Source organism: Sander vitreus, chromosome 12 (genome assembly GCF_031162955.1).
Source record: "Sander vitreus isolate 19-12246 chromosome 12, sanVit1, whole genome shotgun sequence".
Lineage (NCBI taxonomy): Eukaryota > Metazoa > Chordata > Actinopteri > Perciformes > Percidae > Sander > Sander vitreus.
Genome location: NC_135866.1, coordinates 15,139,437 through 15,259,307, shown reverse-complemented (window position 1 = coordinate 15,259,307; position 119,871 = coordinate 15,139,437). Strand labels below are relative to the sequence as shown.

General features: G+C 40.2%; 5 protein-coding genes across 6 annotated transcripts; 3 read left to right on the top strand and 2 right to left on the bottom strand.

Annotated features, from left to right (window-relative positions):
* Positions 1 to 1,115: 1,115 nt before the first annotated feature.
* Positions 1,116 to 13,785, top strand: abhd3 (abhydrolase domain containing 3, phospholipase). The gene is made up of 9 exons (XM_078265010.1): positions 1,116 to 1,356; positions 3,090 to 3,253; positions 4,856 to 5,038; positions 6,395 to 6,440; positions 9,671 to 9,783; positions 10,390 to 10,563; positions 11,012 to 11,060; positions 11,153 to 11,318; positions 11,439 to 13,785. Exons 1-9 carry the CDS (start codon positions 1,186 to 1,188, stop codon positions 11,621 to 11,623), a joined length of 1,251 nt encoding a protein of 416 aa, XP_078121136.1. The 5' UTR covers positions 1,116 to 1,185; the 3' UTR covers positions 11,624 to 13,785.
* A 1,858-nt stretch (positions 13,786 to 15,643) lies between these two features.
* Positions 15,644 to 62,666, bottom strand: greb1l (GREB1 like retinoic acid receptor coactivator). The gene is made up of 34 exons (XM_078264562.1): positions 62,526 to 62,666; positions 41,386 to 41,499; positions 38,745 to 38,904; positions 38,010 to 38,183; positions 37,593 to 37,769; positions 37,218 to 37,394; positions 36,971 to 37,093; positions 35,602 to 35,724; positions 34,237 to 34,374; positions 33,958 to 34,083; positions 33,301 to 33,432; positions 32,635 to 32,820; positions 32,093 to 32,392; positions 31,842 to 31,970; positions 30,451 to 30,585; positions 28,560 to 28,760; positions 28,202 to 28,382; positions 27,421 to 27,610; positions 25,944 to 26,080; positions 25,406 to 25,748; positions 24,763 to 24,878; positions 24,039 to 24,271; positions 23,342 to 23,904; positions 23,134 to 23,239; positions 22,837 to 22,983; positions 22,555 to 22,694; positions 22,185 to 22,346; positions 21,772 to 21,976; positions 20,863 to 21,025; positions 20,401 to 20,616; positions 20,163 to 20,304; positions 19,872 to 20,072; positions 18,435 to 18,573; positions 15,644 to 18,111 (listed from the first exon to the last, which is right to left on the bottom strand). Exons 3-34 carry the CDS (start codon positions 38,899 to 38,901, stop codon positions 17,948 to 17,950), a joined length of 5,826 nt encoding a protein of 1,941 aa, XP_078120688.1. The 5' UTR covers positions 38,902 to 38,904; positions 41,386 to 41,499; positions 62,526 to 62,666; the 3' UTR covers positions 15,644 to 17,947.
* A 1,248-nt stretch (positions 62,667 to 63,914) lies between these two features.
* Positions 63,915 to 98,041, top strand: rock1 (Rho-associated, coiled-coil containing protein kinase 1). Of its 2 annotated transcripts, none has more exons than XM_078264040.1 (33): positions 63,915 to 64,779; positions 77,252 to 77,333; positions 79,091 to 79,191; positions 79,346 to 79,483; positions 79,671 to 79,846; positions 80,942 to 81,026; positions 81,156 to 81,300; positions 81,544 to 81,682; positions 81,942 to 82,033; positions 83,011 to 83,170; positions 83,616 to 83,688; positions 84,656 to 84,744; positions 85,307 to 85,355; positions 85,564 to 85,699; positions 86,122 to 86,213; positions 86,338 to 86,584; positions 87,225 to 87,331; positions 87,507 to 87,657; positions 88,928 to 89,088; positions 89,201 to 89,385; positions 90,344 to 90,413; positions 90,503 to 90,606; positions 90,810 to 90,975; positions 91,109 to 91,202; positions 91,291 to 91,379; positions 91,481 to 91,672; positions 91,769 to 91,934; positions 93,932 to 94,002; positions 94,131 to 94,219; positions 94,331 to 94,409; positions 94,618 to 94,879; positions 95,596 to 95,803; positions 96,479 to 98,041. In XM_078264040.1, the coding sequence occupies exons 1-33, from the start codon at positions 64,687 to 64,689 to the stop codon at positions 96,480 to 96,482; spliced, it is 4,095 nt and encodes a 1,364-aa protein (XP_078120166.1). In that variant the 5' UTR covers positions 63,915 to 64,686; the 3' UTR covers positions 96,483 to 98,041. The 2 variants fall into 2 exon arrangements, with proteins under 2 accessions (XP_078120166.1, XP_078120164.1); XM_078264038.1 differs by having other exon boundaries at positions 95,995 to 98,041.
* A 289-nt stretch (positions 98,042 to 98,330) lies between these two features.
* usp14 (ubiquitin specific peptidase 14 (tRNA-guanine transglycosylase)) lies at positions 98,331 to 105,916 on the top strand. Its single transcript, XM_078264042.1, is given in 17 exon segments — positions 98,331 to 98,518; positions 99,392 to 99,537; positions 100,076 to 100,087; positions 100,089 to 100,109; positions 100,229 to 100,333; positions 101,206 to 101,309; positions 101,509 to 101,567; positions 101,670 to 101,800; positions 101,924 to 102,004; positions 102,129 to 102,211; positions 102,371 to 102,485; positions 102,773 to 102,838; positions 102,950 to 103,042; positions 103,136 to 103,264; positions 103,983 to 104,040; positions 104,746 to 104,853; positions 105,119 to 105,916. Coding segments are annotated over 17 exon segments (1,470 nt in total). The 5' UTR covers positions 98,331 to 98,502; the 3' UTR covers positions 105,262 to 105,916.
* A 262-nt stretch (positions 105,917 to 106,178) lies between these two features.
* Positions 106,179 to 116,511, bottom strand: thoc1 (THO complex 1). Its single transcript, XM_078264041.1, has 21 exons — positions 115,915 to 116,511; positions 115,622 to 115,695; positions 115,463 to 115,523; positions 115,292 to 115,361; positions 114,428 to 114,546; positions 114,282 to 114,330; positions 114,094 to 114,189; positions 113,857 to 113,939; positions 113,697 to 113,770; positions 113,478 to 113,586; positions 113,207 to 113,341; positions 111,668 to 111,768; positions 111,485 to 111,551; positions 111,143 to 111,193; positions 110,951 to 111,021; positions 110,701 to 110,796; positions 110,384 to 110,449; positions 110,194 to 110,277; positions 109,845 to 109,992; positions 109,244 to 109,328; positions 106,179 to 106,607 (listed from the first exon to the last, which is right to left on the bottom strand). Exons 1-21 carry the CDS (start codon positions 115,960 to 115,962, stop codon positions 106,330 to 106,332), a joined length of 1,965 nt encoding a protein of 654 aa, XP_078120167.1. The 5' UTR covers positions 115,963 to 116,511; the 3' UTR covers positions 106,179 to 106,329.
* Positions 116,512 to 119,871: the final 3,360 nt, after the last annotated feature.

Below are 119,871 nucleotides of genomic sequence, written 5' to 3'. Positions count from 1 at the left end.
ATTCACTCATGCCAAATGCATGTTGGTTGATTATTGATCATAATCAACGACTAGCTAAGTTGATGTTTGTAATTTTTCCAGTGGCGCATCAAAACACCATACAAATATACAGATAGGATACAGAAGCATTACTCAATGAAGACTGTTTAAGTCCATTAATAAATACTCTAGGGATGTTACAATGCTTTGACGCATGTTCCTTATAGCCAGTCCCTCCGAAGTCCAGAAGATGAGGAAGACGAGGCCACTTCTAAAATGTGCACGACATTTTATTAATCCTTTCCTCTCAATCCAGATGTTAATTTAACTGTTAACTTAACAGACTCACCAATACTGCACATACTTTAATCTGATAATACCAAAACAAGTTTATGGTAGACTACTTTTGAAATCAAACTACACAAACCTCCGGTGGGCCTGGATTGTGATAGTCCAATATAGGGCCCAGTAGTAAAAATGTCATGTGGGCCCCTATTGACCACGTTTTTTTCCCACTCTGTGTATTGTTTAAGTATTAAGCAGAAATGTACCAGGTACAATGCACAATATAAGCTCAATATGAACTAAAAAGGCCTTAATCATAGATTTTAACTCAGGGCCCTTCTCTACAAAATGGGGCTCCAAGATAATACAGGTGTTCCCTTAAGGCATCTATAATTGCAATTTAAAATGTGCTTCATGGTGCATACAGTATTAACACACACATTCTCAGTTAATTCAATTACCACAAACTAATTGCCACATGGTGAACTTGAGTCCCCTTGGGCCTCTTGTGGTATAGCCCCCTGGGACAAATCCGTGATCATATTTCAGAAACTAAAGGGGTTTAATGATGCTCACGCTGTCTTTGCAAATCTATTTGATTGTATTGGTTATATCACACTTAAGGGAAGACTCCAGGCTCATGCTGAAACTGCAGCCCCGCATGGTGCACATCACCTCTGCTGGCTGCAGGGGGCGATTGACTGACTAACCACACTGACCGACTGACTGGCTGACTGTGAGCGGCTCTTTTGAAAGCTGGTCAAAGAGCGCCCCCGCTCGCTGATATATATATAAGCTAAATCTCCTCTACATCAAGTCCCCTTGACTGTCTCCTTCACTGTGGTCTCGCAGGCAGACACAGCTGACTCCACCCGAGCTGGCCGCTGTCCTTGCAGTACGGGGGAAAACAGGGACCTTGCAATGATCTCGCTGGACTTCAATTTCAACATTTTGACAAGGGACCTGTGCGACCTGTCACATTATCTGGAAAATCAAGTCAAAGTCGGGCTGTTCGGATCGGGAGTAGGACTGTCTCTGGTACTGGGCTTTAGCGCAGCGTACACCTGCTACTATTTGCTCTCAGTAGCGAAGGTAAGTAACGTTTACTTGTGGTTTATACCTCCTGCTTTAAATGGGCTATTCTTTGCATGAGCCGTGTAAGTATAATTAAAACCGATGTGTGTGCTTTTCATGGCGGAGCATCATCACTTGCCAGGCGAGACGATGATACTCGACCAATACATTAGCCGATGGAGGTTTCGAATAACGTTACATCTGTCTGCACATGTGGGATTGTTCTCAGGCATATAAAACACACGTTTTAATAAATTATCATATTTACCGGGAATTATATAATCTACATCCATGTGCAGCGCTACAACAAATTAATCCGCAGCAAGACAATACAGTTATGTCGGCACTGACTAAGCTAGGCTAACGTTACTGTAACGTTATGTTAGCTAGAAATGCCGGTTGAAGGTTGTTGTTTTTTTTTGTTGGTTTTGTAACGCATTGTAAGTTGATTACGGGCGGGCAGACACTCCGAGTGTTTATACTTTATACAATAATAAATCACAATTTGAACAAGTTTATCATGTATGAGTTTAAAATATGAATAGAACAAAAATATAATCTCATTTAAATACTAAACATTATTCTGTTTGAATTTTAAATTAACTGGATTTAACGCTACATTGCCAGTCGGCCTAATATTTTCTCCAGTGGAATGACTTAAAACAAAAGAGGTGGCTAATAGACTAAATTGCAACACATCTTGTTACATTTACAAACCACCATGACGTCCCGTTGTTATGCAGGCAGTGCACACCTAACGTTTATTATCAGTGTGTTCTTGTGTAATAGAGACCTTTAATGCAGGTTCGTGCAGATGGGTTTCAGTAACAACTTTTAGTGGATGCTGAAATTTGAATCATGTATTACAACTGAAATCTCAGTTTGAAGTGTTATTTAGCAGTCTGTTTTAATGTTTTGCAGCTGATCTGCATCACAAGATTTGATGTTAGAGACAATAATGCAACAAGTTATGCAATTTAAGACAATCATTTAAGACAATAGTGACTTGCATTATTTACATTTGCACTGTTTACTATTATTATTATTATTATTATTATTATTATTATTATTAGAGCTGCAAAGATTAATCGATTAGTTGTCAACTCTTAAATTAATCACCAACTATTTTGATAATCAATTAGTCGGTGTGAGTTTTTTAAGACAAAAGTAAAACTTATTTGATTCCAGCTTCTTAAATGTGAATCATTTCTAGTTTCTTCTCTCCTCTGTGACAGTAAACTGAATATCTTTGAGTTGTGGACAAAACAAGACATTTGAGGACGTCATCTTGGGCTTTTGGGAAACACTGATCCACATTTTTCACCATTTTCTGACATTAACTTTCTGACAACAACTAATCGAATAATCGAGAAAAATAATCAACAGATTAATCGACTATGAAAATAATCGTTAGTTGCAGCCCTAATTATTATTATTGCTTTATTTTACACATGCTGCCTTTTAAAATTGTTTTATTTTGTATATCTGTAGTATATATTGTAGATTTGACATTGTTCAGCATTCTGCGGACAGCAAAGGAAGAATTTAATTGTACAGGGAACCATGTTTCCTTACTGTGCATATGACAATAAAACTTTGAACTTGAACTTAGAACTTAGAACATGTTTTATTACAGTGATGGATCTGCTGTCATGTTAAATAACATCACGTTAATTTATCCCTGAGGCAAAAACAAAGAAGTCATTTGTTTTTACTCTAACCTGTGCCACACATTCACCTGTCTTTTGCAGAAGCCCCAGCTCATCTCAGGGGGTAAGAAGTTCTACCACTTTCTGAGGGAGCAATGTCCGGTAGTGTCAGAGACCTACTACCCCACCTTTTGGTGCTGGGAGAGTCGCATCCAGACTCTACTAAGACCCTTTGTCACAGCCAAACCTGGGGTCGTCTACAAAAAGTAAGTCTTCACTGTGACTGACATACTAATTATCCATCACACACATTTTTTATTTTATTTCCTCATAATGGGAATATATTTCTCCTTGCAAGCAGACACACTTTGACCAAAAAATCAGCTTCAGTCGCATGCAAGCTAAAGTTCCCCTTTGACATACACAGTACTGTAGATGTGCATTTATAATGACAAGTTACTTGTTTTGGCATTCAAGAGTAGCCTAATTAAATGCCATTGCAGAATTTCCCATACCTACATTGAAAAACTTTATTAAGAACTAGCTTTGTCAGTGAGAAACTGCCATTGCGTATTTTTTTTAATTTGTTCTTACCAGTTTCACAACTGGAAACAAATCCCCGTCTTGTTCTTAGCCAAGACTCAAAGGCTCAGAGTAGAGACAGAGATCTTTTGTGCCACGCTGCTGGCTTGGGCCGCCCTGCCTGCTTGATAATGTACATTCTGTTGAAGATTAATTGCATTCCTTGCCCCCTGCGCACATAAAGGAGATTAGAATTAATTAAGAGAGACTTATTTTTCATTATTACTATGTATTATATCAGCTGTATCAGCAGTCTAATTCTGTGTATGTACTTTGAGAGCAAAAAAAAGCCGGAGTCAAATTCCTTGTATGTGTTCACACTTACTTGGCCATTAAAGCTGATTCTGATATTACTTATTTATTCATATTACATTCTCGTGTAATTTGTGTCATGCATTTAGACATTCCCTAATTTCCATGGCCATGCTTTTTGGCTAGGTTTATGTGTGTGTAAACAGTATACATTGCACATATAATATGCGATATGATCATAAGTTGTTTGTCAGCCCTTCACTAAGGTTGTTATCACATTTCCTCCGGGGACAACAGGGCGTCACCTTCATAATGAAGTTACCGAAGCCTGACCCAAGGACAGACTCAGTGAAAACTGTCCTATTTGTCATTGGCTGTCTTTGGATCTCATTGTCCTAGCAGAAGATTAGTACCAGGTCCCCTCCCACTTTGTGCACTGGTCACTCTGGATTGGCTCCCCTCATTGACTTTAAAGTCTAGCTTTAGTTGCATATTTAATGGTGGTTCTGTAATTTCATGCTGATGTCTTTCTCTCTGGCCGACCAAGCTGGCTTACTAGATGCTGTGTGCTTGCAGGATTTCACATGCACTAGCACTGGGCATTAATGACCTCATCTGCCACTTTGGGGTTGTATAGCTTTAAATTGATTGACTAAAAGAACCCACTGGTGCAATGCCCTCCTCCTTATCTTAACCTTGCTGCGTGTTGCAAAGCATACTGACAAGATAATCACAAGGGGAATGAGGCAGCTGTAAGTGAGTGTTGGGGAGTGCTTGTGATGGACACAATGAAATAGTCACTTCACCAGGAACTAAACAACAATTATTAATTGTGCAGAGAATGGAACCAGAGAATTTTAACAATTTGAATGACCATTCAGTGAGCAGATCTTGTCAATGTTGTCCTTTGTTTGTGCTTGAGTGTTTGCATGTGTTTTAATGCGACAAATTAATAGATACATAGAGTTACAGATGGAAAATAATATTCAGAAAGATCTGATTTGCTGAGTTGCGTCTCCCACTTGTCTATGCAGTGAGCTTATTAAGGCAGCAGATGGAGGACAGATCTCTTTGGATTGGTTTGACAACGATGACAGCCTCTCTCATCCTGACCCTGCCACCAGGCCCACAGTCCTCCTTCTCCCCGGTCTGACCGGCACCAGCCGAGAGTCCTACATCCTGCACATGGTCCAACAGAGCCGGGATCTGGGCTATAGGTGGGTGGTCTTGGCTGGACACCCTGGCTGAGGTCCAGCGCTAAGCACTAAATCACACAACCGACTCTCTCTGTGCCTCATGCATATTTTCATACAGATATTTTGTCCAATCAAAAACAGAATACTTCAGCAGTCATACCAATATTGATTAAAAGGTAAAACCTGACTCCCATTTTTGTGATGATTTCGTAACTTTTATATAATGTGTGCACAAGCGCCAGGGGCTTGGGGTTATTTCAGGTGAAGTGCACCAATAAAGCGGACAGCTAAGCTCTTTGTCAAGAGCTGCTTTTGTAAATAGCCAAACGTAGCACAAACTCGAAGAGTTGCAGAGGGAGGCAGGTTTTCCCCTTTTTCTCACTCTTCAATAGGCCCTTTCTCTGTGTTCACTCATTCTTTCACTCAGGTTTGGGAATGCATGGCAAACTCAGCATCTTCCACCCCTCACCCCTGTCTGTGTAGCTTAATGAATTACAGCTTATCCCAGTACAAGCTTTGCAGCTTAGCCCAGACCAGCTTCTGAGTCTATGCTGCAGTGTGTACACACACACACACACACACACACACACACACACACACACACACACACACACACACACACACACACACACACACACCCCAGTTACACTGACGAAAGAGCAGGTCTGACTCCAGATAATAGATGAGAGGAGGGATGCTGATGCCTTTGCTCTATAGTACAAACAGACTGCTCTTCACACAGCTGTGCCTCTCTGCACATCTTATCATATTCCCAGTTCAGTTTTTTTTAAAAGTAAGGAACATTTGTTTAAAGGAATTTGGGCCACTGTGTTCCTTTGAACATGGAAGAGGGTAACTTATAGTGACAACAGAAAAAACAAGCATAAGCTTACTAGAGCTTTTGTTTTTCTTCCTAGGTACACAGGATTTTGATCAATCAATTGACCAATCCCTTGAATTTAGGGCCGCAATTAACAAATATTGTCATCATTAATTAACCTGCCAATTATTTTCTTGATAAACTGATTAATCTTTTTGTCTATAAAATGAATGAAAATTGTGATAAATGTCCAACACAATTTCCCAAAGCCCCAAGGTGACATATTTAAATGACTTTTTTTGTCTGACCATGAGTTGAAAACCTAAAGATATTCAGTTTACATATAAACTTACATAACAACGTAAATCAGAAAATACTCACATTTAATTAGCTGGTACCAGAAAAATTAATTTTCTGTTGATTGACCAATCGATTGATCGACAAATCGTTTCAGCTCTATTCAAACTTGTTTCTGCTACAATCAATAGATTAAGTTATAAAAGGAATAATTAGGGAGCCTATCATAATTTATAAGAGTATATGTTTGTGTATTTCAGATGTGTGGTATTCAACAACAGAGGGGTTTCCGGTGAAACGCTGCTGGTAAGAATCTAACGTGTCTCTTAGTTTTCAACCTATAATTCTTGTTATTTAATTTCTTCATTTGCCTTGTCAATATTCAGAAAGACAGACATGTATACTGGATAAAAAGGAGTGTTAAGGACAGTTGGTTTTCCCATTTGTCAGTATGACAGCTTCCCAGTTTTTATTGCTTCAGCCAGCACAGAGCATGTCTATTCCACACGTGTCACAGAGCCCACAGGGAGCCCTAAGTGGATGCCGCACAGACAATGTTGTTGCACAGCAGGGATTAAGTTGCAGGCATATACTGTATTTTAATGCTGATTCACAGAAATATGACCTTGTCGTGCACATGCTGTTCGGACACCTGGCTTAATCTGTCCTCATATACCCGGGTATATTTAGCCAACAAAATGGGGCCCGAGCTCTGATAGCTCATAGCATGCCCACTGTGTTTTATGTCTCCCCCTCTCTGTCTGTACATCTTTGGAACAGAGGCGCATTCTTTATGGTCGTATCACCCTGATCTAAGCATACCATCACTACCATACAGAGATCTCATTCATAGCACATATAATAGTGTTTCATTGCAGGCAGGGATTGCCCACAATCAATCTAAGGTTCCTCTTAGTGGGTGTAAATCAGAATCAGTGGCTGATCTGTTACCTGCTGTTGTATTTGTCATATTCTGTCTCAGCTGCAAATAAAGGGTAAAAGTGACACTAAAGCAAAGTTGCTAGTGTCAGTTTGATTTAAACATGTTTTCTAGGTCATATCCAGAATTTAGTTGGCTCAGCTGTCCTCAGATTTAAAAAAATAAAATAAAAAAGTTTGAACTCTGTAACCTAGGACTGTACCAAGTGGTGATGATAAGGTGTACATTTTCTCCCTCATTTCACTGTGGGATTGTGCTATATTCTATACAAATGATGTAGCATTTGTATGCTCCTGTGATTGTTTTCTTTGTGTCCAGTTTGTGTGAATATCGTCCATTGTTTAAATAGGCCAGCGCTTTAGTTTACAATGACCCACTGTGTAAAAGATGCCCCCTGCCTCAACTGTTCTGAGTACTAGTGCCCAATTTCTTGGACTCATAAAAGCCTATTACAACTTTCCTGTGGAATGGCTTTGCAGTGCAAATATTTCCCCCAACTATTGGTAATGTATTTTTTCTTTTAAATATCTTTATGTTAGAATTCAATTAGTAAGTTTAGCTGTTTCACTGCAGAGTCCAAAACTTGTGCAGGCCTATATGAGGAACCGTAAGAGAGTAGCCAAACAGGAATTTATTTTGCCTGTGTTTCTGCTTGAATCTTAATGAAGGGCCTTGTAGAGCTTAAGAGTCAACAGCATCCAGAGAAATTTGACTTGTTAAATAGGCTCCTTCGAGTTCCAGCTGTTTTTTTTTGTAATGTTAAATAACCTGCTCTGCCTGCCATCTTTTTCAAGTTGAAAAAGATTTAACCCTTTTGCCCAAAAATCATAGAACAGTGTTCAATTGTATCATACCCTACAAAATAATCATGATAACATAGTATTTTTCAAGATAAGTCATAGCTTTGCAACATTAGAGAAAGATTTCACCCTTTCTTGGCCTGCAAAAAAAAAATAAAATATATATATATATATACGGTAGGTTATAGAGTTAAAAATAACTAACTCTAAGGCAAAAAAATAAATCTGCTGTTCACACTTTTACTCATTTACAGTGAGTGTGGACTCAGTTCTGCAGCAGATGCCTCACACCTATGACAGTGCAAAACACAACTTGGAGAAAAACACAGCATAGGCATGATTACAGAAATGACCAATTATCTAATTACTGTTTGCATTTTAAAGGTGCTATAGGGAATTGTGTTATCTGTTTAGGTCTTAGGACTGCAACTAACGTTTATTTTCGTTCAGTCTTCAAATGTCTTGTTTTGTCCAACCAACAGTCCAACACCCACAGATATAAGATATTTAGTTTCTTTGTAAAACTGCTGACATATCAGAGGATGGACACTCCTGATGGGATTTAAACCCACAATCCCTGGCATAAGAGGCCAGTGCCTTATCCAATAGGCCACGGGTGCAGCTGCTGGGGAGCCAATCTCCACAAGGCAGTGTTCAGTGGTAGTAACATTGACAGTAATCCTTTTAAATGACCTTTTCTGTGGAAAGTAAAATCAGGGAATCATTAAAAGAGTTCAGTCCCTGCCTGATGTTGTCCATTGTTGCATACACTACAGACTAATTGCTTGGTCTAGAAAACATCTGACAAAAAATTGTCCATTACTGTTATCTTTAAATGTATTTTGTTTTGTCCGAACAACAGCCCAAAACCCAAAAATATTCAGTTTACTATTGCAGAAGACAGAGAAAAACATCAATCAATTATATAACTAATCATTTCAGCTTTAGTTTGATTTGCCTTATATGTCATATCGATTAACTTAACAGAGCATTTTGCATTACTGTACAGCACCAGCACATAACAGTAAGTGATCTTCCCTAAAAAATGGAATATATATTATATAAAATATTCAATACCGGTACCGATACCAACACGTGATCTCGATACCAGTTCCAAAATGATACTTTTTTCGATACCAATTTTATAAAACAAAAATATTTATTTAATTTATTTTTCACCTCCTACTACGTGAGCCCAGTCTCTTTACGTAACGTAGAGTTTTTCCTGCCTGCCTCTACGACCTGTAAAGTTAGACAGCCAATCACAAGCATTATTAGAGCTTGGTAGAAGCATGCTGCATGCTTATTGGCTCATTGACACTGATGAGATTTACTCCTTGGGAATTGAATTTGGGTTTGAATGACGAGGCATTTATCGATACTCGATACTTTAGAGTCAATCCGGTCAGTGCCTTAAAAGTATTGAATTCGGTACCCAGCCCTAACCATGAGCTGCAGCAGCCTAACAGTGAGGGACTCTATAGGTCCACTTCCTTTGCTGCTGTCTCTCCCTGTAAATAGCAAAGGTCCTGATGTCGCCCAGAGAGATTGTTTCTGCTTCATATTAATCTGTAAGCTCCATGTGTACATGTCTGTCTTTACTGTATGTGTCATGTCTGTGTCCCACACATGCCTACTGTACTGTATATTATGTGGTATCTGCAAAAGATTGTTTTTTACTGCAGCACAATCATACTGCTGCAAATTAGTGCAAAATCAGTATTTGCAACTATAACTAACAGTTATCTTAGATAGAGAAAGAGAAACAGAAAGGCTGACTCTATTGTCTCACCCAGACCCCCAGGACCTACTGTGCAGCCAACACAGAGGATCTGGAGACTGTTATTGAACACATCCAGAAGACTAATGAAGCTGCTCCAATCATGGCTGCTGGAGTATCAATGGGCGGGTAATGAAGCCACTCACTACCAGCTGACTGGAAATTTCAGTACTGGCGGCACTGATATCAAATCTGAGAATGTGACTTAAAGCTGTACAAGACAATTTGGTTGGTGACTTGGTGGAAACTTGCAACTAAATAAAATGAACTGCAATACCCAGAAATCATCAGACATAATATAATCCATCATTAGTGAACTACACAGAGCCCACTCTCATTTACTAATTCAGTTAGTCTGTGACTGGTTTGTGCCAAATGTTACCAGTAGAGCAAAAGAAGAGGCATAAGATGTCCTGGTAGTAAGTCTAACTTTCTCTTTGTGCAGCAGACAGTTTGTGTTTTGCTTTAAATATTCAACTCTTACAATTCTTATGGGTTTATAGAAGTGAAATTGAAAAACAATTTTTTGTTATTATAATTTACAATATCGGTATCGCACTCAAAAATCCAGTATCGGTTGAGCTATAGTCATTGCTTTATTATGGTCCCAGTGTTGTTTTTTTTTACTGCACAGCACTAATCCTATGAAGTGATGGATTGGTCAGAAATGGAATATGTTCCAATCCCTGTTTTTTCCCCATTTGTCCCTTCCTCTCACCCTCTCTCCATATTCAGGATGATGCTGGCCAACTACTTGGGGCGCAAGGGCCGGGAAACCTGTCTGAAAGGGGTTGTAGTCTTCTCAGCAGGCTGGGATGTATTTAAGTGCACCGCTTCACTGGAAAAACCCCTGGACCGCTTCATCTTCAACTCTTACCTCACCAGCTGCCTACAAGCCTCTGTGCACAGGTCAGCTGGGTCAGAGCGGGATTATTGCAGCTGCTAACTCACTGCTAGTGCTAGGGGCTGGGTTTTAAGTACAGTTCATTACTGTCACATAGAGATAAAGTAGCCTTTTTATGTTAACCAAATGTTTGCTTTTTACAGTTCTAGGCAAAACACTTTACTGCTGCTGTATTTTTATTTGCTAATTTATGATCAAAGCATATTAAAAACGTATGTTAATTATACTATTATGTTATAATAACTACAATATATTTCCATGTGTGTATTGGCATGGGCATGAAATAAAAATGCACAGTAATACTTTTGTAGTACTACTTTAAAAGTGGAGCTTGATTGTTGTTTCATTATGCTGTTACAACCTTGTCAGCATTTTTGAGGGACATTTCCAGCTGCAAATCATTTTATCTAACAGTACTGACGGTGACAGTTTTATTTTTAATCTCCCCTGTAGACACAGACCAGTGCTCGAAAAGTGTTACGACATCGATCATGTCATGAAGGTCAGGATTCTTTTTTAGTGACAATTAGTCATAAATGCTAATATATTTAAATGAAGTAGCCAACATTTTACCAATTCACTTGGTCCCTACAGGCAAAGACCCTTCGAGAGTTTGATGAGCGGTTCACCTCCATAATGTTTGGTTATCCTACCAATGATGACTACTACCATGATGCCAGTCCTGTCCACAGGCTGAAATCTGTGCAGGTGCCAATGCTGTGTCTCAATGCTGCTGATGATGTCTTTTCCCCGTCTCATGGTGAGTCCCAGATTTTCTGTACAATCTGACTTTACTGGCACTACTAATATGGTGGCATGGAGAGTGAGAATCTAATCAACGGAGACGAAAAAATTACCTGAATCCCTTGTTTCTTTGCAGCCATTCCAGTGGAGGCAGTGAAGCAGAATCCCAACCTGGCGCTGCTCATAACCTGTCACGGCGGCCATATTGGTTTCCTTGAGGGCCTGTGGCCTCGAAGGAGCACTTACATGGACCGAGTCTTCAAGCAGTTTGCTAAGGCGGTCATCGAACAAGGCAGCGTACTCCAAGACCTCTCCCGATAAGAGAACTTAACAAAGTGTTCTTCTAGTTATACTTCCTTTCTCGAATCCCTTTCTTCCTCTTTCCTTCCTTCCTTTAATCTTTTCATTCATCTTTGGGTCCTTCTTTCATTGCTGTATTCCATCCATGTTATTATTCAGTCCATTTTTATTCTATTGTCCCTTGTTTTTCTTTCTGTTTCCTTCCTTCGTTCCTTCCTTTGACCCTTTTCCCTCTTTCACCCTTGATGTTCATCCCTCCTTTCTGCTTTCTATTCATCCTTTATTCCTTCGCTCTCTACCTAATCCTATTCTACCTATTTCCTTTCTTCCATTGACTTATTTTTATCTTTGCCCTCCATCCTTTTGACCCATTCTTCCTTCTGCCACAAGCAAAACAAAAAAAGTGATTTCTCATTTGAAGGGCACATCTTATTGAATGCAGCCTTTGTGTTGCATTCAACATTCATTTATTTATTCCATACAGTTAACAAGGCATTGTATGTAATCGCACTCTTAGTGGTATGGTTATTTAAAAAAAAACAAGAATAGCTGTTCATGTCCCTGTTGAAAAGCTAAATCTGTACCCATCTCGTTCTATTGCAATAGCTAGCTAACAAATTCTGAGATTACCTTGTGTAATCATTTTCTTTTGAAGGTAACACAAGTACTGTACATGAAAATCCAATCATCTTTGTTCATGAACCTTTAATACTTACATCAGTAGGATTTTAGCCCTCAGGGATTTTATTTATTTATTCCTGTGTAAATTTGTTTTGTTAATCATTGTCATTTAATCTGTATTTTCCTTGTTTAAAGGTAGATGTTATTTACCAGTTGACATACAGTTGTTTCTTTTCTTTAAAGTAATAGTTTGATATTTTGGGAAATAAGATTATTTGCTTTCTTGCAATGTTAAATGAGAAGATTGACACCACCTTCATGCCAGTTCCTTAAATACAAAGCTACAGCTAGCAGCTAATTAGCTTAGCTTAGCATAAAGACGGTAAGCAGGGAGCAAGATTCAGAATTCAAGATTCCTTTTATTGTCATTCAGCAAAACATAGAAATGTAAAGCATGAACGAAATTACGAGCATGGCTCCTTTTTAAAACATAGATAAAAAGATGTTAATAAAACAGGGGAATAGAGCAACAGCTAGCTTGGCTCTATACAAAATCCACCTACGAGCACTGGCAGGCAGATTTCTTTTTACCTTTAGTTTGTTTGACAGAGCCAAGCTAGCTGTTTCCCACTGCTACCCGTCTTTATGCTAAGCTTAGTTAAACTAACCGGCTGCCTCATAATGTACAGACATGAGAGTACTATCAACATCCTCATCTTCCTCTTAGCAAGAAAGCGAATGAGCGTATTGCCGCAAATGTCAATCTTTTCCTTTCGTTAACCTTCTGCATGCACTTTTATTTTCACACATTCTACCTTTATGCACACCAAATAATTCTACAAATGTATAATATGGGGAATAATTCATTAATGACAAGGAATGTGAAATTGCACTATTTTAGTTGATATTACCATGCCTCTAATTCCTTAATGCAAGGCACTTAATTTCATTCGATACATGAAAGTATATCCCAAAGGCCGAACAGAGCAGTATACGAATTCCATGAGGCTTTCTTTGTGAAAATGTTGGTGTTTAGTTCTGTAAGTAAGTCTGAGGGGACTAGATACAGTGATGTGAATGACGTTAGGCACATAAGAAGACGGAGAGTGTACATATTGGCTGTTTAAAGTGGTGGATGTTCCTTTACAAGATGCATAGTATCGTTAATGGAACCTGGTTGTCAGTCATTTATTGGTTTCGTTTCACCAACAATGATCAAAGGGCTGGCTACCGTGTATGAGTTGGCATCGATGAAACAATCAGATCTGACTGGCGGCCAGACACTCAGTAATGCACCGCATGAGGGAGTTTGACTTTTCTGTTCCTGTGGAATTTTGATGTCCATTGAGTAGCATGTCTCATCAGTGTTAGCATGTCCTGAACCTTAACATCACTTCTGTAGCACAAAGGACATGTTTTTTTTCATAGGATGCTGCATTTAATTTGTACACATAATACATAAAAAGAAGAAAAAAAACATTCTGTCTATAGTATAATTACCAGTATATGCACATGTTCACCATGAGTGTAATATGCTGTATTTAATAAATTATTAAACAGTCTATAGGTCCATTTGTCTGCTGTCTCAAGTGATTTTGCTTGTAATGCATTTTCTCAACAAAGTATATTGGACTGCTCAACTGACTGTACTGCAGGTTAGAATAATTGAATGCAACTGCTTTTTGAAGACAGAGAGAGAGAAAGAAAGAAAAGTACATTTCTGTTTTTCTCTGTCTGCTTATAGCAATGGGGCTTTATACACTGTGGCTAAATACTGATAATATCAGACACCTCAGGTGTAACGTGCACGCAGGACTTCACCCCCGGTCACAGACTCATCCCCTGAAGTCAAGGCATTTGACAGTCTACCACATGAGCTGGCTTATTGCATGACCAGCCTGTCACTGCAGGGTCACACTCCCTCTCCTTCTTGCATCACAGTATAGGGTTTTGCTTCCTGGAATTGACTCACTCTACACTCACAGGCTTAGCTGCTGATAGGATATGCATAGCTGCAGTAGTGGATGTGATCCACCAAAGGCAAACTGTAATCCCCCGGCACTCCACTTACCTTCACCCCAACCACCCAATAAGCCCACAGACAGATGAGCTTTGGTTTTAGCTAGATGGTTCATGGAAGCCTGAGAGTAATTAGAGTAGACTGCCAAGAAGGATGAGTGATTTACTGTTGGTTACCATCTATAAAAAATTAATACTATGTGGCAGGAATCTGTCTATTATCAATGTTGTTCATATCTCTGCTCATGTGAGAATGTACACTGCATAATTAGGTAGTGATATAACAATAAACAAACAATGTTCTTAATGTTACGATAGAATAAAAGGACAATTCACAATAGTATGATACGGTGATATTTTAACTCATGTCAGTGTTTGAAAGTAGTTAAATAATTACTGCATTGCCTGAGGACTCAATAATTAAAAATGATCAGACATTTTCTCCTTTTCTTCTAAAGGATGTGTTTAAATATCAGCTAAAAGAACAAATCAAACTTAACATAATCAAGAGAAGGTGAAGAAAGCTAATCTTTACATATTGTATGGTTGTAGTCAAAAACAATCAATTACCCTTTACCTTCTTTTTAAGCATGGGCATTTTCCAGTTTGCCTCTTAAGAATTACTTTGGGACATCAAACATTTTTTGGGCTTTGTGCACAACATCTTTTGGCTTTTCTTAAGACAGCAATTATGAGGTGCAAGAATCTGCATGCCAGCAACTCTTTCTTGCCCTCTCTTCCTTATCCTACACTGACTGCAGCTGGCTGAAAATAGCCCTGTGTTATGTCACACAGGGGTTGTAGGTTGATGGAGAATGTGCTCTAATATTACTTCACAGGAGCTGAAATAGTACTGTCCCTGTACCAACAATGCCCCTGTGCCCGTACAGTGAAGCCAGAGAAGATTCTGTAGCATCCATTAAGAAGCCATTTCTGCTCTTGAACAGAATATAATATATTCTGGGATTGAATGGATGCAGAGAAGTGTGGGATGATTATTAATCACAGGCTAAAAACGGGGCTTCACATGCACTTCAACAACACTGATTTGTATTCATGCACTTACAGCACACTTTAGAATACTCAGCAGGTACATGGGAAGCACACCAATATAATGCAGAAATCATCCAAACAAATGGAAATCAGAGCTTAAAAGGGCACCAACAATTTTACACATTATTTTCAGTTTACTAATCACGAGGAGTATTATTCAGCCCATTGTATAATGGCTTATATGGCTCTGGAGAGAGATTTCTAAAGTAAAAAATAACCCTGATGATGTCATCGGGGGAATACCATGTTCATGTTTTCCGGAGTTGCACTTAACTAAAGATTTTTTTAGAACTATGTCAATGCAACCATAAAAGACATTATGGGATATGCCATAAAAAAAAACGCAAATGATTTTAGAAGTCATTTTAATACATTAATAATTTTTTAACAACAATAACATGGCTGAAATGTCATTATGTTCACAGCCCACAAGCACAAAAATGAGGTAGATCACCCAGACACAAGGCTACCACTGGGCTGCACATGGTTATCAAACACATTTCAGTGAAGATTGTGAGAGCAAGTTGCATATTAAGTGTTCAATTTTTAAAAGGAAAGACACATTCTGTGGACCATTGGAGTTTAAGTTAAAGTTTTGATCCCCAGTCTTATATTTGGACTCATTTTGGGGTTAATTCAATAGTGGGAAACATTTCTTATCTGTCTTAACTTGTATACTGCTAGTTCATATTTCCTACCCCTAATGACATTCAGTAGATCTAATAATCATTCATTTAGGTTTTGTGCAAAGCCTTCATGGATGGTTTTGAAGAGGAAAGGACACACTCCCTTGGTTTAGGCAAGCTTGCAATCGAATATTACACTTCAATATGATTATCAGTCCAAAATACTTGTCAAATAAATAAGAATCCCTCATGGACCTGATTTTCATTTTCAATAAAAATCCAACACAAGAACAGGTAGGGATACAGACATGTGGTTAAGGACACATCTAGGTAGATTTTTTTTCTAGCCTTTGCAACATAACATAAAATGCAATAAGACATCATGACCAAAATATACTGGCAAAAGTTACACAAGACTAAAAAAAACATCAGTAACCCTCAGTGGTGAAGGGGATGATATAATATATTAATAATGTAAACAACGCTTTAAACAGTACAGTAGTCCGAAATCCAATTATTTCATTTTGCTTCACTCAGACAAACATTTCTTCGCCTCACAGTTAATGGTTTCTTCATTCTCATTGGTCTGAAAAAAAATTAGTGACTTGAGCAGCAACTGTATGAAACGTCATTTAAGGCATATTCTTTGGACAACCCTGTGCAGAAACATATAAAAACATTCTACTTTCAAGTATAGGGAATAATCTGGTCATCTGCTTTTGACAGTGTGTTACCCTTTCTTTGATTATCCTTTGGTTTGGGGGCAAGAGATGGCAGATTGTGAGTTTAGTGTGTGGATGGTAGCCAAGACCATCAATGTACAGTCAGCCTCAGAACATTGAAACAGGAGGTGAAAGCCCAGGCACAGTCCGCAGCAGGATATTTGGCAGTGAAGAGGCTTGCTTATTATACAGCATTTACTGACGTAATGTGATTATGCTTAAAATACCCAGTATTCAAGTCAGTACATGCCTAAATACTAAACATATGTAATTTATGTTGCTCCGTCTGATTGGCATTAAACATTAACAGGTGAGTTGTACAATAAAACCCTGTGGCAAGTCACATAAGTGTGTTCTGGACAACAGACCTGCTTCATAGTTACAGAATGTATATTTCAGCCATAATAGAACATTATCATACTACATTCTTGAATGGACAACTTGTACTTTTCTTTAGTCGTGAATAAAGTCTTTTGATAAATGAATGGGTCAGTCATTTAGAGACTAAAACCACACTCATACAGCTCCCCGTCAGAAGGATTATCGATGCCACATAAATATATTCAGATTCACAAGATAGAGAGAGAGTCCCCATTTGCAGTTGAAATGATCGATGATGGAAATCCAATACAGGCCAAACTCTATGTTAATATTTCTTCAATGTAGTGAGCTGACTTGTCAATGAGCTTTGTGGAGTTTGAGAGGCATAGCAGGTAAAGAGGGACAAGGAAAGCGAAAGGAAAAGGCAAGGGGCAGCTGAGGATGCCTTTGGTGCCAACATAAGTTAATGCCAAAAATACATGGTGAACTTGGAGAATAGCTTCGTCCCTTCAAGCAACCTTTAAAACCCTGAGATAAATACGTACGTCCAGAATGGGACACACTATAGTCAAAGTACATATGTATGGACACATACAATCTTCAAATGGTTACATCATTTATCTGAGAGCGTCTATTTCGGCGAACATCAAAACAAATAAAGTTTCAGCTGTGCTTTTTTTCCACAGCAAATTCTTTTTCAGTAGAACACAAGTTCAAGTGGAGAGAAGCCCAGCTACAAGCAAGCGTTAAAACAAGCACTGACCCAGGCGTAGTGCACTGTGGCAGTACAGATTAAAGGAAAGCCATATCAGGTGGTCTTGTGTCCACTCATGGGGCACTTTGGAGCTTGTGCTCCAGCATATCCCCTCTGACCTTCCACTGGAATGGCAAGAATTGTAATCGCTGGTTGGTTTGGAATTAAATCTATCCTCATTTCTGATTGTGTTTCTGCAGCAGAGCAGTCCATTCAGGATGTTTCAGGTTCAAACATGGCGGCCAGTCAGAAAGTAGAGGGGCCGGTCCTCGCTGCAGTTGGCCGTCTGAAACTCGTCCCGCAGGCGGAACTGCCACTCGTCCTCCAGCTCCAATCTGATGACGGTCTGACGCAGGGAACTTCGGTCCTGGCAGATCACGCAGAGAGTGGCGCCTGTGGAAACAATCAGGGTAAAAAACTAAATCTGAAAGGCCCCGCTAGTATCCCTTAGAGGCTGCGCTGCTTTCTAAATCTACCCAGACTAATGACTGTTTCTAATTGAATGATCTATCTGGTCATATGCATTCACTCATTGGTATAACAGGAATGTGTTAACATGCACAGAAAGACACAGGAATATATATTGACATGCCCCAGACAATAGTGTCACATACCCCGTGAATCAATCTGATATAAGATAACTTGAAGTAGATGATATAACAACAGAGACGACAACAGAAGCAGTAGCAATAACTAGGACTACATTGATGTGTCACCTTTGAGGAAGCGGAATTTCTTGAGGAGTCCAGATACGACGAAAGAGTCACAAAGGTAAAGCAGGAGGCCACTGAACAGCAGGCCCTGATGGTTCAGGTTGGTGGAGTGTGGACGAGAGTTGATGTAGCACACAGAAATCTGTGACAAAGGATATGACAAAATACACCTCATTAATTCCACTAAACAAACTAAAGGAAACATGAAGCGCATATCTTTCAGGTCACAATTAATGAAATAATCATTATGAAACCTTGATAAATCCTCTGAGGAGCTATTGGGGACAAGCTAATGTATAGGTTGCATTTTGTGCATCATAATTTATTTCCATTACAGGAGAAAACACAAGAAATGTGTCTAGGCATGCAAACAATTGAAGTTGTGCATAGTGTGTCACCTCATATGCACAAATGTACAGTACAAATATGCACCGTTAGCATTCAGTGTATGCACATGTGCGTGTATGCAGGTCAGAATGTTCTAAGCAAAACAGATGGTGAAATTGTGCAACATGTTTCTCTGGAAAATTCTACAAACTGTAGGCTTATAAAACAATTGAAATAAACTTAGTCAGCAGGTTTTTGTTATTTTGTCATAAGCCTCTTTCCGACCAAGTAGTTACAGGAACGTAGTTATAGGAACACATCCACTTCTAAACAGTTCTACTAACTACTCTCCCCCAAAACCGGTTTTTCCATTTGCATTCGCACTGGCCAAGTGGCCATAGGGACTGGTAGGAGGGAACACGGCAAGCACGGCACTTTATAGCGTCATCACTTGACTTTAGCGCCACATACAACAACAAACCAGCATGGAGGAGGCCATCGGTATGTTCGTGCCTTGCCGGGATCCTCATAACGGAGTTCGAAAGGCAGCGTTTAAAGACTAGGCTGGAGTACTTAACAGAGAAACACAGACGACGAAGGCTCCAGCGTAATATGATCCTAATTAATATGATGGAAGAAGAAAGAAGAGCAGAGCGCAACAGGCAACCAAAACGACAGATAAGTTTAACTAGTATTAACAATTAGCTGGTTGAATGCATGATGTTTGTCTTATGAGTTAGCATACGTAGGCAAATTGCAACAGACAGTGAAGAATATGTACTGTTTGTGTTTCAGACGTTGCTAGGTCACTAAGGGTTCCTATGCGGAAAAGGGAAAAGGGAAAAGACCTTGCCTTGAAGTAGGAGCTGGTCCAGTCGTATACACGAGAAAAAAAGGGTTCTAGGAACGTTATGTTCTAGGAACTGCAAAAATCCCTCCGGTCGGAAAGGGACTATAGTTAATACTTTATGATTCCCCTGAAACAGTAGCACGGTATTTACAAAGGTTTTCACAATAATTTGTCCCTTAGGTCTTCTTCTAGGTTTAAGTTGAAGGAATGATGCTAATAGCCTTCTCTCCTGCTTTCAACTGCAACCTCCTGGGAGCTCTCACCTCCGGGCTGATGTTGAGGTAGCTGTCGATGGCCAAAACTGGGTTGTTCCTGTTCTGAACAGCCTTCGGAAACAGTCTGTGGCTACAGCTTTGCAGGAACTTTTCAAGCAAGAACTGGGCCGGGGCGTCCAGCAGGGTCTGCTCGCTGTCTGGGGCGCAAACATACTGCGACGGGCTGATTGTGGCGGGGTTTTCTATTTCCTGGGAAGAGAAGAAAGCATTTTAGTGTTAGATGGTGTCTTATACTAATACATTCACTAGAAACCAACTGACAAATAGGCATACACCCACCATGAGTTTAGGTTTGACCACGAAGTCATGGTTTCCCCCAACTGGAATGTGTTTCTTCATTAGGCTAAAGTAGTTAAAGCGACACAGCAGCAGCCCACTGCTGTTCACCCTTAGATTAAAGTCCACCTCCTCACAGCTATACCTACACATAGGACCAAAACAGCAATACCAGGAGATTGAGACACAGCACAAATCACCAAACATGTGACTGATTGACACAATCCTCTACAAAACGTACCGATTAAGGTCATATTGAACATTCTGTGTCAGGTCCACATTAAGCATGACAAAGTCATGGAGGTGACACCGGCTGAAGGGGTGGCTGGGAGATTTGCGAGCCAGGCTGCTGCTCCACCTGCGTGTACCGCACATTGCGTACAGGGAGATCTTCGGTGTGTTTTCCATATGCTGCAGCACTGTCTTTAGTGACACATTCGTTCCATCTGATGTCTCACTGAGAGAGAAAAAGGAGGACAGGGCACACATGAGAAGCTTTTTATTTGGGACAACAATCACATACCTTTTTCGTCCTTTCCTTTAGGGTCTGTGAATATTATAATATAGACATTTTTTAATCGCGGTTATAGGGGTAACAAAAGCTAAAAGTTTGCTTAAAGGGAAGAAAAAAAATGATTGTGAATAAGTATAATTTAACAACCCCTCTCTCTGCAAATTTTACAAATCAAAAAGAAAATTCTACCTGCTGTCTGCGGTCTGATGGGTGTTCCACAGCACGCAGGAGTCGTCCATCATGACAATGAAAGGCCATACATCTTGCCTATGGACACCTTGCTCCTCGAGTCTGTTTCTCTCCAGCTCCAGGTTATGATATGACAGCTCTTTGATCATGAAGCGAGCAGCACCTTAAACAGACAGGAGCACATGTGTCAATTGTTTCCATTTATACTTTCTCAAAACTGTTACACCTACAGTGCCCATCAACACAGTGCTGCAGGAGGTAATAAGTGCAAATAAAATTTAAAAGCTACATATCGAATTTTACAAGTGAACTCTTGCAGTTTAGAAAATGCATGTTCCATTAACAGCAAAGTGTATTGGGTTTATCCTGAACAGAAATGTTGGCAGGCAGCCATTGTGACATGGGTAAAATGGGTAAAAGGGTAATCCCTGTTGCCGTCTATTTAGGAGTAATTTAGTTTAGTTACACCCATTTCAGACAGGCCATGCACCTGATTGGCTGACTTACAAATCAAACTATTGTGCTGTAGAAAAAAAGTGACTGACTGTAATAAATATATGACCATGGTGGCTCTCTCACTGTAATAAAACCCCTTATTATCAGCAGGGAGATAAGTTGGAAGGTGCCGTAGACTTAAAGGTACCCTGTAAAGTGTTTGAGCACTAGTAGCGCTATAAAGCAATGTTTTTATGAGTGGGTTCCTGTTTGGTTTGTATCGTGCACACACAAGGATGCATGGTCCTGCATTTTGGTGAGAAACACCTGAACAAAACTCCACAGGGCACATTTAAACTTATTTATGTTTTTAAAATCACATTGGGGAGATTTTATAAAATTAGTGCATCCATAGATTGAAAAATGACATTCTTACAAAGACATTTTAGTTTATTTAGGTAGTAAGCTGCTCACCAACTCCCGCGCTGTTGAACATAGCTGGCAGGACGAGCAGGATGTGGTTGGGCCAGTACTTTCTGTATTGGGGCATCTCAAATTGCTTGACCACCAGAATATGCAGATGAATGGCACCCTCCATGGCATGGAAAATGTTGAGCAGGCCGTGCTCTTGGCGTCCTGTAGTTGGGGTGAAGATTGGACTCTTGAACACATCAGGGTCCTTAGAGACAAACAGAAAGAAGAAAGTAGAGTAAAAACAAAAGAGTAGTTGTGTAGTAGAAGTTGTGAGCAAAATAAAATATTTAAAAACGTTGATTTGTGATGCCTCAGTTTCGAGCTTTAGAAGAAAGAACTGAGCACCCCCCCTCTCCAGACATACATACCGACACACAGATACACATAATCCTACATGTATCTAGTAAACTAACCTTGGTAGAGACCAGAGGTAGGCGCATGCTCTCCAAGTGGCTGCCCTGCTGACTGAAGACAAAGTGCTGCTCCTTGGCTTTGGGAATGACAAACTGGAGCTGGACTTCCTCCCCCAGCATGGACGAGCAGAAGGTGAAAGCATGGAAGGTGCACTCCGACAGCTACGACACACACATGCATTATTAACACAGAGAGATCACCTTTAAGCATGACTACAGATAGTAAAAAAGCTCTCAAGCTTTCAAGTGTCAACGTATTTTGACAGGTTAGGATATCTGTATGTGCATCTATAATAGTTTGAAGTTACTCAAGCCCAAAGAAGACAGCAGATGAGTGCCTTAGATGTGTGATGTGAGCCTGTGCACTCACCTGTGTGGCAGGGCCTGCTTCACAGTAGTGGTGACACTGTTCACAGTGATGAAAGGCATTGTGGGCAGCAAACCTGCTCAGACGTATGGACTTGGTCTCTCGTTTGGCTGAGGTTTGGCTCTCGTCTTCTTGCTTAAAATCTGCAATAAAAATCAAACATGTTCACTCTCCTACTTTGAGATAAGCTTGTTCAACTTAATATTAAAGTAACACCCATGTTGTATTTACATTGGCAGATTAAAAGTGACTGACTCTGTTGAGTGTTTGCATATTTCTGCTGACCTTTTAAGCACTTTGGCATCTTGTCAGTGTAAACAGGGCTGGCCTTCCTGAACTTAGGGTCCCGGGGGTAGGGGTCAAAGGGCAGCTTTCGCACTTCCTCAATGTCAGGCAACTGGGTATTTCCTGGAGTTGTAACCTCTAATGTTTCTGGAGATGAAAAGAACATGAAAAGATGAGAACAAAAAATAAATCACCGTGAAAAAGACAATCTGACATTTAGTTCCTTATTATGTCTATGGTGTGTTTAAAACCATGAGGTCAGAATAAATAAGTCGGTTAAGTCCCAATGATCTTCACCTTCTTCCTCCTCCTCTTCCTCATCATACACATCTACCTCCAACAATCTGATGAGCATTCGAAACAGGATACGAAGAAACTGCAGATAGGCACCAGTTTTTCCCACCTAACAAAGGACATAAATCATCCCTGTAATGTTACAATGACACTTAAATGCAGATGCATAATCAATATAATATAATATGCATATTAGTACTCATATGCGCACCTGTGGGGGTCCACTGAGTAGCAGGCGTCGTGGATGTGGCACAGATGGAGCTTCGTAATCGGCGTGATGCTGCCTGGCGATGGTCCACTGGCGGTAGTAAATGCTCTGCTCTGCCCCCTGCAGGTTGTGAGTGATGAGGGGCCTCAGGGGGCTGCTCCAGGCTACATCTGCATGAGGCAGCAGGGAGAAGGAGCTCAGCTGACTCCCAGACTCCCCCGCCAGCAGGTTGTATGCCGCCCGTGACAAAATGACTGTCCGCGGTGACACCCGAGCGGGCTTGGAGTCTCGACCACACTGTGTGGACTGGCTGGGTCTCTGGGCGGAGGAGGAAGATTGGGAGGGGGAGGAAGAGGAGGAACTGGAGTAAAGAGAGGGAGGGGCTTTGGAGGGGTTGGAGGAGAGCTGGCTTGCGAAGGAATCGCATTCCTGCTTGAAGCCTTGTGTTAATGTTACTGTGCTTATGTCGGAGGTGATGGCACCTTCGGGTGGGCAGGTGGAGGTGGAGGGCTTCTGGCAAGAGTCGGCAACGTCAGATGAACTGACACCGTTCTCTGGAAAAGATCCTGAGTGGAGACATGAAGAGAGTACGAGGATAAATACAAATAAAGCTAATTTTGAAGCTATTACTTAAAGTCAACGTCTGGTGTTTGCATCTTGAATCCTAAGACTCAGTATCTCAGTGAGGTCAGGGGCTCACCAGAGGTTCTGGTTGCAGCGCTGCCGTTGCTCTGAGGCCTTTCCAGCTCTTCTCCATCATTCAAGCTGGTGGTGGCCTTTTCTCCTTCGGATTCCCGAGGGGCCATGGCATTTTTGGGCTCCTGGACCACGCCCATGGACACATAGGTGCAGGCCAGCCCCACCTCCTGCTCCAGGGCTGTACGACTCAGGTAGCTGGAGTCTATCAGACGCAGGTCGCAGTATTTCAGAGACCTAGAAGGGTAAAAGTGTGAAAGATTGTTGCATAGAAGGATTGTTGCCTATTTCTATGTTCTCATCTACATGTCTTTAATTTTGAAAAAAAAAACATTTTAGGCCAAAATCTATTTATTTGTAAATTGTACAAAATCGAATTACCCAAATTATATTGAAAATTGGATTAAATCACTCAAGCATTAAGTTTTAATTAAGATTTAATGCTTATGCTATAAATCTCAGATGGTTTACCGATGCTGACACAAAGAGATACACAACCCAGAACTGGCACACTGGGTGCAGGAACAAACGTAATTGGGCCTCTCTTGTAGAGAAGACAACCCACACAGTGTGAATGTAGACGTGTAAAATAACACTTGGAGGGTACAAAAAAAAAGTCACGGTAACTGCACACCAAGAGGAATTATAGATGAGCTTAAAGGCAACGTACTATACTTTCCATGACTGATGATCACATTTTATTATTTTTAAGTGATGGGGGAGCTTACCTGGGAAAGGTTTCTCCAAGAGGGTCCTTTCCTGTAAGGATGACGATGCAGGGCAGCCCTTCCAGATCCTCATAAGTGTGCGGTACCCAGTCTCCATTCTCACAGCCTCTCCAGGCCTACAGCATGACACAATTATTACATAATGTTTATTGTTGAGTTATTTATGCATCATTTAGAACTAGACCAATAATGCTGACGCAGGACAAATTTAATTCAACAAAAATATATTTTTTTAAGCTAGTAGTCTAGCTCACAGGTCCCATATTATTTCAAATGTGAATGTGTCAAACGAAGAATAGTCTAAACACATTCACTTGTGGGGTTTCAGTGGAGATATTTGGTGATTTTAATGAGGTTTGAGATCATTTGCAATGTCAAAAAACTGAGAAAAAGAGACAAGTGAATTCTGAGAATTAAGTCAACTCCCAGATAATCACTTCAGACTTCACCGTAAAAGCGAATTTCATTCAAATCCTGATACCTAATCAAACATTAATGAACTTGAATGTTGCACTCATGGATCGGATTTCCTTAACACATCTTGCTTGAATAAACCACAGTCACTTTATATAAATATTTAAAACGTTTGGTAAAATAACACAATGAAAAGACTCATGTGACTCTGGTTGCATGGCATTCTTACCTTGAGGCGGCTGGTGAAGTTTCTGTGCAGGTTGAGTTCCGAGGCCGGGCTTCCCAGCAGCACGGCAAAGCACAACTGGAGGCCCAGTTTGTCCCTAACATCCTCTAGTCGTTCCCGGGCCAGCATTGCCAGCTGTAGTGAGGGGACTCGAACCAACAGCATGTGGCCACGGCCCTGGGAGCCCTCTCTGCTTGGTGCGTTGATCAGGTCCTCCACCATGGCCAGGGTCTCTGGGGTTATGTGGTCTCTAAGCGACGGGGAAGAGGTCAGGGCCATCATAGCCTCAGTGTACTGCTGAATCAGCAGGTAGCTGCGGATCACCATGCTGTGAAGGTGCGGATGTCTGGGACACAAATAGGGAATTTGTTAGTTTGAGCTTTATAGCTGAATACGATGCACTTTATCAACAGGCAAAATTACAGCAGACAGGTTTGTGTTTCTTAACCTACTCACTGCCAGTAAATGCCATTTGAAAATACACATCTGTAAGATTTTGATTGACAATATGTCTCACAATTATCAGTAACACCATAATCACCTTTCCAGCAGTGTGTGGACCATCTTCTCAAAGGCATCATCACAACGCAGAATGGGGCTAGCCACGCCCCACTGCAGGGAGCTGCTGTAGTCCCTCAGGCCAAAGTAGAGCAACTCATTAGGAGACTGCTCCCCCTGCTGGATGAAAATTATAATATAGTAAGAACATGGCATTCTGTTTTAAATGTCAATACTTTTAGATTTGTTTTCCAATTTACACAATAACTATACTTCACCAAATTTAGTGTTGAAAAGCACAGTCTCGTCTCATTGCATTATGCTTGAGCTGAAAACTCAGTGAGTGCTTTCACTTCATTATTATATTATATTGCCCTCTTGAATGAGCAGTTCCCAGCTTTTTTCATATGTATCCCCTTAAAATGTGGTAATGTCTACCCGCCAACTATCATCAGCAGTTGCATATGTCTATGGAACAAAAAGTAATGATTTGAGTAATGTTTTTTACGCTGCCTGAATATTATGCTAGCCTAGAAATCTAGACGCACCCTAGCGGCAGCAAATTTAATTTGCTGGTTGTAGCTCTATCCTATTGTGTGCAGAGGGAATTTGAAAGACAACCGTTTATCCCGCCCCTCAGATTGAGCCCTGTCAATGGAGTTCCCAGACCCAACATCTTGATGTGGGTCTGGCTTGTCAGGCTAATATTATGCAGTAATTCACATGAAATTATTCAAGGAATGTCTAAAAAAATCAATCTAGTTTTGTGGAGCTCTTTTTTCTCCTGTTTGACCTGTCTCAGTTTGGGAACCACTGCTCTAAATAATGTCATCCAAACGATACTTCAATATTATGTGCTACTGTAAATTCAGCTCAATATAATAATGAGAATAACTAGCACAGCATGACCATAACACCCCTGTGGTCTGAGACTCTGAATTCTATTCATGCATTTAAATAATAAAACGGTACAAGCTTAAATATAATTAGGACGGACCTAAACCCCGTTTATGAAATAAGTGTTAACAGAATTAGAACAAAACACATAATGACCTGAAACCAGAACAAATATTTGAATAGCACCATACAGGTATAGTGTATCATGAGCAGAAATATGTTAAAAATAAAAAAATAAACATTATATCTTGGGGCGCCCCAGTAGCCTAATGGTTCTCCCCATGTTTCCTGTCTGCCTCTACAACTGTCAAATTAAAGCAAAAATTACTCAAAAAAGATATCTCATTTATTATCTCAAAAGTCATCATCGAGTTGCCTCTTCTGTTAGTGCAAATGCACTTTAAGTCCACCAGGTGGAGTAGCTAAACCACAGCTGTTACAAACTGGCCTCTGCATGCTGCCATAATGTTGAAATTTAACAAAATTCAGACATGAAATAGATTCGATGTTAAAATATCCCTGTTCAATATTCACTGAACTATGCCTCTTTACAAGAATAAAGTATTAGACAGCCATTAATAACGACTTACAGAGGACATTTGGGATGTTAAAATAATACTGACCAGACTTTCGTTGGAGGGCCAGTGAACTTCGTTGTGGATGCTGATGCGGGACTGGCGGGTCTGCAGTGTGTGCGGGAAGCAGCTGACCTGCAGGACCAGGAGGTTCATGGCATCCAGGACTTCCTGGCAGTTCACCACCCGGTCAGCCAAACCCTGCAGCTCGCCGTGGCACACAGAGCCTGACAGAGCACTGGAGAAGACGTAGGGCAAAGTGTTTAAAACATGTGAGGGGTAGTCTAGATTCCAGTTCAAATCATACCATAGCTGTTAATAACATTAAACATGGACGCAAATAACAAGTCCATTGGGGACTTGGTTAGTGAGGGTTTTAATATTTGCTTTGCTAACAGTGTGTCATTCCCAAAAAGTAGTGATGTCTGTTATGTTTCAATACAATGTATGTGACAACAGCAGTTTGCTTGGAATAAGATATTGGAGGCTGGCAGCAGTAGCAACCATATCTGAACAGAAAAATAAAATGCCTAAAAATGTCAAACTGCATCAACACCAAATCCAGCAAACAATGTGGATCAATTTGAACCACATATGTCTAAAGATAATAACAAACAAACAAACATAGATCTCAAATGATCTACATTGGAACAAAATACAAGGTTATAGATACTTGGTGTTGTGTGTGTTTTCACTTGCTTGCAGCTGTTCTCCTCTCTCCACTTTAATCAGTGTATGAAAAGGCTAGATTTGCAGCCATAACAACAGCATGTTTCACACAGCTTTAGATTATCAACAGAGCAAAAAAATGTCAGCTGAGTCATCTTACCTTGTGAGGTCGACGTGAGAGTTGTCGTGAATGAGGACAAACAGGGTGTAGGGGTTCTGCTTGACTTTCCTCATGAAGGCTTCCATCTTGGCGTGAACTTCACCATCTAGACGCACCACGTACTTGTCTGATTTCTGGTGGGCTGTGCAGACGTCCTCGATTCCCAGGTCGACAAGAACTCCTGAGCGAAACAAACAAACCCCTAATGTTTAATAGATCTTGTTGTTGAAAAACCATTGCTAGAACAGTAAGTCTCTGGCATGGAAAGTTTTGAAAGTTTCAAGATCTAAGTAGGTGAAAAAGTCATCCTTGAATCTTTATGATGTTGTTATTTATGACTTTGCTTCTGGACACAGACCTGATTGTCGGATGCGCTGTGCTGTCTGGTGTACCAGAATGTGAGATGGAGGGACCAGAACAAGAAAGTCCACTTTACAAAAACGCCCCAAGTCAAGGTTCTGGGTTCCTGAGTCCGCGATGGAGCAGACTTGAGAGAGGAGACTCCGAGCCACGCTCAGCTGCGTCGGATAGATCTGGAAGACCTTACATAACAGCTCTGCTACAGGAAAATGCAGAAGGAGAGTATGTCAATATAGTATAATATAATGTTCAACAAAATAATAATTACGTTGTTTTACCTTAAGTAAAACAGACATTTGAAAATGTGGAGAATATTGCTACTAATGTCAAACATTTCATTTGCTGCAGAACAACCGTAATATGAACATGAGTCTATGTGGAATACAGTGGGGCAAAAAAGTATTTAGTCAGCCACCGATTGTGCAAGTTCTCCCACTTAAAAAGATGAGAGAGGCCTGTAATTTTCATCATAGGTACACTTCAACTATATACCCTTTGTTGGCAATGACAGAGGTCAAACGTTTTCTGTAAGTCTTCACAAGGTTTTCACACACTGTTGCTGGTATTTTGGCCCATTCCTCCATGCAGATCTCCTCTAGAGCAGTGATGTTTTGGGGCTGTCGCTGGGCAACACGGACTTTCAACTCCCTCCAAAGATTTTCTATGGGGTTGAGATCTGGAGACTGGCTAGGCCACTCCAGGACCTTGAAATGCTTCTTACGAAGCCACTCCTTCGTTGCCCGGGCGGTGTGTTTGGGATTATTGTCATGCTGAAAGACCCAGCCACGTTTCATCTTCAATGCCCTTGCTGATGGAAGGAGGTTTTCACTCAAAATTTCACGATACATGGCCCCATTCATTCTTTCCTTTACACGGATCAGTCGTCCTGGTCCCTTTGCAGAAAAACAGCCCCAAAGCATGATGTTTCCACCCCCATGCTTCACAGTAGGTATGGTGTTCTTTGGATGCAACTCAGCATTCTTTCCCCTCCAAACACGACGAGTTGAGTTTTTACCAAAATGTTCTATTTTGGTTTCATCTGACCATATGACATTCTCCCAATCCTCTTCTGGATCATCCAAATGCTCTCTAGCAAACTCCAAACGGGCCTGGACAGGTACTGGCTTAAGCAGTGGGACACGTCTGACACTGCAGGATTTGAGTCCCTGGCGGCGTAGTGTGTTACTGATGGTAGCCTTTGTTACTTTGGTTCCAGCTCTCTGCAGGTCATTCACTAGGTCCCCCCGTGTGGTTCTGGGATTTTTGCTCACCGTTCTTGTGATCATTTTGACCCCACGGGGTGAGAGCTTGCGTGGAGCCCCAGATCGAGGGAGATTATTAGTGGTCTTGTATGTCTTCCATTTTCTTATATGTGCTTATATGTTCTTAAGCTGCTTACCTATTGCAGATCTACAATTTAGTTTCTGGTGTCCTTTGACAGCTCTTTGGTCTTGGCCATAGTGGAGTTTGGAGTGTGACTGTTTGAGGTTCTGGACAGGTGTCTTTTATACTGATAACAAGTTCAAACAGGTGCCATTAATACAGGTAACGAGTGGAGGACAGAGGAGCCTCTTAAAGAAGAAGTTACAGGTCTGTGAGAGCCAGAAATCTTGCTTGTTTGTAGGTGACCAAATACTTATTTTCCTGAGGAATTTGCAAATAAATTAATTAAAAATGTGATTTACTGGATTTTTTTTCTCATTTTGTCTCTCATAGTTGAAGTGTACCTATGATGAAAATTACAGGCCTCTCTCATCTTTTTAAGTGGGATAACTTGCACAATTGGTGGCTGACTAAATACTTTTTTGCCCCACTGTATATTGATTGTTTTGGCTGGTGAGCCAAGCAGTTCAGTGAGTGAGTACGAGTGAGATAGAGAGCAGGCTAACCTCTATCTGAAGGTGGTGACATGCTGGCAGCCTCCTGGGAGTGGATGTGGTAAGTGACATCGCTCTGGAAGGGCTGGATGACCTGTCCCTTCCGCCTGCGCTGGTATCGCACAAGTTGCTTGTCCAAATTGTCCCCTAAAAACAACCAGTCACCATGGTCACACAAAGACACAGAGCCAGGCATACCAGCTGCTACAACACAAATCACGTCTTTCATACGATCCAGTCGTTGTATATACAGAAATGCAGTTATCATACGCATCAAGTTAAACTGATTCATGACACCATGTTCTAGTTTAGTCCTTGTTATTCGGACAACATCACAGTGTCAAACTTGTCTTGTGATTAATTTAGTTAGTGGATGACGACTAAAAAACAGCCACAGTCAATGTTAGGAGTGTTCAAATGAATCATTGCATCGATGCATTGCGATGCGGACGTGGGTGATTCTGCATCGATGCAGTGACATACCATAATCGATTATTGCCTGCTATTGCTTGTTCATTTTTCTTTTGCTGCTTTTTTTTGTTTTTGCCTCTTGTCTGTTGTCTGCTGTGTTCAGACTCCGCTACATTTGGGAAGTGCCTTTTAAGAGCAGATGCAAAAAAAATGGGAGTTCATATACATCTGTCTGCTTGAATTTGTTGATGAAAACCATGTGAAGCAATATATAATAAATTTGAGGAGGTGGCGCATCATGATGCATCGTGATCCAATCGGAAGGTCGAATCGTATCGAATCATTGACAGGATAATCGTAATCAAACTGAATCGTGAGACCAGTGAAGATTTACACTTCTAGTCATTATAGAGCATTGGCTTTAAGGGAACACGCCGACTTATTGGGACTTTAGCTTATTCACCGTAACCCCCAGAGTTAGACAAGTCGATACATACCCTTCTCATCTCCGTGCGTGCTGTAACGCTGTCTGACGCCCCCAGCATTAGCTTAGCCTAGCACAGATCATGCAGGTAACTGGTTCCAACTAGCCGACTGCCGAATATGGCTGTGTCTCATGTGACCTTATTATTTGTAAACCCTGTGACTATACAAATCACAACATGTAAATAGGAACACGTTTGCGTTATTTTGTCACTTATTTGGAGCAGTCGGCTAGTTGGAACCGGTTACCTGCATGATCTGTGCTAGGCTAAGCTAATGCTGGGGGCGTCAGACAGCGTTACAGAACGCACAGAGATGAGAAGGGTATGTATCGACTTGTCTAACTCTGGGGGTTACGGTGAATAAGCTAAAATCCCAATAAGTCGCCGTGTTCCTTTAAGTGTAATGTTTTCTTTCATATAAATGTAATCATAAAATGCTGTGGGAAATATTCAGTTCATCTTGTTTCTTCCAAATGAAGACTTTAAAATCTCCTAATATGCACTCACCTAGTGACGTGGATTTGAAGTGAGATGCCAAGATGCTGACTTTCCCTGTGATGAGTTCGTAACTGATTTCCTTCAGAAACTCATTGGTTGTAAGCATCCCCTCAGCTAAGGCCCTTGCTTGGTACTTTCCTGTGTCCAACACATAAGATAAGATTAGATCATAACTTTAACATACATATTGTGCCCAGATTGGTCAAAGTAATAAGGTCGCAACCAAGTTAAATAGGTTTCAACTAGGTGGCAACACTCACCCAAAACTAGCACACAGAACTCGCTGCCACTCATTTTAGAGGCACATATAATGACAACATAGGTTGGCAGGCACTTCTGGTTGTGAGGACCCTCACTGAGAGACCGAAGTGACTCAGAGATGCCTTCTCCCAAAGAGTTATGGGTAACCATGACTTGGACACTGCCCCCTGAGACGCTGGATTCCAGCCGAGCTAACCAGGGCAGCTGGGACGGGGAGATGGCAGGACCCCTAGGACAGCACAGCATGGCCTTCAAAACAATCTGCTCCAGCTCCTCCCTCAGAGGAATCTGCACCGAGCCTACAAAAACAATTCAAATATGAAAAGTCAAAACCACTGATATAGAAGCTTACATGTATTAATATGTATAACAAAGTTAGATATTTGTTTTGTCAGCCATGTTTCTGTTTAAGTAAGACACCAGCACCTCCCGGTCAGCCGTCCCACTACACTGTATGTTTGATAACTGCAAACATACACAAAAAAAAAAAAAAACACTAGTGACAGCGACGCTGCTTTGTGCGTGTGAGTTTGCTGCTTACCTAAACGTGCAAGATACTGTAAAGTGAGCAGAATCATTGTCTCCACACAGAGAAGCTGGCTGCTGTTGAGGCCCAACGTCTCCAGGGTTTTCTCTGTCAACTGGCTGTTATTATAGCAGCTGACCAGGAGGGGGCTCACCACTATGTCCCCAACATTCCCATAAAAATAAGGTAAAGTGCCATGCCCTGAAAAGAAAAGTTACCATTAGACAAAACATATAGCAGCCAGAAATATGGGACAACAAGTAACAACAACTTCAATATTTGTTCTGCTAAATTGAAAAACTTTCAAAATTTGAAAGTACAGTTAAACAGTTATGAGTATAAGCTTGATATTTAGACACTTCATATTTCAAAACAGGTACAAAAGGCAGCTAGCTGCGAGATGCTGGATAGGAAATGGCTAAGTAATAAAAATCAGATGGCCATTTGTCATTTGAAAAAGTTAACTACTCATGCCTTTCTGAAAAGACTTTATTGGTTGGCTCCCTGATAATCACCACCAGGATAATTGACATTTTGAAATTCACTTTATTCTACTTAGTGGTAAAACAGCCTCTGATTCAGTGTTTCTGACATTCATAAACATTGTTTTTCTATGCCCTGCAGGATGATATTTAATTTGCAGTAATAGGATGGAGCAGTTCATTAAAATAAAGCTTGTACCGATGAGGATGACAGGGCGAACTCCTGAAGAGTTGAGCAGGCTGTCGGGGACGATGACAGTCTCTCCAGCGCTGACAGGTTGGGGCTGAAGGACTCCTGCTACTGGTGGCTGAGGAGAGGACACTCCTAATACTGGAGGGTAATAAAATAATACATGTCAATACTAGGATTAATCACCTACAGCTAAATTGTGACATAGGTTAAGTTTGAACATATTAGTGTTTACTACTATTTAAGTCATAAAACACTGCAGTAATATGTGTGGCTGTTGTACTGTGATCACATCAATATTATAAATGAAATAAAAAATAAAAAAAAATCAGGAAAATTTATCTGAAATGATGCTCTTACATAATAACCACAAATACATGATGTGGAAGAAATCTTCGTCAATCATGCTATTTTTTTTCTAACCAATTGTGCAACAAACTCTCCAGCTCTATCTCCATGGAGATACTGAGTGAATCATCCCTAACAACCAGAGAACATCAGGGATGTGGCATACTCAGCCCCAACCCAGAAGGAGAAAAGAGCTTCTGCTCCTAATGACACAGAAAACACATGTCTGCACACGCATTCTTATTGCATCTCACGCTGACTCGCGTAAAATACATCACAGCTCATAGAGAGCCGTCCTGATTGGGTTCAGGAACTGACCTGGAGAACAAACTATCGGCCGGATGGCTGGCACAGGGACGGCTGTTGGTGGGACAGCTACCAACGAGTTGGGATGCCAGCTTCGGTGGCGCTTCTTTGGAGGACCCGAGTTCATGGCAGTGGATACTGAACATCCAAAACAGACACAGAGAACAACAATAATTATAATGAATGTTTAGCATATAGCTTTTTAAGATATGTGACTTTATTTACTACTAAAAACGTTTTACTTTACTAAACTTTTATTATTTATTTACTCTTCAGAAAGGAAGAACTTACCAGGACTGTCTCCTAAGTCAGCATTGCGATACCCCTGACCTGGTGGCCCTAAAGAGACCACGGAGGGGCTCAGTAAGGGAGGACGCCCATCAACACCCAGGCTATTTGTCGGCCCATTCACCCTCAGAGCTGTGGGCACTAGAGACAAACATGCATGCAGATAAATACACACATTACCGGTAATACGCTAGAGATAGTTAAAAGGTTCTGTACTCAACATTCAGAACATTAACAAATAGTTAATGCTCTTTATATTTTACTATATTGAGATTTAATGGTTGTGGAAACAAGACTTAGAGTCCACAGCCATACTAGCAGCTCTGTGATGCTATACGTAGGCACAGCAGAGCTTTAAACTAAATGCTAACTTCCGCATGCCAACATGCACACAGTGACAACGCTAATATGCTGATGTTTAGCAGGTATGATGTTTACCATGGTCACAATCTTAGTGTAGAGTGTTAGCATGCTAACATTCGCTAATTAGTACAAAACACAAAGCACAATTTAGGCTGATGGGAATTGTAATTCATTTTGCAGGTTGTAGTCATAAACCAAAGTTTTTAATTTGGAGCTAGTGATGGCGCGAAAAGGAAAAGTCATTAGATCAGCAACGTAATTAGGATTCATCCTCTTCGCACTATGCTTTTCTGTAAAAACAATATCATGGCAATCCATCCAATAGTTGTTGAGATATAAATATAAAATGTTTTCACAACTGTAACTATCTGCTGAGCAATACATAAAAATGAGTCAGTACTAAAGGTGACTTATTGATTTCCTATAAATTACGTACATATGTATTGCCAGTGATGGGATTGGACATTTTGCAACCTCATATTCACTGTGTTTGCAATACACTAAAACATTGATTGGTGTGTGTGTAGCCTTTGCTTGTCAATATCACAACCTTGTAAAGGAGCTACTAGATAGCAAAGCCTTAAAAAGTCATTACAGCATTCCTTCCTTCAGTATTGATTGATGTGTAAATACAAGTGCACACTCATGGATCGGTTTGTGTGTACATGTTACGTGTGCGTGTGTGTGTGTGTGTCTAAGCAGGCCATAGCAGAGGTTAATCTGGTCTCCATGGTCAGCCACGGCATCATCTGCCTTATGCTGAACCACGTAGCTAAGCAACCCTTTCCAGCATAATTGGAAGGCCATTTAAGTGACTCACATGAAGGCAAAGGCTTATCAGCATCTAAGTCCTTGCAAATGTCACTGTCAAAGCCTGGATGCAACTAGTATTGTGGGAGTGTGACCAAAAAACGATGTGATTTATGTTATTGTGTGCGTCTCTTGTATCATCGATAAAGCATAGCAAAGCATAATGCAGAGGGTGTACTAAAAAAGGAGCTTCACCTATTGGTAGAGTCTTGTTTCCAGATGGGGATGAAAGAGGTTTGGGGAAACTGCAGTCTCTGCCGAGGTCCTGACTCCCGAAAAAGATTGAGGATACTTGCATTGTTCTGGTGTCTGGAGAATCTGGAGGTAAAAACAAGATGATAAATGTATCATTAAAATACATATACACCCTGCAACCTTAACACCCACTGTTATGCTGATTGGTCATTTGGTTACCTTTGGCCTTTATTCTACTAATCAAACGCTAGCAGACGCTTCTGTGTCTGTATCCAATGTCCACTGCACAATACAAACAAATCATAGCTCTCCTTTTCATTAATCATTCCAGGATACACATTCATTTGGAGCAGAGGTGGAAAGGTACATGTTACAATGTTCAACCTCTTGGCTTGCTAAGAGCCAGCGACCTATTTGGGAGCAGAATGTACCTGAAGGTTGCAGTCAGGAGATATCAGGCAAGGGTTACGCCAACAACGACCCCCACAGTTCAGTTTTCGAACACATTAATGTGTGAGATCTCTGCTGACAGGCAGCTTCCAGGTTCAGAACAAATCAATACCATAAGCCCGGGAGCTTTTTTTCAATCAAAGAGGGAACAGTCGCTCTTGTTGTGAGAGGTCAGAGAAGAAACATCTCTTCAAAGAAATTCAGAATCTGTCACACAGTCACTTAGCTGTTGGTTTACCTGAAATGATTCAGGCCTTAATTTATTTCATTACACTGTTGTTACATTTACTTTTTTTTTTTGCATGACCTTATATGGCAAACAGTGACAGAATGCAATTGTGTTCTGTAAAGAAGTATGCTACTCAAATGAATAACATTTCCTTTTTGGCCTAAGAATATTGAGATATGAAACAGGCAACTTATATCAGACACTGCAACAACCACTGCTCATAACAATACCAATAATAAAAAATATACTGAAAAGGTTATTTACTATCAGTATGCTACCGGAATATACACCAAAGTGTCATAACAACAAAATGAGATGAAACACAACCAACAAAGCCTCCGCTTTATCACAAACTCACTCATATACAGCAGAATGCAGTGTAGTAGTCCAAAATTTCAGGGCTCAGCCACCACCATCAGTTTCTATTGCAACAACATAAACCTATCAGCATAAACGAACTAACGCAATAACTCTTTTTGATGAAATATATACATTTTGGTTTGTCATTTGAAGGAGAATGCACGCAGCAATACACGTATTGACACGTATACAACAATTCTACGTAACTTTTTAGTCAACCAACTGTTTAAATGTTAGTATAATCATCCTGCAGAGAAGTTAATCCATGTACGCCTAAAGGGACTCGCTAAATCTTGCAATACATGTTATCTGCGCTGCATGCACTCTCACCTGAGAGGGAGAAGGGAGAGGAGCTGTGTCCACTGGCACCTCCATTTTCTTTGCTGCTGAGAGAGGACGACGAGCTGGGTTTGGACGTTGATGCACTGCTAGAGAACTGGCGGGTTTTACAGTCTGAGAAGGGACAGAGAGGAATGACAAAAACTGTGACAAACAGTACGTAACAGCACATTGTCAGAGAATAAATCAGAGCACTGCAAGACTGAAATGTAACATAAATGCTGAATGGGGATTTTACCTTTCCAGCAGATGAGGGGTCCTTTGCACAGAGCACCCTGAGAATTCTTCACCAGGTAGTATTTTAAGTGCTTCTGCTTCTTGGGCTGGGTGGATAACTTCAGGTTGATGTGGTTTGAAAACTCAGTGAAGTATCTGAAACCCTTTTCCCCACAGCCCACACAGTTTCCTGAAAAGCCTGAAAGTAATGTCACAAAAATGGAATTATTGTATTATTTTGCAAACAATATTTACAGTACAAATATACACAGTTCAGACTGGTGTTTCACCAGCAAAGGCTAACAACAGAGCGTAATTATTCTAACAGGAATGTAAAGTGATGCTGATAGCTATCTGTCTCCTTTACTCTGACCTCAGACCAGGGGAACAAACTGACCTAAAAGTGCATTTTTCCCATTCTCGTCAGGCAAAAAGCGGCGGTCCACAGCACACACCAGGATGTGCTTGGGCAAGCTGGGGGACTTTGCACCGACCAGCTCGAAGCCTGCTGGGACTTCGATGGGCTCCGTTGCTATGGAGACCAGGCGGAGGTCCTTGCCGGCCTGACAGAACCCTGAGAAGAGAGGATGAGACAGATGTGACACTTGAAGAAAAAAAGAAGGACTTTAGGGTCGATTGGACAGTTTATATATTAAGTGATTAAAACAAAGACATAGAAATCATGTCTTCTATATATTTCTATCATCTATAACAACAAGCTTATTTTTTTGTATTTCATCCTAGGTAAAGGTTTTTGTGCTTCAATATTAATGTGTTAAGTTTTTACAGTCCAAATCAAGGCCTTTTGGGTTACCATCCAATGTGCAGCAGTCATCTGGAGCAGGGGTCTGTAGGTAGGGAAGTGGAGGGCTGCTGCTGTCTGAGTCATCATCGTCCTCCAGCTCCACCAGATCATTGGAAGAGTGGCTGTTCATAAGCTCCTGGCCTGGTGGCTCCCCACAATGGAGGTCGGCTTTTGACTTCATGTCTGATGGACATTTTAAATCTGATTATTTCACTACAGCTGGATTAGAATTATGGGTAACACTGTATTTTACAGGCAAATTCCTAATCATTTTCTAGTAAGTTTTCTGGAAAGATACTAATTCTAGGAAATTATAGTGAATTAGGGAACAGTGACCTAGAAAGTCTTTTATTCAATGCACAGCAGGTCAGCTGAACGGTAAGGTAAAGGTAGGCATACAATTAAACATAAAAGAAAAATAAAGTACTAATAATAAATTAAATGATATTTATGTGTATTAAAATGGTGCTGTTCTTAGAAGGTTTATAATTAGTACAAAATAACATATTTCTTCCTAAGAAATGATTAGGAAATACAGACCCATAACATAAAGAAACCTGTTGAAAACAACAATATGACATCTTTGACTCATTATCTCAATATTGAGAACGTGTCAGTACTTAGGGTGGAAAAATTGGCACTTTCATATGTATGTATGTACGCATGTATTTTCAAATGTTGACCAGAGGTGCATGACAAGGAAATCATAAGTAATGTCGACATGACAGCATGTGCGTTTCCTACCTTCCAAGTTACCAGGAAACAGCTCCGGCTCAAGGTAGAGCTGTGTGAAGATGGGCTGTGGATCTCCACTGCTAGAGCGCAGTGATGCCTCAATAGAGTTGTGGAGAGCCTCTTCAAATCGAGCAGATTTTAGTTGCCCGGCGTATGAATTCCCCATTATCTGTGAGAGCAAAGAGAAGCAGGATGATGAGCAAAGATGCAGTCATGGCACTCTTTATCTCTTTCGATTAGTTTCTTATATAAGACTAGCAATCTCTGTGGCAAACCAGCAGCAGGCGTCTCACACAAATGCATTCATGTTTTTAAATGAACACAGCAGTATCTTTCCGAGGGTTACGTCAGTGTATCTCCATTGGGTTTTTATCGTGGGAATTATTCTGTCTGACATTTTATAGACCAAATTATTAATCAGTCAATCAAGAAAATAATCATCAAATTAATCAATGGTGAAAGTAATCTTTAGTTGCAGCCCTATATGCAGGTGCACTGTATGCTTTGTTCGCTGGTATTATCAGCCCTGAGATAAATGTGTCTGGTTTACCAAACATAATGGCCAAGGCCAATGGCCTTTTTTGGCTCTTTCTCCTTCTGTCTGTTGTGTCACTCTGCCTGTTCTGCCCCCGTGCCCCTCCACCCCAGTGTCCACTCTGGGACATCTGCCAGGGACGGCTGCGTGGGCCTGAGGTTGGCTTGCTCTCTGGTGGCAGGTGGCAGCTGGACATAGGGCTAAGCATAGTATCAAAGAAGAGAGCACAAGAAAGAGACAGAAGGAGCGACAGAAAGCACTCCAAATGTGGTGAAATAGCAGCACTGACCCATGGCTATGCTACATTGTGGTGTCCTTTCATTAGAGAGTGGAACTTCCTAGTCAATACTCCCACTTTTCAGTTTGCCATAACATTTCACTCAATCTGTTTTTAATACCAAGCCAGTAATCAAGAGCGTTTAAACTGTGTGTTGAAAAAGAAAATAATGAGAGTTTTGGCAGCTTTCCTGACATGAGTTTAGCCTGAAGTGCCTTCCACATTTGTCCTTGGACTACTGACTGGTGCAGACTAGTGTTGTGGCTTATCAACACTAGAGCAGCCAAGTGGAGGCCCAGGTTGAAGACTTCAGCTGTTTGAGAAAAGCTCAAACTCCTCATTCAGGCCTTACAAAGAATCTGTGCAGCACATTCATGTCAAGGTTATGTGTTGTACCTGTATAAGTGAGCTAAATTTGATCTCTGAGTTTAGTAATGATTTAACTAACCTTGCCTTTCAGAACTGTGTTTTTTCAACCCAACAATAGCCTTGGATTGTAGATGTTTATGTGCATGTGTTGGTATGAAGCAGCTCTTTAAAAAAAAAATATTCATTTTGTTGATGTGCACAAAAACATGACATAAAACACTTAAACAAACTCTTCATTTAAGCCATTTCACACTTAACATAGGCATTAGATTAGTAGATTAATTAATTACAGTTACTTTTTACAATCCATTAGGGCAGCAACAAACATTTTTTTATTATTATTGATTCATCTGATTATCTGATATAGTGTATACTCCTAGAAGTGTCAAAATTACTGAAAAATGTCCATTTAAGACCCCAAGGTGAGGTCTTCCAAAGTACTGTTTTATACGACCAACAGTCCAAAGCCCCAACGATATACAGTTCTCTTTCCGAGCAATGAAATCAATGACTTCTATGTGAAGTTGTTCTATTCATCTGTACCACACACTGAATATGTCAGTCAGTGAATCCATATTTACTTGATACACAGTGTCTTTTAGCCAGACCAACACTCTCAAGTCTCATTTTACCCATGCCTGGACAAGTTCCAGAACCTGTGTTTACCTTTAGCAACCTTGCTGGGGAGGAATCTGACCAACCCAGACAAAAGACAAGATTAACAGTGCCTGACTGTGCTGTCAAAGAGATAAGCAGCTTAACAGAATGAAGCTACAGTATGTCTTGCTTAACTGATGGAGGAAGGTGGCTGCACAGAGAAAACAAAGACAGATGGGGTGAAAAAAAAGAAAAAAAAGAAATGAGTGCCTGAGGGCGTTTTTTAAGCAGCCGTTGCCTGTTCGAATGTGAAGTCAAAAGAAGGCTCTGGAGGTCTCTTTGGCTGGCTGACCCTCAAGCCTCAGCGGACAGATTTGTCATTAACCTCATGCAGGCCGGAGGTGAACACAGAGAATTACCTTTTATCACCTGCGCAACTAAAAACAAAGCGTGACTGTTGCAGAGGTCGCTTAACGGATGTTTTGGGGTGTGATTCAGGTGGTTGCTAAGGTCAGTTGAAGTGGCAGGTGAGTCAGCAGCTGCTGTCCGCTTGATGGATGGTCAAACATAATGCGTGGACTCCACTGGGGAGATGCAGGTTAGTGTTCAAAGACTAATGGCTTAAAAAGGGGCGTTCATGTCACAGAGTGGTGACTTTAAAACTGCCTCTCTGTGGGTCAGATGGTCAGTCAAGGCCATTCCTCAGCTGCTGGGTGGCATCAACAGATTGCATGAATGTGACCCCAGGTCAAAGTAAGGTCTAATCTTCACTCAGTGGATTTGAGAGAACCAAGACAGAGAAAATATGAGAACACAGACACTGAAATTAATTTCTAACAGATGAACAGTGCATTAAAAACAAGGTGACTTACGTTGTCGGATTGTTCCCAGGCGTGAAGGGACTTGTTCACCTCTGCTACATGCTGGATTACTACCACTCAATGGAAACTTTCAGCAAAGACATTTTTTACTCAGTGCTTCGAGACCTGGGGGAGAGCAGGGAGATCACGGTCACTGATACAATTAAGCACAAATGAAACATTTTATATATCCCAAAAGATACACTGTAGCCTACTGGGGTTATGTTTTCTCTAAGTAGCCAATATTATACTATTATTCAGTTAATCTCAATTTATTAAAAACTCAACAAACAGGGTTCCCGGAACCAATTTTTTTGGGAACAAATTTAAGGCTAAAATCCAAAATACATTCATCGTAACAGATCAGTTAGCGTCCGATTAAGTTTTCAAGTCTTATTTTACCTCAAAACGTGAAAAATATCAGAAGCTAGATAGTCAAATTCTACTTATTCCCACTGCATTTTCCCATTACAGGAATTTTCAAGAACTCAGCCTCATTGAGACAACGTGACACACATTTCTTGATAAGACACTCTCCAAACATGATGTAAATTGACAAGTAAAGAAAGATCGCTGCAGTATATCTCAAGAAAATTCCAATTTATTCTGGAAAATAGTCGAAAGGATTTTTTGATAAATGTTTTTGACAAACAGTTGAAAAAATATTGTAATAAAATTATTTTTCTGAAAAAATAAAAAAAACAATGTTCAGGTAATTTGCCACTGTATGGTAAGCTAAAAAGAACGTAACAATTTTCTGAAACATTTATGCTACAGAAAGTCTGGTACAGGTCACCACGGTCCAACGAACATGCCTATTCACAAAATGAATGGGTGCACTTATGGCCACTCGGACATTACCAGGGGCTCAAACCATGACATATGTAGCTGCACTCACTAAAACAATCACTCTAGTCTGAATGGACTGCCAGTTACCTTGGATCTTTGACAAAGTATTGTTTAGCCACTCAGGCTCTAATATAACATAAGCAAAGTTCATTTCAAAACACTGTCACAATCTACCCTGTCATCACTTCTGACTGTGTGGCTTTTCTATAAGAGGGAGGTTGGTCTGGGGTCTAAGTCCTTCAAAAAACAAATGTACAACAAGCTGGTTCAACTTGCATTTACTGACCCCAATGCTACTTATTTTGTAAATTATTAGCCAGCTTGATACAGCTAATCAAGGTGGGTAACTGAATCGCTTTAAAGATAGAAGAAAATTGTATCAGAATTCAATGTAGCATTGATCATGTGAAATTCACTATTCTGGTAGTAAATATCATAACACAAGTTCAGGCTTTAACCTCCATTAGGTGTTCCCACAAATATCTCACACTCTGCTAATTACCCAGGGTCTTGAAATATTTTTATGCTTATCTAGCTGTAAACGGTATACGACACAGAAGGAGACGCAGATGGCTCCGAGATGACGACGAAGAAGCCGTAAATCTAGACACCCACACAGGCCCAGCCCGAGGTGCTTAATAAGGATCTGTTTTTCCAGTAATGACATTTGAGGGAATGTTCAGGTCGACACGCTGGTTTAGTTTCTTACTTAGAGCAAGGCAATGGTTTAACACACACAGTTCTAACAAACACTTTGTAATGCAAGTGCGACTGCATGTGCATACACACCCAGCATATGTAAATCATACTGTCATATGGCTGTGTAATATACACAGTGCAAAAATGTATATTTATTTATATATTTGTACAAATGCAACCATGCAATTGCATAACCAGTCAACCCCCATCTGTGCTATCTGTTCTGGTATGTTTGCTTATTTTGGATTGAAGACAGTAATTAAAAAAGTGAGCCTAATGTTTTCTCTGTACATAGTCTATTTTAGTCAAAAAGGACTTTGGTTTATTTGCAATTACTGAAGGAAATGAAGCATTTTTGTGAATGCTGCAGATGAGAATAGATTTTGATCACTGCTTATGTTAAATTTGAGGTATGAACATTCTTCAAATATAACTTATGGCAGTAAGACAACTTAATTAATCGTGAATGAATGCTCACATTCTTACATTTTTCTGTAGTTGATATGCTTTGTTAAGTGCAAATGGTCAGAATTTTGGCTTTGGTAAGGTGACCCTTACTTAAAGTCACTATCTCAAAGATTTTGGTTCTATTTGGCGTCTATATGGCGATAATCGGTAATTGCAGGTGTGTTTTTGGCTCTCACTTTCACTTGTTTGTTTCATCGTCTGCAGTCATCCCTCTTCTCTTTGTTTGTTCGGCCATGCCGTTTACAACGCTAGCAGAGACCACAAAAAATAGCACGCCGCTTCACACACGCACGCACACACACACACACACACGCGCGCGCACGCGCACACGCACACACACACACACACACACACACGTATGTGGAAGAGTGAGTCTGTTGCGTTAGCTCCGCCTACACTTTCTGGCACACCAATCACTGCTGTGTGATGGAAAACGCGCCACTAACTGTGCGCCGCATGTAATTTTTCCCACAAATGTCGCCACAGACAGTTCGTAACATTTATCCTTAATCTTTTTTTTTTGTTTAGATATCTAACTGTATCTAAATTGAGCTGATCTTACTTTTAACCCTCCCTTTACCTTTTCGCCAGTCCCTCTTTTGTTTCTCCCTCAACCGCATAATTACATTAGTGTTTATAGAGGGAGAAGGCAGAATTAAATGTATTTCCCCTCTTAACTCTTATTCAGCAGATCCCTCAAGTCAAAGCCAATACATTTCTAAATTAATAAGAAATCCTTCTACTGTTTTTTTTTACTTTCCACATAAATATTTGAGGAATAGAGGTCGGAAGATGTTGATACTGTCCATACAGTTAAACTTGACACTTATTTGGCTATTGTTTAGAATAGCATATTTTAAACTACTGAAATAGCACATTTTAATTAGACAATGAAACAGCAGGTAACTAAAAATTAGTTGTTCTAGATTTACTTAAATTAAAAGTAAAAATTGACAAAAAAAAATCTTTTTAGGTCAATCATGAAAATAACTGTAAATAAAATGTTAAGGAAAATCTGATTAATATATAAATAGTTTTCACCTCATTGTTATGCATTAACATTTAAGGTTCATACCAATAGCTGAAATGCGGGAAAGAGGTCAGCACATTGTTTACATTAGAAAAGCTGTGGTGAAAAGACACTGCCCATCAGACATGAGAGAAAGGGGGATGGTGTAAGAAGAGAAAAGGCAAACATCTCTTCATGCTCTCTAAAATAGGTGCTAAAAGCCTGTCTCATTAATGTTACATCAGGGCCACATGTGACACACAGCAAGCAGTTAAAAAAAAAAAAAAGCTTCTCCTGTACCTTCCATGACTACTGGGCCAGTGGATGAGCCCTTAAAATCCAAATCAAATGCAGTAAATCCCAAATGTGAAGGCAGCTTTTTTTTCAGATACAGTCCATTTTAGATAAATAAATCCTTGTTGAAAGAATGTGTTGATATCCAGGCAGGATATGGAGTTTCACTCTTCTCTGGTATGTCTCAATTCACCTTTGTCATGATACTCTATAGAGAGAAATGGGAATCCCACTCTTTCGCTCAGAACAGCAGAAATCCTCCCTCTCTCTCTCTCTCGCCCTCTCTCACTCACATGCAAACAAACACACACACACACAGACCCTCCCCCTAGTCCCCTATGCTCCAATGTCCTGTGCCATTTGCCAAGGAGGGAGGGAATCCACCAGGGGCTCATTCATCTTGGCCCTGCTGACCCCCTGTGGTGACAGATGCTCTTGGAGGCCTGCGGAGCTGTAGGTGGAAACAAAGAGGAAGACCCAGCATTTCCCCGCTGCCACACAGCCATGGTGCCCTGCCACGCGTGACCCCCCCCAGCACACCAAGACACTGACACCGTGTCAGGTGAAGTTTTCATTTTTTTCTAGAAAGAGGGGAGGGGTGTATTTTAAAATCAAACTTTCGCTTTCACACTCAAGCTCAGTTCTCAGTCTCTTGTTGACTTTTTTTTTTTATTGGGGGTCAATTCAGGAGACAAGAAAATCCTTCCCCAGCTAAATGGGGACAAGAATGTCAGGTCAGCTTGAGCATTTTGTCTTCATAGCCTTGCCTGGGATTGACCCCACACTGGGCTTTTACTCCCGTTATAAATACCAGGGGCTCATCTGGTCAAAATAAATAAACGGAAATGCATCACAAATCAACAGGCACTGGCAGATGTAAGGGATTCTGTGTCATTAAAGGATCAGGGCTTGTACCTTATCATGACTTTGCTAAATAGAATGGAATGCTCATTTCCAATTAATAACTAAGGGGCTCGAGAGTGATCACACTGCATGTAAGTGAAGTTAGGCATGTGTCGCATTAATGTTAAAACATCTCAACATCTGAGTAAAAAGGCCTAACTTACTTCAAGACTAATCAAATCACCTATAATGTGTTATATTTTGACTCTATATAAAGGATTTATAATCCAATATCAACTATTACATTTTAAATCTTCAACCATTTCAAGAATTTATGTCACACACTTTGAATCGTAAACACAACCAGCTGTCAGATTGCCAAATTTGCTCAGACTGCAGTTCCATGTTTCTAACACTAATCTCACACAGTATTTGAATCAACTACTGTGGCCTCACACATGTACAGTTACAGTAGTACGAACTAAGGCTCCTGTGTCCGTTTTCCTGCCGACTAATTAATGGCAAGTAAAGTCAGCAAGAATTTGTCAGGTAAATAGTAGGTTTGAGTAAACTCACATCTACTTGATGGCAGGAAAGATGCACTCACCATTTACCATGACACTTTGGCATTTTTTGCCCTCCGATTAACTGATTTGATTGATGAAGAGTTCAAGTTGCTTTTGAGACGAGATTAAGAGCAACGCGAATGTATCATTGTCTAGAAATAGGGTTTTTGTGTGACTTTTAACAGAAAACACCCACTTAAAACACAAAATAATATTAGCAATTAATGATTACAATAAACCCTGGTTAAGTTTCTGTTGTCATACATATTCACAGTATCAACATCTCCCTTTACTGGCCCAGGTTTCTTGCTTCACTGAGCCGTGTGACTGGTGTTCCAGTTCATTACCACAGACACAGTCAGCAGTTGTTTCAATCAAGTTGTGTGCAGTTCTTCTCACCTCCTCTCCAATGGTTATATTAGGGCGCAGTCAGTGCGATGGTGGCCGTAAACCACCACGCGAGCCAATCAGAGCCTCCATTAGTCCTTATGGGGGCTTTCATGCACTCATTTCTCTCAATCAGCCACATATGTCTAAACATTGGGCTTGAGTTTGACTGTGAAATTTGTCCGGCTATTGCTGATTTAGACCACACATGGGAACATATCAGTGAGTCTCAAGCAGTGTTTTGGATTATATTTTACATTTTTAAGTGATAGAAATATTGCAAATTAACTGTAGTTATCAGTTGAAATCTACCAGCGTAACCACAAGTTCAACTGTGGGAAAAGAGCTGTCAGTGTGATTTATATCTAAGCCCCTGACTTTGACATGGCCTGTCTTTAATAGCCCATTTATAATGGAGATAATGAGTAAACCCAGCATTATCTTTGGCCTCGAAAGACACTGTGCAGAGTGTGGATTGAATGCATTCCCGCCCCCAAGCCCATCCTTCACCGCTGCATTGAGCTCCTGTTAAAGTCTCTGACAAAGGGGAAGTATCCCTGCCACCGCCACCTGAGGAAAGACAAGGCACCCGATCAGCTGTGGGCGGTTCTGGAAGATCTTGGGCTTGATGCTCTTAAATGTGGAGGGGGTTGGAGAGAAGGGTTCTTCCTCTCTTAGGATTCCCAGAGGAGCGCCACAGCTTTGTGTTAGCTGACTCAGCAAGTTTGAAGTTATTTATGGTCATGTGCACAACAATTACAGAGAAGCAGTGGCTGTCAATGAAAAACTTAGATCTTAAGCCCTCTCCAACAATGCTCATTAAATATGTATTAAGAAAAAGATGCAAGTAAAAAAAAAAAAAAAAGAGAATCTAAAATAGTGCAGACGTTACAATATAAGGATAAAATATACATGTATAAAAGAAAATAATATACATTTATGGTGGACAGGTATACAGTAATTGCAAAATGAATAAACTGAATGAATACAGGAAAGTATATGCATAATGATAATGAGCAGCATGATGCAACACATGACAGTTGTTGAGAGTAGGTAACCTACCTGTCCAACCTAGCACAGTATGGCTTCTATAGATTACATAACATCTAACATCTAATACTGTAGAAGAAGAAAAAAGAACTCTGTCGAGGAGGTTCAGCCGACAGATCAAGAGATGAGAGATGAGCATCAGGTGGGGAGGAAGTACAGCAACCAAGGTGCTAATTAGCACGTCTGACTACTATAATGAGAAAACAATCCTGCAGCTCAATTGTCAAAAAACAAAACAAGAAAACAAAACTGCCACCATGTGAAAATTCCCGCAACAGAATTCCCTTTTCCACCCGCTCTACGTGGGCTACCTGACGCCGAACGTGTGAGGACTCGCACTGTTGTTTACTATCCGGGTGGCAGTCCACGGCTGTAATTTACTTATAAAAGCCCCACAACCTTCTTCGAAACCCCCTCCTCCCGCTCCTCGGGACTACCTGCTGGGCCCTGAAGTGCAAAGTGGTGCTAGTGAGGATAGCAGATGAGCTAAGGTCATTCATGGCTTTCCAATGAGACACACAAACAAAGGCAAACATTCCAGCTGAATGCCATTGCTGAAGTCAGCAGCAACAGAGAGAAAGAGGGGGAGAAGGAGAAAGAGCAGGGCTCAGTGGAGATAATAGCCTGAGGGTGTATGTGTGCATGTGTATGTGTGTATGTGTGTGTGTGTGTTCTGGGGATTATCTGTGGACCTATAAAGTGGGGTGAACCAGGGTTTAAGGCCTGGTGTGACCAGAGGGAACGGGGGCAGGGTACAGGGCCTGAGGAGGGGTGGACAAAAGGAGCATTTGGGCAGATGAAGAAGTCATCATCATTAAGCCACTGGAAGTTTACTGTCCAGTTATAAAACTCATTTCAAAATTAGGGGCTGGGGGATGCGTGTGAAATGGCAGCAGGGTTGGGAAGGCCTGCAAGGGGCTGTAGGGCGGTGTAGTGACTCTCTGAGGAACTGTAGCGCTAATTCATTAGGGGACAAGAGGCCTTTGTGTTAACACTAGGTTGATTGAAGTGGTGACCTTGCCACACACTCTGGCCCAGCGGATGAGTTTAAGGGCAAGGTATTTAACCTTAAACTAAATCTCAGCCACAGACAAAAGCCAGCATCATTTAATGGCAGAGGTCCACCAAACAGATAACTGATGCAGCACAAATGGAAAACAAGCCTTGTTAAAAGAAGCCAATTCATGGATAACAATTTAGACTCTACTTGTTCACAGTAAAATTATAGTATATATTATAACTTATATTCCAGTATTATAACTTGATAGAAAATGTTTCTTGTTTTTGTTCAATAAGTGACAGTAATCTAATTTAGTTTCATACATTCATTCATATATATATATATATATATATATATATATATATATATATATATCACACACACATATACATATATACATATATACACACACACATATATATATATATACACACATGTATATATATATATATATATATATATATATATATATATATACATACACACACACACACATATATATATATACATATACATATATATATATACATATACATATATATATATATATATACATGTATATATATATACATATATACATGTATATATATATACATATATACATATATATATATATATACATATATATATATATATATACATATACACATATATATATATACATATACACATATATATATATACATATACACATATATATATATACATATACATATATATATATATATACATATACATATATACACATACATACATACATACATACATACATATATATATATATATATATATATATATATATATATATATATATATATATATATATATATATACACATATATATATATATATATATATACACATACACACACTTTAACTTGAACCATGAGTGCAGTAAAAGTTTTAGGTGTTCGAATCATGACCGACACAACCAGAAAACCCTAAAACTTGTTCTTGGGCTCTAGAATACTGTAGGGCTGCAACTAATGATAATTTTCATTATTAATTATTTTTTATCGATAAATTAGTTAATTATTTTATCTTTTGAATATCACAAAAAAAGTGAAAAGCAGCAAATATTCACGTTTGAGAAGCTGGAATAGGAGAATGTTTGGCATTTTTTATCAAACGACTAATCAATTAATCAAATAATTGTTTCAGCTCAACTTAAAATGATGCCTTTGCAATTGTTTTGACTTGACACGGCTGACCAAATGATGCATTTGGATGATTGATTTAAAAAAACATTTTCTAGTAATGAAGTTAATACAATCTCTCGCCAGGTGTGATTATATTTTAAATCCTGACCACATATCTTATTTTCCTAAAAGGTAAAAATAGTCCTTTAAAGGCTTTTTGGGGCATCTCAGCCATAACAAACCTCATGTTTTCACCTTTTACACATTTTACAGAATGTAAGAACATGTAAAAAGTTAAAATTCCACCATGTCTTGTCAGTTCTTGGATAATGTGAGCAGTAAGCAGAGGTCAGTTCTCATGGCTGTTATTCCTGATAGAATAATTGAATGAAAGTGAAGGATGAGTGACAGTTTACAACGCTGTTCATGACCGTGTAATAAAATGGAAGGCCTGTCAGTGAACCCAATCTGCATTTTACAACGCTGCCGGGTTGAACGTCAGTTCACCTAAGTCAGAACAACAGGGAGAGACACAGGACCCTAATGCATTTATGGACTTATTCAGCGAAGCCATATTGAATAAGACAACAATGAGATCTCATACTGTAAAGCTGTCACAAGCAGTGGTCAAACACTGGTCAATGGTAAAGGGCAAGAGGAGGCAAGGAGAAGAAAAAAAACAGTTGCTAGATTTTACCGGGTCAAAATACATTCTCTAAAGATTTATATTTTTATTCCAAGACTGGCAAAATAATCCCTAACCTTTTATGGCTTAAAAAAAAAAGACTAACATGAAGTTCATTATACATTAATTCACTTATTCTTATCCATAGCCTTTAATCCTACACTGAGATATGAAAATTGATCATCCATCATCGCCACTGCTTCTCCTAACATCTGGTCCACACCTAATGGCTCATCCCAGAGTAGATCTTTGATGATGGTTGACCAGGCCTTGTCCTGGCCATAAACTGTTGTTTAGACAGCCCTGTTTGTTATGGGGTGTAAAAGGAGAGCCATGGATCACGTTGAGAGGGCCAACACTATCAAAACACTAGCTCTTATCAGATGACATAACGAGCAAAGGGGTCAGGTTTTGTTTCCAAGGGGCTGGCTTTGAGCTGCACTCCACATCACATCAGACAGACTGAGGCACTGAGGACGTAATGATAATGGGGGATTTTAGAACTAATTATTATTTTTTTAAACATATCTTTATTGAATTCCCGAGGGGCACATACCATATAAAGTAACAGTAACGGAGTAAAGAATAGAGCCCTCTTTTAAGCCCATCCAGTTTTGTATTGTTTAACCTCTGTTTTGGTCTCAAAATAATCTTATCTCAACCACATTTTTACGATCTTCACTTTATTTCATGGTTATGTCATTTCTGAATATTTTCCTGATCATTTCCAACAAAGGTTATTGTGAAAGAACTATGCCATTTAGTATTTATTGCAGGAAAAAATATTACTGTTATTGGAAACTTCATTTATCATTATTTATCTGTTGTATGCTTGCCTGTATACAAAACAGGTATAGGAGAAATGAGAGAACATCTTTAATAACATGATCTAAATAAGTAAATATCTGTATAATACTGAAGAAGACAATATGACCGCTTTTAAGTACTTGTACCCCTTTTCATACACAATTCTATAAAAAACATTTCGATCAGTACCCCAAAGTACCCTATTCTAGAGCTGAAACAATTAGTCAATCGGTTGAATGATCAACAAAAACAATTATTGGCAACTATATTCAAGTAATCAAGTAATAATTTTAAGCCTTTTTACAAGGAAAAAATACTCAACAAAAGCTGGATTTAGCTTCTCAAATATAAGAATTTGCTGCCTTTCTTTGTGAAAGTAAGCTTTAGAAAACTGAAAATGACATTTTGTATCTGACATTTTATAGATGGTTAATTATTTAATTGAGAAATAATTAGCAGATTAATCGATTATAAAAATAGCCATTAGCTGCTGCCCCACACTGCTCTAGAAATGTTGAAGACAGGTTGCAGATAAAGCTTCTGTGTCTGTGGATACTGTACCCCCCCGCCTCCCGAATACAAGTAGATGATACAAAAGACAGGCGATCCACTCAAAGTTCAGTCAAAGTTCTTTCCTGAAAAGTTCACACAACTGACACACTAACTCAATTAAGCCACGCAGGAGCACTGAGCGCTAATGGAGAGGACATAAGAAAGAGATCTGTTGTGTTTATCAGGCGTCCAGAGAGAGACCAACCTTTCACAACAGGACCTCTCCTTTCTTTTCCTTCCTGAAAAAAGTCTCAGCCACCTTGAATCCATTTGAGTGACGCCGTGATAAAGAGGCTTTTCAATGTCCTGACGAAGGAGCCTCCTCCAAAACTTCCTTACCGGGCGATCAGCTGTATCCATCATGTCCCTCTTCCTGACCCCAGGCGGCATTGCTGCATCAGCAGCACCCCACCCCCGTTATCACCCTTACTCTTACTATCACCCTTGCCACATCCCCTCCATTACCGCCCACTCTTCAGATTAATAAGCACCAGGTTGCCCACGGTGACAGGACCCACACTTAAATCCTATCAGTCCTCCTTACTGCAGCAAGAGCCACGGCATCAGCAGGACTCTTTTCTTGTCTTAATGGGACAATGGAAGCACAGCAATCCTTTGTTGAGGGCTTGACCCCACACACAAACCTTGCTGATGAGAAAAAGTGACAGTAAACCTATTCAGGCCTGGTGCAAAGATCCCTCTGAGAGATGAGATACTTTACCAACTGGCAGATGTGTCAGTTAAGACAGGGCATCTTTGTCAATGTGGGGTACCAGGCAGACATAATGGTTAATACGGAAATCAGGTGCAAAGTGATCGGCATTTTAAATAAATATGTTCAAATGTGTTCCTTCTTCAGCCAGGGTGCTGAAGTGCTGATAAGTGGCCCATTACAAAGTGAATTTCAAAATGTCCCTACTTATCAGTCTGGCACTATCTTAAAAGTGATAATTATCGTACCTAAGCACAAAGCAAGTTCATCTAAACTAGATATTTTTCCAACTCTAAATTCATGATGGGTAGCATTCTCCAGTTAGTCTGGGCTGTGAGTAATACACTTGGGTTTCTCTTTAAATAATCCTCTTTTCTTTTCTTTGGTGCATTTCAGCCTTTAATGGAAAGAACAGATAGATATGAAAGAGGAGAGAGAGGGGAATGACATGCAGGAAAATCGTCTCAGGTCAAAGTCGAACCCTGGACCTTCTGCGCCGAGGTATACACCTCCATATATGTGTGCCTGCTCTACCAACTGAGCTAACCCGGCCACTAAATAATCTTCTTTAATCAATGCCAGCACAGCAAGACAGTAGAGCCACCCAACTTCACTCTCAGCTCTACTGTTACACCCTCTGCAACAGTCTAAACATAATAAAGTGGAATTAATCCAACTTTATTATGTATGTATGTTGGCATAAATGAGTCAGGTCAATTTAAAGGAATAGTTTGCCATTGCCATTTATTGCAGAGGCACAGACAAGAAGATCAATACCTTCATATCTGTTCTAAAAAATAACTCTACAGCCAGCAGCATATTAGCTTAACTTGGCAAAAAGACTTGAAACATGGGAAAACAGCTAACCTGGCTCTGTTAAAAACATCTGTATCTCCCTACAGTGACTAAGGTTGCATTCTGTACTGCTAAGTCCACAGAAAGGAGACAAAAAAGGCATAAATACACAAACTAAATGGATAACAAGAAAAAAAGCAGGAAAAAACGGTGAAACCGATTCAACTTTTGGAGAAACGCAACGACGTCATGCTGCAGTGGCCAATCATGTAACCGGCGATCAGACTTTGCTGTCCGTTTTGAGGCAGTGTGAGAGTACCGTACAGTAAACAGGAAACACCATTGCCTCTGTCACTGCCATAAGAAAATTTTTAAACACGATGCGGTACAAAATTAAACACAAGCACTGAACTACCTAGCAGTTTGTGTAACAGCTGACTGTTTCCTGCAACAACAAAGCACAGCCCCTATGTCTCTTTTCTTCGCGGCCAAGTGCGGTCAGAAATGTCGAGATCTATAAACAATCCTTAGGAAAACAGTAATTGCGAAATATATAGTCTACTTGTGCTACATTGGGGGGTTAAAGAACACAGCAGGACGTCACACAAATGGGTCATTTCAGTGACGCTCCCACCACCGCACAGCCCTGCGGAAAATCGCTGGATCTTCTTTTGCTGGTGTGAATGGGTCGTGATGAAGGCCACAAGCCAAAATGCATCGGTCTTACAATAAAGTTGTTCTATGTGTTGCTGGAATTTTTTTTTTTTATCCTTGGAAGTAGGTGAAGTTGTGCCACCCTCTAAGATTAAAGTTGTTAGACCACCACGTGCCCTTGAGAAAAGCTGCAATGCTCCTTAGCACAGTCTCTGGAAATCAGCTGCAGGGATGAACACCAATCTCCCAAAAGATATTCTTTTTTTTGCCGTTTTAATGACGGTGGAAAGTACTGCCTAACGCACTGCTCCAAAATCTCCTAACAGTTCATTCAACTGGACTGAGATCAGGTAATTACAACGGTAATTGTTATTCATCGCATTTACTCATGTGTTTCTTGTATTTTATCACCTGTCTGTGTACTGTTTTAAGAAAAGGACTGAATGCAAATAAATGACTATATGACATGAGCCACATATGTAGAAAGCACCCCCCCCACACACACACACACACACACATCTGTCTTCTTTTTAGCCAAGGCTTCAATTGACATGAAACAAATGACACACACACACACACACCTGGTTTCATTTGATAAGCTGAAAATGCTAATCTGTGTTTTAATGCTATTGATTTTATCAGCAAGGCAATACACAGATCTACAGAGGAAATCAATAAAGAAGTCCTAATTTTCATTACTGTTCCATACTGTACTTTTTTCCTGGTTGGGCTTGAGTTGCAAATGTGCACACAGAAAATAAAAAGAGAGAGAGACACAGAGAGAGAGAGAGAGAGAGAGAGAGAGAGAGAGAGAGAGAGAGAGAGAGAGAGAGAGAGAGAGAGAGAGAGAGAGAGAGAGAGAGACAGAGAGAGACAGAGAGAGAGAGAGAGAGAGAGAGAGAGAGAAAGAAAATGACCTCCCTGCCAGGGAGGACCTGAGGACCGGGTCTTGGTCACCGTAGCCTTGGACAGCTTGAGACAGCCTATGGAAAAGCCTTCTGCTACAGACAGCCATCTCCCCCACAAATCCTGGCAGCATCAACACACGCTGACCTTGTGTTTCAATATGAAGAGGGAGGGAGAGTCAGAGAGAGTGAATGGCCTGTTTTGGATGGTGTTTGTGCATCTGTGTGTGTGTGTGTGTGTGTGTGTGTTTGGGTGATGTGGGAAATCTGGCTACAAGCCTGAGTGTTTCCAGCTGTTGTTAGCACACATCCTGCCACTTCCAAACAACAATACCAAGATACACAACACTGCAGGATGTTTCATTATTTGTAACTTATTTAATACAATTCATTTAATCATCAACCGTATGTGACGGGTCTAAAATTAGCAAGGCTGACATTAGACTTTTACTCATGAAAACAGTTCAAAACAACTCAAAATGAGCGTGAAAGAAAGGCAAGGGTATTACACATACATTTTGCACATCTGTCCTATCTCAGTATACCTCAGTCATCTAACTTATGTTAGTTATGGCATGTAATGCAAAACAAAGCCTTTCTGAAAGTGTTTCAGCTGGCACGGATTAAAAGCACAATACAGGTAAAATAATAAATGAAGAGGATTGTCACTGATGTGTCTAACTGCTACGTTAATCACTAGATAGAAACCCAACATTGTGATGAATTATTCAAGCGTCGTATTCCTTTGCAAAATAATCTGACACTTGTAGCAAAGGCCAAAACAATGAAATTCAACCTAAAACACATTAACTTCCCATCTGCACTTTGATCTAGTCTGTGGCACACACTGTAATCTTTAAAAAGAACATGTAAGCATTTTTGGCTGCAGGTACTGTTCCACTGGGGTTGGCATCTTTGCACAGGAGGGGGGCGGAGGGGATACAGCAGTACACCCTGTGAGAACACACTGTTCCATAACAGTACTGTGCAATAATGGATTCTCAGCTGGAGGCTTTCCAGGTTTCAATGGCAAGAATGAGGATATATTACAAAGAGCTCTCCACGGAGACACATGCACACTTTGCTCTTCATCATGATACATTGATATAGTGGAGCCAGCAAAAATCCAAGAGGTTGATCCAAAACAAAGAAGGAACACCGTAGACATGAGAGAAGCACTTCATGCCACAATCCTGCTGTGATGCGATGCAAAATGCAAGGACTCAAGTGTCGGGTTATTAACCTCATTTGTTTATTACGGCTGCAAATGAAGAGTTCAACTCAAGGAACAAAAGACTGAAATTCCTCCTTCACCTTGACATGCCATCACTCCCCTGCACGCACACACACACACACACACACACACACACACACACACACACACACACACACACACACACACACACACACACACACACACACAGGCTTAATGGCAACCCTTTGACTTTGCTCCGGACACGCTTCCCGACGAACAACTTGGGGGCACATCCAGACATGTTCCAGTCATTTCTGTCAGGGAGCTATTTCAACTTTGATCTAGGACTGGGAGTACAGAGAAAATGAGCCCAATGGAGGTACAGATTTGGAGCGTACAACTATTTAAGCTTTGTATTTAGATAGCTTTACAAATACTTTGTAACAGTGCCATGAAAAGAGTTGTATGAAGGAATAAGTAATATTAATGTTATAGAAAATGAGGGCTTACCAGTAAATAAACTAGGGAATGGATGAATGGGTTCATTGAGTCATTCACTTAGTCAATCAGGAGATCCAGCGGTGACAGATAAGAACCTGCCATGCATGTCAGAATCAGAGATAACTAACAGGACAACAGGAAGTGCCATCTACTGGGGTCATGTTCCACTCACGCATAAATGTACACACACAGACACAGACACACAGACACACACAATTAGCATCCCAAGCCTCTCTTGCAACAAAGAGCAGGATGTTCAGGCCAGTCTTTTTTGGCTGTACTCCTACATATTGCATGTCCTACCTTCCTGACTCTAAGTTCCAATCATCCATCACTAAAAGCCACATTCTAAGGCTGTGAGAAAGAAAGGCATTTTTTTCTTTAGCTTAGAGGAATTTCATCCTCACAGGTTTCCCTTTCCCCTTCTGAGTAGGCCATTAAAGCATTGGCGTGAAGTAGACTCACACCCAGAGCACAAATTCATGGCCAGACATATATTGACAAAAAGTTTGTTCTGAATTAAGAGGTAATGACTCTTCAGATAGTATGTTCAATTCAAAAACTCTCATGGTAAATTTATATAGCACTTTTCTAACTTAATGGACAAAGTGCTTTACAAGTTTGCCTCTCATTCACCCATTCATGCACACTCATGTACCAATGGTGGCGGAGCTGCATACCTCCTTAGCTGCCCATATTTGTCCCAGAGGGGCAATTTGATTACCTTGCACGGCAGCTGGATTCTCGCGATATCACAAGATCACATGAGAATCGTGGGACTGCATATCTCACATATCACGTGATAGACAGATTTATCCAATCACCTGCCAGGTATTTTTTGAAAATGCCTGCTGTTTTCCAAATGAGACTGTCCTTCCCTCCAAAAAACACTCCCATAGGTTGTTTGTTCAAGCCGCAATTCATAACTCATATTAATGTTTATAGTGGCAGCGGCCTCTAGTGTCCAACTAACAAACGGAACAAACAGAGCTACGTCAAGTTCAGCATCACGTGCGTTACCGGAAGTGAAGTAACGTCTGATTCTAACCCAAACCACTAAAACTGCGACCATTTCACAAAGTTAACGATGCGTTTAAAACCGTGGCCTTTACGTCCTCTGGTTTAGATATGAGAATGGAAAATGCTCTTGTGGGTCGTATTACAGGGTAAGAATAAATAAATAATCTACAGTATATGGTTTGGGGGACTTGTTCCAAACAGTTTCCAATGACAGCTTTCCTGATGGTTCTGTGTAAACAAACCATCTGGTGCGTCAGATTAGCAATTTGAAGCACGTAGAGTAGTAACTTTACAGTAACACAATTCAAATACAAGGGAATGTTGCTCAACCGAGCTATGAAGTTGATGAGTGTGAGGTAACCACATGCAACGTCTGAGCTAATATAACAAGAGCAAGGAGCAATGAGACTATGGGTTAAATGTGTAGTAGCTTTTAAAATAAATTCAATTCCATCTCATGTTTAAAATGTGCTTTACTTTTTTCACTATGCTATCTGTTTATTGCAATGCCCAAGTGTATTGCTCAACAGCTACACAGCTAGTTTTAAACAAGAATGAAGTAAATAAAACAATTCAGGGAAATAAAATAAAATTGTTCCGGTTCCTGCAGGTGAAACTAAGATATAACAGCTTATAGTGGAGGGCTTTGAGGAGGAAGCCCCACCCCCACCAGGGGGATCAATGCACATAAATGGAAGAGGTCACAGACCTTTGACATCTCCTTTCAGCCGGGGGAGGGGCAAAGGCCTTTGTCAGATTGGCTTCAATGATCCAATTGTTGACCGTCATGCACCTTTATACAGTACATACAGTTTGTGTCACATTGTCCTCCACCCTGCACACACTCCACCCTTACTGTGTGTCCATCCACTAAGCTGTCCAGCTACAAGTGTGAGGGTGAATTAAAAAAATGTTGCTCTGTATGTCACTTTCTGTCTGCATCCAGCTGCCTTGTTTCACTCGTCATCACCCCCACATCTGTTTTAACCTCTTCTCCCATCTCTTCCCCTCCTCAGCCTCCCCATGTTCTACAGACCTTATCTGCGCTTTTCCCTCCCTCCTCTTTTATGCTGCATTTTTGAAGAGAGATTTGATCATTTTAAAAGGCCAAAGCAGGAGAAGATGACCACTTTCTAAAATACTTTGATGCATTTTGCTCCATGGAAACAATATTAGACAAGACAGCAAGAAGCAAAACATTGCATAAATCTTATATTCTGATTTAGGTAAAATGAGTGGTTCAACACACACAATTACAGCAAACTGTTTAAATGACTGCTTTTGAATAATATCACTTACATGAAGCTCTGACTCCCCGCTACAGACAGAAAAACACAACCCTGACACTACCATTACAGTCTGTGAATATTTGTCTCTCTTTTATACACACTATCAGTGAACACGATGTTCCTGCCATTCTTGACCCTCAATAAAAAAGGACAGGTTAAAAGTTTACTGGCATCCATACGGAACACATTTGGCTCTGTAGATCAGCAAGGAGATGTTTTTTTTTATTTTTTTATATTCTGACATTTCTTGAAAACAACCATTAAACAGTTCAGCCGATCTCTGATATGCAATGTCCTCGCTGTGGTAATAACGTCATTCTATCTATTCTGTTTAGATTTTGAGCAGCCTGCATAACTTAATGGAATGATTCTGACTTACATTAGACACTGTTACTACTATAGCAATACAGATATCTTGCTAGGTGGTGAAATGAATACACAAATAGAGATAAGAGAACTGGGATTGAATTTTAAAAAAGGTACTTCTATTTCACTACATTTATATGTATATGTTATATATTATATGTTACTTTGCAGCTTAATGTTTTACACACAACATATATGATCTATATATAGAATATAATGCATTCTTACAGATTATAGATAACACTATATAAAGCAGTTAGAATTAGCAACATTAAAATGCTGCTCACACACTAATGCAACTGTATTAATATTTCAATAATATGATATGTAGTAATTAACAGTCACAGAGGCCAATTTTTACATAATAAATACTTTTACATTTAGCTGATAACACTTACAATTTTGAATACAGGCCTTTTACTGGTAATGGAGCATTTTTACACTGTTGTATTGCTACTTTTAAAAGAAGATGTCTTCCATTAATATTAGTATTATTATTTTTTTTATTATTATAATATTTGATTATCTACTTTGAGATCATAGAGTGTGCTTTAATGACACCAGTATATCTCCATGACAACATAAGCATGTGGCAAAAAGGGAAAATTTGATTTGGTCTGCCCTCTGTCTCAGTAGTTTGATGAATGACGGCTATTTTGAGGACCACCTGGTTTGTGGGTCGTGCCACATCACTCTTAGAAAAGTGTGAAACAATAGCACTGATCTCTCTAGTTGGGATTTAGTCGCTTGTACCATCTGTACTCAGCCCACGATCACTCAGAAGTACCTCTGAAAAGATCAAGAGAAGCATCTGTCTGTATCGCTGACTAGTCCCAGTGGTGTTTGTGTGATTAAATTTGTATTGTAAATGGTATGTGAGGGTGCATCATTGATCAATATTTAAAATGATATGTTTCTGGAGCTGGCTGAAGCCATGGCAGAAACTGGAACCTCTTTAATACTGACTGGATTGATAATCAATTGTTAGGTATGGCTTTTTGTTATGACAGCAAACACAAAGCCGAGTGACTAATCACACACTAGTTTGTCATAACAGAGAGCGATAATTAGCGTGAATGAAAAGTGTTGGGTTTCAAATGAACATGCATCTTCTTTTTTCGCCCAGAAAATAAACACAAACGTTGAGGGCCAACTGAGCAAACACAGGGCATAAACAGAAAAAGAGTAGATGTGCTCAAAATGAAAGTGAGGGAATAATGAGAGAACATAAATCAATCTGTTACCCTGGTGACAAATTGCCTTATGTACAAATGTGAGATGTGAGAAATGACACTGTGAATGATGCAAAAAATAGAGAGCGAACCATTGACACAAAAAAGATAATAGGTTCAAAAAACAGCATGCTAAAAATATGAATACTTATTTTAATGAGGGCATCTTTTGAGGGACGATCCATAACTAGATTGCTTAATTTTTTGTAGGTAGTCTATATCTCAATTTGGTTGATTATACTGTAATGGCTAAAAGTGTATATTTTCCTGAACAAGGAGATAACCTGCATGCGTTTTTCTCATCAATGACATACTGAAAGGTTAAAGCCATTTTCAATATGAGTTTACAAAAAACTCTCCCGTGAAAAGGGAAATAATGAATGAGGGTCAGACAGATTTTAGGAACAAATTTCTGTTTTCAAAACTATATCCAGCTGACTGCCATATTACTCATGTTTGAGAAATAAAAGGTTAAGATGCCACAATCACAAAGAAAACGCCCACCGCCAGACCTCAAAAACTCACAGCCTTCACAAAGCAACATGGAAGATGTTTCCTTCAAGGCTAAAGAGAGAAACCCTTTCGAGCGCAGGAGTGGTGTCACAGGGACCTTACTTATCTCCACCCAGATTAACTCCCAATTGTTCCCCGGGAACAAAGACATACAGGGAGGAAACCAGCCCCCCAAGGGCCAGATGGTCAGCGTTCAGAGCCCCCTGACCCCTCCAGCCCTTGCCCTCTCTGACAGGGCTGTGTGCGCTCTAGGTGAGACAGGCCACCCAGCGAATTCTCAATCCACACTCCTCGTACAGAGCATGTACTCACGTGACACTGTACCTGTCTGACGTAAATTATGTTTCTTTTTAGTCGATTTTCACAGGATGTTTAGTTGCAGAAGACAACCATTAATGTCAAAAATGACTGCAGTTAATAGCAACAATCAGGCTTTTATATATTTCTAATCATGAATACAAATATTTGAAAGCTCAAAATTCCTGCTCGCGGCCTATAAATTGTTGAAAAATCCAGCTTTAACATGAAAAGTGGCTGTTCAGTATTTGACATTGTCATCAGTAAGCTCGCTGCATGTGGTAAAATGAACTACTCTGCTGTAGTTTGTATGATCTTGTAATGTGCATTGTAATTATCATTAGCTCTAATTATATTTTGAAAGTAAATACTTGGGAGACTGCAGACAGGAGGAATGCAACCTTCGGGACATAAAACATGAGGAATGGCAGATTAGATGCAGTCAAGACGGACTGGTCTGCCTGTAATTACAATGACAAACCACCAAAAACATCTCCTTGTCCTGGTTATCTGATGGGACTTTATCTAAGCTGCTGATGCCTGTTTCAACACTGAGCCTTAGGCCAACTGTAACAGTATTCAACAGACAAACATGTAAATTAGTTGCCTGGTTTAAGATATATCCAACTTGACATGACTTTGTTAACAACTATTAATCAGCAGCAGTGACATTTTTTAAAAATGTAATAATTATATGATACAATCTAGTTTTAGCAGCACAGACATCATTGATCTACAATTCTTTAAATAGGCTACCCATAAGATAAATGATTTGACTGATGATCTAAAATAAGGTTTCACTGGACTTATTTTCTGTTACAAAAGTTTACACACTGTCGTTCACATTACACTGCAAGACATGTTAATTACTAAACGTCAATCGGCGACGTAGGTCGGTTCCACACATTTGGGCCTTGACAGTCACTACATTAGCCAATGCGTGTTAAATGTGTGCGGATATAATGCAGCAAATAATGAAACAAAAAAAAGGTTTAAAAATATATATATTAATGCAGTATTTCCGAGCATGCAAACTTACTGAAATACTTTGCTTATGATTTAAGTATACATAAGTGCCTCTCGTTAAATATTTAAATTACTTCTTTCCTGTAATACACCCTACAGTTTCTTCATTCACTGCTGAAACTAACTTAAAGCCGTTAAAGCTGTTTCAGCCCCAGTGACTCGACCCCATGTTTCAGGGCGACCATCCCCCGGAGAGCGTTACCAGACTGATCCTGTTTGTGATCACTAACATGCTTTCTTGTGACATGTGATTTTAGGCAAGTGTGAGGACACAGAAAAGCAGCACCATGCACGCCTACCTTTTTCCGCACGGAAACGCGTTACACGGCCATGTCCACGTAGAATCGGGTCTGAGTATTTAAAACTGCGTTCCTGGCTTGAACGCCACCACTCCACTGCTGCTGCTCTGGTCTCTCTGCCCTGCCACAGCTGATCTGCGGGAGCCGCCAAGTGACGTCACGAAATCAAATTACCGTATGTAGCCTGCCGTTTGGTTCAGTTCAGCTTGTTGCTCCGAGGAACCAAAGGAACACAACATGAATGGTTTACGTCACAAACGTAGGCTAACCCGTTAAGATGACTAGCAAATCAACCAGTTAAATGAGTAGGCTAGGCTAAATTAAGTTTAAATGCGCAGGAAGGAGGAGGTCGCAGAGTCAGGCGTTATAGTTATTAATATTACAATATTAGGCTACATTATAACCTAGGCCTATATGAAATATTCCACTATACGTTATAGGCTACTGCGATTTTAAAGCAACAGAAACAGTCCATCTCACGAAGTCATGGACAGACAGCAAAAATGACTGAACTAAGAAAGAAATTAAATAAATAAATACGCCTAGACAAAATAAATAAATCAAACATGCAAACAAAGTAAAAAAAAGAAGTATGAATCATTAATTCACTGATACATATAGGATATAGGATACCTACATACATACATACATACATACATACATAGCCTACATACATACATACATACATACATACATACATACATACATACCGTACATTTATGGTCTCTCAGGTTAAAACATCTCCCTCTGCTGACAGAAATAAAGAACTGATACATTGAGTCAAGGCCTCTCAAGTTCCTACTCAAGTGAGTTGAGTTCTCACCATAAAAGTTGTACAATACTGCCCTCTGTTGAGTGACATGCAGAATAAACACAGAAGAGGATCACTGCTGAAAAGAAGGAAAGGAGAAAGAAATAACTGAAATCTATTTTTAAAGTATGTCTGACATTTGATTCGATCCTTGGTGTTAACTTGCGAAAGTCCTAAAGGTAACAGTTATTATGTAGCAAGCATTTCTAAAAAACAAAAAGTGGAGCCTTTGCAACAGATAGGCCTAGATAGAGAGATAGCCTATATATATATATATATATATATATATATATATATATATATATATATATATATATATATATATATATATATAACCAAGAGCATCAGTAACTCGTGGATAATTTCAGTCACTGAATATAATAGAACATTTTAACTTCTGGAAAGCTTAAAACTATTAATTACCGTATATTATGTTTTTCTTCTCCCTGTGATGTTATTTTTTTACGTTTACATTGTAACATTTAGGAACCGCAACACGTTGCCATCATATAAGTCTGTGAACTCTTTGAATGCGCCTCGACAGGGCGCATGCGCAGTACTTGACATTTTGAAGTAGCTTCTCCGGGGTGTTTGAACAGGAAGGCGGACATGTTGGTCAGGCTGTGGGAGAAAATCGGGCATAGTCTGCTTTTTTTTTCCGAGAACTAACACACTTTTAAATCCGATTTGTATGCCTTCGATCTGAGAGATAAAGCAGTGTGGACGGGAAATAGTCGACAATCAATGACAACGCACGGGATGCAGCGGAAGGACCGCCGTTAAATGTTGTAACGACTCCGTGTTTAAACTGATCGAAATTTGGAAGAAGCAGAAGTTTTTTTCCCACCACTTCTACTTTTGAGCTGTCAGAATCTATTGTCGTTTTCTGCAAGGGCCTGGAACAGTATGGCAACGGACATGGACTAACCTTTCCACGAACTGTGCTTTTCAAATTGACATTACATTTAACTTTGAATTGCCATTTGTTCGGATGCACCAACATTTTAAGCTCTTATCCTCAGTGGCATCCTGCGGAGGCTGACTAATCTGTCGCCGCATTTATCTTTTGCCACTGAAGTTGTTTGCCACTCATACTGGGAAAATATCTTTCGACTCTGAAAATGTGGCTTTTGTACATTCAACGCAATCTTAAACGTTTCATCGTTTGTGAAAGCTCGAGGAGAACGATGTATTTTCTTTGAAGTGCTGCGGTGTAAAGTTCACACGAAGAAAGGAACATTTGGCTAGCTAGCTACCGCTGGCTGCTAAAGCTAGCTAGCCAGCCTCCTGCCTCACCAGTGAGCTGTTTTTGTTCACAACCCAACATCGGGGCTGAGTTTAACAGCAAAAATGTCTGCTGGGGAAAGTGTGGCGGCTCGATTTGACAAAATCGATGCCATGTTGAAGGACCCAAAGTCAGAAATAAACACAGATTGTCTCCTGGTAAGTTTGAGCGTGCTAGCTGGCTCGGCGGCTAGCGAGTCAACCATTCGGGGTCAGTCTAACGTTAACGTTACTCCTTGGAGCAGAAATTCTTTCCGAGACCAACAAGTCGTCTCAATTGTCACTGAAGGAATGTGGTGATATTGACGCAGACAGGCCAGTTTGCTTCTCACACTTCAGTTATGTTCAAACACCTGTTTGTGATCGTATATATTAATTTAGTTGTCTTTACGAAAAGACAACAATCAACAGTTTGAAACTCTGGTATCCTACATTCATAAACTCGCAGCCAAAACAATGTGGTGATGTACTGTCAATACTTGATAAACTAGATTCAATAACGTATTAAAAAGCAATGGTAACTGAACGAGACTGACATATGACAACGTTTCCGTTCTCCACAATGCAGACACACTTTGTCAGATTGTTATTTGGTAAGGCCAGTTAAAACAAATCATGTTAATAGATCTGATCAACTGTATTGGTTTCCGTGCCACCAATTACAAACTGATAATGCTTTGTGATGTGACTAGTGAGCTTTTCTTAGATCACAAGGAAGTGGGTGGTTAGGTGTGCTATTTTGTCTAGATTTACTTATCTAAGCTTCATTTGAAGTGATAGGCTTCGTGCAAGCCTGTTGTAACCTGCAGGCCCCCAGCTACATCAGTACACCTGCTTGCTGGCTATTGCTTCCTGTCTATGGGCGACAACTTATGATGTCACTCCTTTCTGAAGAAGGCGGCTGCTGCCACGTGCTAAACCCTAAATCAACACCTTTTATAGGTTTGTATTACATGCGGCAATCCCAGGAACTGACTCACCATAGGGTGGATGCCAAGGGGATGCTGTTGTGTCAAGTGTTTGTTGATATCAGGATCCTTTCAGCTTGGGTGACAGTCGCACTGAGCGTTTTCACGGATTTGGTTCTGAATGACTCATGGCAGCAGTTGTGCTGTTTTATTGTGATTAAACCACAATTCATGTGAATTTTCAGGGCTTGGCCTTGGCACCAACATTTTCTGTTTGCAAGTATGACTGAGTTTACACCTTGGGTTCACTGCTCGAATTAAGAATGATTGGTAGCTCTGAGTCTGCATGTACAGTAGTTTCATTGTAATTCATTCAGGTAGTAGTTCCATTGTAACTCATTCAGGTGGTGTTCACATTCAATCATTACTCTTTGATTAATGACTCCTGTATCTTGATTGTATGAAATGGGATGTATTAGCATACAGACTGACTTGCCAAGCAAAGGAACATCAGGCAGTTTGTTTTGGGAACGGGGCTTGTCCTAATACCCCACCCACTTGAAGTGTTTGTGTATAGGGTGCTGTAGATATAGCTTTCTTTTGAAAAGAAAACTTGCTTAGTCTCTGTGACCTCCCATCCTGTTGCAGAAAGAGGCAATTAAACTCACCTAAAAGTGCACACGCTCTGCATTTTTAATGGCAAAAAGCTGTGGGGACTGTTCCTGCTGGCAGCCATACACACAAGGGTGTTGTTCCTCTTTTTTCCCCTTTTTGCAATCTTGCCTGATCAATGAATGGAGGCCTTTTTTGCTGAGGCTCTCACTGCCACCATGCAACTCCACCCACAGCTTAATAAAATTCCATGCTAATCAAATAACCTCTTGTCTTTGACTGGCCTGGAGTTCCCTGTGTGTCCCAAAGCCATTCTGCACGTCTGGAGAGAGTTGAGACCAGGCAGGCAGCTCTGAGGTAGCTGGGTGTGGGCTCTTCTTTCTACCCATAAACCAAAATTATGTGGACTGAAGACTCATGTTTCTGAAGGCTGTGAATCAGGACATTTAACTCATAAAGTAGCCAACATGCTTGGCTATGAGTAATAGGTTCCGTCAGAATGCACAATGCAAGCCTTTTACTGGCCATGTTTCTGTACCTGAGTCTTTGAGCTGGCATTGCTTTGCGTCTGAAATGTAGCACTGTTGGACTTTAAAATTTTCCCCATAGAAGCCTGGTCTGTGTTGTGTGATGGTGACATTTGGCCTGCACCCTACAACTCTGCTCTGGGCTGGCCTGTTGAGCACAGTATTCCAACTCTGTCGCCCTTATCGTCACCCCCTAAATAAATCCTGCTTGGAGAGAAGAGCGTCTTATCTGGATGGGCTGCCCCCTCCCTAATCATTGTACTCTAGGCAGTCCTCTAGAGCCAATCTGAAGACAGAATTCCTGACATGATGATGTGACAGCTTACTGACATTAAGGGGTCTGTCTGAGCTTTGTTCATGTGTTTTTCAGTTGGCAACAATCAATCATGTTATCAAATAATATATGGATTGAACATGTTCACCTTAGTTGGATTCTCTAAAAGTTTGCATAGAAGAAATGGTGTGTCAAATATTGAATTGAAAGTCTCTAGTTGCTTTTTCACTTTCAGTGGTAGAGTCTGTACTTATTTGGTAAATTAGAATGGTTGAGTTGATATGTTGGAATATCTATCTATCTATCTATCTATATATATATATATATATATATAAATCTCTCTCCTTTGATCTTACTTTAACACTTGGGGTGCATTGGCTTCTGTGTTTTGATCCCTTTTTCATCTGCTATTTGGACTCTAAATCTGTAATAAGAGTAATTACAGGAAACTGCAAGGCTAGTAAACCAGAGTTGTAGACAGTGATTGACTGTGTGAATGCTGCTTCTACATGTTAGGGTGGATGCTAGTCTCACATTGCCAGACCTGTCTCCACAGCGCTGTGGAGTAAGGTCTGGCTACACCACAGATACATTCTGGGATAGGAGAAGAATAGGCTCTGGGTTGTTTACATTTCTTTAAACCAATCACAGTCGTCTTGGGCGGCGCTAAGTTCCGGACAATGCAACGGTGGCTCTGCAAAAAAGTCTGGGAAGGAAGGAACCTGTTTTGGTGGAACAGACGTACCCCACAAAAGGAAACGGATCATAAAATATGAAGAATATGATGAAGTTAACTGTTCACACAATACAGTAGCATGAGCTATTTAAATTAGCTGGATACATGGTTAAACGTAATTTGCTCTTACCAGTATATCGTCGTCTGTACTTCGTCCACAGCAATTCCGCCAATCTGTCCCAAAATGTCCCAGTTATATAGTATGCCATAAACACGTTCTTTGTAAATCTTTATAATCATTCACCAAAAGAACCAAGCAGGTCTGCCTTGTTGCAGGATCCAAATTTTCTTCAAAACTTGCCATTTTCCATGTAGCTTCCTAGCTCGAAGTTTGTTGTTTCCTGTAGCAAATGCATTTTGAGATTGGCAACACACAGAGAGCAAAGCCCCATTGCACCAGGCTTTATCCTGGAAATGTACTTCCGTTGATCCAGACTAGGGTGAATGCTGTTCATTTAAGCGATTTTAGAATTTTAGTCGAATAAGCTGAAATTGCTAAATCAACAACACTGTAAGTGTTACAGTTCACGTCGTAGGCTGCTGTGATACAAAAAGGCAAAATGAGCTTTGTGCTCATATATGCTTTTCAATTTGAATCTATTAAAGAGTTGTACCTATGAGCTAATTTACAGATGAAGAAATGCTACATTAAATGAGTGATATAATTAATGTGCTAAAAATCACATTTCCAGGTTAAACCCTGCCAGTAATTGCCACTCAAATTATATTTTGTCCCAATATTTATGTTGACTAATTGGAGGTGTTACTTGTAACACAATTATAACTATACGGTGCTGTTTGTCCAAGAAGCTATGAAGTAAAAATTGCTAGTGTGAAACATTTTACTTCTTTATGTTCATTTTTTTTGTTCTTTCACCTTCGTTTACTGTCCCGTTGCCACAGTCAAAATGTGGCATGGTTTCCAACTTAAGCAAAACTCAGCCCAATTCTCACATTTTAGGCATTCAAAGGAAACTATCATATAACAAACCCTGGGTCTGCAGATGGTGGCTGTGGCCATGAAGGACTTTTGTACAGGCATAGCGACAGTTTTCAGTCACAACTGCCTTAGCGAGCCATGAGAATGATTTGTAGAACCATTTTACTGGCATGCCTCCTAATTGCCTTGCATAGTCAATCTGCTATGGTGTAACTTGAGTAACAGCCAGTAAGAGTACAGTCAATCCTTGTCGTGCCTATGTAGAGTGCCTTTTTTAATGGACAAATCTTACCTGCAAGGTGTTGTCAGCACTGATAGTGCAGCTATGGTCTGTATTTGGTTCTAGACTTAGAGACAGTTCTGCACAGTTTGGCCGAAGAAGATGATTGTCATTAATACACTTCATTACATTTTTATAAGGTGAGCGCAGTACTTTTTTACTTGACATACAGTATAACCCAGAGATTTAGTCAAATCAAATTATTGAACCTATTTCCTGTAACTTATTCATTTGCAGCAATGCATGAGGTCCCCCATTATTATTATTTAAAGGACCATCTGGTGGTTTTCTATTTTTAAGCTTGTTAAGTTGCATACAATTTGCTTATACTTTTTTTTTTTTTTTATAAATAAGATTTTAGATTGATATACCGTCCAGACACCCATTGTTTTCAGGTTTTGCCAGTGTAGTTTAGTCACCGCCTCAACAAAGAGTGTGCAGCATGATGACCTTTTAATGCTAAGTTAAGGTTTTAGCATATATATCATTTTTTTTATATATATATATATAGACCAATTTATGAATATTGAGGCAGACAATAATATTGTTATATTGATGCCCAACCTCGTTATTGTCAGATGGTAATGCAGCTGCCAGGAGACACTGATTTGGACACTCATACTGTAGTCGTGGACGTCGCAGCATCCTTGAATGCACCACGCTCACAGCTACGTTGTACCCTGCAAAGCTAATGTACAATAACTCTGATAAAAAGTGACTACATTTTAATTGTGGTGGATTACAGCTTTCAGCCATGCTATAATTTTCATAGCTAAAATATAGAAAACTACTAGTTTGATCAATTTCATGATAAATTAATAATCTTCTTGAGTTGAAAAACATGTATTTGTGGTAACAGTTATTGTCACCATTTGATCCATCCCTATTGTCAGAAAGGTTCAGTGCTGTCAGTTGTAAACTGCTCTCCTCAGCTATTCAGCTACGGGAACAACAATTGGCTGAGCTATTTGTAGCTCTGCATTCCCTCAACTGACTGATTATGTGCAGGAATGCATACTGAAATGATCCAGTCTTTTAATAATGGAACACTGTCTCCTTTGATTTACCCATTAAACTTTACAGCCTCCTGATTTTCTTTCATCTTATTCCTTAAGGGCTACAGCCCCAGTTACTTACGAAGGACTCTGCAACCCTTGTCCAGTGAAGGTGGTCGACATAAACTGAGTTGATGTTTAATAAGATGGTTATTTGTTGGGGCGAGGTCAGAAATCCTGGGCAGAGCAGGCGGGACAGTAGAGTTTTGCTTGAGATTCCAGAGCTCAGTCAGTGGAAACACGTGAGTGTTCTCCACTGTTGGAATAACTCAATTATATTTTGACATGAAAGCATTTGTGACAGTGATTCTCGCTCACTGGGACCTCATAAGGAAATGGAATGCCCCTGTTTTGCCACCCCTGGGTTCACTGTCGGTGCCATTCATCCTGTAGAGTTGTTAGATATGCAGTCTTTCTAGTAGGGGTGTGCAAAAAAAATCGATTCATATTCGAATCGCGATTCAAGCTCTACCGATTCAAGATCGATTCACAGAATTCCAAAAATCGATTCCTATTTAATTGTTTTTACAATGTTTTTTAATTGTATGTCTACTGCAATCACATGGGAAGAGTAACTACATTTACATACTGTGAATTGTTTTTTTTAATCGAATCGATTTTGAATCGAATCGTGAGCCTAAAAATCAATATTGAATCGTGACATTTTCTGTCAGATATTATACTATAACAAGCGTGTGCAAAAGGAGTTTGGACTAGAAACTTTACCAAAAAAAATTGAATTAATCTTTTAGTGATACCAAATTGATAAATCTCGTATCAGATGGATATGTATATTTCCATTTCTATCTGACGGCCTGTAGCTGAAAGTTAGCAGTGAGGAAGCAATGTCGTGTTGCATGCTGTGGACGGCTTTATTGGTTTGTACAATCATCATTTGTGTTTACAATGGAACTGCCTTTATTTGCATGGCAAATTGAATGGCTGTCTGCACAATTACTCACATGTGGAAAGCATATTGTCTTAAAGAGGTGGCAGAAAAGGAAGTGAGAAGTAGGGCTCGACTTAGGCCAGTCCACATGCCTTGTGCTGGCATGCAGAAAGGGATGATGTGGCTGAGTCTCCATGGAAATTTTAACTCAGACTTTAATGTCTGGAAAAGAGCTTGTGTGTTGTGTGTGTGTGTGATTTCTCTCCCCTAAAGCTTAAAGAAATAATTGCCGTATGTAATGTCAACCACTGGCTTGTGCGTTTTGGATAGGCCCTAACTATATATATATATATATATATATATATATATATATATATATATATAATTAAAACATAATTGCCACTTTTCATTATTAGGGTGATGAGATGGGTTTTTTTAAACATTATTTAGTAATCCCAGGGATGTGTCGCCCTCTGGCTGAAGCAGCATCAGCAGATATAGGATAGCATAGAGTCCTGCAAGCTGTGGTTTGGTTTCCCAGCAATTTTTCCCAAGACTACATAGTGGACTGGTACCACCCAATGCTTTTTGCACTTGAGTGACTTTTATGCATGATTTTGCTTAGTTTCTAATAGGGTAGATTGTTAGAGTATTATATATATTCTATTTTAACAGTACATATTCTCACTAACTTTTTAGAGTTGATTAATATTGTCTTATGCTCTTGGGCTTTCCCTACAGTAATTGAGGATATCTCAGAGGCTAAAGGCTAGATCCACGACCACAGGTCCACATACATTTCATATTTAGATTGTATTACTATTTATCAAGTGCAGCATTTTCTTTTCCATTTTGTGCTGCACATTTTTATCATTGATGCCATTTTTCCTTCTGTTTGCCTGGCAAGCAGACAGAAACTCCTGAGCCCTTGGAAATTTCAGCTGCAATAAGTGCGGTAGAGGTGCTTATCTAGGAACAGTTTCACCTCTGGAAATGCCTCTGAATTACTAGCTAAGAAGGAGTTTTGTGCTTTGTTAGTTATCCTGGACCATCAGCCTCATATTTGTTAGCCTAGCCTGAAGCTGATTTTGGGCTGAGCCATGTCTGTGCTACTGGCTGCATCATCTGGCCCAATGGCAGAGTGGTCAATGTTGTTTTACGAGCAAACACAGGGGTTGCTCGATATTGCAGATGAATATACTGATACACTGATGTGTGAGGCATTTAGACCTCTTAGTGTTGGCCAATATGACTATACACGGTGATACAATATACATTTGTCTTCAGGTAGAGATTTTGCCATACTGTTTGTACTGTTGTACCTATCACTTACCTATCAACTCTGGGTGGATTGTAGGTAGTCACTGAACACACATTATGGCAATAATGAATTTTTCCATCAGTGTCAGGTTAGTGTTTTCCCTAGGATTCTTTCCAGTAGTGGTGCTAAAGTGCGTGAGTTTTATTTTGCGGCGTCAGAATATTTTGCGCATTTGCTGACACGAGAAGGGCCTTTTTATTAGGGATGTAACAATACACTCGACTCACAAGTCGAATCACGATTGTTTTAACAGAATGAACTGCAGAAATATGACTGGAAAATATTACTTTATTTTAGTAAACTGTGCAAAACAACAGATGTGTGTTCTTATCAAAAGTGACACTGGAATTGTATTTTATCTTAAATAGCAAAAAATAAATAAACCTAAAAAAAAAAAAAAAGAGCGGCTTGTTTATTGCTTAGGCCATATGGTCAAATTTAAATTATTTATTTAAATTGCGAAAAACGTTTTTCATCAGTCATTTGCTGTTAAACGACAAAAAGAAGAAACACTTGAAGGCAGAAGGGTATTTTACAGCAACATTGAATGCAACAGAAGCTTACAGAGTGGGACTTGAACGTAGCATAAAGTCCCGTCTCTGTTGTATACAGCGGCAGTGGCCATGCTGTCTCAAAGTGCAGCTAGTCTGTGTCTTTAGCTGCAGACTGTTGTACGTCCCGGTGTTGGAATCCTTTCTAGTGTAAGTACAGTCACACTTAACACCGTTTAACACAGTGACAACATACCTGCCTCCCCACCTCGTTTATCATGACCATCAGCCTTTCTTTTCCTTACCAACCAGTTTACCAAACTCATCTGAAAATTCAAAAATAAGCACTAACTGCACTTTTGAACGACCAGTGACCAATAACAGACTGCTAAATGGTAGCAATGTCTAGGAGTGTTTCGATCTACAATCTTCACTTGCCCCCAACTCTGGCTGCTTAAAGTAGAGATGGCACGTTTATTGCGTTCGGGGAGATTTTTATATAGTAGGGGTGCTTATCATTTAGCAGCGGCACTTAATTCATAAATGGGTTTAACTGATTTACCAGAAAATCTTCTATATCCCTATATATTGATATCATAAAAAAAACTGCATGTATCTTTCCATGAGGACAGCGGACGCTTCAGCAGAGATGCACACACACCCAGAGAGAGACACCCCTACTGCTTCAGATTGCTAATTTGATGTTGTACAGTTTTTTTTTTTAAATATTTTTTTTATCTGCTTTGTTCTATTTATTATAATTGGTTCTTTTTTATGCTACAGTGTTTCACTGACTAAACCTGGTTCTTTCGTCACACTGGTATTTCAGTAGGAGACTTTTAGCATGGCTGTCTTTCAATTTTTCTTTGTTTTTTCCTTCATTTGTTCTACTATTGGACTAGCCAGCCCCACATGCACCAGCCCTCCACTCCCTCCTTTTTTCCGTCATAGTGTTAGGCACTAGTGCTGATTTGAAAAAAGGCTCACTGTGTTTTTTTTTGTTTTTTTTTCCTCCCTTCCTTCACTTTTTGTTGAGAACTTGTTTGGCCACATACCTAAAATAGCTCTCTGACGTGTACAGTCCTGTTAAGGAATGTTACTGTGGCTGTCCAGAGTTCTCTGCGGCAGGAAGTTATGCAAACGTGCATTGCTGAGCACAGAGCCTTGTGATTAGGGTCCTGAAGGACTCAGTTCTTCAGCTCTTTTTTTTTTTTCTCAATGCAGGCTGGTTGGATACTGTATGGCTAACAAGTCCTCCTTTTTCCCCCCAGCCTATGGTCTGTCTTGTGAAAATGTTCCTTCCTGAAAGTTTTTTTTTTTTTTTTTTTTTAATGCAGATGATGGCTCTCAGCTCAGTTAGTATGTTGATCACAACTTAACCCTCTCATTTATTTCCCAAATGCTGTCTGTTGCTTTTGTTATTCCCACCAGCCATTCTTCACCTCTCATTTCTCCTTTACCCCTCCCATCTGCCTTCTTCCCTGCTTCCACCCATCCTGCAGGGCTCTTGCTTGTTTTATGTCTCATGGAGTGGGGTGTGTGTGTGGTGGGGGTGGTGACCGCCACTGCTGAGCAGAAGCAGCAGAGTTACTTAAGAGGATACCTTGCCTTGTCTGAGCTGCTGATTCACCATGTGTCATCATTGTTTTGCTCAGAGATGCAAAAAGGAATCCTCTGAATATGTTAACAGAACATCATTTACAATACAGGACTGACCAGATTTTTGCTATGATAGTGAGGTCAGAGAATGATGTTGCCTATGTCAACAAGTGCAATAACGTTGTTTATTTTATGTATTATGGGCAGATCAGCTGTAATATGTATCTCTGCCCCTTTGAAGACAGAAACTGTAGGCTAGGTCACCCATGGGAAAGTGTCAGAAGATGCTCAGTGTTAGCATCTGGCTCACACCCGCTAGAGGGAATGCATAACTGTATGTGGTGTTCAAGTGCTCAAGTGCATGTCTTCTCTCAGCCATTCTGGATTATGGAAGATTAGATTAAATCCTGCCAGTAGCATTTATGCTCCTGCCTAGCCAGAGGCAATCTGGCTCGTGCTGTATGTTTGTAGCTCTTGGAATTCCAATATTGTAGCTATTGCATCATAATTTAAAATGGGAATTTATGCACAATTTTATTTATAGACACCATCATTCTTATTCCTGTTTTTACAACTACTCAAATTGTCATAAAAGGGTTTCTAATGAGGGTCAGTGGGTGTTGCAGCACTGCATTATGAAGTCACACCGTTTCCCTCACTGTACAGTTATTGTTAGGCACCACCCTGTTGCCCTAGTCATCAAAAGGTATTTAGTTTCTTCAACCCTTTGTTACAAGGGTGGGAAATTCTGTTTTTTGCTCATCCAGTCAAAACTTAGTAGGCACTCACTTTTTAACACCAGCCAGGCAAATACAATTATGTGTGTTTACTTGGACATGAGTATCGTGGTTATGCGGCTTATCCCGTTTTTGATCATATTCGGGATATCATGTGTACATGGAACACAGAGAAATGTGGTTAATAACATCCTCATATACATGATAAATGCTAGTATCCAGGTTACTGTCTACTGCATGTTATTTGCGCAGGCGCCTGGGATGTTTACGTAAACAAAATGGCAATAGGAGATGAGAGCAACAGGAAATATTGAACATTTTTGTTAAAGGTGCACTATGAGTTCCTGCATGGTTTCAGCGCAATTTCATTTTTGCCTCAAATCGTAGGCATCGCTCCTTGATCTGCTAGCTGCCTGCCCCCTGAATACACTGTGAAAAAGCCCGGTCTCGGGAGACAACACAGGGGTCGTAAAAACAAACACTAGGGGCACAGGATAGGCACCAAAATACAACAAACCACTCCTGCCAATCACCGACAAGATGGTTGGGGGAGGGGGTGGGGGTTAGTGACCTTCAGTTAGTCATGACAGTTGGGGAAACATTGCGGGAGGGGCGAGCTCGCTCTGTTTTGTTTGAAATTTACTTGGAACGTCAACAGAAGTGACCATGCAGGAACTCGTAGTGCACCTTTTAACCATTGCTGCTTCAGCTTCCAGACCGTGGTCAGAAAGCACGGGAGACCTTGTTTTGCCTCCAGGGCCGAAGTTGACACTACACCTCTTTCATTACCGAAAGATACAAATCGGTGTATTTGTCGTTCCAGAAGTGAGATGCTTTCTCCGCCGCCATTGTTTGCGTTTTCTGTTTCATCACTTGACCTGCACAGGCAGTTGGCAGAGCTCAGAAACCAGGATAACATGTATACATGCAACAGTATCCCGCTTTCTTTCGGAGTACTCCAGCAAGCTCAATCAGGTTTCTCATAAACATAATAAGGGCTTACCCAGGTTCCTGAAATTGGGATATGATGATTACATGCTCAAACCCAAAAATGGGATGCTTAAAAAAACACGATCATAACCAGGATACTCATGTCCATGTAAACACACTCATTGTAGAAAAGCTGTAGAACTGCGAAACATTCATTTTAACAATATCCATGTTTGCTTACTGGCTTCAGTGTTTCTGCTCGTAACGTTCTGTTGTGGTGGACTGCAACGACAAAATCTTTGCTGCTGCTGCAACAACAATAAAAAAAAAAAAAAAAAAAAAAAAAAAAATCACAAAAGACCTCTTTCACTGGTCGTAGAGAATCCAGTCTGCAGTTCCCTGATAAACCCGGGAAATGTACAGTAACTAACATTGGGCTCCATGATCAACTCGCAAGCTCCCACTCTCGCTCAGCCATGAGCACCCTCTCTCTTTCCTTCCAGGGAAGTAACCCCACACCCCCCTCGACGCCATTGCCCCCACACCAAAACTATCATTCCACAGAAAATGCTGGAAATGAAAATTTCTGGTCAGCAGCTGATTTAAGCCGCCAGACATAACCTCAAAATAATTCTCAGAATGCATATGCTCTCATAGGCAGATGTACATGTTCAACTGTATGACTATCAGTAATATAACCTTGACTGCAATAAAACCAGACATGTTTTCTTAGTTCTTTTGGCGATTGGCTTTGTTACAGTACACGATGCTGCGGCCTCTTGTAGAAACACAAAGGACTGTTTGAGATACCAGTTTGGCCCATTCAAACAGCATCATCATTGTTTAAAACGGCAGAATTTGTTTCTTAATTCCTCACATGCATTTATAGATGCACGGCATACATTTGAAAGATTTTCTGCCAGCGTTACAACAATGATTTTTGTGAATTTAAATTGACCTCAGGACTGTCCAATGCAGACGACATGCAAGACATGTTTTGCTGCGCCATTTAACAACTGCTCTTTTGAGATCCTTCAGTGGATCTGTTATTAATCACTTTAAGGAACCTTTGACGGTTTAGAGTAGCAATGAAATCCGGATATTTGTAATCAGCAAAATCTCTCCTAGACATTATTAATGTAATCCTGGCTGGAGGACCTCTGCTAACTATATGCAGACGTCTGTTCAAAGCTGTTCTTCAGACACCAACATTCTGACAGGACACTGTTTGCTTTTTACTTGTTTAACATGTTGTGTGTGTGATGTCGCTGGAGTGGCAGACCCTGTAGCTTGGTTTGCCTGCTTGTTGAAACCCTTCTCCTCTCCCCGCAGGATGGCTTGGACGCACTGGTGTATGACCTGGACTTCCCTGCCCTAAGGAAAAACAAGAGCATTGACAACTTTTTGAGTAGATGTAAGTAGCTCCCATCATGCCTTTTCCCCTATGTCCTCCTTTAATGCTGATCTCTCCATGTCTTCCACTTGAGCCATTTGTGTTGGCAGACCTTGTTAGCAATGGGTATACGCCTAGGCTCAAAAAAAGAAGGCTGTTTTTGGGTCACTACATAGGCTTGGACACAATAGGTGTCTACTGCTTAGTGTCCCCAACAAAGGGGCTTTCATAAATGGCTGGTGACCCACATAATGCTGATCGGGATGGCTTCTGTTTTTCACAGTGCCCTCAGACTTGGGAACCTCTTAACTAAAATACCAGTCAAAGGCAGATAGTGAGATTAAATCTATCTTTTCTTGACAGATCTAGTATAACTGCCCAATTCTTAGCATTTACAGTTCTTGGGAATGACAACTATCACTAACTATGTTACAGTGTTTACCCCAGAATTTGCCAGCAATGTCTATTTGGCAGAGCATCGGAGTTATCTCTTAGGGATATACGTCTTTAATTTACTGAATTCCATATAGACAAACATATAATTTAACCAAAGAAAACAAAACCAACCTAAACAACAAATGCGTACTCCCACTGCCCTTGTTATAACTCGGCATATTCTCCCTCCCTTTTGTGGCATGTTTTGTAGCCTTCACTTTTGATTTTCCTCGGTTTCTCAAGAATTCTTCTAGTAAATAAACGTTTCACTTCTATCTATTAAGAGACTTCTCTTTCAGTTTTAATGGGGCTTTATATCCGTTTGAGGAAAACTAAAATTCCGTGTTTCATATTTGATAATCAACCTAACCTACTGTAAACCCCTGGGCTAAAACTGCCATTAGTCATCTCCTCAATTACTCTTGGTACAGTACTTTTGTGTATAGCAGCCACGTGTTGGAAATGTATTGATGGATGTCGACTAATGGACTAGCTGTTTTGTGAGACACTGGTCCTCAGTAGTAGCATGCATTGCCTGAAGGGCTCTTTACTATCAATTCTCTCCTCCATGCTTTTGCACCCGATCACATCAGCTGATTTCTCTACTGTATGTATGCAGGAACCTACTGAAAATAATCCTCCTCCGCCCCCACACACACATGCAAATACACACAGTATATCGCTACAGCACCAGTAACATTAATCCTATTTGTACCATTTATAAACATAGTTTGTATGTGTTTTTGGTCCTCTGGGATTTTTCACGATCCCGGGAACCTATGCTCACAGCGGAAATGACTCACTCTTAAAATGTTCTCATTCAAATAACTCAGGCCTTGCAATTTAACTTGCGTGCCCCCGCATCCCCGTTTTCTGTGTTCCAGTGCCAGTTGTGACCCATGTGAATTGAAAATGTACCCCACCCCTAAACAGTAAATACAATCATCCCTAGGAGAGCTTACATTGTTGCATCATGGAGAGACCAGCACTCCGTAAGAAACAAACTATACCTGACCAGCAGCTCTCAGCTGTGCAGAGAGGTGCTGTCACCTTTTTGCTAACAGGCTTGCTGTTGCTATGACAGTCGACCTCTGCTATATGTGACACTTAAATAATGTAAGGTAATAAATTTTTTTAAAACAGGGTAGCTGATCTCCCATACAAAATTCAACCACTGGAAACTGTAATTTTAATAACAAAACCCATACTCTGCAAGCTCTCTCAGGCACCTTATACCACTAACCATATGCACTTGAAGGATCCGAAGTTCAATGCAACAACTTCAGCTTGTATAGCTTCTATTTTCTATTAACGTTTGTCTTTACCTGTGTTTTTTTTTCCAGACAAGGAAACCATTAGTAAAATTCGGGATCTACGCATGAAAGCGGTGGACTATGAGGTGGTTAAAGTTATTGGGAGGGGGGCATTTGGAGAGGTGCAATTGGTAAGAATGCTTTCTTTTTTTTTCTACATAAAACTGTCTTTAAACCTTAAGGAAGTTGCAGTGTTATCTTTTTTATTAGTTAAAAAATAATATAAAATGTGTTATGTGTTGTTCTAACACCTAACTTGATTGTCACCTCTTCCATCTTTTCCAGGTAAGACACAAAGCCACAAGCAAAGTATACGCCATGAAGCTGCTAAGCAAGTTTGAGATGATCAAGAGGTCGGACTCTGCTTTCTTTTGGGAGGAGAGGGACATCATGGCGTTTGCCAACAGCTCATGGGTGGTACAGGTATGATGTGGTAGATAAAAAGCATCTAAAACCTATTTACCTATTGTGATATTATTATCCGCAGGCCACAATACATAAATGCTGCCTTATGCGTGAGTCTGAAATTAATTGGTTAGGGATTTGTTCACTTTTGACTGACCTTTTTATTTTTTGCTCATTGTTTTAACTAATTATTTCTTTTCTGCAGCTCTTTTTTGCGTTCCAAGATGACCGCTACCTCTACATGGTGATGGAATACATGCCGGGTGGCGACTTGGTAAACTTGATGAGCAACTATGACGTCCCAGAGAAGTGGGCCCGCTTTTACACAGCTGAAGTGGTGCTGGCGTTGGATGGAATCCACTCCATGGGCTTCATTCACAGGTAACAACAACACTTCTCCATGTTTCCTTTGTGTTTGTTGGTTTGGTTTTCAAATTGTCTGCAGTCCAACACGTGGGTGTGATTCAATTCTGATGAAAAATGCCATTTCTTACATCTGTGAGGCAGTCCTTAAGGTTTCATAGTCTGTTTGGAATTGCCTCTGAAACCTCGTCCAAAATAATTAATTTTTTATGGTTCTTGACAACAGTGAGATGCGCAGTAGGATCTAAAAGGTGTGGAGGCAACATGTGATCTAAGAGGGTTTTGTAGTAAGTAGGGCTGTGTATTGGCAAGAATCTGGCGATACGTATCTCGATACATGGGTCACGATTCAATATATTGCAATATATTTCGATACTGTGTGTAAGGCGATATATTGGGATTTTTTTAAAGTATAATTTTAGAAAAACTATCGTTATATTGTTATAATAAAAACCTATAACTGTCGTTATAGGTTTTTAAATGAGTTGTAATTGCTGTCATTGTCTCATTTCTGTTTGTAATCTTTCAGCATTTGATTTGTTTATTTAAATTGTCTATTAGATTTGCTTCTCTTCAGGTCTGTTCCATGATGCTAGCTGTAGATCTATAATTTTCTTGGAGTAGTAGGATAATCAATCTATCAGTGCCACATTTTTTTTATTGATATAATCACGGTACACAACATCCCTGAAATCGTTTTTTTCCTTTTAAATAGTAACTGATTATTGTATACACTAAGCTTTGTGCACAGCTGCGATGGTGGAATATTCACTCCATGACATTTGGATTAAATAGGTCTCTGTTATTTTCTCATTAGCTTCCTGGAAGTTGTAGTGAAAAGAAATTTCAAGAAAACATCAATTCCTCTCCCTCAGTTCCCAGCCTCCTTCATACCTCATTACATGTGACCTATCACTGCAGAGCAGTGCGGCACCCTCAGACGCTGCTGATTAGGAGAGCTAGTTTTCCAGGTTGCAACCTTGATCAGCTCTAACCTTAACTGTCCACAAAGGCATGAAAAGTGCTTTAGTCTTCTTGTTATATGCTTGAGTTTGACGTGTTATTTGTGTGTTTGTATATGTGTTTGATATCACTGTATTTTTGCCTTATCAGGGACGTGAAGCCTGATAACATGTTGCTAGACAAAGCAGGCCACTTAAAACTGGCAGACTTTGGGACCTGCATGAAAATGAACAAGGTATCACATTTAGTTTTGCTGATTATTCAGGTCTCTGAAAAGCATTCTAGGTTTTTAACAGACCATTCTTAAGGGATTTATCATTGCGGAGAAAAAAAAAAAAGTATTGAAATTGTGATTATTGTTCAGGATGGTATGGTACGATGCGACACAGCAGTGGGAACTCCAGACTACATTTCGCCTGAGGTACTGAAATCTCAAGGAGGAGATGGCTATTATGGCAGAGAGTGTGACTGGTGGTCAGTGGGAGTGTTCCTGTACGAAATGCTAGTCGGTGAGTTTTTGATTTTAAGTATTTCCTGTGAAGGTCGAGGTTGATTTTATTATACCTTTCATAATTCTTATTGATAATATGAAGTTTATGTTAAACAACAAATGTCAAACGTAAAAATAAGACGGAAGCTTTCCTGTGTATTTTTTTTTTTTTTCTTGTTCAGTGTGTATGTTTCACACAGTTTGTTCTTACTGTGGGCATATCAGTAAACCATGGCTCTTGTTTGTCTTGTGTTGTGCACAGGCGACACTCCTTTCTATGCCGACTCCCTGGTGGGGACCTACAGCAAAATTATGAACCACAAGAATGCCCTGACCTTCCCTGACGACAGTGACATCTCCAATGACGCCAAGAATCTCATTTGTGCTTTCCTGACTGACAGGTTAGATAGTGGCATACTAAGCACTGAAAGTGCCACTTGAAGTGGCTTCTTATCTTTATACCCTCTCCTTGTTTAGGCATTGATGGTTTCCCGTTTTAGAGGACCCTCAGTTGAAAGAATCTTAATTGACATATACGTACACAATAACATAGATGTGCTTCATTGCATAGAGATATTGAACTGCTTCTACTGGTATATTGAAAATCACGCGCATAACTGTTGAAATGATCATGCGATACGTCCTCCCTGACCCCCACAGGGAAGTTCGACTTGGCCGTAATGGTGTGGATGAGATCAAGAGGCATCCTTTCTTCAAGAATGACCAGTGGACATGGGAGAACATCAGAGAGAGTAAGAACATTTTTATTGTTAAGATTACTGATTACTTTCCCACCTCCCCATTTCATTTGGCAGTTTGCTCACTGTCACTGCAATCATGTAGCCAGCGATCGTGTTTTCCATTTGACCTACTACAGACAGTTGCAGGAAATTCTTGTACACAAGCTATTCATTCAGCATCCTTTCCAAGACTAAACGTGATTCCTGCTCAGAGGAATAATTGGCAGCACAGCGTTTTTTGAGGCCAACAACGGGGAAGCAGTCGATCGCAAATGCTAATGCACCGGGATTGACACTGGAGCACAGAGAGATTAGAAATGTAGGGCTAAATCCAGGAGCTATAGTCAGTTCTTTAGTGGCTTTATATTTAATACTTTACTAGGCTGAAGTCAGCACTTTGGTGTTGGCCACCCCTGTCGTTCCACTGGCTGACCAGCTCTGCTAGCTGGCTGCTTCCCCTTGTTTTAAAGAGGGTTTCAAAACAGATCTGTGATCCCGAAAAACTGCAGAGAAAAGTTGTGAAAACACTTCTGTGTCTCTATCTGGAAGGTAATCTACTTTAAAGATTAAAAAAAGAAAGATTTATTGAAAATAATAGAGGCAGACAAGCAAAAAAAAAAGTGAAAGTAAAAAAATAAAACGTTTGGGTTAATATGAATTACAGATATATTTGCATATATTATTAATGATGAAGAATGAGTCTATATAGTATCTAGTATTTTACTGCTGTGTTTACTAATGTTAGCACAACTTTAACTGCATCAGAGAACATTGTGAACACAGATTGATGTTTTTATTTCATATTAGTCCCTTTTTTCAAAGACTTGCCTATCATTTCGGGAGTGTCTTCTTCAACCTGTGTTTTACATTTTGCTTGTATCATGGACTGTGCCTTTAACACACAGTGGACTTATTATATGGACTGAACTGTGGTGACCCTGGTTATCTTGTATCCTCATGAATCTTCCATCTTCTTCTGGCCTGTGTAGCTGCTGCCCCAGTAGTGCCTGAACTGAGCAGTGACGTTGACACCAGTAACTTTGATGACATCGAAGAGGATCGGGGAGAGGAGGAGACCTTCCCCGTACCAAAGGCCTTTGTTGGCAACCAGCTCCCCTTCGTAGGCTTCACTTATTACAGCAGTCAGCAGTAAGTTTGCCAGACATGTTTATAATGTAATTAATAATTAAATAAATGAATGTAATTAAATAATTTATAGTGTCCAGAATTGTTGGTTTGTTTTCTAGTAGCACTAAATTGCCCACATAATTGCACATATATAAAAATGTAGGGTTTTTACAGTGATGTACCTTTAGTGATGACATGATGCATTGTTCAGTCAGTATTCCAAGTCTTAAAATGTGTCGTGACTTCAGAGTGCACTGTTATCATGGTAGAAATTAATTTGACATTTTGGAGCAAATGTCATATTAACTCTTCGGTTTGCCTGTAAATGCTCCTGTAATGTACACCATTCTTATATATACTTATTTTTTTCTGTGAAGAAGTAGTGGTAGAATCCTTTTCACCTTGAGGAGGGGTTTTAATATAACTGCGATTGCGTTTCAATAATAAAACGTGTTCCCGTTTCCAGCCTTATGCGCAGCTCCACCGCCACAAAGACCTGCGACAAACGTAGCAGCTCCACAAAAGAAGACAAGAGTCATGTAAGTAGAAGACTTCAATTTTTGTTTAGTTTTGAGTAGGGCTGTCAATCGATTAAAAAATGTAATCTAATTAATTACATACTCTGTGATTAATTAATCGAAATTAATCGCATACATAATTAACGGTGCCTGAACTGATACTTTTTAAGAAAGTAAAAAAAGAAAAGGGGAAAAAAAAAAGGGTACTAAACAACAGTCGTGACATTAAAAACGGCTTGTTTATTGCTAAGGCCATATGGTCAAAATTAAATGATTTAATAATAATGTATAACAATAACTTATTTCACTAGTAAATTGCTGTTGAATGACAAAAACAACCACCAGATGGGAAAAGGACATTTACAATAACTTCAAATGCACCACAAGGCTGTAGTTTACCAGTTTCATTGAACGCACCGTCTGTGTTGTTTTTCCGACGGCAGCTGCAGATTGTTACATACCGGTGTTGAATCCTCTACAGTAAAACAGCCAAACTTTACACCGTTTAGCGTTAGCTGTCAGCATTTTAACCGTGTTTATCCAGCTACTAGCTAGCGGTAGGCTAACGTTAGCTGCTGTCGAGTATAGTGTTAACTAGCGTCACGTGCAGCGGTGTTTGTGTTTCAGAGAGAAGCGCAGACATATCAGTGGCACCAGATTTCGGTAGCCAGGGTTGGCAGGAAGAAGATTTTTACAAGTAAATGTTCCAATTAATAATCCAGGCAGCACATTCTCGTCTCCCTCCTTCATTTTACAGTCCAATGGTGGCTAGAACGGCTCTGGGTCAAACGTCAATATGGAATGGATTAATCTGCGTTATTCTTTTTTAACGCGTTATTTTTTTTTCTCCGATTAATTAATCGAAATTAACGCATTATTTTGACAGCCCTAGTTTTGAGATGTAGAATATCTTCCTCAATTTCCCTTAATGCAAGCATCCTTAATATCTGTATCTATAGATCTAAAAGTGTGTGTGTTTGTGTTTTAGCTGGAGAACCTGCAGAAGAGGATCTACCAGCTGGAGGAGCAGCTCCATAGTGAGATGCAGCTTAAGGATGAGTTGGAGCAGAAATGCAGGTATTAAACAGGACTTTTATTCGCATACAAAAAGGTAGCTGCTTACATAGTCAAAGCACAGACGAGATGCAAATTCTTTGGTCTCATAGACGGCTCGCAAAACAGACAACAGCATTATAGAGGGAGGAGACGTTCATATTTACTTCCAAAAAAAGTATTTTTATTGTTTCTAGTTTGTTGTTTTTTCATTTACCTGAGGAAGATCTAAGACCGAAAAGTTGTATTTTTCTAAATAAATTATTGCTTGCGTAATGGCCAGTGTGCTGGACTTTCTCTAAGCTTTTGATCTGCTACTTGTGATCCTATCCTACGCACCTGCCCGACAAAAGAGGTGTGCAAAAAAGCTTTCCTATATTGTTTCTAGTTAAATTGTAATATTTGTAAATGCAAAAAAGGCTATAGATAAGTTATGACATGGTGCAAATGTGTTATTTGCCCCCCTGGTTGTGTGTGTATTCTAAAGAATAAACCAGACTTTTGTACACAGCAATGTACATGAGATGTTTTATTTATGAGACATGCAATTAAGTTAAGTGTTTTTCTCAAATTCTGTTCTCCCAAGGACATCAAACACCAAGATCGACAAGATCATGAAAGAACTGGATGAAGAGGTTAATTTTATGATTTTTGCTGCTTTTATAGCAATTATATCCATAAAAAGAAACTGCATCTACAGCTTTTGTATTGGTAACACATCTAAAAAAAGAAGTGTGCTAATAGATAATAATAATAAAGTTAATTCAATTATTGTTCAGGGCCTTGATTAAGGATTGGTTTCTTCTTGCCACATCACCACTGCTCTGTTGTTCCTTGCCACAGGCAAACCTGAGGAAGAGTGCAGAGGCCAGCACATCTCTGCTGGAGAAGGATAAGATCATGCTACAGCACAGATTCACAGAGTACCAAAGAAAAGCTGACCAGGATGCAGAGAAGAGACGCAATTTGGAGAATGAGGGTAAAGATGATGAGGTGCTGCTGATGTACAATTTCAGAAACTGCAATTAAAGTGTAATCGCAGCGTGAACCGCGGAAGCAGTCGGTATTTGAACATAGTTTCGTTGCATGTTATTGCCCTTTCCTCTCAGTATCGCTTGATCTGGTCAAGACATATGCCCCCAAATGGATTAGCTGGCGTCCTGGTGTGACCTTCATCCTGCTCGCTGCTAACTACGGATCTAGTTAGCTTTTAAACCATGCACGTTTGTCTACCTTTTCCATTGATTTGCAACAGAAGACTACACTTAATGTGATTTTTTTATATTTTTTTTATTTATTTTTTTTATTAGGGAATGCAGGATGGGATTTAGTTTGGGGTTGAAATAGGATCTTAAATAACAGCCTGTCTAATTAATTTCCCATCTGTTTTTTCTTTTCTAGTGTCGACTTTAAAGGAGCAGCTTGAAGATTTGAGGAAGATTAGCCAGAACTCTCAGGCCTCAAATGATAAGATTGTCCAGCTGCAGAATCAGGTATACAGTAGAGACACACACACACACACACACACACACACACACACAGACAGTCTGGACTAGTGTGGAGGTCAATGCATTAAACTTAATTTCCCTTCGTGGTCTTCTTTGTTTTGATTGACAGATGGAAGAGGCCAATGACCTCCTGCGTGCAGAGTCGGACACAGCAGCGAGACTGAGGAAGAGCCACACAGAGATGGCCAAGTCAATGAGCCAGTTGGAGAGCTTGAACCGCGAGCTGCAGGAGAGGAGCCGTGCAGCGGACGAGGAGAAGGCCCAGCTGGAGAAGGAGCTCCTGCTTCTTCAGAGCAGCCTGGACTCAGAGAGGAGGAACTACAGCCTGGGCTCCGAGGAGATCATGGAGCTGCAAGGTGAACCACTGACACACAAATGATGACAAGTGAAATGATGGCAAATGCAAATCCAGCACTAAAATCTATAATAATTCATAACCATGGTTTGAGGTTTGTCACATCAGAGTTAAAAGCTTATATTAAAGACAAAGACATGGGTGTATAAAGTACCTAAGAGCTAAGGCCTAAGAGAAACAACTACTAAACTGTTTCAGTGTGGTTCTAAATAGCTTTTTTTAGACTCTCACTCTCATTCAGACATTTGAGACAGCTGCAGAGATCCCACGTAATAGAAGCCATCCCTCACTCTCCCACTGATGTGTGGGACATGTACATACACTGACAGCGCCCACAGCAGTCAAACAATCCCTGATTTATCCGTCAGCCAGTTATCTTTTAATGGGAACAAGCTTCTGAAAGTCATAGAATTATTCCGGAAGGAGGGACTGTGATGGAAGTCATTTTCTGAAGTTCAGAACAGTATCTCAAACAAGTAATGGTGTTTTTTTTGTGGTGAACGTTGACATTGAAATTTATTTAAAAAAAAAGAAAATTTAAAAAAAAATCTAAATGGCTGTAATAAAAAGGCAATGAAAATGCCCGCTTCATATGATCAACTCCATGAGAGTGACGATTTGTCTTGATTGTCCGTTCTCAGCGAGGATGGCAGGCCTGCAAGAGGACAACAAAAACTTGAAACACAGCCTCTCCAAAGTGGAGGCGGAACGCAAACAGGCCCAGGAAAGGAGCAATAACCTGGAGAAGGTATACACAAGAAGTAGTAGAAGTAATAATAGTATTTCTGCAAATATTGTTATATATGCGCTAGCACACCCTGTAGAACTTTAGAAATTGCTGTGTATTTCTGACGAGATGATAGGACAGTTGTGTGTTCAGCTTGCATTCATGTTGTTTGCCCGGTCATTACCCCTCCCCACAGGAAAAGAACAACCTGGAGATAGACCTGAACTACAAACTGAAGACCTTGCAGCAGCGTCTGGAGCAGGAACAGACTGAGCACAGGGGGACGCGGGCACAGCTCACTGACAAATATGAGTCTATTGAAGAAGCCAAATCAGCTGCCATGAATGGTATGCCGGAGCATGCCCGGCTGCTTTTTCTATTCATTCCCTTCTTTTTCTTGAATCCTACTTGAACTCCTCTGTCTATTTTTATTGACTCTCCATCTTTTATTTTAATTAACTTCTTTCTAAACTCATCTTCCTCTTCCTGTTTCATCCTCGTCTTCTTTCTTGTCTACTATCTTATCAGACTCACCTGCAGGGGATGTTTGGGTGGGAGGAATTCAAGGAGTGTAAGCCAGTCAGCATGTCAGGACAGTGCCTCATTGCATATTAAAACAGGACTCTAAAGCAGTTTTTTGCGATAGAATGATGATCCGTCCAGGTGATTTCTTGCCTTTCACCTTGTACATGCTGGTAAAGGCACATTTATTTCATGACCGTTCTCTTGCTAACAATTAAGGCTTGTTATTGTCAATTTTACAGATTTACAGAAATCATAAAATCGTTCTCAATGGCAAAACACTGCTACAACACACACAAATGTATCCTAATCTACGAAATAAATTGTATAGAACTACTTACATGTCTCTGATCTTCAGGTATTCCACAGAAAGTTGGAAGTGCGCCCTCATTTAGAAGAAGTCTCCTGGCTAATCCTGCAGCTAGCTAGCTCATGTCATCTTTATCTAGCTACTGCGCATGTGCGACTGACAAGAAAGATCTTACAGCAGTGAGAGGTCTCACTCTGTAGCTAAAGCAGATACCTGACACAGGGTGAAAAGAGGATCTGCAGCAATGTGCAGTACAACAAAAATATGGTGTTTTTTTTTTTATTCTGATACAATCTCAAATTACAATTATGAACCTGAAAATGAGCATAATATGGCCACTTTAAAGACAAATATTTCATCTGGATTCTGTGCCCCCCATACATTAATATGTTGTTGTGTTTCTAGCTCCAAAGACGCACTGTAGTTTTCATTAAAAAAATCCCCTTGGAACAAATACAGCTCAGAGTACGCCCTTAGTAATAGAAAATGAAGAGAGCATTGGCTTCTGAAAATCAGATTTTGTGTTAAACCAGTTTTGTCACATTTGTTATACTGATTCTCAGACATTAATAAATGATTACAAAACATTCCTCCAATTATTTATTGATTGTGGAAGGACATTTTAGAAGTGTTATATAGCTCACAGATGGATTGTTCAGTGCAAGTTCAGGGTTACCAAGTTGATATTCTCAGTTGGCAGTAGAACAAAAAAAATCAATCAAATTTGAAACTAAATAAATTGCCGACAAGGAATTTATTGTTTTCCCGTCACTGTTCTACTCCAGCTGTTCAGCAGAAGATGTCAGAGGAGAACGGCGCGAGGATGCGAGCAGAGAGCCGGGTGGTGGAGGTTGAGAAGCAGTGCTCGATGTTAGAGTTTGACCTCAAGCAGTCGGTGCAGAAGATGGAGCAGCTGATGAAGCAAAAAGAGAGGCTGGAAGATGAGGTGAGTAATCCCTTTTGGCAGCGCTTGTAAATATTCAGCGGTTTCAAATAAAGATGCATTTGTGTGCCTCGTATCGGTGATAACTCGCCTCTCTGATGTCGTCCTTCCCCAGGTGAAGAATCTGCGGATACAGGGAGAACAGGAGTCAAGCAAGCGTGTCCAGTCTCAGAACGACCTGAAGAGCCGCACGCAGGAGGTGGACCGTCTTAGGTGTTCAGAGAAGCAGCTCAAACAGGAGATTAACACAGCACTAGAAAGTAAACGCTCGCTGGAGTTCCAGCTGGCACAGCTGACCAAGTGAGTGGCCTTCCTGCACTATAATTTTAAAATCCATTATAACTGTAAAAATAGATTACTTGCCTTTGTCATGAAATGTTGCATATGTTGTCCATCCACTTATTACATTGGACTTTGTCTCCATGTAATGTGCATAAATTAAATAGAATAGGCATTTTAATAAACACTGTTTACTTGGTAAATAGGAAAATGTGAGGTTACTTGATTGTAAATGGACTGTATTTATATTGCGCTTTTCTAGTCTTACGACTACTCAAAACGCCTTTGCATAGTACAGGAACCATTCACACACATACATACATACACTGGTGGCCAAGGCTGCCATACAAGGTGCCACCTGCTCATCAGATAAACATTCACACTCATTTACACTCCGATGGCGCAGCATCGGGGGCAATTCGGGGTTCAGTGTCTTGCCTTGCACTTCGACATGGAACTGCAGGGCCAGGGATCGAACCACCAACCTTCCAATCGGTAGGCGACTGCTCTTAACCACCTGAGCCACAGCCGCCCGTGTGCCAGTTGCTCTAAAATTAACTGGCAGCCGGTCCAGCCAGGAGTCTCTAATTTTCTGCTATTGGCCAGTAATGCTCTTTGGAAGTCAAGGCGTAAATTGCCCTACAATTGCCTGCCATTTTCAAATAAGTGCTATTATTCCAGCTTATGGTGACTATGCCAAAGCTGTTCTGCAGCGGTGTTTGCATCAAAGGATTAGGGTTTAGAGTCCAGCTCCATCAACTCCATTGCTAATCCTCTGGCTAGTGCTGCAGCCAGTGCCGCTGGTTGTGGTGCTAGTTACATTTCACCACAGGTGTGGACTTGGAGGCTTGCTCTGTTTGCCTAGCTAGTGTTGTTGGAAAGTGCTCAAAATTGTGAGCGTGTAAAATTAGCTAGATACATAGAATTAATGAAGACATTAAAATAAAGTACTTCATGTATTTGGTTGATGTGTTAACAGACAATACAGAGGCAACGAGGGACAGATGAGGGAACTTCAGGACCAGCTTGAGGCCGAACAGTATTTTTCTGTAAGTATAAGTCTCAGTTCCCCAATGTCTCTGTCCTCTTTATAAAAATGTGAACGCAACTGGCTAAACTTTCTGTCTGTCTCCCTCAGACGCTTTACAAAACTCAGGTCAAGGAACTAAAAGAGGAGATTGAGGAAAGGAACCGGCAGGTACAGGAGGCTCATAAAAAGGTGCAGGAGTTATGCAGTGAAAGGTAAGAGACTCCTTTCTATTCACAGTAGGCCTCAAGGCCCATCACTTTATTGATGTAACCACCCAAATATCAGCTAATGGTTTTATGTCCTATTGTTTTGAGTTTGTATTGAGGTCTTATGATAACAAAATGCTGAAGAGGTTGCGTATGTATACATTTTTGTTTGTTTTTAACTTATCAAATTTGTTTTATCCTGGACAAAGGGACTCCCTGTCTGCCCAGCTGGATCTGACAGTGACCAAGGCCGAGTCAGAGCAGCTCGCCCGGGCACTGCAGGAGGAACAGTACTTTGAGCTCAGCCAGGAGAACAAAAAGGCAACAAGTAGACATAAGCAGGACATTGCGGAGAAGGAGTCTACTATTGCACGGGTGAGCAAATCCAACACCGTTGTATTATTTACTTGCACATTTTATATTATGTTGTACATTTATTAAGATCCAACCTAATTTATTGTCTCCCTTTTGAGTGGGGAAAAAAAGTGATAATGAGGTTTCTGTGCAGCTCGAGGAATCCAATAGAACTCTGACCAAAGATGTGGAGAACCTCAGTAAAGAGAAGGCTGAGTTAAATGAAAAGCTCAGTACTCAGGAAGAAGGTACTGTCCCTTCGTTGACCTTCATGTCTCTTTGCTGCATTCAAATTGCGTTGTTGCACAAGCTGAGTCTCTCTTTTTTTTCCGACAGAGTATGTAGCTCAGAAGGAAGAGATTGCAAATACAATCAAGACTAACTACGAGAAGGTCCTCCAGACAGAGCGCACGCTGAAGACTCAGGTAAAGATGTTTTGGTCGGAAGGTATTTGCAAACACCAGTAATGCAAAGCAGAGAATGGTGACTGATGCTTTCCAACTATTCGCCTACTTTATTATATCAGGCGGTTAACAAGCTGGCAGAAATCATGAACCGCAAGGACATGAAGCTGGACCAGAAGAAGAAGGGCAGTACTGCCGACCTGCGGAAGAAGGAGAAGGAGAACCGAAAGCTTCAGCTGGAGCTTAACCAGGAGAAGGAGAAGTTTAACCACATGGCCATCAAGTACCAGAAGGAGTTGAGCGAGATGCAGGCGGTACGTTGAAGAAGTCTCAGGAGAATTAGAGCCCAGTAAAATAAAAATGAGCCCCTTGTTTTCTTAACCCAAATCTCATGGCTTTGCTACCAACAGCAACTGGCCGAGGAATGCACGTATCGCAACGAGCTGCAAATGCAGCTGGATAGCAAGGAGAGCGACATCGAGCAGCTCCGGGAGAAACTGAACGACCTGCAGCAGCGCATGGATAGCTCTAGTGTCACCAGCTTGCAGACAGATGAGACGGACGGCAACATCGCAGGTAGGGTCACCACAGGGCCTAACTGGACACTGCTGCTGCTACTTTTACTACGCATACGAAACTCAAGTCCCAAATGCATTCATCAATTCCTCCATTATTCCGCAACTATCGAGCAAAGAAAGTTTGGAAAATAAAATTCAAGAGCATTAGTCTAGGAATTGCATAGAAAGACAAAGTATTTGTCTTGTTCAAACCAATGAAAATGGTTTAGGGGTCTTCAGAATGTGGCTGTTTCTTTACTATTTTGCACCTTGTAGATGCCATGCTATTGAGGTCCTTGTGTTTTTAAATCAAATTATGATACAAATGAACATAAGATGTGTTGGGTTGATGATGTGCATCCACTATTCACTCATTTAAATACCATACTTCACCCTCCTCCTCCTCGTATGAGTTTGAATGTTTGTATTGAGTGAGCTCAAGCTTAGACCTTTTTTAAATGATCGTATTACCAAAAGGTAGTACTTTTTTTGGGGATGCTGCATTTTTGTTGCTTTTGGCATTTAAACATTTATTGCAGATCACATATTTTGTCCCTGCTGAGATCAATCTTTGTTGTTACTTTTTGTGTGGAGTGTTTAATCCATGCTTTCAGGGTGGTTAAAGTAATGATTCCGTGTTAGGAACATTGTGTATAATTAAGACATAATAGCAGGTGTTTATCGAACAGGCCGTTCAACAAGCGCCTGTGGTTTGAGGTTTAGTCCATTAAGGGGAAGAAATCTGAGGAAATCTCACAATTTAGTTTTTTAAAGCCACGCTGCCATACAGCTGTACAATGATTAACATCAGTTCAGAATGAATTCACAGTGGTAAACACCTAGCACATATCCCTATTTACAAATGTCTTGTTATAGGTCTGTTTTCCTAAATGCTCATGTCTGTGGTTAAATCATTCTCTCTTTATTTCCCTCATGTCCAGTCGGTTCTCTTCTTATCTTTGTAACGTCTATTCCTTTCCCTCTGTGAGTAACTGAGGGGACGAGCCCCTCTTGCCTGGTCTGTGCTGCAGCTGTTGTGTTTGTGTCTTTTTGCCCCTGAGTATTCTTTTACCAGAGGCGAGAGAGCCATCTCTTTTAGGGGAATTCAGCAAGACTTTTGAAAGAAGCAAAAATATCTGTCCAAATTGTCAAAACCGTCTGACCAACAAAAGACTAACTTTTTAATGGGACGTTAAGCAAAAGATGCTGGCAGTGAACTTGCTTAATGTCACAAGGTCAGCCCCAACGGTAACGTAACCACATCAGATCCGAGGTTACCGTCATACTAGGCTACGCCCTGTGTGAAGTTTACCGCCTCACTCTCAGCACCTTTCAAAACGTGTCTTGAAACTGAAAGCTGTTTTTAATTCATGGCACTGTGTGCTTCAAAAAACGTTTTTTTGGTTGCTGGCATGATCACCTAGAAGTAGCCTACTGCTCGTTTGGACACAAAGACCTCCCTCACAATGTCACATTTAGTAGACAAGCCCCTATTAGTTCACTGTTCCCATTTAACTTGTGTTGTTTCATATGCATGCACTTGAAATTATAATTTTAGCCCCAAATAGTGTTTATAACCTGCAATGCACATGGTTGCTTCTATGAAAGGAGTGAATGATCCATCTAATTTACAGAAAATAAATACTAATTCCTGCTGCAAAACTCTTTATTAAAGAGCTTTTAACATAATTTGAAATGATAAATTCTGACATGCTCTGCTAACCTGCTGTAAGAAGGACTTAACCCATGTCTAATATGTTCCTCTTGCATGGGGATATCTAAACTCCTCTCTAATCACCTACTCCAGTAAGTAAGGTAACTGACCTTTAATTCTGGCAGAGCTCCTTTTTAGGGGTTCACCTGCTGTTTTGAAACAATTGTGACCTTTGTCACTTAACTTTTTATTTTTTCCTCCCCAGTTGAGTTTGGATTTAAACACTGCATGGCCTTTTTCGACAGTGCATTTAACTCACTGCATAGATTTGTAAGTTTTGTTGCATCTGGGCTGCTTTTCAGAATCCAGATTGGAGGGTTGGCTGTCCATTCCTAACCGTGCTAATATCAAGCGATACGGATGGAAGAAGCAGGTATGTTTTATTTGGGGTTTCTTCTGCACCGGCATTGTGTGGAAGTATGTTATGGTTTGTAGAGAATGCTGTCAACCCCTTGAGGGTAATATCCGTCTTCCTCTCATTGCCCTTTTTAATATTTGCAGTATGTGGTGGTGAGCAGCAAGAAGATTCTGTTCTACAATGATGAGCAGGATAAGGAACAATCCAACCCCTCAATGGTACTAGATATCGAGTAAGTCTTTCTTTCTACACCTTTTTGACAGTCACCGTTGTGCTGAAAAATGTCCGCTGCAAGTTATTGTGTATTAATATGTAATTACTAATTGTGTGCCTTCTTGTGCAGCAAACTGTTTCACGTCAGACCAGTCACACAAGGAGACGTGTACCGAGCTGAGACAGAAGAGATTCCAAGGATATTCCAGGTTGGAGGCTTCTTGCTGTGCTGCAGATTGCATTGCATTCTGCCTGGACTTCTTATTTCAAAAAGTCAAGTCAGAGTCTGTAAATTGCTGCTCAGCAGAAATGCTTATTTTAGTGCAGATGTTTTTGACGGAGTGTCTCTCTCTCTCTCTCTCTCTCTCTCTCTCTCTCTCTCTGTCTCCCCCCCCTCCCCCCCCCCTCCCTCTCCAGATTCTGTATGCCAATGAGGGAGAATGCAGGAAGGAGGCGGACATGGAGACGGTCCCTCAGGGCGACAAGACCAACTGTCTCCCACACAAAGGCCACGAGTTCATCCCTACGCTATATCACTTCCCTTCCAACTGTGAGGCCTGCTCCAAGCCTCTGTGGCACGTCTTCAAGCCGCCTCCGGCCCTAGAGTGTCGCCGCTGCCACGTCAAGTGCCACAAGGACCACCTCGACAAAAAGGAGGACGTTATTGCGCCTTGCAAAGGTAAAGTCCTGTCCTTGGCGCTCTAAGCTGTTATGACAAACATATTATTATAGTTTTATTTTTCAATGAGATGAGCTATCATTAATTAGAAATGTTTTAAGGTACTTGAAGAGTTTGAGTTGAACGTGGCACATGGGTTACTTGCAGCTTTTGGAACTTAAAGGTCCCCAGGGGAGTTTTCTTGTAAACAGACAAAAGTTATGTTTACTTTCAATGTTACTCACCAAAACTCAAATTTTTTTGTTGTAATTCTAGCAGTCTTCTTCTTCCCTGTCTTTGTTGGTGGATTGCAGCATAGCTTGGTGTGCTACTGCCACCTGTTGATCAGTGCATCCTTGTGCGCGTGCTTGAGATGAACAAAACGGTGGCACACTCATAGAAAATGAGCTCCATAGTGCTAAAAGCGGTCAAAAACTCCACAAAAACCCTTTAATATTACACAACACTACCAAAGTAAAAATTGAAAAAAATAAGATGTATAAATGTAATGTATGTGTGACTCATTGAGCTGCCACTTAATGTTCTTAATTGTGCCTAAAATTCTGTCACTTCATTTGGTTTTGAGTAGCAGTATATTCAGTGAGTTCATACAGTATATACAGCCACACCCATTAAATAACTTCCCCATGAAGTAGCCTACAGCTGCGGGGTAGCTTGGTGGTCATATTTGTCAGAACTGATTCTTGATTGGCAACATCTTGTGCCCTCCCCTACAGTAAACTACGATGTGACCTCTGCCCGGGACATGCTCCTGCTGGCCCTGACCCAGGATGAGCAGAAGAAATGGATTGGCCACCTCGGAAAGAAGATTCCCAAGACCCCACCATCCACGTTTTCAAGAGCCTCACCTCGTTCTATGTCCACTCGCTCTGGACCAAACCAGTCCTTCCGCAAGAACCCTAAAAGCAATACAGGAAAGCTGAGGTAACTTGACAATTTGTGACTGCTGTCTAGGCTTTTGAGATAATTGCATGACATACAATAAGGCACTGTACTATTGTTTTAGGCACTAAGTGAGGGTGTGCTGCAGTCAGAAGTCTTATTATAGCCCATCTGGTGGGCTGAGATGTGGTCAAGTCAGTCGCGTGACCTGCTGTTTGTCTCCTGTGTTGTAGCAGAGCGCAGTCCACCCTCCAAGCAGCAGACACAACATCCAGCACTTGTTGACAGCAACTTCTTCAGAAAGTGTTTTTGTTTTTTTAGATTTTTTTTCTACCGCTTTAAACTTGTCTATTTATTAATTGTGTTACTGGGTGTTTCTAACACGAGACACTTGGTTGGTTGGTTGGTTGGTTGGTTGGTTGGTTGACTCCTGGGCTCTTTCCAGTGGACACTTGGGTTTTTTCTAATTGGCACTAATGTGTTGTTGGGTTCAGTGACTAACTTATAGACTTACTATACAACTCTTCATTAGACTGGTCCAAATAATGGATTTTAACATTACCTGTCAAACATGATGCAAAGGTGTTAACGGTGTTAACGTTGCAGTGTCTGTAAACCAGCTTTTCTGTTGTATATTGACTTAGATTGGGTTACTAACCAAGTTTAAAATATTGTGTCTCTCTTTTACTGGACACCTGTCTTTGTTTTTTGTTTCAGCTAACCATCTGAACCGCTGGGATTTTTTTCTGGACTCTAAACTTTCCCTCCTTCCTCATCCTCAAAAACAAAGAAACCTGTATTGCATAAAAAAAAATATTCATAAAAAAAAAGAAAGAGAATATATCAATAAATATCCAGCGCTGGAAAATTGCAACACATGTCAGATACAAGGCATCATGGACATTAAGAGGCCTGATACCCCCTCCATCACCTTTCCACATTCAAGAGATAACTCAAGATTCAACTCAACAAATGTACAGCTCTCCATTTCTACCAGAAGATGGCACAGTCTCTTCTTGAGCTAAAGATGGACAGTGGAGTGATTGAGGGACTTATGTCATGGAGACATTCAGTGTTTCATATTATATGACAGTTATGATAGAAATGGGAAGGTTAAAGGGGGTTTTGCTGGGACTTCTGTTGTATGTGTTCAGTTTACGGTACTGTCATACAGGGATTGCAGATCTGTAGTGAGTTTGTGTCTCAGGGGTGGAAAATGTTATATTTTTCTTTTTTCCCCCAGCTGACAGATACTCGAGCTAAATGCAAGCATACTTCTGTTTCCAGCTAACAAAAGGAAAAAAAAGAAAGAAAAAGACTGATGCCTTCATTTAATATCTCTGGCCTTTTGCCTTCATTCTTATCACTCTGCAAGTCACTTATCAGGTTTGGGAAAGAGTATTGGGACATAAGTATTAGACGTTTTGAGTGAGGAGCATGCAAGATCATCATTTAAATCTATGCATTATTTTTATTATAATTATTTTTATTGCTCCAAGCCATAAGGAATATTCCATTGTAATGGCATATAGGAGTCCTAAAACTTAATTGACTTGTCTTTCTGTTTATTTGGTACATTGTCTCTGTAATATTTTTTTTTTTTTATGTATTGCCTTACATTGATTCATAGATACATGGTTCAAAAGGAAAACATTAAGTTAACAAATGTAAAACTGCACTGTTTGAATTGTAAATTATTTGTAGACTAAACAGGTGTAGCATTTGGCCCACCTAGTGCCTTAACGTTTGGATATTGATTTTACTGCCATATCTGTTTTTTCTTTTTCTTCTCCAAAACAAGACAAATCTTAACTCTTCCATCATTTATTTTTTAAGAAAATCACCACACGTTTTATCAGAACTTCTTTACTCTGGTTAGAGTATATATATATAAAAAAAACCTCTTTATGGACACATTGCAATAGAGTTAATGTGTCAAAACAAAGTCCCTAGACTCGGTTCATATCATAAGACAAATTTCGGGATGGTGTACCTAAAGTGAACCTACCTATGTAAATGATTGTCCTAGTTAACGATTACAAGTTGTTTCTCTAACAAGGTCATGTCCCGTTAATGCAAACCCCCCACAGTGTATATAATGAAAGACATAAGGATTATGGAATACCTCCGCAATCTTTTTATTTGTAACTTTTTGTTCAGTTAAAAAAAAAAAAAAAAGCACTGGAACTATGATCTACTCTTGTCTTGGATAATTTGCATGGTTAATTGCATTGGAGTCCGCACTGATGGATATGTCAATAAACATATCTTTATCATTCACTCTATATTAGTTTTCACTACAGATACCCATCCTGGGTTTCATATTTTTAATATCAGCCCATACATCGGTCCATCCCAAGACTGGACCAACCAGGCAAAGTGAGCAACAGCTCAGGAGGCCCCAAAAGCTCCAGGCCTATTACTGTGTGAAGTGATATGTTACCTGTTGTGGACTGAGCAAACCTCAATAACAACAACCCTCATAATACTGTAATTATGTGTGTCTGAATGAATGATGTGGGCAGGGCAAAGATGATCTGGGTGTGTGTAGTCTGGGTACATTTCATGCGGCAGGATGGCTAGCAGATGTCAGCGCGCATCGATAAGTTCCCAGCGTGTTGTTGCAGCGTCATTCTGTTTGAATGAAGTTCAGTCTGAGAACTAGCTAACTCTTTATTCGCGCCCCGGTGGATTGGAACAGGAAAAAAATAAAGAGTTGAGGAAGTAAAAGGTTGCCAAATATGCCGGTGTTTACAGGTATGATATTATTTTAATACATCATATTCATTGCCATTGAAATAGACTGTAAAACATGAACTCTTACACGTGTTTAGTGCAGTACGTAAATTACATTTAGAATGCTAACGTTAGCTTTAGCATGAAATGCAGTTAGCATGCGAACGGTAGTGGGCAGTCTGTTAGTTTTGTTAGCTAGGCCACTCGTGGGGTTATTATAAAAAACACTATTTCGAGACAGGCGAACATACAAAAGTGTTGCACTGCTGTCACTGGTTGTTAGTGGAGTTGACAGAATTTGTTTGGTGAAGTCAGCTACGCTAACTGTCATCTGACACAAACCAAGAAGCAGCTAGCTAGCGTTACTGCTGCTAAGTGCCAGCTAGCCCTAGCTAGGTCAGCAAGGTAACAGTTAAGTAAGGTGGTTTAACTAGCTAGTTATTTAAAGACGTTGTTTTCTCAGCACAACTCGGCCACTTGAGTTGTATTCTTGTCAGTTTAAGACACGTCCGTGTCTAATTTGTTACCAGTTTGAAATGTACAGAATCACGCCTTTTATTAGCACAGGTAGCCTTGCTAACCAAGCTAGCCAAATCATGAGTGTACACTTCACAAGCCCTGTAACGTTACTGCAGTTGCGGCTTCTTGGAGACCAACATGAACAAAAGTTTGCCGTTTTAACATGATAGATGTATATGTATGCTTTCACTTTGTGCTGGACTAACGTTAACCGTTAGCTAGCTGTCTGATTCCATGGAGCACTTAACTGTTGCTAACTAGCTAGCTAGATGCTGTGTCATACAGTACTTTGACAAGGTGTTGGTGTTTACCAACACTTAGAACTTCGGGAGGCTAACGTGTGGTTATGTACTAATTCCTTTGTCTTTATTTCAGTAAATGTGAAATGGGGCAAAGAGAAGTTTGATGCAGTTGAGCTGAACACTGAGGAACCACCCATGGTTTTCAAAGCTCAGCTCTTTGCCCTGACAGGAGTTCAGCCAGACAGACAGAAGGTCATGGTGAAGGGAGGCACTCTGAAGGTACTTAAATGTTAAGCATCTGGTTCTGAGATGCATGTGACAAAATACTGCGCTGCAGGTCTTCTTTAGGTTAAAGGATTAGGCGGCATGCTGTATAATTATCTTGTTGTCAACAAATCCCATGAAAAGAGCAAAACTAACAATTAATTGATCCTACTAACGCATATTGCCTGTATACTAGTCAAAGTGCATTATAATCTTACATTGTTGTCCGAAAACTATTAAAACACACCAATGAGCCATGCTATTGCATGCAGTGACCTGTTCCTGTAAATATTCACAAGAGCACAAGTGTTTAATTCATAGCTAAAAAATAGTACCCAACAAATGCACAATTTACTCTTGTTTAAGTAGTGTTTGTTAAGAACTACAATGCCCAGCTGTGGTAGGAATTTACTGAGATTTTTTTTGACACAATGTTGGTTTTGTTCTTTTCATGGGATTTTTTTTTTTTTTTGACAATAAGAAAAACTACCCGCAGCCTTATCCTCTAAACTGTCTTTAAGAAGCTAACCAATGTCTTGTCCTTTTATTCTAGGATGACGAATGGGGGAAACATTAAACTGAAAAATGTGAGTGTTTTAAGCTACGTTTGGACAATACAACAGGCATTTCTTAGTTCATAGAGCTATACTCCCAAATGCATTTTCACAAGTAAATGGATTTTTGTGCATTTCTTTTTTTTTTGTAGGGAATGACTCTGCTGATGATGGGCTCAGCAGAAGCCCTGCCTGAGGAGCCTGCTGTCCGGCCCATGTTTGTAGAGGACATGACTGAGGAGCAGCTGGCCTCAGCGGTGAGTAAGCCTGAAAATGACCAGTATGCCTAAAACAAATATGGTGAGTGCTGTTCTCCGCACTGACTTAACATGTTTTCCTCAATGTGTGTGTTTACCAAGTAGATAACGTAATAAATTAAATATACACTATATGCCCCTTTTCGTGAGATCAGCTACTTAAAATAAGATTTGTCAGGTCAGCGTTTGTGTTAGGTCTGAGAGCAATTTGCCTCCTAACAAATGATGCTGCAGTCAGCAAGGTGTTTTGTTATTGTCATTTGTATGGCACTTTTTACAAAACCTTTTTACTGAGAAAGAATTGTGCTCTGATCACTAAATGCAAATGAACTACAAGCTGCTGTGTCACTGGATACCGTGCTGCTGTTTAGTCTGCAGTCGCATCTCGGTTAGGAAATTGTCAGTTCTTCGGAGTAAAGAGTCCTGCTATAAACAAAAAGAGCGCTGATTTGATTTTCTGTGACTATGCAACTTCTTTGAAATCCACACAAATTTTAATTATTTTATGTGTTACCAGGTCCTCATAGCAGCACTAACAGCACTATAACTACTCGGCACTAATGGAAACTCTGGGATACTGTAATTAAGCCTGTACATTGACGATTCATTTCAATTATTCATTTTTAATTTGTACACTTTCTACATAGCTGTTGTTGGGAGCAACATCCATCTTATTGGGAGCGGACTTGCCAATATTGAACACCTGAAGATGAAAAATATAAACAAAGTGACATGCTAATCTACCCGTATTGTCATTTCTTACATTTGAAGCTTGGTTAATAACTAAATAGACATAAACGTATATATTTTTTAAAACGGTATTTTACCCTTTATAACTGTAGAGGAACATATCCCTCTTTTGTTATTTTCAGATGGAGCTGCCTTGTGGGCTGACAAACTTGGGCAACACCTGTTACATGAATGCCACAGTGCAGTGTCTGCGCTCGGTGCCAGAGCTCAAAGCTGCACTCAGAAGGTAAGTTTTCTGCTAATATTGGTTCTCAGAAGGTTAAGACACTAAATACAAAGAGACACTGTGTGTAAGTGGTCTACATTGTTGAAATGCACTCTTTTTTTTTTTTTTTTTTTTTTTCCCTTTCACAAAGTGTGTTTTTCCTTTCCCTGGTGGGTGTTGTTTTTGTGGCTCTTGCTGAAATGATCTCTCTCCCATTTAGGTATACAGGTGCTCTGCGATCTTCTGGGGCAAATGCACCATCACAATACATCACAGCAGGTACAGAACATAGTGAATTGTTAACCCTGTGAATTCACGGACATATAATAATGTAAACTTACTAATGCATATAAAAATATGTATATATCTTTGCATCCTCAGCCCTTCGTGACTTGTATGAGACCATGGACAAGACCTCATCTAGCCTGCCACCCATCATTTTGCTGCAGTTCCTTCACATGGCCTTTCCACAGTTTGCTGAGAAGGGGGACCAGGGGCAGTACCTCCAGCAGGTGAGCAACTCTTCACCACAGTTACTATCACTGAGATGTATACAGCAATGCCATGTGTCTTGTACCTGTACCTTATAATAAACTTTGAGGTCTCAGTCCATGCCATTTTTTTTGTTCTCTCAGGATGCCAACGAGTGCTGGCTGCAGATGATGAGAGTGCTTCAGCAAAAATTGGAGCCACTAGAGCCAGAGACTTCCATGGAGGTAAACTCTTTTGTTTTTTCTTTACCTTGTGTTGTTTTATGATGAAAGGATGGTAAGTTATTTGTGTAATTGATAAGTTAGTTGAAGACAAATGACATGTTTCATTTTTGCTTTTTGTCTTCAGACGGAGTCTGAGAGCGGAGCTGCCTCTGCCTCTACAAAGAAGAACTTAATTGACCAGTATTTTGGCGTAGAATTTGAAACCGCGTATCCTTGCAGGGTGCCTTTTGTTGAGCTCATCCATGTTATTTATTGGTTCAGTATGGTTTGACTCTAAAACTTTTGGTCATAAAGAGTAGTGTGTTGTGTTGAAGTAAGACACGGTGAAATTACTCCACTAGGCTTTTTCTTAACTCACCTGTTCAGTATGAAATGCACAGAGTCTGAGGAGGAGGAGCCAATCAAGGGCAAGGAAAGCCAGCTCCAGCTCAGTTGCTTCATCAACCAAGAAGTCAAATACCTTGCCACAGGACTAAGACTGGTATGTATCAGACTCCAAAAAAAAGCAGCTGAATACGCTTTTAAATGTATTGAAAAAGAGGAGGGGGGTGGTGGTGGTGTTGTTGTCGTCATGAGAGTTTTTACTTGAGAAGATGTCACTGTAAGCAAGACCTGCACCTTGGGGCTTAGATTTTAAAAACTACTTGGATGTTTTAAGTTTGTCCAGAGTGAGAAATAACTACAACATACACCCATTGTTGAACATAGTTTGTCTCCAGGGTAACGAGGATTAAATCATGTTTCTGATTTTCTTTTTTCTGTCTCCAGAGACTGCAGGAAGAAATCACAAAAATGTCTCCATCCTTGGAAAGAAATGCCCTGTATATAAAATCCGTAAGTTTTTCCTAATTTCTCTCAAGTGGTTTTGTCTACTGCTACATTTACAAACTTGAGTTTGAAATGTATTTTTCATTGTGAACTTTGGTTCTCTACCTCTCCCTCTAGTCAAAACTCAGCCGTCTCCCTGCCTACTTGACTGTTCAAATGGTTAGATTTTTCTACAAGGAGAAGGAGTCTGTCAATGCAAAAGTCCTTAAGGTTGGTCTCGAGCCACCACAATTTCTAATTTATAACAGAGCTCATCATAATTGGTAATCTAATGCAAAGTCTAACATTGTCTGTTTTTTGAAGGATGTCAAGTTCCCTCTCATGCTGGATGTCTATGAGCTGTGCACTGCGGAGGTCCAGGAGAAAATGCTGCCTATCAGGTCAAAGTTCAAGGAGGTTGAGGACAAGAAGCTAGAGGAACAGCAGAAAAAGGTAAGGCCCAGCTAGCTTGATAGCAGAAAAGCTCCCACTTTATCTAATACCCCTTTCCCACTGACCAAAACCGGCACAATGCTGTGACGCGCATCGCCTCCGTCCGTAACTTCTGTCATCTCGGCTACAAATCCCATCCGTCTCCGCCCAAGCAGCATTCAAACATCAAATTAGTTGGCACCGAGTTTGAAAGAGACTGAATAAGTGACATTTATAATAAATAAAAAACAAACAAAAAAAAACCTAGTAACCACCATAACCTTTTCACTGGGACAATGCTGCATTCTACTGTTTACTAACATGTTGTAAGAGTAGTGTGTCTCTATTGGAGAATAGCAGAGCCAGTACCTAGGGTGTTTGGGGAGTGTGTGGTGGAATAAGTGAGAGTGACGGCGAATGTGAAGCGAAACTGTCTGAGCGGAGAGTTTAAGTTTATTAGCGAAGATATCCAGTGAATGTACAGCAGTTTGCCGTTTTGTGCCCTGCATCGGAAAACTGTAGTACAAAAAGTGAACCTGTTTTCAGGCGCGTTTGACACACCAGAGACAGGCATACGCATCCACTGGCAATGGGAATGGAGTCTATCGGCTATTTTTAGCGGGTTTGCCCATGTATAAAAACAAACAAAATGCGTATACATACTAATTTTGGTGGAAAAGGGGTAATACAGTGTAATTACCAGTTCTGTACAGTGTCTCACACTTTGATTTTGCATTAGGTGGTGAAGACGCCAAGTGCAGCAAAAGTGAAATATGAGCCTTTCTCATTCCCTGATGGTACGTTGAGACATGACATCCTCTGTACACTTTTTCAAGTTCAGTTTACTATGACCGTACACTGAATATCTTTGGAGTTGTGAACAAAAAAGGACATTTGAGGATGTCCTATTGGGCTTTGGAAAACACTGATAGACATTCTCACCATTATCTGACATTTTATAGATAATAATCGTTAGTTGCAGGCAGCCCTACACAAAACATAATTCTAAATACATCTTAGCATTTGTGCTGTAATGTATTTATCACAATACATATTTGGGGACAATTTTATAATATAAGAGGAAGAGTTTGCCTTCAACCTTCAATAGATATGTGATTATCCATCCTAAAAAAATACACATTATAGGCACATTCTTAAAAGCATAAAAAGAAAGTATGTTCAAGGCTTGCATTTTGATTCTACAATTTTCCGCAATTTTCTAACATTCATCAATGAATCTATTGTTGACAAGGCAGATAGCGGTTTTCTCACTCTACCAATACTATTGCTTGTTGTACTTACCAAAAATTAAAAGTAAAATCTCTAAAGGTTTTCAAGTACCTGCAAAATGTCCCATAATGCCAAGCACCACACTTTGGTATCTAGCAGTGTAATGGCACTTGAGGGCAGATTTCCTATTTTTAAGGTCTGCTATTTCAGTCTATTTTTAGCCAAAATTGAAGGAATTGTGACATAGGCCTACTGCTCCCCCCCCCCCGCAGACCTCGGTTCCAACAACAGCGGCTACTACGACCTGCAGGCTGTGCTGACACACCAAGGCCGCTCTAGCTCATCTGGTCACTATGTGGGCTGGGTCAAGAGGAAAGAAGGTAAGCACAGTTGTTTCACTCAGGGGTTAAAGTGGGCCGGAATGATCCGGAACCTTCGATTAATGAGTTAGTTAATCTAATTGGCGGTTTCACACAGTGTTTCCTGTTTGTTTAAAATAACGCGAAATATGCATTCCAGCGTCCCCCATCTCCCACTTTAACCCCTGGTTTCGATCAGTCACAAATCATAAAAGCATAGAGGAACCTAATCCCAAGTGTACACAGATGTTCAGGAACTTAATGTTTCCTGTGGTCTCTGCCTCAGATGAGTGGGTCAAGTTTGATGATGACAAGGTGAGTCTGGTGTCTCCAGAGGATATCCTGCGACTGTCTGGTGGCGGGGACTGGCATATAGCATACGTTCTACTGTACGGCCCCCGGCGGCTGGAAATACTTGAGGAACAGTAGCTGTGGAAGACTTCCTAGAAGACAGACAACATCCAACACACATACAAATGCCATTTCCAAGCACTGTCTGCATAGATGTGCAATAAAACTGGTGTCTTTAAAGATTTGATGACCTTAATTTTTTTTTGTAACCAACATGGATGCTTGTAAAACAAATTGTCAAATGGTGTTAAATATTCAACTATAGTGGGCTTTGGAAAAGGAGGAAATCTTTGGACTGGATTCTTAAGAGGAATTTAAGTCTAGCTCTGCAGTTTAATTAAATGTTTTATACACATTGTATATTTTTTAAAGCCTTTGATAAGGTACTCATATCATAAAAGCAAAATATTTCTTTAGTCATTTAATCAACTTGTACAAAAATGCCTAGCCAAGCTGTTGTCCTTGACATTCTGGCTTGTACCTTCTCAGATTTTCACATAACACTGTCAAGACTTGCCCTTGTTCACCTGTTGGCTCTCTGGGAAACTTGGGTTCAATCTCAGTGCTTGGCTCGCATCATCTCCTGCAATTGTTTTCCAATATGTCGACAGATGAGGTTTCTTCTGCCAAATCTTCACTAATGCATTTTTGGGGGAAGTGTGTGGGAAACTGGTTTAGAACAAGTTGCCCTTGTGATGAACTGTGTGTGGTTAAATAAAGACTTGAGATTCAACCTTGATGGTTTACTCAACAAGCCTTGAACATTGTTCTTGCTGACACTGATTTCAGACTTTGACATCTACACTCTTAAAAGGCTATGCGTCACTGTTTTTCTTGCAGGTCTCCTAAACACCCTGCCACAATGTATAAGACTTAACCATCAACACTGTAATAAGTTATTGACTGATTGCTTTTCAAGGTGGTGAAAATAAACTTGTATCAAATTGTGAGATTCTTTAATGTGAGCATGGGATCATTAATTGGTCTTACAAGTGTTATTAGAAAAAAAACATTTATTGGATTTTTTTACAATGAAAAAACAGGTTTCAACCAATACTACATACAAAAATGGTCTCCAATTTTTGGTATGAAAAAGGATGTTGCAACAATGTAATGGAGGTACTTATTTACGTAACATTATCTACCTTAAGCCTCATTGAGGTTGTCTGCAATCTGGGAGAATCCTGCAGCATTAAGAGCTGTGACCAGGCTCTCCACAGTGGCTTGTGATCCCTCTCTATCCTGCCAGGCTACAAGCAGCAATTTGGCCTGCATGTCAACATCTTCACTGTCTGTTTCAATCTCTCGCAACTCTGCTGCCTTCATCTCCAAATGGGATGCCAGCATCTTCCACTGCGCACCCAGTTTGGCTGCTATGTCATCCATCTGTTGGTTTGTCACCATCTTGCTCTGTATGCTCGGACCTGGAAGAAAGACAAGAGGGTGGATAAAAACTCTTGGTCTGGAAATTCACAGAGGATGAGGTGATTTAATCTAGGGCCTAAAAATACAGAGGTCAATCTGGGGGAAGAATAAACAAAGGTATGTTACATTTTAGTTGAATTTGATACGTTAGGATGTAAAATGCTAGCCTAGAAATCTAGACGCGCCCTAGCGGCAGCAAATGTAATTTGCAGCCAGGGTCAGTCTAGCAACTCTCCCTGGGCTTGCGAGCTGGAAAAACCAAATTCTGGTCAGGCCAATCACGTGTATAGGCAGTGGGCGGGCTTAACATAAGGACGGCAGAGTTGCGACGGTTCCGCGTGAATTCCCTGCTACTTGAAAACAACAGCTGCTGCAGACCGCTGCTGGCGAACAGCAGTCTTTTGAATTGGATGGTGATGGCGAAGTGGGTATGACACATGCCTTTGGTGTGGGAGATCCGGGTTCGCTTCCCACTGCGATACAACAACCAACGTGTCCCTGACCAAGACACTTAACCCCTAGTTGCTCCAGAGGTGTGCGACCTCTGACATACAGTTGTGTTCAAAATAATAGCAGTCCAACATCATCACTAACCTCATAAATCAATTTTTTGGTAGAAGTGCTATTTCTACATGGCAAATAATTTACTAGTAAGTGTTGTAGAGTCATAGAAAACCAACAGTCATGACATGCATGCTGCTCATTCTGTGTAATTGAATGGGCATGTTCAAAATAATAGCAGTGTTGTGTTCAATTAGTGAGGTGATTGATTCTGTGAAGAAACAGGTGTCAATTATGGCCCATATTGAAAGAAGGAAGCAAATGTGCATGCTGGTTATAGTGCATTTCACACTGAAATACTCAGCAAAATGGGTCGTTCCAGACATTGCTCTGAGGAACAGCGGACTTTGATTGGAGCAGGGACAACATATAAAGAAGTGCTGAAAATTATAGGCTGCTCAGCCAAAATGATTTCAAATGGCATCCAAAGCCTGAACGACATGGGGGAAAAAAAATGGTCAACTACCATTCGATGGGATCAAAGAATAGCCAAAATGGCAAAGGCTCAACCAATGATCAGCTCCAGGAAAATCAAAGAAGACTTAAAAGTTATCTGCGAGTACGGTTACGATCAGAAGAAGGCTATGTGAAGCAAAGCTATCAGCTAGAAGCCCCCGCAAAGTCCCATTGCTGAAAAAAAAAAAAAAAAGTACTGAATGGGTTGAAACTTGCCACAGGACACATTGACTGGCCAAAGGAGAAATGGGGCAACATTCCGGGGACTGATGAGAGCAAAAATTTTCTTTTTGGGTTTAGGGGCCGCAGACAGTTTGTCCGACGACCCCCATGCACTGAATTCAAGCCACAGTACACTGTGAAGACAGTAAAGCATGGTGGTGCAACAATCATGTTATAGGGATGTCTCTCATACTGTGGTGTTGGGCCTATTTATCACATACCAGGGATCATGGATCAGTTTCAATACATCAAAATACTTGAAGAGGTCATGTTGCCTTATGCTATGAGGAAATGCCTTTGAAACAAAACAATGACCCAAAACACACCAGTAAGCGAGCAGTCTTGGTTCCAGATGAACAAGATTAATGTTATGGAGTGGCCAGCCCAATCCCCAGACCTCAATCCCATAGAAAACTTGCGAGGGGACATCAAAAATGCTGTTTCTGAGGAAAAACCCAGTAATGCAGAGGAATTGTGGAATGTAGTTCAATGGTCCTGGGCTGGAATACCTGTTCACAGGTGGCAGAAGTTGGTCGACTCCATGCAGCACAGACGTGAAGCAGTTCTCAGAAATAATGGTTATGCAACTAAATATTAGTGCAGTGATTCAAAGTAAAGCAAACCCTTGAGACATTTTTCAGTTTATACAGTACATTTTTGAGATTGTAAAGAAAAATGCAAATACTGCTATACGAACAGCCCAATATTCCTTTTTCTTCACTTTCTGTAAAGTTGTAACACAAACTTGATCAATTTTGGTCATGTTTTGATTTGGAATTGAATGTGCAGTGTTCCCAATACATTGATATTATCGAATTAAAAGCTATTCTAAGGATTGTGAGCATTATTCACTTTTTTTTTTTTTTTAAACACACTGCTATTATTCTGAACACAACTGTATATAGCAATTGTAAGTCGCTTTGGATAAAAGCGTCAGCTAAATGACATGTAATGTAAAAAAATTTAATGAATCGGCTTTGGCCGCGACTCTGGAAGACTTGGAGTTAAGCACTGAAGTCATTCTTAAAAAAAGGAAGATGTGTTCGGAGTTTTACCGACCGGATACGGCAAAAGTTTAATCTATCAACTAGCGTTGCTCTGGTTGGCTACGAGTGCAGAGGGAATTTGAAAGACAACCGTTTATCCCGCCCCTCAGATTGAGCCCTGCCAATGGTGAATTCCCAGACCCAACATCTTGATGTGGGTCTGGCTTGTCAGGCTAGTAAAATGCTCCATATATTCCTAAAGAAAAGCCTGACTTTAACACTATCCATTCCTCTCCTAAATTAATTCAATTTTGTGTTAAAAACAGATGGATTTGAAAGAAGAAAATATTTTGATATGGGTGGGCTATATGGTGGATATTACCTAAAACAAAGCAACTATTCAAACTCACTGTCATTGCTGTCTTTGAGAAGATTGTCTCCATTATCGTCGTCATCATCTTCTCCTGTCTTGATCTCTTCGGAGGGAATATCCTTCTGCATGTATGCAATAAAAAAAATCACCATATCAGCGTATACTAGGGTTGGGTACTGTTCACATTTTTACCGGTACTGATAACGGTACCTTGTTTCGGTACTTTCCCTTTGTAATGACACACAATTAGTTTCAGTTGTAAAAAAAAATAATAATTCCAAACCTATTTGGTCATTTATTTAGAACATTTTACACTCCACACAAAATAAGTGTAATCAACAAACTGCAGAGGCGGTGTAGTTTCGCTTGGTCTGCCCTGCGCCTCTGTGTGTGTGTCAGCTCTCTGTCAACATGCAGAGAGGACAGATAAGATTGCGCTTACAGGTACCGAAGTTTGGCACCGATTGATTTAACATGAATCGGTTCTCAGTAACACCAAAGTAATTCGGTCGGTACCCAAAAAAGTACAGAGTTTGGTACCCAACCCTAGCGTATACAAACAGTTTTTGGAGCCATCATGAAGTGGTTTTATTTTGATGAATACATCATATATTTGTTAAGTCAAACTAAATCCTCACCGGCAATTCTTTGGCCAGTTTGCTGACCATGCTGTCTAGGTAGTCTGCCAGGCTCTTGAACTTCTGGTTAGTCGGCTGAAAGAAGTGTGGACTTCTCCTGGACAGCAGCCTTAGAGCACGCCAGCCGTAGTTTGGGTTCCGCACAACCCTGCATTGATTTACAGGAAGAAACAGAAAAGTCACACACACACACACACCCACACACACACACAGAGAGGAAAAACGGAATGAAGCCACCAATGCTTTTTTGGGGGAAAAAAAGCCTTATCACAATTTAAAAAAAAGGATTTTGTTCTTGCAAAATTACTTTCATACAAAGATGTAAGACAGTGTCACAGTGCAAACTTACTTGTACTCTTCCTCCACCATGTTAGCAGGGTCGGCCTGTTCAATGGCTTCCGCAAAGAATTCGTCCAGTGATGGCATGAACTCCCTGAATGAAAGATACCAGATTTAATACATTTTCTGATATATACAAAAAGGTGTGTGTGTGTGTGTGTGTGTGTGGGAACTGCTGGCTTGTTTTCTGAACCACTGACCTGCTGTCTGACTTGCAGGCCTCCATGTTGTCCTGGTTCAGGTTCCACAGTCGAGTCAACTCATCACTAACAAAACACAGAAGAGTGTGAATTATGGAAGTGACCTCCGCAGGTGTTCATTCCACTTTAGCTTCAGTCATGGTCTACAAACGATTATTCGCGGAGGATCTCTTTTCATTTGTCCCCACATATCGCAGACAAACACATGACCCGCACAGAGTATTTTTGCAGGATGGACAATTACTATTACAAGTTTAAAAACCAGACTTAACATTAAAAACTACTCTGCTAGCCCACCCTTGTATTAGATCACATACTTTCCCATGAAAATCTTGCGGTCCGGCCCTTTTCCAAGGAAGTCTTCTGGAGCTTGTCTTTTCCTGGTGGGTCTTTTGGGTTTGTCATCTACTGGCCTGTTAGGAACAAGTGAGACCAACTGTTATTTTGGCATGCTAGCCCAAGCTCACACACTACATTCTTTCGTTTTAAAAATGAACTAATCAATGTAAAAATCAAATAAAAATAAATGATCTGCCCCGATTATGTTGTAAGATTAGGCTGTAGTACCTCTCTTTCACAAAGCTCGAACAGCCCTCATTTTTCCAGCTATTCCAGCTCTCCTCTGTGTTGAGAATATGCTGTCAAGAAGAACATTTCTAGTGTCATTAGTGTATGGAGAAGTCTAACAAACTGAACCGAAATGTGTATGGACAAGCCTTATTTAATATTTAATAATAGTATTCCCAATGCACGGCTTACCTCAACCATGGTGGCAAACTGGTCTCCATCAGGAGGGATCTCTCTCAGCAGCTACAAGAGAACAGTCACAGATTAATACAGGTTTACTTTACTCTCTCTCTGGATTCCATGCCAATTAAGGAAGACCGTCTAAATGGCAGATATTTCAGAATCTTACCAAATCAAATCAAAGTTATCGGCATGGCTAGATATCGCTGGTGGTAAATGGAAAAATGGTATTCCTGAATTTGGAGGGTTGACCCTTCTAAGTGCCTATCCAGGTGAAATCTTGACTTCTAAACTGGGAAGACAGTGAGGCACATTTATTTATAGTGTCGTATGTCAGCGTGGTTTAGGTCTGACCTGATAAACCAGTTTAGTTGTCTCTTCAATCCATGTAGTCTGGTCATCGTTCAGAACACAGTTGGAGCTGTACGAGGACAAAGACACAACAAAATATGAAGCCCCAAAAAAATGACGGTGTTTTGTCACGCAATGGTTTTTTTGTTTGACGTTCTGCAAGGTCAGAGTAGAGACATGCTTCACCTTTTGAACTTGACCTGACCCTTCAGGTACTGGAAGAGGATGAGGTACTGCAGTAAAATGTGCCGCCTGAAGTTGCTGTCGCTGAGCTGCAAGTCCATGAGCTGGAGAGCAAAGAAAAACAGGTGATCATAAATACAAATGAAAATATTCAATACAGATGCAATCTGTGATGTGATATTTTGAGATAGATAGCTATCTAGATATATATATATATATATATATATATATATATATATATATATTATATATACATACATACATTACACACACAACACACACACATTTAAGAACATCTTATTTTAACATAGTATGGAAATACTGCAAGTATTCTATTGACAAAGTCATATTCATACCGAAATAAAGTATCTACAGTATGTTGTTGTTTACCAAGTGTAATGTAATATCTCAGCCAGCCTTTCAAGCTGCAGTTGGTGACTTTTATAAAAAAATAAGTTGTAATATTTGCTGAAACTGTCACTATATCATGACAGTAGTACATGAGACAGATAATCTGTGGAAAAAGGCATGTTCCTCTGCCTCCCTCCCGTCCTCCTAGTGGCATTTGCAAGTTTCCAGCATACCCAAAAGGAACAACCAACAACCAATCAGAGCCAGCTCTGACAGTGTCAATGACTGCTCGGGAACTGTGATCAAACTGTCAAACTATGCAGCGCTGATCAAATATGAATCAAGATTCTGTTACTGCACTGCTTATTTCTCGCTTCAAACATTTTCAGAGATATATTTTAGTTACTGTTTAGCTGTAAAATGAGAAAGTTTGTGACCTGGCCACCATGTTGAAAACGGTCAAGCCAGAGCCAAGCACCGGCCGGAGCAAACTTTCTCATTGTTAGCAGCTAATTAAAGTTCATGTTTTTGTAGCTAGCTAGAGCCCCTCATTCCAGTATGTCATCTCAAAGGGCTTCACAGGCTCACACGTAGAGCTGGGCAATATATCGATATCGTGATATGAGACTAGATATCGTCTTGGTTTTTGAATATCGTAATATGGCATAAGTGTTGTCTTTTCCTGGTTTTAAAGGCTGCATTACAGTAAAGCGATGTCATTTTCTGAACGTTGTAAATGTTCTATTATTTGCCTTTACCCACTCAGTCATTATATCCACATTACTGATGATTATTTATCAAAATAAATCATTGTGTAAATAATTTGTGAAAGCACCATTAGTCAACACTACAATATTGCTGCGGTATCGATAGAGGTATTTGGTCAACAATATTGTGATATTTGATTTTCTCCATATCGCCCAGCCCTACTCACACGTTTGCAAAGAAAAACAGCGACGACGGAATAACTGACAAAAGACCGATACTCGTACAGGTTATTGTATGAAGCGTGTGCATATGCCCGTGTTTGTCTGGGGGGAGGGGCTTAGGACAGAGGGTAGAGCTGCAGGAGGAGGGCTATAATTTCAAATTCTGGCGTTTCTTTTTTTTTGCCTTTTCCAGAAAACTGCCTACCCCAGCTTTCGACAAAACAAATATGCAAACTGCCAATTATTCCCAGGCTTTTCTCACCTTCTCACTTGTCAGAAACTTGGCAAAGTAGACGTGCTCTCCTCCAGATGCTCTCATCTCCTCCAGCTTTCTCTTAGAGGCCTGCATGTCATCCAGTTTATAGCTCTTGAACACTGCCAAAGTCTCATCTGAGAACTGTGCAGGACAAAAAGAAATTGACACCGGCAGTGAGCCATTGCTTTATAGCAGCTTCTTTGGTATTTGTTATGATCTGACAAAATGGAGAGCAAGGGAGCAACAGGTTCTCTGCTTTTGTGGTAAAGTACTTTACCTTAAGGAATGTCATCCAACAGAACTTATCGTAACACTGCACAGGGTTTCTGAAGTAGTCCTGCAGTGTCCAGAACTTTCTGTACAAGTTGTAGTCAATCGGAATGGAACTGAAAGTAATAATTGACACAAATAAATGTAAAAAGGGTAACCAGCAAAAGTGTCATTTATAAAGCTATTTAATTTCCCCCCTTGCTGTGTGTTTTAGAGCATGACTTACCACGGTGCAGGAGCTTCATCCTCTCCCATTTCTCCTTCTTCCACCTCCATGCCATCTTCCTTTTCTTCTGTGTGCTATGAACATGGAACCATGACGTAAGATAACATTTTCAGATTCAATTTAAAATTCTCACAGTCATGATCAGGTGTCAACACATTACCTTCTGGCCCAGAGTGCTTTCTTGTTCATTTTTGTTGAAGACTGTTATATTCTCCAGATTAAACTGGCTCTGCAGATTGAGACCTGGAATAAACACAAGAGGCAGTACATAAAAAACAGTGCAACTGGACAAGGCCGGAAGATGGTGGCCACACGTTATAAACTATCAGACATAACATCCATGAGAAGTTGATGTTGTCTTCTTTATTCAAACAACATACCCAAATGCTGCGTTTACCTGATTTTTCAGACAGAGGGAAGAGACGTGCCAGGAAAAGCTGGATTCGCCCACAGAATACAGTATTCTGGGATTTGGACAGCCTCCTTAAAAGATCTACACAGATTTAGAGGTGTGTTACAAATCAGATATACATTTTAAAACATAAAAAGTCTTGTTCATCAACAAAAATGAAAAGCTATTCTTACCATTACACATCCTCAACAAGTAGTTCTTCCCAGCAGTGTAAAAAGAGTTCTAGGAAAAGGGAGAGTCCAGACAGTGATTTAAGTATCTACATTATGTTCTAGAAATTCTTTAACTGCATTCATTGAGAGGCTGTGGCCCTATTTACCGATTTCCAGGTGGAGACATTCTCCTCGACAAAAGAGAATATTTTGTCACATTGGTCGAGAGGAAGACAGTCCAGTACATCTCCAAGCAGAAGAAAAGGAGTTGTAGCAGAACAGATACCTACACGAAGAGAGTTCAACAAGACAGCAAAAGCTTGATCACAAGTCTTACACTTTGTGCGAGGTAAGAAAACTTGCTCCAAAAGACTGAAGGCACACTGCGATTGATTTTGTGTGTACTCAGAACAACAGTCTGTACTCATGCACGTCATGACAACAATATTAGTGGCAATACATTATTTGCAGCAGTAGCAATTACATATCAAAGGTCCAGTTGATAAATGTGAAAATAATACAATTTAAGCTCAACCTTGTGTCACGTGTTGGAACAACAGTACTATAAAAAAATGAAGTTGGCAACTAGGCAAATAAGAGCACTTTGATGAAGATACCATGAACAGAGGTAAACGTGTAAAAACAGAGCAGAAGTTATTTTTACTTAGTTTTAGGACTGAGAAAATACATTTGAAAATATAAGGAATCAAAAGGTCAAAAACACAAGATGGAGGCAGGTTAGGTAAGGCCTTAACAAGAAGAGCTATGCTTAACTCTTTCAAATGTAAAGCATAACAATGTCTCAATTCTGTTTTGACTTTCTTTTCTATTGTTAGGACGATGCATAATATGTGGAGTCTTTCTATGAAGGTCAACTCTAAAAGTCTGGTATAATCAGGGCAGTACAGATTATACATAGTATTACTGAGTGTCATGTAACCCCATATGGGGTGGGCAATCTGAATGGTAGGACACAAAAACAAGTATTCTTTCATTCATTAATTCATTCATTGTTACGGAGGGTAACATACCTTCTGTAACTGCAGAAATACTCAGGTAGATGAGAGACAAGTATTCATCGCAGCTCGCCTTCTGCTCAACCTGCAGACACAAACGCAACAATTTCAGGCTTTCATATGCAGCCTGGGTTATTTAATGAGGTGTATTGAAATATAAGAGTAGATGGCCGCTTATTTACTTACAATCTGATCACCAAGAACACCCCTGAGCGCCTGGTCAAATGTGGTCTTCTTTTCTGCCTCACTGTAACACACGAGACACTCAGACAGTTAAGTCAAAATACGTTTCGTGATTGTATTTAAGACTTGTAACGCTACAGAGATTAAATTAACCTTACTTACTTCCCAGGGAACTGATTGAAAGCATGTATCAAAGGTTTGCTGGTTTTACCAACTAGGGCTTGTCTGGCAGACGCCTGAGGGAAGGAGAAAACATTATAAGAGAAAACGCATCATAGATAGCGTTTTGTTAGCTTAGCTAGCTACCATTTGCTATCTGCTATAAGAACTCTAGCTAGCTAACAGAACAATAGCATGCAGTAACAAGCCTGCTATCTAGCTTTAATGTTAATCACGAGATACAGTATAAAATAACTTTTGTTTTAATAATAAAAGGCAATTCTGCGATTTCTCACCGTAAATTTGTCTTTAGCGTCGACAAAATTGAATAAGGGCGGCGACATCTTTACACTTTTTCAACCGGAAGCGTCGCTAAACGTCTTCCGGTTTCGTCGGCTGTGTCGAGGTGTGCCTGTTCTCTCTTAATACATCCAAAGCCCGTCTACGGAAAGCCATTCCACTCCCTATTCAGCCCCATTGTACCGAATTTGGTTGCAGTTCCACCAGAGTTCCACTGGGGGTGATCGCGGTCCAGTGCTAAATGAATGGGACTCTATGGAGCTAGACGGCTAAATGTGTCTCTTTCGCCTGATTGTCGTTGAGAAATCTCAGATTTGATTGTAGTTTTTGCAAGTTCAACATGGATTATAGGTCAAAAGTTGAATGAACGAGTACTTGTGTCCTTTCGATTTCTTACAGGTTGAGTCGTTGTTGCCCACAACACGCTAGCATTCTGCTAATGAATGCTGATTGGTCAGTGAAGGACTGATTACGATCGGAGATCCCGCTTGACGGCATCCAAAGCAGAACCAGAATGTCAGAGTGAATATTTCGGCGTGAAACATTAGCAAACCTCTTTCTAGCACGTGTATTAACAGGGAGAGCCTAACCTGTCAGCTGTGTTGTCGATGCTTCGAGAGAACAAAGGAAGCGACTCAGAGCTTGCCGTAAAGCAGTATCTCTGGCCGTATATGTGTATGACGTCATTGACATTTTAAAAGGCTTTTTAGAACAAAAAAGCCACTTTAAAAAAATCTAACACCCAGCAGTGTGTATTTTCTTAGCCTCCCCTTTCGAATGCAACATTCAAATTACTAGACAAAAAATTATATCCTGAGAAAAGTGGATTTTGAGGGGTATAGCTCCATAGAGTCCCATTCATTCTGCACTGGCCTGTGAGCGCCCCCTATATGGAACTCTGGTGGAACTGCAACCATTTCAGAAGCCGGAAATAACGAGAGAGTGGAACTTCTTCCCTTATTAGAAATTCTTTGATACATCCATGGTGCCTGTCGGTGCCTATGCTTAAATGTGCATTTTGTAATTTTGTAATCTCTTTTGTTTAATACCTACTATTAATTTTTATATAAGAAGCAATACATTCCTTCATCATAAATAAATCTAATTTGTTGCAGAAGTAACAAATACACAGTTCCAGTAGCCTGGTAAAACCATAAAACTGAGACTGCTTTCCAAATACACTGAATATTAAGTAGGCCTAACATTTTTTTTTAAATACGTGTTTTTAAATAAATGTGTGAAACTATCATGTCTTAGTGTGCAGGCAAGACATAACCGTACATAATACTACTAAGCGTGAATCAGATAAGTGATATCACTCAAACATAAGTGTAAATGGGGGATATTGGGGATTTATTTGGCTTTGTCTGAGTGAAATGGAAGAGGATATAGCTTTTGAAAGTTAATAGTCATTCTCATATTAGGATGGTTGTCTAAAGTTTATCAGCATGCAGCAGAACTAAATTCAATTTAAACCAGAGGGCGGCAGTGTTGCACACTCATTTTGTTCACTATAGTGTGTGTGTGTGTGTGTGTGTGTGTGTGTGTGTGTGTGTGTGTGTGTGTGTGTGTGTGTGTGTGTGGTTGGGTGGGTGGTGGTGGCATGATGACAATCAAGAGCCGGCACCAACGGCAAAGAGGCCCACCAACAAAAGGAAGCCAGAACCCCAGGAACCCTGAATACCAGCACATTCCCCCTGACTTCATCCAAAGTCCATGTGATTATTTCAGCAGGTACTTAAGTCGTGAAGTAATCTCACACATAACATATCAAACCAACTTATATGCAACCCAGACGAACATCAACATCACCTTTGCCACCACTGATGATGAAATTATGAACTTTGTGGCTCATAATTTCATCCTCAGTGGTGACAAAGGTGATGTTGATGTTCTGGTTCCCGGGGTTCTGGCTTCCTTTTGTTGGTGGGCCTATTCGCCGTTGGTGCCAGCTCTTGATTGTCATCATTTTCGTCCATGTCCTCATCTACAAGCACCTCCACTGCAGGCCGCACACACTTCCTTTTGGCTGGGTTAGGGGTGGGTGGAAGGAAGTTGGGATCTGCCACATAGTTGTCTTCTTCCTCTGAGCTATCATCATCATCGCTGATGGCAGGGTTTACAGGAACAACAACGGTATCCCTCTCCCCATAAAAGAGCCGAGCAGACAGCTGCAAAAGGAATATGTTTTTAAGTCAATATTAAGCCAACTCTGATTTTTAGAAATGCTATGCAAATAACAACAATCTCAAATTTTTAACACAACTATTCAACCAAATAATTTGTGAGTTACATCAACTTACCATGTTTAGTTATGATGTTAAATGTATTTACTGTATGACAGTCAAGCCAGTATCAGTAGCCTACCCCAAGACAGAGATGTCTCTAAATAAATGTTCCTTGCAGTTTTTGTGTGTTTTTCTCATATTTTTTTAAACTCACGCTCTGTAATATTTTTGACCCTAGACAGGCAAGTGCTCATATGTGGTAACTTCATTGACCTTGATTTGTAATGCAAAGATGAAAAATATTGATAACTTTTTTTTTTTTTTTAAATGTCCTGTACCATCCCCCATTAGCTTTCTGAGGTTACAATTTAGAATTTCCAAAGATTTCAATGAGTGCCCTATAAAGGGTTATAGATTTATTTTTAAAACTTCACTGAAATGAAAAGGCTCACTGTTTTTCTTATTAATTGTTGGTCAGATGATGCTACGGTGTATGTGTCCTTATAGGGTTGTGGTTAGGGACATGGCTAAAGTCATTCACAGAGGTCACAGCTGTCATATTAGTGTTTTTTATGCATGTGTGTCTGTGTTTGTGGGTGCACACTTCTGTGGGCATACAATTTAAATTACAACTACTGAGCTTTAAAATACATACATTTACGGTGTATTCACATACATTAAATCACATGAATTAAATCAACTGATTTAATCATAATTCTGTGGGTTTAGTTGAACATATGTCCTTTTATTTTTTTCCAGAATCAGACTATATTCGCCAAGTACATGAGTAGGCTACAGTGAATATGTACGTTGTATTTAACATTACACATTATTTATGTAAACAAACCTTTAACAACATCATGAAACAATAATCTGGATTTAGCTGTCGCTTTAAAACACTTGTTAATCAATTTGAGAGTGATAGCAGGTTTTAATCTCTTGTTTTGAATTTTGGTGGTGAGGTGCCTCTTTAGTTAGCCTATCAATCACAGACTCCCCCTTTACCTTTGGCAGAACCAATGTGAACACTGGCCTGTTTAATTGGTGTTTACCCAGCAGTGTTGCGGGTCAGGGCCAGGACCATTCACCTTCTGCACTCTCTGTCAAGTGTTTATAGGCTTGCCGTTACAAAGGCTGTTAATTGAACCTAAAGGTGCTGTGCTGATATTTGGAGAAAACCACTAAAGCATGGTATAATGTAGACCAGTAGTGACATCTAGAAAGAGGTGAGGGATCACAGTGGTCATAAAAATGGCAAGTGAGAGCTGTTTTACTCTGCATTTTTGATTGGCACCTTGTTTCTCCAATGCAGAGTTCTTCACACAGTTCACCCGATATCTAACTATGCCCCACAACCCCCTTTCTGACACAGCGTTTATTGAACCGTTGCCAAGAACTGATGAAAAGCAGAGAGGGAGTGAGCATGGCAAGTAGCTAGCAGATAACGGCCCAGCATTAGTCAGTATGTTGAAACGGAGTGAAGGGGTGGGGGATAAACATGTTCGGAGATGTTCCTCTATACAGTATGTTCTGCTGAGGTCTAAGGAAGCTGGTGTATATCACTTTGAATGCCAGTGTTACTCTATATTTTTTTGCCAAATAATTCCCATGAAAAGTCTCTCAATTCTTTCTGACTTCCCTACTCTGCCTATGGGACTCTGCCACCTATATTTCTTCTGAAGATTTAACTCTTTAAGAACAGGTCACATATATATAGTTTTATTT

Coding starts and splice junctions, on each gene's coding strand:
- abhd3 (XM_078265010.1), top strand. CDS start 1,186: ATGATCTCGCTGGACTTCAATTTCAACATTTTGACAAGGGACCTGTGC. Junction 9,784..10,389: donor GCTGGAGTATCAATGGGCGG/GTAATGAAGCCA, acceptor CTCCATATTCAG/GATGATGCTGGCCAACTACT. Junction 11,319..11,438: donor TGTCTTTTCCCCGTCTCATG/GTGAGTCCCAGA, acceptor GTTTCTTTGCAG/CCATTCCAGTGGAGGCAGTG.
- greb1l (XM_078264562.1), bottom strand. CDS start 38,901: ATGGGGAATTCATACGCCGGGCAACTAAAATCTGCTCGATTTGAAGAG. Junction 38,184..38,744: donor GTTTCCTGGTAACTTGGAAG/GTAGGAAACGCA, acceptor AATGTCCATCAG/ACATGAAGTCAAAAGCCGAC. Junction 20,073..20,162: donor TGGTCAAACCTAAACTCATG/GTGGGTGTATGC, acceptor TTCTCTTCCCAG/GAAATAGAAAACCCCGCCAC.
- rock1 (XM_078264038.1), top strand. CDS start 64,687: ATGTCTGCTGGGGAAAGTGTGGCGGCTCGATTTGACAAAATCGATGCC. Junction 84,745..85,306: donor GAGTTGGAGCAGAAATGCAG/GTATTAAACAGG, acceptor TGTTCTCCCAAG/GACATCAAACACCAAGATCG. Junction 94,220..94,330: donor TCAATGGTACTAGATATCGA/GTAAGTCTTTCT, acceptor CTTCTTGTGCAG/CAAACTGTTTCACGTCAGAC.
- thoc1 (XM_078264041.1), bottom strand. CDS start 115,962: ATGTCGCCGCCCTTATTCAATTTTGTCGACGCTAAAGACAAATTTACG. Junction 114,547..115,291: donor TATTTCTGCAGTTACAGAAG/GTATGTTACCCT, acceptor CTCTTCGTGTAG/GTATCTGTTCTGCTACAACT. Junction 113,771..113,856: donor AAAGCACTCTGGGCCAGAAG/GTAATGTGTTGA, acceptor CCATGTTCATAG/CACACAGAAGAAAAGGAAGA.